This window comes from Oryza glaberrima, chromosome 9, assembly GCF_000147395.1.
Source record: "Oryza glaberrima chromosome 9, OglaRS2, whole genome shotgun sequence".
Lineage (NCBI taxonomy): Eukaryota > Viridiplantae > Streptophyta > Magnoliopsida > Poales > Poaceae > Oryza > Oryza glaberrima.
Window position 1 is genome coordinate 8,393,524 of NC_068334.1, and position 126,651 is coordinate 8,520,174.

Genomic DNA, 126,651 nt, shown 5'->3' on the forward strand with positions numbered 1-126,651 from the left:
TGATCGGATTTCTAACTGCAGCTCACGATTTTCTAAATATATATATATATCCAAGTGAATTCTTATAATGAATTTCACGTTAACTAAACCATATCTCTATTTCTACTATTATAAAATTAAAGATGTTTTTACCGGTATTTTGGTACGTCATCCATGTATAAATCTGTTTTTAAGTTCATTTGCTTTTAAAAATACATAGCCGTATTTCAGTCAGTTTTTAAGATCGTTCATTTTTTTCAATATAGAAGGAATCATATAAGAAATATAAGAAATATGTTTTAAAGAACGTGCATGCTAAGTTGAGACGATCGGACTCCTAACTGCAGCTCATGATTTTCTAAATATATATATATATATATATACAAGCAAACTTCCACAGTGAATTTTATCTTAGCTAAACCATATATTCTATATGTATCTCTCCTATTATAAAAATTAAAGATTTTTTTCATCTAAACTAAACCAAATCTTTATAGGTTATCGGACTACGAGTAATAGGAAAAGTAAATCACGTCGAGATAAGAAAAACACGCCATTGCTCACGCACCCAGCGTGCCGGCCCCAAACTCCCCAAACTGAATCCTTGTCGGGCTCAGTTTTTCCTAGCCGCGACGTAAGCGAGCAAAGCTTGCTGTGATGTCTCTCTCCTATGCCTGTTCAGATTGTTCGCTAATCAAGCAGTAGCAACAAGAATAGGGTAACGAGATGCATGCATGCATACGTTTATCAATTGCAAAGGATTAAGCAAATTAATTACCCCTTTATTATTTATCAATCCTGTACATACACAAAAATATAGTTTTTATCGCGGAAATTTTTTTATAGTTTTTACTATGTGTAGGATTGCAGGAAGTTGCTCGACATGGTTATTGAACATCGTCGTGATACATGTATCCATGACGACACAAAAATTACAATTATGTGTAATCTCTAAATATTCCTTTATATATTTTATACAAATAATTGTAAACTATAAATTAAGAGTATATTTAACTTAAAGATCATATAATTTACCAAGAAAAAACATATCGTTGTCTCAAAAAGTTAAATAGTTTATCCCGTTACAACATACGGGTATTTTTTTCTAGTAATAATAATAAAATTAAAATAGCTCTCACCCGTTGGAACGCACGAGCATTTTTTTCAACAAAGAGAAACCAATCGCATTTCACATAATTTCCTATAGCAAGGAAAAAGTCACTATTTTCTTTCTACACATACGGTTCCATCTGCCAGTAACATTAGCAACATTAGCCAATCTTGTTCTAGTAGCTCCGCAGGAGTACGGACTCGACAAGGTCGTCGGAGAGGTCCATGGTTTAGTTTCAAAATTTATGTGAAATTCAATCATATACTATTCATACGATCGCGTTTTAATTTGTACAATAACCTAATTTACTGTCTAATAACAACACAATCAGATAATCTGAGTGCTACTATTGACAATTTGACATACAAGTTTCAGACAGTTCTGGATATACTAATTCGTTATAAGATCCAGACAGTTCTAGATATTCCAATTCGTTTGAAACTCAGTTAATATAAAATGATTGAAACCACTACGAATCGGGCACCCAATTTTTTTTTTTGACAAAAAATGGGTCTCCCCTTCCCAACATGCACCATGTCATCGCCATGCGCGCATGTGTTATCTCTCTTCTTATCAATACAAGCTTTTCCCACCTATATCTCTCATCGTGTGCACTTTGTTAGCAAATTGCAAATCGTTTTTCTTACAAATTATTTATCCGATTTTGTAACGCCCCGCTTTTCGCGAGACGTTAAAAGCTAATTTACTGAAAATCCTAATTGCGAAAATTTTGTTCTTTGAGTGTTGAAGTCTAAGTTGTGCCAAAGATCTCAATTTAAATCCCTCCTTTGGTCCATCTTTGTGCTATCAAAGATTGTCTCCTCAAAGTTTCCATCCCAATACAATCCCGAAGCTCGATTCTCTCTATTCGGAATCCTCTCATAAGACCCTATCCGCATATCCTGTCGAATATGCGAATTTGAATTCAGTATTCGAACTCCAACTCTCAAATTTCATCTCTCTCTCTATATCTATCTATCTGTCAGTTGGCACATCTGTCTATCTATCGCTCTATCTATCTATCCATCTATCTATCTATTGCACTCTATTGCCATCTCCTGTGGTTCCATTTTTGAATATTGATTTCTCCTTTTGTTTCCCTCTCAAATAAACCTACGAGCCCCGAATACAAACCAATTCCGAAAATATATAATTCCCGCTTTTGAAGCCCTTCCTTGACCCCTCCCTTGGATCCACCTTGAACCCTTGTGTACAAATATACAAATTGAATTCAAATTCAATCTCCACATCAAATTTCTCTCCAAATCAAACCTTCCAGTAAAAGTCTATTTTGCCTCCCTCCAACTTGCTCGGGCCGAAACCATCCTCGGCCCATCCTCTTCTCTCGCCAGCCTCTCCATCGCACGTGCGCCGCACGTGACTCCCTCCGAGAGCGCCGTCTCTCTCGTTCTCTCTCTCTCGCCGCTTCTCGCCGACGCCGCCCAAAATCCGGCCGCGTCGTTCGATTTTTCGCGCGCGCGCGCGTGGTGGCCAACCGCCTGGCCCCGCTCGACGCCATAGCAGCCACCATCCGCCATCATCCGCTGCGTCACCCCGACCTCGCCTCCGCACGCCATAAGCCGCCAAAACACCGACGCCGCACCCACGCGCCTCGCCAGCTCGCCGCCCAAAAACGGAAGGAGCAAAGCTCCCTTTCCACCGCCCTATCTCCCTTTTTCCCTTCTAGTCCCGGCCTCTCTCTCTTCCCCCCCAGTCACCTTGCACGCGGAGGCAGAGGACGCCGACGACGTCCTGCCGCGCCCGTGCCCCCACCTTGACCACGCCGAGCCGCGCCAGCCCGCGCTCGCGGTTTGATTCTCGCCGTCCGATCGACCGCCTCCACCGCCCTTTGCATCCACACCGCTGCCGCTTTCGCACCGCCCACGAAACCGCCGCTGCTGCTCGCGTTCGCCAGCCGAGTGCCAGCTCGCGTGCGTCCTCCTCGCCTATAAAGCCAGCCCCAGGGCACCCCTCTCTTCCTCTTGCATCGTGCCCCAGCGGCGAAGCCGCTGCCGCCTTCTCCCTTGACTCCGGTCGCCGTCGTGCAACCAACCCCGGAGCACCGCCGCGTCCTTCGCCGCCACGGCCAAGAACGCCGCGCCGCACCAAGCTGTTCCTCCCCCGCGCCCTCTCTTCCCTGGCGCGCCCACCTCGGCACCATGCCGCCTCGGCGTCGTGTTCGCCGCCGTGCTCCGCCTCTCGGCCAAGCGCCGCCACCGGCCTTTCCGCCCTTCTTGCCATCGAGCCATCGCCGCCGATGCTCTGCTTCCACAACCGCCGAAGCCATTCTCGTGCGCCGGTGAGCCCCTGACCTCCCCTCTCTTTTTCTGCCGCACCCGCGCTCGCCGGCTCGCCATGCGCTCTGTTTACTCCATGACCGCCGCCCTCTTTTGCTCCCGCGTGGCCGCCGCATTCGGTCGTGCGCCGCCGCCAGCCGTTCGCGCCGCGGATCCCCATATCCCCTCGAATTCCCCTGAGAGCCGCCATAGCCGCCCCCGCCTCTTTCTCCCCCAGCCGTTCCCCTCCTTTCCTCCTCTTCTCGCCGTGGCCGCTCGCCACGCCCGCGTCGCGCCGCGCTCGGCCGTGCGCCACCGTCGGTCTCCTCCCGTCGAATCCCTCGTATCGTCGCGCCTCTTGAGTCCCGGCGAACCTCCCCGGCACGCCGCCGCGGCCGCCCGCCTCGCCGAAGTTGAAGTGAAGTAAAGATTAGGGTTTCGTCCTAGTTCCCTGCTGTTGCCTATGGTGTTGGGTGTTAGACCGTTGGTTCCGCTGCTGCTGCTGCTGTTGGTGTTTGCCTTGTCCGTGTCGTCGGTTGCATTCTCGGGCTGTCTGAGCTGCAACCTAAGTTAAGGTAAATAAGTCCTCTATTTATTTTAAGGATTGCAATGATTCATATTTGTCACCGTGGGTACCAGTGCTATGTCCTGGGACTGGTACTGTAATCGCGGTTTCGTAGAAAGCGGTTCGCGCCGTTTTTCCTATGACACGCTCCTATCAGGTGCCGTTGTACGGCGGTGCCGGATCGGGGTGTGACAGATTTGTAATCCGATTGCACCATTAAATTTGTTGCAATTAAATCTTTACAAAGAGATCCCACATGATTATATTGTGGATGAAAACAATATATTTAATTATATTCCTACATAAAACATTTTTATATTATATATGAAACATTGAGTTGTACGTATTGAAACATCATAGAATACCTAAAAAACATTAAAATAATATCTTGTGCAACACTTCAAAATGATCTAGTGAAACATTAGCTGAAACGTCACAAAATACCTCCTGAAACATTCAAATAACACCATGTGCAACATTCAAAATTGGTACAGTGAAACATCAACCAAAGAGATCACAAAATACCTCCTGAAACATCAAAAAACACCCCACGTAACATTTCATAATGACCTAGCGAAAGATCATTAAATACCTATTACAACCAATTAAAAAATTCATTACAACCGAAAGAGGCGGAGGAAACCTCCTGAATGAATACTGATGATCAATGTCGACGCGGGCTTTGATGAATCTAAAGGAGCTAGTAGCACGGGAGTGGTCATTAGAGACTATGCGGGTGGGTTTATTGCTGCTTCACATAGTTATATTTCTCATGTGGTGGATGCAACCATGGCTGAAGCAGCAGCTTTAAGAGGTGGATTATTATTGGCACAACAAATCGGTTGTAGTCGTGTGGAATTCCAATCGGATTGCATGGAAGTCGTCACAACAATGCAAGAGGGAGGTTTTTCTGCCACGGCAGCAGTTGCGATTTATGATGAATGCTCCCGGTACTGGAAAGATTTTCTTTCTATCTCCATTAGTCATTGTATTAGAGATAGTAATGTTGTGGCTCATGAGCTAGCTAGGCAAGCTTTCATAGGCAAAAATTCTTTTGGTTGGATAGATGATCCCCCTGCCTTCATTCGGCAACTTCTTGTTAATGATGTAACTATATTCTCGAATGAATAAAGCTAGCTGTGAGAATTTAAAAAAAAAAGGTAGAATGTCACACTTTAAGTTACTTCTAAGGTGGTTTTGCAATATTCCCAAACACCAATATGGGAGATTTTGCAACAGAAACAGATCACGCGCACAAACAGGCTATTAGGGCTAAGACCAAGGTAAACAAGGTCGTTTGCGTTGCAGGACGGCGGCGCCGTACGTCCAACGAGGCTAGCTCCGATCCGGCCGGATCGGACGAGCTCGATCGCGGCAATGGCGGTGATCAACGAACTTCCCGACGAACTCCTCGAGAGCGCCTTCCTACGGATCGCTTCGCCCATCTGCCTCGTCCGTGCTGCATCTGCGTGCAGGCGGTGATGCCGCGTCGTCGCCGACGCCGGCTTCCTCCGCCTCTACCCCTCCCGGAACGCGCTCACCATCGGCAGCTACGTCGCCACCGAGACGAGCTACTTCACTCTTCACCAACTGGTCCCCCCCTTCTGCTTCGTGCAGGTTGAGTAGCCTTGCTTTCATGCCGGCCGCCTCGTCGCCGGCCGCCGTGACGAACAGCAGCGGCCGCTTCTCCCTCGACTTCCTGCCCGACCCCGACGTCGACACCTACTGGGTGCTCGCCGACAGCCATGGCGGCCTCCTCCTCCTCGTGCATCGGAGATACTATTGGGGGCGGGCCAACGCTTCGTTTCCCATAGCCATCTGCGAGCCCTTGACGCGGCGCCACCAGACAGTGATTCCTCCGTTGGAGAACAAGAAAGTCGCCCTCCTTGACGCCTTCCTCCTCGCCAGCGACGGCGGCGGCGAGAAGAAGAACAACAACCATGTCGTCGCCGGCGTGTCCAACGTTACTGTGTTACTGATTCTCTACACCTTCAGGAGTGGAGCGAAGACGGCCTGCATCTTCTCCACCGTCACCGGCGGCGGCGCCGACGAGGAGCTGCGCCTGCGCCTCAAGAAGCATGGACCTCGGTGATCTTATCCGGCCCAAGGGCGTCCCCTGGAGCCTTATCGATACCGACGCCATGCACTTCGCCGGACGCGCCGGCGGCTCCCTCTACTGGGGGACTTTGTACGGCGCCGTGCTCGCTCTCAACGAGAGCACCGGCGAGTTCTCGTCGGTGACGTTGCCCAAGTGCACCGGCGAGCAACCCCGGTCCTACCGCCAGCACAACCTCCGCGCCATTGGCGGCGGCGCCGGCGATGATGCCGGCGAGGGTAGGGTGCGCATCATCCGACTAGTGAACAACGAGGAGGTAGAGTTGCTGACGCCGCTGCCGCTCCACGGCATCTGCAGCGGCAGCAGGGAGGAGTGAACGGTGGAGAAGACGCTCCGGCTGCCGGAGTTGACACGCGGATTGCCCGGGTGGAAAGGCTGCTTCTTCGAGACACCGATCGCCGCCACGATCCTAGCGGTGATCGGACGATCCGTCGTGATGACACCGCGGAACGTGACGTGGCCCTTCTCCGTCGACCTCGACACCATGGAGGTGGAGCGCGTGTATGACTGGGGAAACAAACGAGTCCTGAAGTGGGTGTTCCCGGTCGAGCCTCCATGGCCGCCGGCCTTGCCCTTGCACGCCAATGCCACCACGGCTTCATAGACGGCCATTGATGTTGGTACAAAAAATCGTAACTCGTCTGCTCTGCATCCTAATTTCCTTGTTTTAATTTTCATATATTTAGTAAGTGTTGATTAATTAATTAGTCGGGTTGTGAATTGTTAGGGAAAAGTACGTGTTTGCGTTAAATTAATTGGTAACCGTTCTTAATTTTGCAATGTCAATGTATTACACACCCGTATTAGAAATAGTGTTGGAATGCGAGCTTTTGGATTGGTGTTTTATATCAACTAGTTAGGTCATGAGCAATGTATAAGGATGAAGCAGGCCATATGGGTGGATCCCATAACAGGTGTCATCAGTTACAGCAAATCCAACAATATTGTAGGTGTCATCAGTTACAGCAAATCCAACAATATTGTAGCCATAGTGAGAAAATAATGTGGGTTCCACATGTAAATAAAATATGGGTTAATTGGATCCATGCCACTACAAATATGCTAAATTAGAAAAATGCCACTACTATTCACGATATCGGTTGGGTGCCACTGTAATTTTGGGAAATTAGATCCATGCCACTCCGTCGCGTTTTCCATCCACTCCCCATTGACGCCGTCTCTCCGCGTTGCGCCTGGCTCCGCCTTTCCGTGTCACCTGAGATGGACGGCTAGTACTTCCCTGACAACGTGCGCCGTGGGACGCGTGGGCAGAGCTCATGTTGTGGCGGTGGTGCGCCGTGGGCGGAGGATGAGGAGCATGAGCTCACCTCGCCTCAGGCCAGCGGCGGCATTGGTGGCGGTAGCAGGCCGGCGTTGAGGTACCTCCGGCCAATCGACACCGTGCTCGGTGGCCACAGCTTCATTTAGTTGCCGCCGCTCGAGAGCCCGTCGGCGGCCACGGCGCTCTCGTCTACTCCGAGCACTGGCTGTGACCAGTTGTGCTTCGACGCCGCCGCCGCCGCCGCCGCCGCCGCCGCCGACGCCTCGGCAGCCGACAGTCTCGCCTACGCTGCCGCCGCCGATGCCTCGGCAGCCGACAGTCTCGCCTACTACTCCGCCGCCGCCTTCCCTGCGTTTGCTCTCATCGTAGGCCGCGACCGACGCGTGCAGCGAGGATAGAGACCAGGGGCGGCCGGGAACGGACAGAGCAACCAGTGCCGGCTGCCAGCTAGCTAGCTCACGGCGGAGCATGCCACTGTTTAGGAAGCGCGGAAGCTCGACAAAGCCGACAGCGTGACGGGAGCTCGATGAAGTTGGGCCACGCGCGGGAGCTTGAGGAGGATGGCGGCGAGTCGGGATCTCGACGAGGCCAGGCCACGCGTAGGAGCTTGAGGAGGATGGCGATGGGTCGAGACTCGGGACCTCAACGTCACTATGGCGCAGCACGGGAGCTCGACCTGGCGGACTGATTTGTTCTTGCCCACTCCATATGTTAGCAGCGTGATGGAGATGGCGGAGACAAAGCCTAATCAAGATCGATGAATACTCCGTCCTGCTCGTGGTGAATAAACTGATTCACTTCTTGCATTCATGGCGATGGTGAATTTGGTGATGATTACAGGGGGTCCGAGCTGCCGCAGCGAGCGTCGCCGTGGGCACCACCGTACAGTCGTCGACCGGAGCAGCCCTAAGCTCGCCGACCGCCACTCGCCTACTACTACTCCGCCTCCGCCGCCACGACTGTACTCGCCACTTGTGTAGCGCCCGTTCCGTCGTGGCGCCTAGCGGAAAAAACTAGCTCTTAAAAATCCTATTTGCGAAATCCGTTTCTTTGCTTGTTGTCTAGTGCCCGTGCCATCTCAGATCTCAAATCCCCGAGCCATCGTCGAGTTCAATCCCGAATCCAAATCCTTCCCAAATCAAATCCCTCCGCAAAAGTCTAATTCGCCTCCCTAGGGTTCGATGGGCCGAATCCCTCTCGGCCCATCTCCCCCTCCCTCCCCGGCTCTCTCTCTCTCCCTCTCCCCGCTCTGCCCGAGCGCTGCACGCGCGTGCGCGCGAGCCGCGCGGAGCCGAGCCCTCCCTCCCGCTTCCCGCTGCCGTTCCCGCCGACGCCGCCAAATCGTCGCCGCGCGCCGTTGCTTCCCGCGCGCGCGCGCGCCGTGGTGGCCGACCGCCTGGTCGCCGCCGCCGTCAGCCTCTGCCGCGCCTGCCGCCCGTGTCGCCGCTCCGCTCCAAGCCGCCTCCGCCGTCATCGCCGTCGTCATCGACTCGGCCCCGCCACTCCCCGCGCGTGCCTCCAAGGGACGGAGGCAGAGCCCCCCCCCTCTGCCGCGTCGCCCCCGCTCCCTCCTCCTTTTCCCAAAGAGGCAAGGGACAAGCCCCCTTTCTCCCTTCCTTTTTCTTTCTTTCTCTTCCTCCACCGGCGTCATTCCCCTCCTCCCTGTCGCCGATTTGGCCGCTAGCCGGAGCGCCAGCTCGCTGGCTTGACCGTCCAATGTCGGTTCCCCTCCCCCAAACCGACATCGCCGCCCTATAAACCCAGGCGCCCTCCCTTCCTTTTTCCCTCCCAATCTTCCCCGTTTTCCGCCCGCGCCATTGCCGTCTCTCTCGCCGACCGCCGCCATCGCGTGTGCTGGAGGAGCCGGCACGAGCAAGGACGCGGAAGGGGACTCCGGGCGCGCCCTCTTCTTCCTCTTCCCCGGCCCGAGGCCGGAGAGATCGCTCCCGCGCCGTCGGTTCTCGTCACTGCGCCCCCTTCCCCGCACGGTAGTGTCTCCCTCCGTTCTCCCTTCTCGTTCCATCTCCTCCTCTTAGACTCGGATAGTAGCATGAGTAGCCTCCCCGTAGCTAGCTGGCGCCGCCCCGACCGTTGCCGCCGCCCGCTGTGTGCTCGCCGCCGTCGCCGCCCCTGCTCCGTAGCACCCGCTCGTCGCCGGCCTCGCTCGGCGTAGCTCCGCCCAATCCGACACTAGCAACGGATTCCCGTAGCCGCGTAGATGCTCTCACCGCCGGGAATCGACCCCTCGTGACCTCGTCGCCGTTTCCCCCTTCCCTCGCCGCAGGTTGCCGCCGCCGCAATCCGCCGCCGTCGAGCATCCCCCGGCAAATCCAAGCCGTTGGCTCGTCTCCTCTCGTCCCGTGCAACCTCCCGGAGTGCTCGCTTTCGCCTGTATCGCCGTGGTGCGCTCCGCCGCTCGCCGCCGTCGTCCGCCGTCCGTTTCGGCCAACGTCGTCGTCTACCTCCCGCCGGCCCACGTGGCAGCCACGTAGGCGCCACGTCGGCGCCAGCTCGGCCAAGACCGGGTCGAGCCGACCCCGGTCGGCCGCTCCCTCCGGCCCCGCTCGCGCACGCGGTCCACCGTGAGCCATGAGGCTGCGTGTGGGCCCGCCGCATCCGCGTCCGCCGCGAACCGCGCGCGTGCACCGCGTCTCTCTCCCCGAACCCTAGCACGCGCCGTGTGCACCTCGCTCACGGTGAGCCGAGTCGCTGACAAGCGGGTCCCACTCGGGACCACGCGGAATGGACCCGGCCCACTGGCTCTCTCTCTCCCTTCCCCGCCCGCACGCGCCATGGGCCGCCTTCTTGGGCCGGCCGGCCCATTAAGCTTGGCCGAGCCGCCCCTTTCTCTCGGGCCGCGCCCTAGCCGCCCGAGGAAAGTCTAATTCCTCCCCCTCCTTCTTTTCTTTTCTTTTCTTTTTCAAAAAAAGGGTTTAAATAAATCCTTTTCCTTTAGATAAAAAATCCAATAATCTTAGAAATTCCATGTCTTCCCAACCGTAAGTCCGTTTGACTCCGTTCAACTTCCAAAATTCCTCAAATCTCGAGATCTATCTAATGGCATGCTTAGAGGTCAATAATAGGGCTTTATTTTCGCCGTTTGTTGAGTTGTCCCGTTTCGCGTGTAGTTTCGGTGCCCGAAGACCCGCAGTGCGAGGATTTCGAGGATCAGGCTCAAGATCTCGAGCAAGGCAAGTCACCTTTGATCATCTTGCACCAATAATTTAAATCTAAGTATTTTTTTCCGCAAATTTTGCATGAATAGGATTTACACAAGTAATTCGGCCGCGGCTCGCGAGATAGCCTGCCGGCCCCCAACCCTAATTGCTGCAATTACCCTCCTTGATTTATTGAACACTTAAACCTCCTTTGTCGACTGTTGTGCTTCGATGCATGGGCCTTCGGGCACGGGCATCGGAACACATCCCCTCAAATTTAAAATATCCAATGATGAGTAAAACTTGGGTTTTACAAAAGACTTGAAAAACCCGACACCTGGGTCGGTGCTTGCGAACTAAATGAATTTCCAAAATCGCGGACCGGGGAACGTACCGGGTGTACGGTTTCCCGCTCTTGCACTTAAGGACCGTTTCCTTGGAATTTCATCTGAACATAAGGCAAGTACGACCACATGGGTGGAATGGGACACCCCTGGCTGAGTAATTAGCTAATCAGGGGAGCCTTGATGCCAAGAGACATGTGGATTCGCCGGGTGTACGGTTTCCCGCTGTTGCACTTAAGGACCGTTTCCTTGGAATTTCATCCGAACATAAGGCAAGTACGACCACATGGGTGGAATGGGACACCCCTGGCTGAGTAATTAGCTAATCAGGGGAGCCTTGATGCCAAGAGACATGTGGATTCGCCGGGGTGGTGTCGGGGAGGACCCCTGGGCTTCCTGGCACAGTATGGTCTGGGACCTAATCTGGTGTTGGTCTGGGACCCCTCTCGTTGGCATATGGTAAACCTGTGTCGGCTTTCGAAATGCCTTGTCATGAAAGCCTTAAGGTCTCTAGTCATGGCCGTTCTGCATGGGCTGGATGATCCGGGTTAGTAATGTCGTGTGGGTAAAGTGTACCCCCTTTGCAGAGGTTATTAAACTGTTCGAACAGCCGTGCCCACGGTCATGGGCGGATGTGAGGTGATTCCTAGCGTAGTTTTGTTTGACTACTGCCTTGTGAAATTTACTGTTGAGGAATGGGTTTGATGTTTGGAAAATCTGCGGCTGATGGGATCAGCCAGGCCCGGGTGGCCGTTTGAAAGCTGTTGGCCGGGTGCCAAACTTGATCAATTCAAAAGACTGATACATTGCACATACTCCGACCGGACACGACGCACTGTCTCATCCGTGTCGTTTGAGAAGCACTCACTTAGCTGTTTCAAAAAGGAGTTTAAATAAAAATCAATTGCAAAAACAACAGCCTTTCCTTTGAAGCCTGCATTAAACACTTATTTCCCATGGCTTGCTGAGTACTCCCGTACTCACCCTTGCCCTATATACATAATCCCCCCCAGTTGTTGAAGAAGATGAAGCGGATCCCGCTGACGAGGAGTTCTTCCAGGAGCAAGCCGGATACGATGAGTTTTAGGGTTTCGGCCTAGTTTCCAAGTCGCGCCTGTGATGTTTGGTCCAATTCTTGGCTTCCGCTTCCCTTTTGAAATGCAGTTGTGAGCTCGGGATCTGCCCGTAGCCCAACATGACTGTACTCCTACTCTATAATAAAGAGACCTCTGTTGCTGTGATATTCTGTCTTCCTGTGATACCAGCACTGTTTCCTGGGACTGGTATCGATTAACAGGTTAATTTGGAGCGTCACGGGCTAGTTCCGCTCGGGACTAGTTCGGGGCGTGACAACTTGCCTACTACTACTACTATTACGACGCCTCAGTAGTGACGACGACCTGTGGAGCTTCGCGCGGTCAGCGGCGCCGCCGCCGCCATCAGCCCCCGTCTTCCTATCCCACATGGCGACGACAGAGTCCAGATCCCGGGCCCCGGCCACCACCGCCTTTGATCTTCGCGATGGCGTCATGGATGGCGAGGCTGACCTCCGTCGAGTGGAGCAGCGGTGGTGGCGTGTCGTCCACGCATGAGAAAATGCGAAGTGGCGTCGCGGAGAGACGTCGTCAACGGGGAGTGGAAGGAAAAAGTGACGGAGTGGCATGGATTTAATTTCTCAAAATTGTAGTGGCACCCGACCGATATCGTGAATAGTAGTGGTATTTTTCTAATTTAGCATATTTGTAGTGCCATGGATCCAATTAACCCATAAAATATCTTTGGTTTCTCAACTTCTCCACCTCTCTGCTCCATGTCTGATCCTCAATTGGTGAAACCCTACCGCCGCCGGACTAAAATCCAAGTATGAAGGAGCGGACGGCTGCCTGGATTTGGCCAGCCACGAGAGCGGAGAGCGTGCGGCGCGGCAGCCGGCTGGCAAGATTGTGGCAAGACAGTGCGCGGAAGGTGGACGGACAGACAACCGCGGCAACCAGTCTGCCGGGCCACGGGATCGGCGAGCGCGCGGCAGCCGTCCGGCTCGAGTGTGGTGAGCTACAGATAGCAATCCGTCCTTTACGAGGGAGAAACCGAGAAAGAGTTAAACAAAACAGCCAAGAACATGGTATGTATCATGAGACCAAGGAAGAAAATGAGCGTAATTTAGTCCAAAAGTTCTGTTAAACACATCAAGGAGGTATGTTGTGGTATATTTTAAATATATATCTAAAAAAATTATAATGGCACGACTCTAAATAGTTGAATAGTAATAACATATATTAAAACTGAAGAATTTATAATGGCATGGTTCCAATTGACTATAGTATTGGTCAACCTTTTTTTTTAAAAAATAAATACTATCCACAGATAAAATTTAATTTTAAAACTAATATTAATTTAGAGTTATAATTGTGATATTTTTTTGTCATAGTTTTTTAAGTATTCAACTTTAAATCGCTATAAATATATTTATAAAAAGTTACCTATATATTATTTTTTGTCAAAAAAAAAGACGTGAATATTAGGAAAGAACTTAATATCAAATAATTAAAAGGGATGAGGCTTCGAACCTAGGCCGTCTAGCCCACCACCTTGTCACTAAGAAGGTTACTGTTATAATGACTTATGACAAAACGATGATGCATGTTAAATGATGCCAAACATATTTAGAGCTAAAAAAATGGGAGGCCTGTTGGCGCGCGTGCTTGCTGATTAGCCACACGCGCGTTTATAGGAACCATAATTTTTTAAGTGCAACTTGCGAGCATATAGTATTATCTAAAGATAATATAACATTTAGCATATGTATTGTACTGAAAATAATTTTGTATCTAGAATACAAGAAATCTTAATATTTTCCCTTTTTCTTATGCATATTGTTTAGTGATAACCTCTTTTGTTTGAAAAACGATAACTGAATTGTTTAAGATCTCATATGCATGCAATATTCCTAAAATAACTTCTTGAGCTTCGGTTAACAATTTAATTTACCACATAATAAATAGGTCTTAGACATGTGAAAAAAATCAAAAAAATAAAATAGATCTTAGACTTTTGAATGAAGAGAATCTAAGTAGAGGTATAGACTATTAGATACTCCTATACATAGATAGGTGCACAATAATTTTCTATTTGTAACTAAAAATTATCAAACCCGACTAATCAACACTTACTAAATCCATGAAAATTAAACCAGGGAATGAACCAGAGCTGAACTAATCATTCAGTTCATGAATCTACGGATGAATTAATTACGCTTTTTACTAGCATCGGTGGACGTCCATGAATCCGTAGTGGCACTGGCATGCAAGGGCAAGGCCGGCGGCCATGGAGGCTCGACCGGGAACACCCACTTCTGGACCACTTTGTCGCCCCAGTCATACACGCGTTCCAGCTCCATGGTGTCGAGGTCGACGGAGAAGGGCCACGTCACATTCGGCGGCGTCATCACGACTGATCGTCCGATCACCGCCATGATCCTGGCGGCGATCGGCGTCTCGAAGAAGCAGCGTTTCCACCCGGGCAAGCCGCGTGTCAACTCTGGCAGCCGGAGCGTCTTCTCCACCGTCCACTCCTCCCCGCTGCCGCCGCTGCCGTGGAGCGGCGTCAGCACCTCTAGGTCGCTGTGCTGCACCACTCGGACGATGCGCGCTCTCCCGGCATCATCATCATCGCCGGCGCCGCCGATGGCGCGGAGGTTGTGCAGGCAGTAGAACGGGGGTTGTTGCTCGCCGGTGCACTTGGGCAACGTCAGCGGCGAGAGCTCGCCGGTGCTCTCGTCGAGAGCGAACACGACGCCGTATATCGTCCCCCAGTAGAGGGAGCCGCCGGCGCGTCCGGCGAAGTGCATGGCGTCGGCATCGAGATCGCTCCTGGGGACGCCCTTGGGCCGCCGGATAAGGTCACCGAGGTCCATGCTTCTTGTGAGGCGCAGGCGCATCTCCTCGCCGGCGCCGGTGAAGGTGGAGAAGATGCAGGCCGTCTTTGACCCACTCCAGTTGTCGTACAAGATAAATAGCACAGAAAAGTTGGACACGCCGGCGACATTGTTGTTTTTCTTCTCGCCGCCGCCGCTGCCGAGGAGGAAGGCGTCAATGCGGGGGACGTTAACGCTGTCCAACGGAGGAATCACTGTCCGGCAGCGCCGCGTCAAGGGCTCGCAGACGGCTATGGAAAACAAAGCACTGCCCCAGTAGCAACTCCGAGGCACGAGGAGGAGGAGGCCGCCATGGCTGTCGGCGAGCACCCAATAAGTGTCGACGCCGGCCGGGTCCGGCAGGAAGTCGAGAGAGAAGCGGTGGTCGCTGTTGTTCGTCACGGCGGCCGGCGACGAAGCGACCGGCATGAAAGCAAGCATACTCAGGCCGCAGGAAGGAGAAGGATGGGACGAGTTGGTGTCGAAGCCCGTGTCAGTGGCGATGTAGCTGCCGATGGTGAGCGCGTTCCGGGAGCGGTAGAGGCGGAGGAAGCCGGCGTCGGCGACGACGCGGCACCACCGCCTGCACGTCGACGCGGCACGCACGAGGCAGATGGGCGATGCGAGGCGTAGGAAGACGCTCTCGAGGAGTTCGTCGGGGAGTTCGTTCACCGCCATCTCCGTGAGACGCGTACAATATATACGTACGGCCGGCCGGAGTGGAGCTTGCCTCTCGTTGGTCTGCGCCGCCGTGCTGAAATCAATGAAAACCTTGTTTACCTTGGTCGTAGCCCGTAGGCCCGTAGCCCTAATAGCGTGTATGTGTGCATGTATGATCTGTTTCTATGAGCAAATTGTCCATGTATTCCATATTGGTTTTGATCCGGAGATTAATGTAAACGTGTGGGACCATAATACCATATCCTTATCTTCTCCATAAACATAAACTTCAATATTGTGAGACTTAAAGCCACACAAATCAGTCAATATTGTGAGACTTAAAGCCACACTTCATGTTGTGGTACGCTATGTCCTTCTCGATTGTGTGTCCGCTCGTCAGGTTTTCCCACTTCATGCGCTATCCCTGACTTGATGGCCTGACCTGGCCCCTTCCTGCGGCAACACACTTCAGCAGAGGTGGCCATCCTTTAGGGTTTGTCATCCGGAGCATCTTCGTGAGGGTTTTTCTACTCCTTGGTGTTCCTGGTTTCTTAGCAATTTTGGAAGGAGCGGAACTCTAAGATCTTGAATTATGCTCCTTCGCCGGTCCCTACAGCCTTCGAATCAATCAAGCTTTAAGGTCACCTATGGTCGAGCGACAACATCATTCAGCTAGAGGTCTTGTTGGGAGGATAGCAGATTTGTATTTTTTCTACCTTCTGGTGCTATGATTGTTTTCTTTTTGAGGGCGTTTTAGTCCTTTTAAGGTTTTCTGCTTTATCAGCCTTTTTTCCTCTTTGGCAATGGCCTTTGATCTATAGTTGGCCATATGGGCCACCTGGCACGGCACGGCCTAGGCCCAGTCGTGCTCGGGCCAAGATTTGTTAGGCCGCCACGGCTCGACCTACACGCCGGGCCATGCCGTGCTGGCCCACGTGCTCCACCTATTGCCAGCTTGAAGGCACGGGCAGCTCCTCGTGCTTTCTTTGAAATAAGTCTATTTTCCGTCCCTACTCTTTGGGCCGTGCGATATAATACGTCTATTTGTCCTCCTTATTCTTTGTCCCCTGTCTTACATAGGGTTGAAAATAAATCTATTTCACCTCCCTGAAGTTCGTGCCATGCTAGGCCGGCCCACCGTGCCGAGGCATAGGCCCAGGCATGGCCCAATAGTCGGGTTGTGCTGGCACGGGGCCAACAGCGATCGGGCCTTGCCGTACCTAGGCCAGGCCAAAATCCTGTGCCTTGGGCCGGGCCGTCGGTCCCGGGGCCTTATGGCCAACTATACTCCGATTGTTGCATTATGTACTGTATACTCTTCTTCTAATATATTGACTAGCAATAGTGCTCGTGCGTTGCACCGGGTGATTACGGAGTGTGTACAGTGACAAAAGGTGTTGTTTGGTTTAGACAACTAATCTACTAAAAAAATTGTTTGCTTTTAGATAAATAATCTGCTCTATATTTGTAGAAATGATGTTTAGTTTGGATGATTTGTAGCATGAGAGAAAATGGATGGACGAATAATGCGATTGTCTTTGCCCAAAAGGCGACGGATGAAAATTTGTATCATGAACGAAAATATTTATTTTTTATGTAGAACACGAGTGGAATTTTTGTATTCAATGTAGTTTGAATTGCAAGAATATATATATTTTTAGAAACACATAGTGCAAACATGCTCACAACATGAGCATTGAGATTGACGAATTTACCATGAACACCTCGAGCACCCGTGTCAAATGAAATATTTGAATCCAGGTTGACTGGTTCCACCACAAGAAACTTATCACGTTAAACTATACCCACTTTGCATTTGTGGGAATATACCTGTGTATTGTTACCTGAGGAAAATGTGTGGAGTTTAACAAATCTTAAAAATAAATCTTATTAATTTTGTGAGAGTGAGTATTGTTTTTTTATTTACAAATTGTATTTTTTAAGATCAATGTGTGTTTTGATTCTTATTCTGTAATGAACAATTGGCATCTGTGATTATTGGTTTTGATATTTGGAGTTTATCGTTGAAGTGGTTTTTGGAGATAATCAATTTTCAGGTGATGATCGGATTCACTGTTATTTTTATGTGACCGGTCTGACCGGGCGGTGTATGCCGGTCAGACCGGCGGTGATCGAGCGCTCAGACCGGCAGGCCCGCGGTCTGACCGGCCGACGCTGTGTCGGTTTCAGTTTCGGGTTGTTTCTTTGGATATCCGTGATTGCTTCATGATTATGGCTTCTAGATGGATACTATACGTATGTAATACTGTTGTTTGCTACTAATGAGTCAAGTTGGGGATAGCTTGGTCTCGGTATATGGTTTCTTTGTTTGTTTCATGTGTAGGTGACTCGATGCCTCGGGAGAGTATTTGCGGTGATGGACCGAGAGTCGGCTTGGTGGTAAGACGATGTCCGTGGTGGTCAGATATCATGCGGGATACTAAGGCTAGAGTTGATGCACGTGGTTGGTGAAGATTCCATATGGCATACGATGGTGGTATTGTGTGCGTATGGGATGCGGAGTCGAATTTGGAAGGAGTCCAAATTTGGTACGATCGGTTATGTAAAGTTTTTGTCTTGTACTGTAGGGTTTCCTAAAGTGTTTAGGACTCTTAGTATGAGTTTGGTTCGTGGCTTTAGGCTGCCTACCTTATGTATAAATAGAGGGGGAGCGTGAGGCTTCCCGGTATCGTTTTGAAGAGCAATTGAGTTGCTAGTTTAGCTAGGGTTTCGAGTTTAGTCTAGATTTTTGTAAGTAGTGCTGTTGGTGCACTTTGTAAACACAGAGAGAAGTAATAAAGTTGTCATCTACTTTAAGAGTTCTTCGATTTGTGTTTCATCGGGTTTTGGCGGTCTAACCGGCGACTCACCGGCGGTCAGACCGGCTAGAGCGAGGCGGTTAGACCAGCGGCGACTTCACACGCGGCAAGCGATTTTCAGGCAGTTAGACCGAGTGATCAACACCGGTCAGACCGGCGGCGCGAGCGCGGTCAGACCGATGGATCAACTTCGGTCAGACCGATCTACATCGAATTTGAGGGTAACTTTTATTTCCGCTAAAAATTTGGGTTTTTGGGTATACCAACCATTCACCCCCCCTCTGGTTGGCTTAGTTCTTGTGATTCGATCCTACAAGTGGTATCAGAGACTTATTTTCTTCTTTGGATTTTTAACCGATCTAGAGTTTTTGCCATGGCTGCTTCTAATAAGTTTTCAACGAAGCCTCATGTTTTCGATGGAACGGATTTTTCTCATTGGTGTAGTAGGATGCAATCTTACGTTATGGCTGAGAATTATGATATTTGGAGGAAAGTTTCTCATCCTTATGTGATTCCTGAAGTTTTTAATACTGATGCTGCAAAAACTGAGTTTGAACAAAATTGCAAAGCTCGCAATATTCTTTTGAGTGGGATTTCTCGTTCGGATTATGATCGTGTTGCTCATCTTCAAACTGCTCATGAGATTTGGATTGCTTTGAGTAATTTTCATCAAGGAACAAATAATATTAAAGAACTTCATCGTGATCTTTTCAAAAAGGAGTATATTAAATTTGAGATAAAACCTGGAGAAGCTTTGGATGACTATCTTTCTCGGTTTAATAAAATTTTGATTGATCTTAGATCTGTTGATTCTTCTTATGATGCTAATTATCAACAATCTGAGATTTCTCATCACTTTTTGAATGGTCTTGACATGTCTATTTAGGAGATGAAAGTTACATCTATTCAGGAGTCTGTTAACATGTCTACTTTGACTTTGGATTCGCTTTACACAAATTGAAAACTCATGAGATGAATATTCTTGCTCGTAAAGTCGATTTTAAGTCTAGTGCTTTGGTTTCGTCTTCGACTTCTTTGGATGTTGGTGCTTCTTCATCGAAGTCTTCTATTCTTGCTTTATTTAATGCCATATCCGATGATCAACTCGAACAGTTCGAGGAGGAGGACTTGGTTTTGTTATCTAACAAATTTTCTCGAGCTACGAAAAATGTTAGGAATATGAAAAGAGGAGAACCGAATCGTTGTTTTGAGTGTGGAGCACTTGATCATCTTCGCTCGCATTGTCCTAAGCTTGGGAGAGGAAAGAAGGAAGATGATGGTAGAATCAAAGATGATGACGTGAACAAGAAGAAGAACATGAAAGAGAAGGAGAAGAAGAAGCATTGTATGCAGTGGTTAATCCAAGAACCCATAAAAGTTTTTGATGAATCAGAAGATGAAGATGAGAGCAAAGGTAAGCAAGTTGTTGATCTAGCTTTTATTGCTCGTAATGCAAGTTCTGATGTTGATGAATCTGATGATGATAATGAAGAAAAGTTTAGTTATGATCAACTAGAATATGCTGCTTACAAATTTGCTAAGAAACTTCAAACATGTTCTATTGTGCTTGATGAGAAGGATCATACGAATGAGATTCTTAATGCTAAAATTGCTAGATTAAAATCTTTGATTCCTAATGATGATAATTGTCAATCTTGTGAAGTTTTATTTTCTGAAATTAATGCTTTGCGAGATGTCAATTCTGTTAATTGCAAGAGATTGGAATTTGAGATTGAAAAATCTAAAAAGTTGGAGTCTTCTGTTGCTCTTGGATTTGCTTTACATGCTCGTGTTGTTGATGAGTTGATTTTGACAAAGAACGTTTTGAAAAAATACAAAGTTGCTTTTTGTGCGAGTTCTTTGGTCAATGCTTCATGTGCGAATAAGGCAAAACAAAACAATGGTGTTGTGATTTCATAAGATTGTTCAAAGTGTGTTTTGAATGAGTTGAAGTTGAAAGATACTTTAGGGCGTGTTAAACACATGGAAGAAATTGTTAAACAAGATGAGGTGTTTTCTTGCTCAACTTGTAGAAAACAAGGTCTTTTCGATGCTTGCAAAAATTGTGCTATTCTTACTCAGGAGGTTTCTTATTTGAAAAGTTCTGTGCAAAGATTTTCTGATGGTAAAAAGAAACCTCAACATGATTCTTGATCAATCTAAGGTTAGCACACACAATCGTGGTTTAGGTTTTGATTCTTATGCTTATCATGCTAGACATCCTCCTACTGTTTTGGGTGCTGCTAGGAGAGGTGATATTTTGATTGAAACTGAGCCTAAGAACACTGTGTTTAAATCTGCTGGCATCATGCCTTCTTTAAATGCATCTTCTTCGAAATCAAATATTGTGAATGCAAAACCTTCTGTTGTTGCAAAACCATCAATTTCAAAACCATCTACTTCACAAACTTGTCGTGAGAAGTACACTTGTTCTTTTTGTGGAAAAGATGGACATTTGGTTGGTTTTTGTTTTAGACTTGCCCATAAACAGAAAAAGGAAAGAGAAATTACTTTTGCAAAACGACGTTGGCAAAAATCGGGTTTTAATTCGAGGACCACGATTAGACCGACACTAACCAGTCGGTCAGACCGGCCATCGGTCAGACCGCAGTTGAACCGGCGGTCAGACCGGTTGCCAGGCCCGATCAGACCGCAGGAACAGCGGCGGTCAGACCTGCCTCGGGGCAATTTTTCGCGAAATTCAACTCAGACTTTTGTGAAGCAAAAAGGTAATTTTTCAGGTAAGTCTGATTCTGATTTTGTTAGTGCATATGTACCTACTGGTTCTACTGGTCGTGTGACTCAGTGTTGGATTCCAAAATTTCTTATTTCTAACCCCAACACGGAGGCCTCGACATCTTCTCGTTTATAGGTATTTTTGGCGGCATACTCCCCATGAGTGTTCAATTTTGAGATGACAATTGTTTTTCAAGGTAACATTAATTTATTTTTGGATTGACATATATTTGGTTCTACTTTCTTAATTATTAGCTTTTCGTATACTAGTGTTTGAGGTAGTAGTTTTTGTTAATACGAATGTAATCATGTCAATTCATGAGAATCTTAGTGATATCATTGGCAATTGGATGTCTTTTTCAAAATCTTTGATTTCTTCTTGATTTTTGTTCGGGGTGAATTGGAGGTTATTTTGAGGGGGAGTTAGTGCTTATTCGTAAATCCTTTTGGCATGGTTTGAGGGGGAGTTTGTACCTCATGGTTTTATCAAGCGATAATATGACAATGAGAAAAATTGAGAAAAGAGAGCTTTGTTCTATACATCTGTTATTTTCTTGTGCATGCTAGCAATACTTTGAAGGTTTATTTGTCTCTAGCATAGCTTGTGTGTATTCTAGTCTTTTCATGAGATTTAGATTTTGCTTTTAAGGGAGATGATGCATGACACTAATTCTTTCACTTGAATTAAGAAAATATGCAATGTTGATACTAGCATATGGTTTGATTTATAAATGCTTTATATATATATATATATATGCTATATTGACTTGTTATTCCTCAAATAGCTTTAATTGCTCATTGTGAAAAAGAGAATAAAAAATATGAAAAAATGAATACCGAATCCTTGGAAACAGTCTTGACGATAAGGACGTATTCGATGTGAGCAAAATAATGGGTGCCGAGTCTCTGGAAACAGTCTTGATGACAGGGACGTACCCGGAATATAAGAGAAAAAATATGAGCAAAAAGGTTCAAGAAAAGGCTGAAAAAATTCTCTTGGTTATTTTGTGCTAAAAGGTTATTTGAGAAAGAGTGATAAATGCAATAGGTATATGTGTTTAGTGTTTATTCTTCAAGCTATGTGCTTGTTAAGATGTTGCATTATAAATTGCATGAAATCATGAATTTTGATTGTTGATTCAAGCTTAATTGTAAAATCTTTGGTTCATGGTTATACTTTAATACATGCTTGCTATATTATAGATGGGTTCATCTTCTTTTTATTGCAACACATGACATGATATACTGTATGTGTGCTAAGCTCTTGAACATTAATGAATATAATTCCTACGCTTGATAAAATCATTGTCAAAATGGGGAGAAGGAAGATGATTTTTTTTTAATTTTTGGGAAAAGAAAGGTGAATTTTTGATAATAGCATGTTTTTTGGTTCAACTGGAAATTTCTTTCTTTTAAAAAGGGGAGAAGTTTTTTTTGGATTTTTGAGCACGATGTGTACATTTATACGAAGTGTGCTTTCTACTGCTTTTGTTTTTATTTTTCCAAACACCAAAACATTTTTGATGAGTTTGCCAATGTGTTCATCAAGGGGGAGATTGTAAGATCAATATGTGTTTTGATTCTTATTCTGTGATGAACAATTGGCATCTGTGATTATTGTTTTGATATTTGGAGTTTATCATCGAAGTGGTTTTTGGAGATAATCAATTTTCAGGTGATGATTGGATTCATTGTTATTTTATGTGACCGGTCCGACTGGGCGGTGTATGCCGGTCAGACCGGCGGTGATCGAGCAGTCAGATCGGCAGGCCCGCGGTCTAACCGGCCGACGCTGTGTCGGTTTCAGTTTCGGGTTGTTTCTTTGGATATCCGTGATTGTTTCATGATTATGGCTTCTAGATGGATACTATACGTATGTAATACTGTTGTTTGCTACTAATGAGTCATGTTGGGGATAGCTTGGTCTCGGTATATGGTTTCTTTGTTTGTTTCAGTTGTAGGTGACTCGATGCCTCGGGAGAGTATTTGCGGTGATGGACCGGAAGTCGGCTTGGTGGTAAGACGATGTCCGTGGTGGTCAGATATCATGCGGGATACTAAGACTAAAGTTGATGCACGTGGTTGGTGAAGATTCCATATGGCATACGATGGAGGTATTGTGTGCGTATGGGATGCGGAGTCGAATTTGGAAGGAGTCCAAATTTGGTACGATTGGTTATGTAAAGTTTGTGTCTTGTACTAGAGGGTTTACTAAGGTGTTTAGGACTCTTAGTATGAGTTTGATTCGTGGCTTTAGGCTGCCTACCTCATGTATAAATAGAGGGGGAGCATGAGGCTTCCTAGTATCTCTTTGAAGAGCAATTGAGTTGCTAGTTTAGCTAGGGTTTCGAGTTTAGTCTAGATTTTTGTAAGTAGTGTTGTTGGTGCACTTAGTAAACACAGAGAGAAGTAATAAAGTTGTCATCTACTTTGAGTTCTTCGATTTGTGTTTCATCGGGTTTCGGCGGTCTAACCGGCGACTCACCGGCGGTTAGACCGGCTTGAGCGAGGCGGTCAGACCGGCGGCGACTTCACACGCGGCAGGCAATCTTCAGGCGGTTGGACCGAGTGATCAACACCGGTCAGACCGGCGGCGCAAGCGCGGTCAGACCGGCGGAACAACTTCGGTCAGACCGATCTACATCGAATTTGAGGGTAACTTTTATTTCCGCTAAAAGTTTGGGTTTTTGGGTATACCAACCATTCACCCCCATCTGGTTGGCTTAGTTCCTGTGATTCGATCTTATATATTTGAGGTCAAATATTATTGAGTAGACATAAAAAAAATGAGATTAGACAATGAGGGGAAAAAACTAAAAAAAAGAGCGGACAAAGACATAGAAAAAAAGAGCAGAGGGACAGGTCAAGAATTATTTTATTATTTAAACAATTTTAATAAATTGATACCCATGCGTTGCAATGGGTAAACTAAAATTATAACAAATATAAAAATATTTTATGATTAGGATTTAGTTTTTATGATATGAGCCCTTAAAAAAATTTCTTATAGAAATAAAAAAGTTGTAAAAGAAAGGCCCATTAGACTTAAAACCGAACAAAAATTAAAAACCAACCCATATAAATCTCTATATGTGCCGGTTATATGGCATACTTGTGCTGTTTTTTTTTTAAAAAACACAGAGTGCTCATTTTTTTTTAAAAAAATAAGGTCCGTCAGATTTGATCCTTATCACCGAGAGAGCAAGCGGAGAGCGAGCGGCACCTCGATCCTTCCGTCTCCTCATCTTCTCGTTTTTTTCCCCGACTTCCCTTTGAGCAAGTTCAATAGTATAGCCCACTACTAGCTCCAATTTATCTATAGCCGATTTAATAGTCAATTCATACAATAGTTGCTTACTATACTATTAACATATGGTCCCACCTGTCATACACACATTGCGTGTTGGAGTCCGTGTTATAGCTGGCTATAGATCTGTAGCCCGCTGCTCTTCTCTCTCATCTTTTATCTCATTAAAATATGTTTATAGCTGGCTAATAGCCCGCTATTGCACCTGCTCTTATTCTCTCTCTCTCCTCCCTTCCTTTTCCTCTTTCTCGGTGTTCTCTCCCCCACTGCCGTCGCAGCCAGCGACTCCATCCCCTTTCCCCTCACCAGTGCGCCGCTTCCCCTCCCCCTCGCACAACGCCCTCCGCCCGGCTAACGGCGCCCTCCCCTTGGCGGGGCCCACCAAGGAGATAAGGCTCTCTCATTTTCCTCTCCTCTCTCTCGGTCTTCTCTCTCGTTTTGCTCTCCTCTCTCTCTCGCTAGTCCCAGTCTTCTCTCTCGTTCTCCTCTCTCTCGGAGCCGAGGCAGCAGGCGGCGGCGCAAGAGGGGAGGCGGCGGACGACGGGTGGCGGCGGCAGGTGGAGATGGTGCAGCCCAGTGGTGGCAGCGGTGGGAGGCGACATCAGCGGCGATGGCCGCACCCTCCCCTCCGCGGCAGCGGCGTGCGGTGGGAGGGGCGGCGGCCGTCCAGAGGCACCCTCCCTCCGCTAGATCCGGCGGGAGGAAGGGCTCTGGAGCCGCACCGCCACCAAATGTGCCGGTCGCCTTGATGCTGTCCTTGCCGCTGGCCCGCGTCGAGCTCGTCCACAAGCCCAATGACCACGCCAAGCACTTCCGTCGCCGCACGTCGCCTGCAACCCGACGTGCCTATTCTGCTGCCTTTTGTTTGCCAGCAAATTCATACATGATTGCCTTTGTTTGACTTTCTGTATTGCCGCATCGGATTAGGAGGGAGGAAATACATGGGTATTAGGTTTCATGTGGGAATCAAATTCATGAGGTTGAGATTAAATTTAGTATTTTCGTGTTGTTTTTGTTTGTCTGGTTGATTGATTGATTTGGGGATCTAGCTCGGGGATTTTTTTTTAATACAGACTTGGACTTGGGGAGGGACGGATCACATGGATGGGTGAAAAATCGTGCATACGGACGAAAATCATGTGACAAACGGAAAAATATGAATCCTTTAATTAGTTATAAGTTAAGATGTGCAATCCTTTTATATGTTCGTGAAAAAGAAATTAAAAGCGCACATAATATGCTCCAACCATTTACAGATTTACTTGTTAATCCTTGCGCTTTGTCATAGAATATTGGAAGAGGATTTCGATCTCTCGAGGGGATATCCCCTCGTTGTTTGCATATCACTCAAATTGTTATGAAAAAAATTTGAGAAGATGTATTAACATATGATATATCACTCCACAGACATGTAAGTAAAAATTCAACTTCTATATCTCGCAACGAAAAATCAAATTTGACTCTTAATATACTTTAACTAGCTGCGGTTTAATTTGTTTTTTTTCTTTGTGAGATGTGGAAGTTGAATTTAAATTTGCATATTTGTAGAGTGTTATATCACATGTTAATACACATTCTCAATTTTTTTCATGACCATTTGAGTGACATGGAAAGAACGATATCCCCTCGAGTGTTTAAAATAGTTTTCCTAGAATATTTAGATGATTGTATGTTAATTAATACTACTAATCTTTACCTATGGGAGGTTACTTTCTTATACTAACCGGTCCAAAAAGAATATAAGTGTACTGCAGTGTCAAGTTTCTAATGCAAAACGGACTCGATAAACGAGTGGGCCTACTATCGAGGGTTTAAAAGAGTTTACCGACTCTAATATCTAATACACAGAGTCGTAGACTATTACAAACCAAATACTATTTTTTATCTGCCATAAATAGATTTGATCACCAAGCTAGCCACCATGGCACCAGCTATGGACCTCCCCGACGACCTCGCTGAGCTCATACTCCTGCGCCTCGCTTCCACCGTCTCCCTCATCCGCGCCGCCTCCACGTGCAAGCAATGGCGACGCATCGTCGCCGCTGCCGACGCCGGATTCCTCCGCCCCTTCCGCTCCCTCCACGCCCCCGCCATCGCCGGTTACTACTATAACTCCGACAACTTCACTTCCTTCGCACCCTCGCCGCCGGCGGCGTCGACGCCCGCCATTGACGACAGCCACTTCTCCCTCGACTTCCTCCACGTGATCGTCCAAGACATCGTGGACGGCTCGCGGCCGCAGTCGTCGTCGTCGTCATGGAGGATCATGGACAGCCGAGGGAGCCTCCTCCTCTTGGACTTCGCCGGGTCGCATCCCGACGATGGCGTCCGGAGCCTGCTCGTCTGCGAGCCGCTCACGCGGCGGTACCAGTGGGTCGTCCCTCCGTCGGCGGGGCGGGGCTTCGGCGGCGGCGGCTGCGAGTTCTCGAGAGCCTACCTTGCCGATGGCGCCGAGGCAGACGAGGCGGGTGGCCGCGTCGGCATGTCAAACTTCAGGGTGGTGTACGAGCTATATCACCACCGTCACGGCGTGTCCGCCGCCGTGTTCACCTTCACCACCGGCGGCGGCGGCGCGCAGTTCTCGTGGGAGGAGAAGGCCATCGGCGACATCGCCGGGTCATCGTCGTGCATGCACGTCGTTGGCCACGCCGGCGGCTCGTGGTACCTGTACGCCCCGGGCGGGAAGCCGGTCGTGTTCGACGGCAGCACGGCGGAGTACTCCGCCTCCGAGTCCGAGCTCCCGCTGGACGCCGACAACTGGCTCAGCTGGGACGTGATGATCTTCTTCCCCTCTTGCTTCCGCGTCGCCGAGGGCCGCGACGGCCACCCGCGCATCCTGACCGTCGTGCCCGGCGGCGGGGCGCTGAAGGTGTTCGCGAGGTGTAACAATGGTGGCGGCGAGTGGGTGGTGGAGAAGATGATCCCGTGCGCGGCGGCGATGCGCCGCCTGCTGGGGCGCCCGGCGTCGTCGTCGTCCTTCGGGCAGTGGATGAGCATCGTCACGACGCGGCCGGGGTTCGCCGTCGTGTCGCCGCAGGTTAGGGAGGGGCGGTGGTTCTTCGCCGTCGACCTCGACACCATGGAGGTACGGCAGGTGGCGGCGAACACGACAGGGATTAATATTTTTCGGTACGACCTGCCGTGGCCACCGACCATGCCTGCCTAAATACTACTGTCCTATAATATAAGGGATTTTGAGTTTTTGTTTGCACTATTTGACCATTCGTCTTATTCAAAAAATTTTAGAATTATTATTTATTTTCTTTGTAACTTACTTTATTATTCAAAGTACTTCAAGCACAACTTTTTATTTTTTATATTTGCACAAATTTTTTGAATAAGACGAGTAGTCAAACACTGTAAGAACAAACTCAAAATCCCTTATATTATGGACGGAGGGAGTAGTATTAGACAAAGACAATCACGTCTTTGTCTCTTTTTTTCCTTTTTCTCGTTTTATCATTCTTCTCCCCCTTACCAGATTTTATCTGATTTTGACCACCATTAATACAATGGTTACGAGATAGAGTCTCTCTACCTTTTACGTAATAATAATAAAAAAAAGACAATCACGTTATTCGTAGAGTTCCTACCCAACGTCAAATATGACGACGGGAAGGAGTTTGATATTCTTGAACTTTACAAAGTTTTCCTATAAACTTTAGCAGCTGATAAAACCTTTTTTAACCATCCATGATCCAAGGATTCAAATTACTCTTACCTGCTTGGATGTAACAGCGGCGGAGCCGGAAATCATAGAAGACTAGGTCTATGATATGTCTCGATTAATCTATTATCTATCTATTATATTATATTATATACTTATACTTAAAAAATAAAAGGGATGTTTCCTTCGTCCGTCTAAATAAAATAATAGAAAAAAAACCTAAAATAAAAAAGTCCGATTCCCCATAAGAAAGTGGCGAAAATAAAAAAAAAACTACCATATCCGATTCCCATCTAATTTTGTTCGTTTTCTTTTTTTTTCTGTTTTTTTCTGTTTTATTTTCTTTTCCCGTTTATTTTTTTTCTTTCACCTTTTTTCCGGTTTTTTTGTGCGTTTTCTTTTTCCCCTCTTTGCGTATTTTCTTTTCACCGTTTTTTCTTTCACCAAATTTTCTGTTTATTTCTTTTATCGCTATATTTTTTTTTTGCGGTTTTTTCATCGGGCCAAACCCAGCGTGGCCGCTACGTTGATTTTCCTCCCCATATGCTTCCTCCTCCTATTCGTTGCAATAACTAATTTCCCATTACTCTCTCATTATTTTCACCATGAATTCCCCTTTAGAAGCTTTAATTCACCAGCTTGAATCTCTATTTAATCATCGTTATTTTTTATCCCAAGTTTTGCAGATTGCTTCGATTTTGATGAACCATTTAATCGTCGTCATTTTTTATCCCGAGTTTTGCTGATTGCTTTAATTTTGATAAAAAAAAGGGAAATGGGAGATCAAGTGGATAAAAATCCCTCAATAATTTTGGATATGGAGAAAGATTCGACCGGATTGATGGAGAGGATCGGCTTCGTTAGTCATCGTACGGGTACGAAACTATGCGAGCTCGAGTGGATTACCGTATTTGATGGGAGGATCGGCTCCGTCATGGTATAAGACTATGGGAGCTCGAGCGGATTACTGGATTTGATGGGAGGATCGGCTTTGTAATGGTACGGACACGATACTGTTCGACTTGGGCCTACAACTCCATTTGTGTACTGAACCAAAGAGAGGTAGACCGAGCAGAGGGAGATAGCGGACTGTACTAGGACTAGAGTTGAAAAGGACGGAAGGAATGTGCGTTCGTTTGGTCCAAAACGCATGGGCATTAAAGGGATTATAGTGCGTAGGATAAAAAATATTTTTACCCGTTGAAACGCACGGGCATTTTTTCTAGTGGAGTATTAGTTTTCTAAAAAAATTACATGGTAAATTAACAAAATTTAAGCAAATTTTTGGAGGCAGGCCTAGGGTTCATGCCTTAGCTACCTAGGCCTACCTCTGCCCCTGATGATGTAAGATATCATTTATTATCATTGAAACATCGATATAGATTTTCGAACGTACACTTATAGAGATATGCATGTGTGTCTTTATAGGAGTCAGCATGCTTGCGCTATACATGCTATACATGAACGTCTGTGTTTGTAAAGATTTCAAATGAAAGTTACCACAATAAGACTAAAAGAGTGTTTTTCTTGGTTTCTTACTTTTATTTTGTGGTGAAGTTTTTTTAAAAAAAATGATTTTGAGTTATATCATAGAAAATTTTTGAAAAAAAATCTGACATGTACTCTTAATAGTATTACACAAATCTACCACGTCTTATAATCAAATTCATTATATTTTAGCCGTAACAAAAAAATTTAAAAAAATCGACAGTTTGGAGAGAAAATATGTCAGAATTTTGTTTCTTTTTACGGCTAAATATAATTAATTTGAACATGAGAGATGTTTCACATATAAGTGTACTATTGAATGCATTCATTTTTTTATAAAAAATTTCATAATATTTACTGGCTGGTGTATATGAAATATGTATGAAAAGTTTATGGGCATGAGATATGTTCTCATCCAACACTACTATCGTTAGCGGTAAAAGCTACCGTAAAAATGCCTTTGGTCTGAGCCCAAATATGTGTCTGCGTGATCTGTTCTCTATTCTTGCAGGAGCCTCTCCAATTTGTTCCGGAATCCAATATGAATTTGTTGGACACTTTTCTCTGCATCTAACCGGTGTTTGTTTCGGACATGGCTACAACAAGGCGATATGTATTCCACTGGGCCTACTTGTGAGTTGTGATTCTATCAATTTCAGCCTACAAATGATTTCAAAATAAATAAGTTCACTTTGACTTCCTTAATTATATAGGTCAGATCTAATTCACATCTCTCAACCACAAAACCAGGTATACCAACTCCCTCAACTCTTAAAACCGTGCAAAATGACTCCCTCAACGGTTTTGCAAGTGGTTTTCGCTGATACGACGTTCACTTCCTGTGCTGACGTACAACTACGTGGTATCATAATTAGCAAAAAAGAATTAAGTGGAACCCACATGCACCGCTTAGGCCGCGTGCAGGCTGGGGAAGCCTAATGGGCGGGTGATCGCCTGGGCGATCAGCACCCCCGTCCCTCCCCTAACACGTACATGTCTCCCCCTTTCTCCCCTTCCTACCACACTGAATTTTCAAACCACTTAAAAAATAAAAGAAATCTAATACACTTGAAAACATATTCATGTGAACTTATAAATATATATACAGAAATTTCGTACATATAGACTTTATGTATAGAAATATTCTATATAAAAATATATTTGAATCCAAATTCGAATTCGAATTTGAATCGAGTATATAAACTTTTAACCTATAAACTTTGGGTATACAAACTTTAGATGTATAAACTTTAGATGTGTAAACTTGACTTTATGTACAGAAAATATTCTATATAAAAATATATTTGAATCTAAATTTGAATTCGAATTTGAACCGGGTATATAAACTTTGGGTATACAAACTTTAGATGTGTAAACTTGATTTTATGTATAGAAATATTCTATATAAAAAAATATTTGAATCTAAATTCGAATTTGAATTTGAACCGGGTATATAAACTTTTAACCTATAAACTTTGGGTATTCAAACTTTAGATGTATAAACTTTGGATGTGTAAACTTGATGTGTACCAACTTTAGGTGTATAAACTTTCTAAAACAGGAAAGTAATGCGGTGAAAAAAAAAAAAAAAGAAGTAACGTGGGGAGGGGGCTGATCACCGTGCGCGATCGATCGCGCGTTAGCTTTCTCGATGTAGGCCGTCATGCTGTGGCTGAAGGAGGAGGTGCGCGCTTCACGACAAAAATGCGGGGTTGGGTCGCCATCGCGTCACAACCGCGACGCGCTCCGCCTTGGTAAGCAGCGTCACGAAGAGCTTTGCTGCGCGGGGATGCATGCCCATTCCCGACCACCTCCACCCAACGCCGATCTCTCTTCTCATCATCCAGGCCGCCCATCAGCCGTTGCTCGAGATCAGGACGAGGCTTCAGTGGTTAGCGCCTCCGATCCGGACCAGATAAGAGGGGAGGCCGGTTCCACAACCTAAGCTACCGCAGGGTTTTCAAATTTGAAATTAGATATTATGCCAGGGGTGACCGAAATTTTGGTAATATTTCGGAAATTTCTGTCCGAAATTATTTGAAAATTTAATTGAATTTGAATGAAATTTAACCAAATTCACAAAAAAATTCAAAAAACCGAAAATTTCAGACGAGATTTGAGCATGCTGGTGAGGGGCGAAATTACTGAAATTTCGAACCGAAATTTCAAATCCTGAGCTACCGTCGTCGCGCGGTTCATCGATTGCTTACCTCGCACTCCTCGCAAATCCTATGGCTCGATCCTGTGGAGATTGAGTTTCTGGATGATGTCGAGGTCGATTTCTCTCCTAGGAGGCCACCTTCCTAGCGAGCTAGTAGCCGACCAGTTCCTCTTCCTCCGTCGGATGGAATCTGAACGTACGGCCGGCTGATCAACCGTAGCGGCACACATGAGACTCTCCTGCCTCCTCCTGAAGCTGATCCATTGCCCGCGGGCCAAGGAATCAAGCATTCAAGCTTGCTGCTCCTAACTGCAGCTCAATTATTTAAACTAGCTAGGATCATTACGTACACCTAACAAGAGCTTGATGCTTAGCTGATGGATCCATTGGTCGTTACTTGCCTGCCTCCTCTCTCGATCTCAGCATTGCATATCAAAATACGCGTCCAGAAAAGAAAAAACATATACTACCTCTGTTCTTTTTATAGATAACGCCGTTGACTTTTTCTCACATGTTTGACCATTCATCTTATTTAAAAATTTTATGCAAATGTATAAGATATAAATCGCAGTTAAAGTACTATGAGTGATAAAGCAACTCGTAACAAAATAAATTATAATTACGTAAATTTTTTTGAATAAGACGAATGGTCAAACATGCGAGAAAAAGTCAACGGTGTCATCTATTAAAAAACGGAGGGAGTATATATCAGCTCCTGCAGATGCTTAATTAAGTAACCGTTTGGTTGGCCACCGCCGCTCCTGCCGATGCCGTAGGAGCCAAGGAGGAGGAGAAGGCCGGTGGCAGTGTAGCACCGGAACTCGCCGGTGCAAGCCCTCGCCGCGGTCCTCCGTCCAAGTCGCCGCCTCGGCTGCACATTGAGCCGCTAATTCCGGCCACCTCTACCTAAACTAAGGCCACCACTAGCTCCTGTTCGCCACCGCCAAGGCCTCATCTTCTACGCCTAAGACCCGCTGGCGTTCAGGTCCAGCCAGTCAGCGGCACCATGCTACGGTGCTACTCCTCATCCGCCCTCCGCGGCGGTTGCCATTGCTTTCAAAAGGCCATGACATTACTGAGGAGGGCGCGCAGGCCGCTAGTCCACGGTGGTGACCTATGCGGCACCGGCAAAGCCGCGACGGTCGGAGAGTGGGGAAGAGGAGGTCGCCTCGTCGTCAGACACTACTAGAAAAAGTATTTTTGCAGGCGGGGTGTTGGACCGCTGGGAATAGAAGGAGAGGTGAGGGGAGGGGAGAGGAGGAGAGGTGAGGAGAGGCCGGACGTGGGTGAGGGGAGGGGTGAGGTTTTGAGACTTAGAAAAAATCTACTCCTATCCAAGTCTATTTATATTCAAGTCTATTTTCGCAGGCTGACCATTTAAGTGGCGGCCACTTAAATGGTCCGTCTGCGAAAATAGATTTTCGTAGGCGGACTGTAAATTTTAACCCGATTTATATTTTTGTAGGTGGTCATTTGGCGGGTCATGTCCGCCTGCGAAAATGAGTCCCCCACGTTGGGAAAAATGCTTTTTCTAGTAGTGGGAGTTGGAGCGGTCTCTCTGTCGTGCGACCACATCCACCAACTAGCGCGCCATGCCATGCCACCTACGTGGGCACATGGTTTAATTTTCGGTTCCACCAATTCTATCGGAGGTAACCGATATTCCAAAATTTCAGTCTTAAATAATTTCCGAAATTTTGAACAAATGTTGATCAAATTTGAAAACATAATTTTTTTGACCGAAATAATCTCCTAGGGGGGGTCTGAAATGACCGAAATTTTAAAAATTTCATTCCGGAATTTGTAACCCTGTGTGGGCCTCCCCGAGAGAGAGGGGGAGGAGAGGGAGGTAGTCATTTACGTGTGGACCCATGTATATTTTAAATTTGTCTAATGACTGGATTGCCGCATCAGGGAAAACTACTCTCAGAACCGTTAAGGAAGTCATTTTACACTGTATAAGTTGAGGTAGTTATTATCCTCGGTTTTGCGGTTGATGGACGGACGGAGTTAGTGAACTTATTCCATTTCAAAATTATTCCCTAAGCCCAAGCGTATGAACTGTCCCTCCGTAGGAGCGAAATGGGCTAATGACGATTATACATCGGTCCCATTTGGCCCACCAGCCGCGCTACTAGATGGGCCAAAAATAGGCCTATTATCAGCAGCATATAGGCCCATAGCCCCAGAGTAGCGGCCCGACTGCCCCTGTCTGACACGAGCCGCGGCGGCGTGGTCTCTCGCCTCTCGCTGCTCGACGGCCGGGTTCGCCGTCCTCTCGCGAGGCGAGAGGCCGCCCCCGTGGCCGTGGCCCTTCACGCATAGAGGCAAGGGCAACCCGTCCTCTTCCACGTCGCTCCGCGAGGCCTCCGCCGTCGTCCGGTCCGCCTCCGCGCCACGTACGAGTCCGCGCTGTGTGCCCTACCGAAGAAGGGATCGAGGTAACCCAGATGCATTTCGTCTACATTTCATCCTCTAAGCTGATTTTATATATTTTCCCCGTTGTGTCGCAACATTACAGCGTTTCAATTCCATTTAATTCTGCACCCCTATTCGCTTGACACGCAAGACGGATGGGGTTTAGCATATGATTAAATTAAATATTAGCTTAAATAACTTTAAAAAAATTAATATAATTTTTTAAAACAATTTTCATATATATTTTTTTACAAAAGACATCGTTTAATAGTTTGAAAAATATGCGCGCGAAAAATGAGGAAATGGAAGCTAGAATAGAGGAGAAAAGAACACTCCCTAATTATAGATTTCAGAGTAAAGCAGACATGGCTGAAATACAACAATGGTTCCAGCACAAGTTCTGTAAATATGTATAGGATAAAATGTATATATTCAACACATCAGTGACAACTTTATCATCTTTCATGTGATGAATAAGCAATCTGCATACAGTATATATAATTTAATCGGCGTAATTAGAGAATCATTGTACATTTCTTCATCTTCAATATACCGGGTGAAGAAGATAACTACATGCACAATTGTAGCTATTAATTTCGTCATCCTTTTCTTATTGGAGACTCCCATATTAGTATATTACCGCCTACTCTATCTGGTAATGCACCGTGTGATCCTTCCATATACCACTCTCCAGGTATTTCTCGTACAAGCTAGCTTCACCGTCATAGTTCACTGATAGAACGGCCGTGCTCCGTGTCCCGTAGAGTCCCTTAATTTTGCCAAAACAGAAATTAACATGAAAAATTCAGAGTGTAGATAGATGCATGATTGATCGATTGATATATATGCTGTCATTGTACTTTATCACGTGCATTATTTTCAGTGGCTACTTATAATGATTTAGTTTGTTGAATAATTGAACTCTGAATGTACTTGGAAACTGAAATGAAGTGAAAGATTTTGCTCTCACCTGGTCAGTCTGCACCTCAATGAAAATGGAGCTCAGGCCGTGCTCCCAGTTTGGATCACAGCCAGTGTTTGGCAGCCTATCTTTGTCAGCCTTTGTGGTGTCAGTCATTAGCCTCTCAACTATGTCCTTGGCTTCAACCTCATCATCACCATGCTTCCTAAGATGCTCCCTGAAGTTCTTACCGAGGCGAATCGCCTGCAAATACATCAAGAACAATGAAATACCTGCTAATTGCATTGCATCTCCTTGGGTCTAAATTCTTGGTAGAGACTAGAGTAGTGAGTGGGTCCCTAAGATAAAGAAGACAGAGTGGCTTGCAATCATGTGTCATCTTCTTCTATCTTTCTTCATGTACATGATGTGCTATTTAATGGAGTTAGATGTACCGCTGCTGCTTATAACTAGCGAAGTACTTGTAACAGTTTGGTTGTTGCTTTCTAAGGCCTTTTCCAGCTCAAAAAGTTCCCCCCGTGTGTTCTTGCACTATTGCACACTAATGACAAAGTTCATAACCGACAGACACTTGAATGGACAATCAATATTTCTAGCTTGCTACTGACATTCTTTCAGGCTGCATCAAGCAGCATCATTCATCCTATGCATTTACATTTATGAGGCACTGTGAGAGTTAATCTGTCATGCAGATTTCAGCTGAACATGATATTGGCATAAGCCTGCTTAATTACCTTCTGCCAAGGGCTGTCTAGCCTTGCATTCGACAACACATGGAGCCCTGGTGAGACAAGTTGGATCGTTGCAGGCTGCCCCTTTGGCCGGTTTGACACATAAACCATGACGTTTGTGGTCAGATCAGCCAGTACAAGGTTGAAGCCGTTGTACTCGTCAGCTTCTTTTGCCACCTCAGTTGCAACTTCAAGTGGGCTCTTGTTGCTCTGCACAGGTCATATTCTGTGGGTTACTATTGCACAATGCTAAGTCAAAGGTATTGTTTATTAATAACTGAATCTGTGGTTTACAGCAGTTGTAACAGAAGGGACTACTATAGATTTTTTTTTCTATATAAACATTAAAGCCTTGTCTTATGTAAGCTGTACAACAAATCCAAAAAGGGAATAGACACTTGTTAGATGTCAACCTTATATACTAGCTTCTAAAGAGTGATTGCGACATGAAAACAAAGGGAGAATTTCAGACCAAATTGGGTTGTGCAAAATGGGAATATAATACACCCTTCTTTTCTCTGTCCTTATCTTCAATGTATTGACTGTTTTTCGACTCAAACAAACACTAAGCTAAAATGACAGATGAACTTGAATGATCTGGAAGAAGCTTTTTGACTGATGTGTTTTTGCTATTACCTGCAGGAACCTGAGGGGGAGATCTCCCCTTGTGCGCGCCCCCGGCATGGCGTCCGGCTCGAGCACATTGGTGAGGAAGGCGAGCCTGCCATCCTTTGTGCAACCCATCCATGTCCCTCCACCAAGAACATCTCTACCACCAAGAATCTTCTTCGAGCCCTCCCCCCACCATCCTACTGCCTTGGTTGGCCTGCACCAATTCATCAGAGCTAAATCAGCAGACTCAATTCACCAAGAACATCATCGTCAGAGTGCAACATGCAATTCAGGAGGTAGAAAAGCTGGCTCCCAAAACTATAAACTAGAGTGAAATCATACTGCATGGATACCTGCTATGGAACTCATCTCGGTTGAGCAGCAGGAGGAGCTGGTGCTGTGGGTGAGCTTGCCAAACCCATGCAGCTATACACATGGCTTCAGATTCAGAGTCGTTCGTCAGGTGTTTTCTACTAGTGTCTTTGTGTGCTTACGTGATACTTTTCCATGTGCACGCCCTTCGTATTTATAGGGATGATCAAGCAGAGGAGGAGGCCGGAAGGAAAGGGGGATCAAGCAGAGGAGGAGCCCACAGAGAGCCTTACACGCTTACATTATTGCCTCCAAGCAGGTAGTACTCTGCATGCAACCGTTCATTATTCAGAGTTTCCATCCTGTGTTCAGTTACCAGGTTTTATATTACTTTTGCATATATATGTCAATTCTGAGGGTCCCTCCCTACCACTAATTTCCTCTGTATCTATAACAGTTCAATTGTTTTGTGCCACTCCTAGTTTGAAGTTTTAACACTTGGTGCTTGCTTATGGATGCAACCACACTCTTAGTTTGAATTTTTAACACTTGGTTCCTCTATATCTATAACTATCATTTAGCCTCCATCCTTATAAGCATAACCGAAAATTTAAATTTTTGCTTTCTTTTTCCATCGCAGTTTATTTTCTTTTAAATTGTTAAGAATATGTATATACAAGTTTTACTCGTAAATCTTTTCTTAATCGTTAATACGTATTGTTACTTATAATAAGTATAAGCGAAACAATGAGGCTGTTGATGTTCACTTCCTGTGAGCCACAGTTTGTTTTTTTTCTTGTCAGGAACAGCGGCTAGGCAGCACCTGAAAACTGGTATTGCTGATCCATATCTGAATTTCTGGATGAAAACGAGAGCTTTGCTTGTCTAAATTCTCTGAATACTGGATAGGAAGAGGAATGCCGGATATACACAAGCAGTAAACAACGGCCTGGTCTTTCTGCATTCAAGCCTGTTTCCCACGGGCAGTTGGCCTTGCTGGCTTTCAATTCACACGTGTCAATCAGCTGGGGAAAACAACAATCCATGCCTGCAATGGGGATTTGCATCTGTAGTATCTATCGCTGACATGTGAGACTGGGCCCACCTGTCAACCACAGTGCAGAGGATCATTGTCCCCATGCCTGGCCCAGCTGCACGCAAAGGTGGTTTCAGGCTTTCAGCTTCAGGTAGAACCTTGTTTATCATGTTTCTCTTGTAGTCGTCATGTTTATGCTTTAAAAAATGACAAGATGTGGAAAGGTTTTCCTGGAATCTAAGATAGTGATACATGATTACATTATGCTCATGTGCTGTGTTCACTAAAAACTCCACTTGTAATTTGTTACTGTATTTGTTACTGTCGGGGCTAAGTAGACGTGTCAGTCATATCTCCTTACGATAGCAGTCAGAAGTATTTCACACCCTGCTTTAGACTTGCTAATTGCAGTGAGTTGATAAAAACAAGTAGTACTCCTAAACTCGATAGCTAATCTGTGCATGCCCACGGAAAAATCATGTATACCACCAATGGATGTAAAATGGTTGAAAATTTACCACAATTAAGATTATTAACACGAGATATTTGGATCATGTACCTTTTCCTGATACTGGTCCTGGATCAAAGTTTATTGCAAGCTTAATTTGTAGGACATATATGGTTCAATTGAACTACTTTGGGTAAGGGGGATCAAACAGTGCAAGTTGGTGACTTTCACTAATTGGATTTGGTCCAACTTATTTGGTTAGCTGATGGTGCAATCTTTCACATACTTATGATGCTGCTGTTGTTCGTGCGCCTGTCGGCATGTAGGCATTTGTTTTCATGTCTATCCTGCGTAATTTTTTTTGAGCTTGCGTATCCTTAATCTTCTCTTAGTGTAGTAGAGATGCATAAGTACAAAATAAAATAGAAATTAAGGAAAAGAGCAAGGTAGCTAGCTAAAACATTTATTGATGGTCAGCAAAATTAGATGGACAATTACACAAGTGCTCATAGGTTGGGGTTCACTCAACCTACCTTGTCGGCATCCAATTATTCAACTCACACCATGCATGATGCATATGGTACTAGCTATATAGGCCCGGCCTTTGCCAATAACTAGCAACGTTTCTTTTGCAACCATATCATGCACCTATAGTAATTGCGACCATAATGGTCTAACCTCTAGCTAATGTGCATATATCTCTCATACTCATGCAAGCAGGCCAGTGTGATGAACTTCAAATCATATATTTCGAAGAAAACAAAAAGGCAGATGATGCCTATTATCGATCTTACTTGTTTTAAATTTAAAGCGAGCAAAAAGTTGGTGAGGCTTGCTTGCTTTCCCTACCATCTTTTCAGATAATTAAATAAATATTCTAGACACTGCATATTATGATGCATTTAGCCGTTGCTTTCCTACAACCTGGAGCTCTTGTTTGGATCTAATGTTTACCATCGTTCCCTTGATCGATTTAACCTGAGATCATGCGTGGTTCCTACTTAGTGCTAGTTTAGTATTATCTGTATAGATTTTTCATAACATACTTATACAATATGTGCATACAACTCGTAATTAAGTTGACAACTTAGTTATATGCAAATGATCCATATAATTACATATTTGATTCTATAAACAGGGGCTTGGTGAGAAATATGAATTGAGGCCCTATATTTACAAGATTTTTAAGAAACAAAAGAATAAAAGTGTGGTGGCGCTCTACCTAAGATGTAAGAATTTTTTTTAAATAAATATTTGAAAAACAATTATGTGATGATATAGTGATTTTTTGTTTTTTATTGAGCGAAAAAATAAAAACTTTAATATTTGGAACACACATTCATATCATCATCATGATCCATGCATAACTATTTGAGGTGATCACGATTACTATCGAACTATCAGAGTCAAAGAAATCAAGTCTATTCTAGACAAATCAACAAAAGAATAAGAGTCAAAAACTTTTTTAAAAATGGAATAAAAATCTTTTAAACATATTAGAATGCATTGGCATAGATTAAAATATGAGAAATTTGGGGGCCCTAATTTTGGGGGCATGTTCAGTCGCATATTTTTGAACACACTCTTGGATGGTGTTATCTATAAACAATAATGTAATAATATAAATAACACATATAACTCTCTCCTCTTTCTCTTGCCCCCACATCATCAATACTCCTATATCCTCTTCCAAAAGTTGCTTAGCTCCTTATAGGGATGGTGTGTCGTTTATAAATTACTGGGATGCACTAACCTAATCAGTTTGCTATATCTGATGTGCTACCTTTTCAGTCACCTAAAGCATTGCTAAGCGTAAATTGCAGTGCTAGTGTGCAATATTAGTTCATTTTAACTGTTATTTTGTCATTGTATATTATTTTACTCTATTTTAGTCTATGTTTGAATACTTATACATGTGATTTTGTACTTTATAATGAATTGGAAATTTATGTCATTTTTATGTTAATCTAATTTATTGTTTTAATCTTTTACCTATGAAAGAAAGGACTCTGTTTTGAATAATTAATAGTAGGAGTGATGAGGGCAATTGGATTGCCACTGAAGGTATGAGAAAAGTGAGGGCCTATTCATTTTGGAGGAATTTGAAAGGATTGGGATTCCTAAGGATTAATTCCTATGAATGTAATTCGGTTCATAGGAAGGTAGATATAGGAAAACCAAAGGAAATTTTCTTTCCTACAAGTTGTAGAGATAAAACAAAAGAAAATTTCCATCCACACAAACCTCATGAAAAAATCCTACGGATTGAAGTGTGCATGCATTTCTATTCCTTCACTTTTCCTATTTCTTTATGTTGAAATTCCTACAAAATGAATAGGCCCTGAATGAATTTTGCCATTGAAGTTTTACAAAAATTGTAACGGGAAGTAGGTACGGTATTTATAAGTGTCAGTAGGGAGCCTCCCTTCCGAGAAATTTAACTATATGCCACTCAATAGAGGTGGCTTTAACATAATGCCACCCTCTAGAATGTCCTTATAAAAATACCACTTAAAAGAGGATGCTTCTTAATAAAATGCCACTTTGGGCTATTTTGAGGCTTCTAATCAGAAATGGCGTAAAAAATGACAAAAAACCCCCGGATCAGTGGTATATAGTTAATGGTTTTGGATGCTTATCGGCGATTGGAGCAATGGCAAAGGCCGCCGGTGGAGCCGTACTTGTCAATGGCGACGTTCTCCGAGTGCGCGTGGTCATGGCACTTGCGCTTGTGGCCGACGCTGGCTGACATGCCCACCTGTTGGTGGCCCGGATGAGGGGGGGAGGAGGCCGCCGCGGCGGCGGAGGAGGAGGATGTGGCGATGACCTTCTGCGCCCCGACGCGAGCGGCGAGGTGGAGCCAGGTGTCAAGCCCGTGTTCTGCGCGGTGGAGGAGGAGACACACGAGCGGCGCGTGCCCTCCCGGCGCGGCCATGTGGAGGAGTGTGTTGCCCCCCCCCCACCCTCCCGGTGGCGACAGCGTCGAGGTCCGGGGCGGCCGGATCGGCGAGGAGCGCCTTCACGAACTGGCGCTCGCCGCCGCCGGCCGCGGGGTGGGGCAAGAGGCAGTGGGGGAGGGAGGGTGTGGACGGCGGCGAGGTCTCCGCCGCCGGCGATGCCATCATGTGCATGTTGGTGGCGAGTAATAACGTTGCCGGTGGCCGCAGCCACTGCTCCAATCGCCGGTAAATATCCCAAACCATTAACTATATGCCACTGATCAGGTATTTTTGTCATTTCGTACACTATTTCTAATTAGTAGCGTCAAAATAGCCCAAAGTGGTATTTTATTAAGAAGCATCCTCTATTGAGTGATATTTTTATAAGGACATATTAAAGGGTGGTATTATATTAAAGCCACCTCTATTAAGTGGTATATAGCTAAATTACTCCCCTTCGATACAACATATGGCTACTTTTGGGCCCGATATTAGGCCTATAACACGCTAAAACCTGTGTGGGCTTGGCTCTTGATTATTGAACCAAGCTGGTTGGGCTTTTAAGCATCTACCGTTCCTTTTCTTGTCAATATATGAAGTACTTTTACATATTTGCTATCTATAAATCACTCGACAGATTTTTTTTCTTTCTTAGCTATCACATGAATTCCTGACCATATGATGCGCGGCTATCAATCTTGTTATGATTTACTCCCTCCGTTTCACAATGTAAAACTTTCTAGCATTGTCCACATATATATAGAAGTTAATGAATCTAAACACATACATATGTCTAGATTCATTAACATCTAAATGAGTGTGGACAACGCTAGAAAGTATTATATTATGAAACGGAGGAAGTACATACAACCGATGTAATTACATACATGTGATTTTTATTAAAAAAAATCTTTCAAGTGATATCTAGGTAGTCCCCTACTTTTATACCGGTTTTGCTTCAAGTGAAGCATAGATATAGGGTGTGTTCGGTAGGTGGAATTCGGCATGAAAAACGGAACGATCCATTAGCGTGTGATTAATTAATTATTTACTATTTTATTTAAATACATGGATCATATGATTTTTTAAAGCAATTTTCATATAAAAATGTTTTATAAAAGAAACATCGTGTAGCAGTTTAAAAAACATGCACGTGAAAAACTAGAGAGCTATATTTATCCTGATCGAATGTGCGTGTGGTTAAATAAGAATAATTTAATGATGTGCGGTTCAGACGAGGTAGAATACTATAAAAATACTTACAGTTATGTAGTACAAATTTTAGACGCTAAGAATGTTTAAACGGAGGGAGTAGTTTTTTTTTTTTACACCAACGGAGGGAGTAGTTTCTAAGGCAGAGAAGATCAACTTTCGGCTTTACACCGTTGACGTAAGAATGCTTACAGCCCAATGAAGGGCAGAATCTTGTGCATTGCCTTGTTAAACGATGGGCTTCTTTTGCTGGCCCATGTAAATTAAATATTATTTGCATAGTCAAAGCCGTTCCATCTCAAAAGTCAAATAAAGACCTGTTTTCTTTGTTTAATTCCCTATGAAAACCGCGTTCATATAGTTTTAGATATGCCAAAAAATTAACGCTTTACATATCAAAAACAATTAATATACCACTTGTGCCTATATAATTATCCGGCTTCCCTGGAGCAAAGTCTTCCTTCTGTTCTGCTTCACATCCTTCTCCGAAGACCAAAGGGTCGTCAGTTATACTATTTGCAAGTTGCAACCAGTCTGCAAGAAAATGTTAATGATTTCATCCCATCATCGATACTTTGTGCTTAGTTTTCTTATATTTTGAAGGAAGAGACATCTTATGATTAGTGAAGAGTGTTGAAATTAAAACACATGCATTGCTTAGTGCAGAGCCACCAATGAAGAACCAATCTAGGAAGCTCCTTTCTAAGATAAAAAATGTGACACAGACTTAAGAAAGATCATACTATTTCAGGCACAGCTAGCAACAAATAAGCAAAACAAAGTAAGATCGTGGCTGCACATCTACATGGTCGCCATGAGCAAAACAACAGTAAACTATCACTAAAGCTCTAAGCTCGCAATAATACAGTTCGACGTCGAGACCATGTCATCGCATGACACAAACAATACATAATCTCCTATAAATAGGCTTCACCCTAGTCTACCTAGCTCAAGCCTCAGCTAGCTAGCACTAGATCGACTACTAACTGACTAGGTAAGGCAACAACAATGGCGATGGCGAGGGTGGCCACGGCGGCGCTAATGGTGGCGGCCGCCGTACTGCTGGGGCTCGCCGGCGGCGGCCACGCGCAGCTGCAGAACGGGTTCTACAAGGGCAAGTGCGGCGCCAACGACGTGGAGGCCGTCGTGCAGGGCATCGTCCGTGCTCGCTTCGCCCGCGACGCCCCCATCGTCGCCTACCTCCTCCGCATGCAGTTCCACGAGTGCGCCGTCAATGTACCTGCCAATCTCTAGGTGATTGGATGATTGATATGACCGTGGCTGAAGCTGAACATGAACATCCATGGATGATCTCTTGCAGGGATGCGACGGCGGGCTGCTGATCGACGGTCCAGGCACGGAGAAGACGGCGTCGCCGAATCTGAGCGTGAAGGGGTACGACCTCATCGCCGACATCAAGGCCGAGCTGGAGAGGCGGTGCCCCGGCGTGGTGTCCTGCTCCGACATCCAGATCCTCGCCACCCGCGACGCCGTCGCGCTCGCCGGCGGGCAGCCGTACGCGGTGCGCACGGGGCGGAGGGACCGCCGCCAGTCGAGGGCCTCCGACGTGGTCCTGCCGGCGCCGGACAGCACGGCGGCGCAGACCGTCGCCTACTTCGGCAAGCTCGGGCTGAGCGCGTTCGACGCGGTGCTCCTCCTGGGCGCGCACACCGTCGGCGCCACGCACTGCGGCGCGATCAAAGACAGCCGGCTGTACAGGTACGGCGGCCGCGCCGGCGCGACGGACCCGGCGCTGGACCCGTACTACGCGTTCGTGTACAAGACGTGGGTGTGCCCCAACGCGGCGGCGTCCGACGGCAACGTCGTCTTCCTCGACGACCAGTGGAGCGCGCTGCGGGTGGACAGCAACTACTACAAGCTGCTGCAGCGCCACCGCGGCGTGCTCCCCTGCGACCAGAACCTCTACGGCGACGGCTCGACGCGGTGGATCGTCGACCTGCTCGCCAACAACTCCGACCTCTTCCCGTCGCTCTTCCCGCAGGCGCTCATCAAGCTCGGCGAGGTCAACGTGCTCACCGGAACTCAGGGAGAGATTCGCAAGGTCTGCAGCAAGTTCAACTGATTAACTGATTTGATGGCCATTATTCGGTGCTCGATCGTTCAGTTCGTCCTATTTTTTGTTCTCCTCATATGATCATCAGATATCCATATGATCGATGCATTATGCGGTTATGCCCTTGCCATCTTTTTGTTAACTTTCGTTTGATTCATTTAATTTAACCGTGACATACTGGTCGATGCAATAACGTTTGCACGCATGTACAACAAGTTTTGTATGCATGTATGATTTGAAGTATCAAATAATTTGGAAGTGAAATTCACTAGCTCTTATATACCATTGGATGGTTGCTGTTTAATTTGATCACCTTTGCTTCCCCTCTCGAGCTGCTAAATTGCACACTTTTTTACGGTGAGTGGTGGAACCAGAAAAATGTTTTAGCCTTGGCAAATTTTAAAATAACTAGTAGTATTTGCTATATAAATTTCATCATTGATTTACACATCAATATTAAAATTCAGTGGAGTTTTCGTCGCTCAGGCTAGCCGGACGGTGACTCCACCCCAGTCCACGGCTAGGTGCAAAGTGGCATCAGAGGGCTGCCACCCAAGGTAATAAAATAGTGGGGTTGGTAGCGGATTAGGTGTCTAAGTAGCAGATTGTACATAGCGGACACTAAGTTTCAATAGTGAAATTCAAAAATAAAAAATCATGCAGTTAGATTGTATATCAATATTAGCATCAAGTTTCACTAAAAATTTATAAATTTAGAATACATACTTAATTACTCATACATTTCATTCCACCTAGTTGCTGCAATCTCGCCACCATTCACCACTGTCGCATCCATCGATAGGTGCAGACCGAGTCGCTCCCCCACCCCCTCAACCACTCCTACGATCGATTTTCTCTGGTCGCCAGCGATAGCTGATGATCACCACCCCGCCTATGCATCACCCGCTTCATCGATCTTTCCCACGCTGAGGATAACAGGAATTCAGGATTCCGCGTTTGAGGGTTGGCGAAAAAATAAGGGACTCGATGCATATTCTCCCTCCCTCCTCCCCCCAGCTGTCTCCTCTCCTCCACGTTGGCTAGCCACATCGATAAGTAGACCAAGTCAAATGGGGTTTAGACAAGCCATATACGGCTAAGCAAGATTATGGACCAAAAATGTGTTTTGGGAGTTTGGAAACCTGCCTGACACACCTTTACAAGTTTAAGAACCGCTCGTGCATTTATATCATATATGTAGTATTTTAATAGAAGCTAGTGGCGGGGTGAGTGATGGATCTGCCATCGCCCTCCCACGACCAACTCATTATATCATAAAATCATTATATTTGTTAAACTAATTCTAATAAAAATTATAGTTAAGTCACACCACATAGGCTTAAAAAGGAGAGTCACAAGTTACATCCTCTATCTGTTTCTAATAGATGGCGTTATTTACTTTTGAACACATATTTGATCATTTGTCTTATTCAAATATTTTATTAAAATATGTAATTACCACTTATTTTATTGTCAGTTTGTTTATCATTAAATACACTTTAAGCCTAACTTTTACATATTTATACATTTTTCAAATAAGACTAATAGTCAAAGGTATATTCAAAAAGTTTACGGCATTATCTATTGAAAAAAAGAGAGTATTATTTTACTGGATTTAGTTATTAATTCGAAACACATTTTTCTGCTGCAATAATAGAACAAGGTAAGCACAGCAAGGATTTTTAAAACAAACCGAGGAAGGATTTCTAATACATCGATTTTTTGTTCATGGAGCAGAGCACATGACAATGTGTATCAAACAGTACAATTCAGTTCATGGAGCTGAGCACGTCTCAATTCAGTCATTTTTCTTATTGAAATTTGCCTCCATAATACGAAAAAAAATTGAAAATATATTTTTATTTTTCATATTTTGCATTTATATAAATGTCCGAGATTAATTTGCAAAAATATACCCAATCCGCAGAATAGGTGTGCGGGAGCGACCGGTCCCGCAGGCTGGGGATGCGGTATCACGCCGGTCCCGTAGGACAGGCGGGCGGCACCATGGTGGTTTTCATGCCGAGCGCTCCCCGCGGCTCCCACACGCGTCTTCGGAAAACGGAGCAGTAGATTGGCACGTGATTAATTAATTATTAGTTTTTTTTTCAAAAATGGATTAATATAATTATTTTAAGCAACTTTCGTATAAACACTTTTTTTTTTGTAAAAAATGCACCGTTTAGTAATTTGAAAAGCGTGTGCGCGAAAAAGGAAGGAGATGAGTTGGAAAAATTAGGGGAATAACACAGGAACCGGATCGCTCCCGCATATTGGATGCGCGGGATCGGTCCCTCTCTCCCGCATGGCGGATGCGCGGGACTGCCACTCCGTCCTTTCCACATTGTGAATACATGTCCCGCACGGAAAACGGAACAGTACATTAGCACGTGATAAATTAATTATTAGTTAACTTTTTTTTCAAAAATGGATTAATATGATATTTTCAAGCAACTTTAGTATAGAAACTTTTTGTAAAAAATACACCGTTTAACAGTTTGAAAAGCGTGCGCGTGGAAAATTGAAGAAGATGTGTTGGAAAAAATTGGGGGATTAACATGGAATAACACGAGACTCGCTCGGTACCACGCGCTAGAACCGCGGGACCGCGCTGGTCCTACGCCGCTGTTATGTGGTACCGCCGCGCTCACCCGCGTAGCTGACGTCCCCATCGCTCCCGCGTATCGGCGCTGCGGTACCGACTCGGTCCCGCAGTCTGGCCGTGCGGGACCGATTCGGTCGCGCATCTCGGTTCCGCGTGACCGACTCGAGTGTACGGTTCGTCCTCGCTCCCGCTCAACCATTCCGCAGATTAGATATATTTTTGCAAATTAATCTCAGACAAGTATATAAATGCAAAATATAAAAAATAAAAGTATATTTTCAATTTTTTTCCTCCATCATACTAAACCTGTTGTACATGTTGTTACAGCCAAAATTACATACTGATTAAATAAATCGAACATCAGCTCAACAAAAAAGAATGTAAAAAAGAAAGAAAGGTGGAAGCATCAGATCGACCATGATCATATCAAAACTCAGAAGAAGCGGACAACACGTTAAAGAGAAAATTGAGACGGATAATACGACAAAGCGAAACGAAGAATTAATGGCGATCAAATCAGTTAATAATTAGTTGAACTTGCTGCAGACCTTGCGGATCTCTCCCTGAGCTCCGGCGAGCACGTTGACCTCGCCGAGCTTGATGAGCGCCTGCGGGAAGAGCGACGGGAAGAGGTCGGAGTTGTTGGCGAGCAGGTTGACGATCCACTTCGTCGAGGCGCCGTCGCCGTAGAGGTTCTGGTCGCAGGGGAGCACGCCGCGGCGGCGCTGCAGCTGCTTGTAGTAGTTGCTGTCCACCCGCAGCGCGCTCCACTGGTCGTCGAGGAAGACGACGTTGCCGTCGGACGCCGCCGCGTTGGGGCACACCCACGTCTTGTACACGAACGCGTAGTACGGGTCCAGCGCCGGGTCCGTCGCGCCGGCGCGGCCGCCGTACTTGTACAGCCGGCTGTCCTTGATCACGCCGCAGTGCGTGGCGCCGACGGTATGCGCGCCCAGGAGGAGCACCGTGTCGAACTCGCCCAGCCCGAGCTTGCGGAAGAAGGCGACGGACTGCGCCGCCGTGCTGTCCGGCGCCGGCAGGACCACGTCGGAGGCCCTCGACTGGCGGCGGTCCCTCCGCCCCGTGCGCACCGCGTACGGCTGCCCGCCGGCGAGCGCGACGGCGTCGCGGGTGGCGAGGATCTGGATGTCGGAGCAGGACACCACGCCGGGGCACCGCCTCTCCAGCTCCGCCTTGATGTCGGCGATGAGGTCGTAGCCCTTCACGCTCAGGTTCGGCGACGCCGCCTTCTCCGTGCCGGGACCGTCGATCAGCAGCCCGCCATCGCATCCCTGCAAGAGATCATCATCCATGGATGTTCAGCTTCAGCCACGATCATATCAATCATCCAATCACCTAGAGATTGGCACGTACATTGACGGCGCACTCGTGGAACTGCATGCGGAGGAGGTAGGCGACGATGGGGGCGTCGCGGGCGAAGCGTGCACGGACGATGCCCTGCACGACCGCCTCCACGTCGTTGGCGCCGCACTTGCCCTTGTAGAACCCGTTCTGGAGCTGCGCGTGGCCGACGCCGGCGAGCCCCAGCAGTACGGCGGCCGCCACCATTAGCGCCGCCGTGGCTACCCTCGTTATGATCGCCATTGTTGTTGCCTTACCTTGTCAGTTAGTAGTCGATCTAGTGCTAGCTGCTTGCTGAGGCTTGAGCTAGGTAGACTAGGGTGAAGCCTATTTATAGGAGATTGTTTGGCTTAGACACAATGACATGGCCATGGTCTCGTCGTCTATTGAGTTATGCGAGCTTAGTTGTTTACTATATGTTTGGTCATGGCGATCACGTAGGCATGCAGCCACACGACCCGGCTTCATATTTTTGTTGAACATGGGAGCTGATATGCTTTGCAAGCTGTATCTGAAAGGGGTGTATGTATGATCCTTCTGCAATGTTTTCTTGGAGAAGAGTTAGTTTCCTATATTTGCTTCTAATAGTGCCTTTGCACTAACCAATAATAATGCCTTTTCTTGACTTCATAAACCTCCGGTCAATAATGTGTATATATATACTTCACATAGTACCAGGAGTATGTAATGCTGCTATTAAATTTCGTAAAATTAAATGTAGTTTGACAAACATATCGTAAAACCAAATATTTAAGCCATAATATTAATATTGTGAGCTATAGACCTATCTTCTAGGTTATCATAAAAACTACTCCCTCCGCATTTTTAATTAACTAGGAAGGTAGCCCGCGCATTCACGCGGGCATGCGTAGTATGCTAAGTTTGAGATAGTTATAAAAGCTAAATATTAACCGGAGAAGATCTGCCACGATTTCTCCATACATTTTTTTCATCGGCATTAATTGTTTTATAATTTTCTAACCTATTAGCTTTATATTATACTATTATATTTTTATATTCTTCTTCATCATTTGAAAAGAAGGTAGACTTATTTTCTTTAAAAAAACATATCATCGGAAATAAAAGTAATGTGTTTTCTAATTGCATATATATTATGATAGTTTATTATGGGATGAATTGGGGACTATTAGGGAGGACAATGAGAAGAGTCAGGGAGACAGAGAAGATAGGGATGATAAACAAAAGAATATATTTTGTGGAGACACATTTTTTATTAAGTAATTTGTACACTTAAATTATACTATAAAATTTTATTAGTATATAAACATTTTTCGTCTTTTAAATTTGATGAGTGTAGTTGGTTATTTGACACATTGAAAAAATAGACTCAAAACACGTAATAGACACATTGAAAATACGTAGAGCATCATTATCATTGATATCATGGATCTAATTTAGCTACATGTATGTTTCTAGATTAATATAGAATAGAACATTTGATATCGTATATATTTATTTAAAAAAAATCCATCACTGTCTTGATGCATAGCATATCATTTATATAATCAAAATATAGTTAACATAGGTCTTAACTTATTAATTTAATCACAAATATTATAAATATTCAAACTAGTTGGAAATTAGATGCACAGTTAAGCAGTTATATTTATTTGAATATTACTTTTAAGTAGTTAACCACGGTATACTCTTGCACTATGTACGTACACTTAGAGAGAGAAAAAAAAGGTTCGTTATTTCTGGATCGCTCCAAGGCCGAACATAGGCCTGTTATTTTACAAATCTAATCCAATTGTCTGACATGCATAGTGGATCCATCATCTTGAGTTTAAATCGACGGACGGATCTTTATCTTTTTTTCTTTTCTGATAACTTGGGAGTTATAATTTATCTACTTAATATTTTTTATTTATATATTAAGTGCTAGCTAGAAAAATATGAAAGGTCAATTAGAAAATAGGAGAGGAGAAGAGATACGGAGGGTGGAGGGAGTACGGATTATGTAAGTGCGCAAATACGGTGCGCGGTGTTGTACACCGGATTTTTTTAATAGAGTTCTAATGGTTAAAATTGATGGGTCCACCTATTTAAAGGAAAATAATGATTAGATGTATTTCTTTTTTATCAGAATTTTTAAGATTTTCTCTACTATATTAGAGTGCCATGTGATGGTTTAGGAGCGTTTGTAGAGCGCCACGTGGCGGTTTAGGAACGTTTGTATAAAGTTTAATGGACTTCCAATGTTTAAAATAATTTTCCACTAATCTATGTGAAAATTGAAGGTTTGATGCTTTTTTTTTACTCTAAATTTCTATGATAACTCTAAATTAGACCGTCACGTGATAATATAGGAGTGTTCAGGAAGTTTAATAGATATTTAGTACATAATAGATTTTTAGGATTTCTCTAATTTATTTAAGATCCACATAGCGGTTTAAAAGTATTTCTAGAAAATTTAATGTACTTTTAATATATAATAGATAGATTTAGAATATGGTTTTAAGAACATTGATTGGGTATTTATATAGATCATTATTTAACTAAATATATTTATATTTGTGAAGTAATATATTTTATCTAAAATCATATTTTTAAAACCGTTGATTTTTATGGAAGTATGTTTTTTCTGTCTTTTTTTTCATGTGTACGTTTTTTTTTGGGTTCCAGCAAGATTAGGAAAGATAATGTACATTACGTTTGTACGTATGGAAAGATCAGCAGTAGTATCGTACAAACATACGTACAGATCATGAGGAGGTTATTATTTTTTAATAATAGATCTAATCTAGTGGTGTAGACTAACGGGACTATCAATTTAAGTGAAAATCAATGGTGAGATTAGTAGTGCCATGTGACGACTTAGGAGCGTTTGTAGAGCGTCACGTGGCGGTTTAGGAGTATTTGTAGGAAGTTTAATAGACTTTTAGTATATAATAGATAGATGACGTTGTTGACTTTTTGGATACACATTTGATCAATCATTTTATTTAAAATTTTGTGTAAATGCATTAGATATATAAATTGTGCTTAAAGTACTTTTAGTGATAAAACAACTCGCAACAAAATAAATGATAATTATGTAAATTTTTTAGTAAGAAAAATTGTCAATCCTATCTTCTAGTTTATTGTAAAAAAAATACACCCTTTGTCTTTTTAATAGATTACGTTGTTGACTTTTGGTTATATATATATGTTTGATCATTCATCTTAATTTAATTTCTTTTGTAATGCATCAGATATAAATCGTTCTTAAAGTACTTTTTAGTGATAAAACAACTCTCAACAAAATAAATGATAATTATCTCAGTCTTTTAGAAAGATAAATTGTCAAACGTTTGACAAAAATCAACAGCGTTATCTACTTAAAAAATCGTATAGGTAGTACATGTTTTGGGAAAAAGAAAACTACATATTTGACCCACATTAGTTACCACAAAACTATACTTTGTAGAGGTTAGGTGGATTTTAAATGCTGTAGCTTTACAGTAAAATGGTTGTTGAATCTTTTCTTTTCAATACTATAGTACATTTGTAGTTTTACGAAACTATGGATTAGGCCTGATTTAGTTCCCAAATTTTTTTTTCCAAAAACATCACATCAAATCTTTGGACACATGTATAGAGCATTGAATATAAATTAAGAAAAACTAATTGCATAGTTATGGGAAAAATCGCGAGATGAATCTTTTGAGCCTAATTAGTCCATGATTAGCCATAATTAAGTGCTACGATTACTCATATGTGCTAATGACGGATTAATTAGGCTCAAAAGATTTGTCTCAAGGTTTGCAGGTGAGTGATGAAATTAGTTTTTTCATTCGTGTCTGAAAACCCCTTCCCATATCCGGTCAAATATCCGATGTGACACTAAAAATTTTCTTTTCACGAACTAAATAGGGCCTTAAATATGTAGTGGTATGATAATTTTGTTGAATTGTTTTAGTAAATTCCACCACGGATGCTACCTAATATTAACATTCCAGGTAAATGTATTTTGCTCGCGTGGTTTTATTTTGATTCGCGTGTGCCAAAACATGTAGGGGTTTACACATACACCACTCCGAAAAAAAGGATAATTCTTTTTGGAATGATATTTTTTTTTATGAAAAGAGCCGAAAGAAGAAATAAAAATGGGATGGAATAGTAAGCATGCATCGCCTTAATTAATTAAAATACCTAATGGTCACAACTCCGAACACTACAAATCCTCCACAGTTATCTTTTTGGATTGCAGGCTTGCAGCTACCTTGAACGGTTGAACCGTTACTGCACCTACATGTTTAGATACTACTCCAGCTGCTAGTAGATGTCATCTCCCAACTCTTTAACTAATTTAGCTTCATATATATCTAGATTTAAGAAAATCAATTTTCCCATAAAAATAAGCCTTTGCAGCAAGGATTTTGATGCACAGCACAATACATGCAAAGACTAGTTCATGGTCCTTATTTGTGCTGGTACAATTGTCTTTCTTTTGTGTTATACTCGTATTCACAACTTGGGAGGGCTAGGTCACAGCTATTGTGTCAGTGAGCTAAGTATGGAAGATTTTTGCTCACAAAAAGCTGGAGAACAACACGCAAATGGCATATGCATTATTTTTTACACCCTCGAACTCTTATGCTTGTCTAAAATACACCTCCGAACTATAAAACCGGGTATAATACACCCTCGAACTGTCAAAACGGACATTTAACCCCCCAGACTGTTTTTACCGTGGTTTTTGCCACGTCGGATGCCACGTCAGCCCTCGCCACGTCAGCACACAAGGTAATATGGGCCAAGCCCATACTCTATTCGTTCTTCTCTCCCTCCCCTGTTCGTTCTTCTCTTCCTCACGACCGCTGGCGGCTGCGGCAAGGAGCTGCGAGGGCGGTGATGGCTGCGGTGGCAGCGCGGAGCTGCTGCGAGGGCGGTGGTGCTGTGAAGGTTAAAAATGAAAACATTTTATGTTTTTGTAAATGGAACCTGGTAGATTGAAAAAAAAAAGAGAGTAGAAGAATGCATCACTTTGAGCATTTGATGTATTTCCTTTGTTCCTCAAAATTTGCAGAGAGGAATCGGCCCCTAAACTAACCTGCTTAGCCACGAGAAGATTGGCCCTCTTACGGCACAGCATACACATGCAAACAACCATCATCAATCGTCTCAAACACAATCAATCTTCCAAAGCACGACAAAAAATTCCTGTCCTTCCACAGATCAACAACGGCACCGCCTTTCCTCTCAGATCAAACAGTTCCACCCCCTGCAGAGATTTCGCGAGCTCTTCCACCGGCGCCGCAGCTGCCTCCCCGCTCGTTCCTGCAAATATCATCGCACATATCAGCGGTTCAGCACCATGCACGCGAGGGGAAGGAGGAGCGGGGCCTGGAGGCTTACTGATGGCCTCAGGCTTTGCGGCTGCTATCGGCGCAATAGAGAAGCGGAGGCGGCGCGGGTGGAGGAGGGAGCCGCACTGGCCCCTCGCGCGGAGGAGACTCGACGCCGTAGCCAGTCGCGAGCTGGTGGCGGCCACGTGCGGAACGGGGAGCCGCCGCCGCCGTAGCTCTGCCCTCACAGCCGTCACCGCCCTCGCAGCAGCACCGCGCCGCCACAGCCAGCGGTAGTGAGGAAGAGAAGAATGAACAGGGAGGGAGAGAAGAACGAACAGAGTATGGGCTTGGCCCATATTATCTTGTATACTGACGTGGTGAGGGCTGACGTGGCATCCGACGTGGCAAAAACCACGGTAAAAACAGCCCGGGGGGAGGGGAGGTTAAGTGTCCGGTATTGACAGATTGAGTGTGTATTATAACCGGTTTTATAGTTCGGGGGTGCATTTTAGACAAGCATAAGAGTTCGAGGACGTAAAATGGACTTTCCCTTTTATATATATATATATATATATATATATATATATATATATATATATATATATATATATATATATATATATATATATATATATATATATATATATATATATATATATACAGCTTTAACTTGGACATATAAAATATGAATAAGATTGAAAATTTGAACGCGGTTTGAAGAACTAAACAAACAAAGTAAGACTTTAGTTATTTGTCCTTTTAGCAATGGTCTCAGTTATATAATTATCTCAACAGTTTTGACTTTCAATTGCCGAGAGGAAAGAGATTTGACTATTCAAATAATAATTGCATGTGCCAAAAAATTGTCCCAGCTTATATCTAACCGGATGGGCCAAGAGGACACAGGGCTTCTTTGGCTAATGGGTTAGAGAAATTATTTCCTTCCCACCAGATGACATCTTTAAATCCTAACCATCCATTCTCACTCTTCCATTTAATCCTAACCCTTCATTCATTTCCCAATCCCAATCCTACCCTCCATTTCCCATTATCCAAACACACCCACAAAGATTGCGTCGGATTACATGCCCGTGAATTTTTATTATTTTTAACCTTTCTATTTTTATTTATTTTAAAAATAAACTTTCTCAAAATTTATTGTAAAATCTAAACACTTTAGGAGCGCTACCCCATCTAATATAATAAAAAATACACTAGCGGCATCTCACGCATGGTGCTTGACACCTTTGTTTTGTAAAAAACCGCTGCCATGTCAGCTCGACTAGCATAGTTATACCTAATAGTATTGTTTTATCGTGCCAGTAGCCAGCCTAACTGGAATGGTAGTTCGTATTTAGAAATAAATTTTGAGAGTTTATTTTTAGAATTAAAAACCAAAATGTGCAAAAGAAACAAAAAAACTAAAGCAAATTACTCCTATCTTTTAAGAAAACTGCTAGCAAATTACTCATGTCAAGTCATGGGATAAAACAACGGAACCTCTTTGTCATTATTTCTTTTGCATCGTTTTGGATTTTTTTTACCACCTAATATTTTAGTGTTTTTTTTCTACCTGGTTGGCTTCCGGGAGAAAATTTTTTTTTTCCGGAGGGAGCACAGGATCGGTTTTTCTCCACCGATTTTTTCACATGGGTGGGAGAAGCGAAGCACAGGGCAAAGAGGAGGACAACTCCTTTTTTTTAAAAAAATAAAAGAAAAGAAAAGAAAAAAACAGATAAAATGTTCTTCTAAAAGCATATAATTGTTTCACATTTTTTAGGTAGGGGTTATTTAATGCTTTTAAATTAATTATTGATGATGTCATAGAATATGAAAATGGTCAATGAACAATTAAAACCCATCAACAGTTACAGATATTAACTATAATCAACAGTTACAGATATTTTTAACCGCAATTCACTATAATCAACAGTTACAGATATTTTTAACCGCAATTCCTGAGGATTCTCCTCATGACTAGGTTTCCCAAATCGTTAAGAGCCCGAACTACCGTATCCCGGTGGTAAGCACAATACCACGTGTAATCACGGTAAACTATACAAAACCTATAAAATTTATCAAAATTTTAAATTATTTATAGTATCTTAGCTTTGGCTGCAGAGGCTGGCGCCTACGTGCCAAGCTCCCAAGCATCGCCTATCCATGCAGAGCTCGTCCCTCGCCACGCGTACCCCAGCCACGCTCCACATGTCCACCCTCTCCCACCACAGCCGCATTCTTTATACCACATCATCGATCATCTCCTCCCCTCCATCGATCGATCTATCACAACATTTTCTTGAAGCCCACAACAAGATCGATCCGTAGTACCCATGGCCAGCGGTGGAGGCGGCATCGGAGAACACTACATGCGGGTGATCCGCGGCGACGACGGGTACGACGACGGCGGCGGCCAGCACCAGGAGAAGCCGGGGGCGGCCGTGTCCGTGGCGAAGGGCGTGGCAGCGGCGGCGGCGGCGGGGTCGATGCTGTCGCTGGCGGGGCTGACGGCGACGGGGACGGTGGTGGCGCTGATCGTGGCGACGCCGCTGCTGGTGCTCTTCAGCCCCGTGCTGGTGCCGGCCGCGTTCGCGGCGTCGGTGCTGGCGGCCGGGCTCGCGTCCTCCGGCGCGCTCGGCGCCGCGGCGGTGGGCGTGCTGGCGTGGATGTACCGGTACCTGCAGTCGCCGTCCGGCGAGCACGCGCCCGCCGGCGCCGGCAAGGTGGAGCACGCCCGCGCGCTGCTCGACGCCAAGGCGCACGACGTCGGGGACTGGGTCCAGCACCGCCTCGACCAGGCGCGCACCTAGAAAAACCCGAGGAGATTAGCTACGGATTAGTTCAAATCAACTCGCCTATAGCTAGCTGATGCAATCACACATATGCATATGCCTTCGTGTTTGTGTAATGTTCCGTGTGTGTACAATAATAAGTTGCAAAATGCAGGATTGCTGGTACGGCGACATCTGAAATTTTATACGACCTCGTGGTCTTAAATTTTGTCCGAATTCAAACTGAATTTCATAAATGTGGTCACAACCAACCGTGCCATTGACAGTACGAACTTGACCATATCATTTCTTAACAAGTGCAGGTGTGAGAACAGCTACCTAAATAATGTAATCCCTCTTTCCTACAACGAACTACGCAAGCTTTGAAGGTGAGTTGGCCATGGCATCTCGTGCTTGTATACCAAACCACCTACGTGTTCATCCATGGCGTGCTTGCGTTCTATCGTCATGGTGTCGAGCTCGACGGTGAACACCCACCTCCCCTGCGCCGGCCACAGGACCACTTGCCCAACACGGCCGCCGGCAAGAATGGCGGTGGCGCCGTTGCCGGAGAGGGAGGAGAACCTATCGTCGTCGTTCCGGTCGGCATGTGGCGGCGGCGCGCGGGTGATCTCCGGCAAGCTGACGCGATTCAGGAGCTCCCACCCGTCCTCGTCTCGCCAGCGCGAGAACACCCTGAGCTCGCCGCCGGACAAGCCGACGATGCGCACGGCGAGGCTGTCAATGAAGGGCGGGTAAGGTTCGCCTCCGTGATCGACGACATGGAACGGCGGCTCGTCGTCGTCGTGCTGCGGCGAGGACGACCACCGGAGGCCGGCCGGGAGGGCGTCGAGCGAGAACCTGGAATCGTCGACGAGGACGAGCATGGAGGCGCTGTTCTTGATCGCCCAGTACGCCGCCCGCCTCCCGCGCCCGACGAAGCTCACGGACTCGGCGCCGCCGTGGAGATGGACGTCGCTCTTGGCGGTGATCTTGCTGACGCGCCTCTGCCAGCGCGGCCTCCACTCGCACCGGCAGAACGAGTAGCCCATGGCGGTGCCCACGTCGTCGGGCACGCCGCCGTCGTACCGCTCGTAGAGCGCGCAGATCACGGTGAACCTCGACATGTTGACGCGGACGTCGCGCTCGTGCTTCAGGAACGCGCGGAGGCAGCGGTGGGACCTCATCTCCGGCAACGGCGTGATCGCCCGGCGCCGCCGCGTGAGGGGCTCGCACACCATGAGGTCGGGGAAGCAGCGGCGCTTCCACCCGATCCTCTTCTTGGCGAGGAGGACGACGCTGGAGACGCCGTCGACGACATGCCACGACTTGGCGTCGGGGATGAAGTCGAGGGAGGAGAAGTGCCGCCTGTCGACGTCGGTGGACGGGACGAAGAAGGCGGCGCCGTCGTCGTCGCCGTGGCGCCGCCGCGGCCACTGGTAGTAGGGGTTGTCGGCGACGTGGTAGGTGCCGACGGTGTAGGCCTCCGATCCGTCCTGGTCCAACTATGTTGTCCCCGGAACCGGAGGAGGAAGATTCTGCCGCCGATGACGCGGCGCCAGCGCCACGGCTTGCACGCGGCCGTCGCGCGGATGAGGCCTAGGGCCGAGTCCAGCCGGAGGAAGATCCGTTCGAGGAGCGCGTCGGGGATGCCGGCGCCGGCGCCGCCGTCGCGCGCGGTCGTCGAACCCGACGCCACCGCCGTGACGCGGCGCTCCCTCCGATGCTTCGCCTTCATAGAAACGACGCCTGTTCACTTTGACAATTTTGGTAACTTGTCAAAATTTTAGCAGGATTTCTTATAATTACTAAAATTTAGCAGTAAACTAAATATAACTATTTTTTAGCAAATTTATCAAAATTTGGTAAGGTTAAAAATGACATCAAAGTGAACAGGCCCTAACCCTCGCGTGCCGTGGCCATGGAACAGAGGCCCGCTTGGAATGGCAGTTTCGGCCTTTTGGGCTGGACGAGGATGGCCCGCTTCGGCTGGCCGATTTTCGCGTAAAATTTCCTTCCCTTTTATTCCCGTGGTTTGGCCCAATACAATTGGAAAAAAATAAAAAGAAAGAAAAAACGACGCCTCCGAGGGTTCGAGAGATTTTCTCGCTCCCAATTCCGCCGCCGCCTCCCCTACCCGACGTCGATCTGTTCGGCCGGCGTCGATCCGCGCGCGCTCGGCCTCCTCCGATCGCCTGTGCATGGCGGGGACGGAGAGAAGTCGTCGCCGGCGAGAGGGCAAGCTGAGGAAGGCGTGGAGGAAGGAGGCCGCCACGGCGGGGCCGACCAGCGTGAACGACGTCCCCGACGAAGTACTCGAGCTCGTCCTCCTCCGCCTCGGCGATTCCCTCGCCCTCCTCCGCGCCGCGGCCGCGTGCAAGCGGTGGCGCCGCCTCGTCGCGGACGCCGGTTTCCTCGCCCGGTTCCGCTCCCTCCACGCGCCCCACGTCGTTGGTCACTACCACGTCGTCGACCCTACCTTCGCGGGGGCGCTGCGCGGCGGCAACCACGTCTTCGTGCCGGAGCGCTCACCATCACCTCTCGACCGCCGCCGCCTCTCCCTCGACTTCCTGCCGGAGCCGGATAGCGACCGCGCATGGTGGGAGCTCGCCGACACCCGCGGCGGCCTCGTGCTCCTCTACCAGAATAAGTGGAATGTCTCCTTCCCCGACATGGTCGTCTGCGAGCCGCTCACGCGGCGGCACCAGGGTATCCTCCGCCCACAAGAGACGAAGTACAGGATATGCTTCGGTGTCTTCTTGATCGACGGCGCCGCCGCCGATGAGACAGGCGGCTGCATCAGCATGTCGAACTTCCGGGTTCTCTCCGCTGTTTGCGAATCCGAAACGTCATACTGGTACTATCATGGCACGCCCCGCCCGCGCGCCTACGTCTTCTCCTCGGGCGTCGACGGTGGCTAGCGCGCGACGGAGAGCGACTCCGGTAGCGACATCAAACTTCCAAGCCTCCAATTGATATACTTCGTGGGGCGGGCGGGCTGCTCTCTGTATTGGGGATTGGATGGCAAGGACGCCATGCTCGCTCTGCACAAGACCACGGCAGAGTTTTCGCTGGTCACGATCCCGGCGATCGTCGGAGAGTCATACCACCCGTCAACCTTCCGTGTCATCGGTGGCGGCAACGACGGCACGATGCGCGTGGTCCGCTTGATCGGTGACGACCTGAAAATCTTCACGCAGCTCAAGGGGAGCGGCGGCGAGTGGGTGGTGGAGAAGCTTGTGAGGCTGCCGGTGGCGACCCGTGGGTTGCCAGGGCACGACGTCGGGTTGTTTCACCACTACGCGAGGATCGTCACGGAGAACGAGAGGTACATCCTCGTGACGCCACGGGTGGCGACGTGGCTGTTCTCCGTTGAGGTCGAGACGCCGGTGGTTGAGCGCGAGCATGTGAGGAACAAGTACGCCGGCGCGGCCTACACGTACGAGCTACCATGGCCACCGGTCTTGCAAGCTTGCATTGCTGGGAGACGCCGCAGCAGGAGATGATGCTGATATCTACATCTATGCACACAGAACACGCGGATCATAGTTTTTCTTCTTCTTCGGCAACGGTAATATCTTACATTCGCGACCAATTTATTAAAGAGTCTCACAGCTTTACTACATCAGTAGAAATCAGGATAGCTTAGTGTCAGATTTGTATAACACGGGTGATTGGTTTTTAGACTTTAGAAGAAATCTGAATGTAGCTGATAGGCAAGATCTAGATGTCTTGATGCAGAATCTGATAAAATCATTTGGCCGCATGAGAAAGCAAAGACATTCACTACTAGATCTATGTACGGTTTGATAACTTTTGGAGGTGTCATTGGCAGAAATATGCAAGAGGCATGGAAATGTAAAATCCCATTGAAGTTAAAATATTTTCTGTATGTAGTGGGAAGAGATAGAATACCATGTGCTGTTCAGCTTAGGAAAAGAAACTGGAAGGGGGGAAACAGAACTATCCATATCCTGTTTCAAGCAGGAAACGACCAGCCATCCTGTTGGTCCTGTTGGTCTTGTTTTATAGGACATTGTTGGCGGATGGTACGAGGCCCTTCGACCAAATCTGCCAAAACCCATGGCGAAGGCTATGGAGTAAGAACGGCGTGAGGCGAAGAGTCGCACGAGTGCCTTGCCAGGCCAGAGGCGTCTCAGGCGAAGGGTGCAAGGCGAAGACTATCTGCCGAAGGAAGACGACTTCGCCATGGCAAGTTCGCCCCCGCGAGGGCCGAAGAAGCCTTTCCGGCCCATCAAGCCTAGGGGCTATAGGGCCGGCGATCGCCAGACGGCCCATCAGGGGCCCATGAGCCCCTATAACATTATGTACCCCTGTAAATGTCCCTTTCGTAAGGGTAATCATGTAAATTCCCCTGTATAACCTAAACCCTAGCAGTAAGAACCTGTAATGGGGCTATAAATAGTCCCCTAAGGCCATGTAATGGGGGATCCCCGAAGGAAAAGATTAAAAATTCAATACACTTCGTTTCCTTCCAACCACTGTTGAGTAACCACGTCTTCCGACGTATGCAGTTGTCATTTCGACAACAGCTGGCGCCGACCGTGGGGATCTCTGAGCGAAACCACTGAGAGCGAATGCCACCGAAGAGGGTCGTGAAGGAGAAGGTTGCCAGACGGAAGGAAAGCGACGCCGGACCGGACATGGCCGCCGAGGAGGGAGCAGAGCCTTCGGCGCCCGTGGCCAAAGATGGAGGAGGACCAGCGCCATCACAACCGCCTTCGGCCCCTGCCACCTCTGTGCAAGTGCCGAACGCGGCCGACGTGGCGAAGGCGGCTGCGGCGGCAAGGGCACTCCAGACCAGGGCGGAGATCCTTTCGACAAGCCAACTGGTGGTGCCCCAAGCCGCTCCATCGCAGCCGGCAGCGGCTCCAACTACGCTCGCCGTTGTGCAGGCCCAAGTCAGCCCTGACCCCGAAACACAAGCCGAAGCCAACATGGAAGCCATGCGACAGAACATGACACGGCTCCAAGACATGCTTCGCCAAATGCAAGAACAACAACAAGTATACGAGACGGCGAGGCGGACCAAGGCCACGTCGGCTCCAACTTCAGTATTCGACAGGTTATGTCCCACCTCAAGTCCATCCGCAAGTGACGACCCAGCCCTTTCCGCCACAAGCCGCACAAGCGCCAGTGTACTTCGTCGGGCAGCAATCGGCCGCAGTAGTGCATCCGGCCCCTCGCGTGCAATTGCAAGCTCAACCAGTCGCTGCCCAAGTACACCATCAACCACCTGGCCAAGCGCCACAAACAGTGGCGGAAGGGGCTTCGGCTCTGCAGGCGCAACTCCAAGCTTTCCTTCAGCAACTCAACCAACCCCACTGCATTTCAAGTACAACCCCATCGGCCCACCCAGAGGGGAATACAAGTCAAGGTGCGCCTATTTGGTTGCCACCGATTCAGCCGGGCCTGGGAGTTTCGCCGTGGAATCAAGGACCGCAGTTCGACTTCGTCAACGCTGCTCAGGCGCCAACCGTTCGGCAGCAAGCTCCAACTCCAGGCTTCGGAACAAACCAAACACCAATCCAAGCTACGACGACGTGGTCGCAGCCAATTTTTGACCCATCCATGGCGGCTCAGCAAGTACCTCCAGTTGGAGCCGGGCAGTCGAATGCCATGGCCCAACCTCACGCACAAGCTGCGATTTCTCCCTTCGCCACACCGTACCCGCAGCAAGGTGCGGTAAACAGGGCGGGAGGCGAAAAGGGGCTACCGCTGAGTGGGGGAATCAAGACTCGTCCAATCCCACCCCAGTTCAAGTTCCCGCCCGTCCCCCGCTATTCAGGCGAAACTGACCCGAAGGAGTTTCTCTTCATCTACGATTCAGCGATCGAAGCGGCTCACGGTGACGAAAATACCAAGGCAAAGGTAATACATCTCGCTCTAGACGGCATCGCCCGTTCTTGGTATTTCAATTTACCAGCCAATAGCATTTACTCATGGGAGCAATTGCGCGATGTTTTTGTCCTTAACTTTCGAGGCACCTATGAGGAGCCGAAGACGCAACAACACCTTCTCGGCATTCGCCAAAGGCCGGGGGAGTCGATAAGGGAGTACATGCGTCGTTTCTCGCAAGCCCGGTGCCAAGTTCAAGACATAACCGAGGCGTCGGTTATAAACGCCGCTTCGGCCGGCCTGTTCGAGGGCGAACTCACAAGAAAGATCGCCAACAAAGAGCCACAGACGCTCGAACACCTACTTCGCATCATTGACGGGTTCACAAGGGGCGAGGAGGATTCCAAGCGACGGCAAGCTATACAAGCTGAGTACGACAAAGCCTCTGTCGCCGCTGCTCAAGCTCAAGCACAAATTCAAGTTGCCGAACCACCTCCCCTCTCTGTTCGACAGTCTCAACCGGCGATCCAAGGACAGCCGCCAAGGCAAGGCCAAGCCCCCATGACTTAGAGAAAGTTCAGAACAGACCGTGCGGGCAAGGCAGTGATGGCTGTCGAAGAAGTGCAAGCCCTCCGCAAGGAGTTCGACGCCCAGCAAGCAAGCAACCATCAGCAACCAGCCCGCAAGAAGGTCCGAAAAGATCTCTACTGCGTCTTTCACGGACGCTCTTCGCACACCACGGAGCAATGCCGAAACATTAGGCAACGTGGCAACACGCAAGACCCAAGACCGCAGCAGGGAACAACTGTCGAAGCACCCCGCGAAGCAGTTCAGAAGCAAACACCCCCAGCCGAACAACGCCAAGATGCACAGCGAAGGATAATCCAAGTGATTACAAGGGCCGACCCGCCAAGCCAGTTATCCAAACGGCAGAAGAAGATGCAGATCCGTATGGTCCACAGCATCACTTCGGCGGGCGAAGGGGCGCTGCAATATCTGAACCAGCTAATTTCTTTTGGGCCGGAAGACGCAGGAGTTATGTTCCCGCATCAAGATCTTGTGGTAATCTCAGCTGAGATAGCTAGCTTCGAAGTCCGATGAATCATGGTCGACGGAGGGAGTTCGGCCGATGTTATCTTCGCCGAAGCATATGCCAAGATGGGGTTGCCTACCCAAGCACTTACCCCAGCACCAGCATCACTCCGCGGTTTCGGCGGAGAAGCAGTTCAAGTTCTTGGCCAAGCACTCTTGCTGATAGCCTTTGGCTCGGGGGAGAACAGACGCAAAGAGCAAATACTGTTCGACGTCGTCGACATCCCATACAACTACAACGCCATCTTCGGCCGTGCAACCCTGAACAAGTTCGAAGCCATTTCCCACCACAATTACCTCAAGCTCAAGATGCCCGGCCCGGCATGGGTGATAGTAGTCAAGGGGCTTCAGTCTTCGGCCGTTTCAAAAGGCGATCTAGCCATAATCGACAGAGCAGTGCACAGCGTTGAGACCAAACCGCATGAACGGCCAAAGCACACGCCAAAGCCCACCCCTTACAGCAAGATAACAAAAGTGCAGATTGATGATGCCGACCCCACAAAGCTCGTATCACTGGGGGGCGACATGGGCGAAGAAGAAGTTGAGAGTATCCTAGAGGTGCTCAAGAAGAACATCGACATCTTCGCCTGGAGCCCTGACGAGGTGGGGGGTGTTCCGGCAGATCTCATAATGCATCACCTGGCGGTCAAGCCGGACATTAAGCCAAGAAAACAGAAGTTGCGCAAGATGTCTGCCGACCGCCAAGAAGCGGCGAAAGCCGAAGTACAAAAATTGCTCAGGGTAATCCAAGAGATTGACCATCCGGAGTGGTTGGTGAATCCAGTGCTGGTGCGGAAGTCAAACGGCAAATGGCGCATGTGTGTCGATTTCACAGACCTGAACAAAGCGTGTCCGAAAGACGACTTCCCCTTGCCGCGGATCGACCAGCTCGTGGATTCAACAGCTGGATGCGAGCTCATGAGTTTCCTGGACGCTTATTCCAGCTACCACCAGATCCGCATGAACCCGCTCGACATCCCCAAAACATCCTTCATCACTCCATTCGGTACATTTTGTCACCTTAGGATGCCTTTCGGCTTAAGGAACGCAGGAGCAACCTTCGCCAGGCTGGTGTACAAGGTTCTTGGCAAGCAGTTGGGGCGGAATGTGGAGGCTTACGTCGACAACATCGTCGTAAAAAGCCGCAAGGCTTTCGACCATGCGATTGATCTGCAGGAGACATTCGATAGCTTGCGCGCAGCAGGCATAAAGCTGAATCCGGAGAAGTGCGTTTTCGGCGTCCGCGCAGGCAAGTTGTTGGGTTTCCTTGTTTCCGAAATAGGCATCGAGGCGAATCCCGAGAAAATCGATGCCATCCAGCAAATGAAGCCTCTGTCAAGCGTACATGAAGTACAAAAGCTTGCAGGCCGAATTGCGGCACTCAGTCGATTCCTCTCAAAGGCAGCCGAAAGAGGTTTGCCCTTCTTCAAGACCCTCCGGAGCGCGGGAAAGTTTGATTGGACACCAGAGTGCCAGGCAGCATTCGACGAGCTAAAGCAATACTTGCAAAGCCCGCCAGCTCTGATAAGCCCACCCCCAGGAAGCGAACTGCTATTATACTTAGCAGCTTCGCCGGTGGCAGTCTGTGCTGCCCTCGTCCAAGAAACAGAGTTCGGACAGAAACCGGTCTACTTTGTCTCCGAAGCACTGCAAGGAGCGAAGTCAAGATAAATCAAAATGGAAAAGCTCGCTTACGCCCTAGTGATGGCTTCGCGCAAGCTTAAGCACTATTTCCAGGCCCACGAAATACTCCGAGGCAAGGAAGTCACTGGCCGGCTCAGCAAGTGGGCGGCAGAGCTATCCCCGTTCGACTTGCATTTTGTTGCACGCTCTGCTATCAAGTCTCAAGTGCTAGCTGACTTCGTAGCTGAATGGACACCGGTACTTGCCCCCGACCCCGAGCCCGCCGAACAATTCTGGGTGATGTGCTCTGACGGCTCGTGGTCGCACAGGGGGGGGCAGGTGTTGCGGCAGTCCTCTTTTCGCCGAATGGTGTGCCGATTCGGTATGCAGCAAGACTGCAGTTCAACACAACCAACAACGCAGCAGAATACGAAGCCGTTCTCCTGGGCCTAAGAAAGGCGAAAGCACTGGGAGTCTGGTGCTTGCTAATTCAAACCGACTGCAAGTTGGTAGCAGGCCATGTTGACAACTCCTTCGAAGCAAAAGAAGAAGGAACGAAGGTATCTGGAGGCTGTTCGGTCCATGGAAAAATGCTTCACTGGCATAACGGTCGAACACTTACCTAGAGGCCAGAACGAGGAAGCAGACGCCCTGGCAAAATCCGCTGCTTGTGGTGGCCCACATTCGCCTGGCATCTTTTTCGAAGTCCTACATGCTCCAAGTGTGCCCATGGGCAGCTCAGAAGTCATGGCAATCGACCAGGACAAACTGGGCGAAGACCCATATGACTGGCAAACCCCATTTGTGAAACACCTTGAAACTGGCTGGCTTCCGGTAGACGAAGCAGAAGCAAAGCGTTTGCAACTCAGAGCCACGAAGTATAAGATGGTCTCGGGTCAGCTTTACCGCTCTGGGGTACTTCAACCCTTACTTCGTTGCATCTCTTTTGCCGAAGGCGAAGAAATGGCAAAGGAAATACACTAGGGGATATGTGGCGCGCACCAGGCTGCAAGAACAGTGGCCTCCAAAGTATTTAGACAAGGAGTTTATTAGTCCACTGTGTTGAAAGTCTGTGTTGAGCAAATTAAGAAGTGCGAAAGTTGCCAGCGTCATGGCCGAACCCAAACCGCACCCCAGTATGATCTGCAGCCCATTGCGCCAATATGGCCCTTCGCCAGGTGGGGACTGGACATCATCGGGCCGTTCCCGGTGGCGCGAAACGGGTATAAATTCGCAATTGTAGCTGTGGAATATTTCTCTCGATGGATTGAAGCCGAACCCCTTGGGGCAATCACTTTGGCAGCAGTACAGAAGTTTGTATGGAAAAACATTGTTTGCCGTTTCGGAGTGCCAAAAGAGTTCATTACTGACAACGGCAAGCAGTTTGACTCTGATAAATTCAGAGAAATGTGCGAAGGGCTTAACCTGGAAATCAGGTTCGCGTCGGTCGCGCACCCGTAGTCAAATGGGGCGGCCGAACGTACAAATGGCAAGATCCTAGAAGCACTAAAGAAAAGACTCGGTTATCTGGGCCCTTCGGACGACCCCTACAAGACCAACCAAGTTTAGCCCGTTTATGCTTCTTTATGGCGATGAGGCAATGACCCCAGCAGAGCTAGGGGCTAACTCACCAAGGGTGATGTTCTCCGGGGGCGAAGAGGGGCGCGAAGTATCGCTCGAACTCTTGGAAGGGGTAAGGGTCGAAGCGCTCGAGCACATGCACAAATACACCACAAGCACTTCGGCAACTTACAACAAAAAAAAGTTCGACCCACGGAGCTGATGTCTAGTCATCTCGTCCTAAGGAAGAAGATGAACCCAGTAGCGGTTGGCAAGCTTGAATCAAAGTGGAAAGGACCGTACCTCATCAAACACAAGTCCAGGACGGGATCTTTTCGCCTAGCGACACTCGAAGGCGAGGAGTTCGACCATTCCTGGAACGCCGCCTCTCTTAAGCGCTTCTATGTCTAAAATGGGTGGCACCCAAATCGCCAACTTGTAAAAATGTACATACAGTCATGTAAGCCCTTCGGCACTATATAAGCCCTTCGGCACTATGTAAGCCTTTCGGAAAAGAAAAAAGAAAAAAAAAGAGAGAGAAAAAAGAGAAAAAAAACTGGATGTAGGGCTATTATCCACCCTGGAGGCCCGAACCATTATAAAATCTCTGTGTCTTCCGCCTTCTTTTTATTTTTCGTGTGATTGATAATTTGTGGAAAAACCCCAAGGCAAACGCCTGATCAGCGAAAAAGGCCAAGGGGGAGAAACGAATCGGCCGAAGCATCGCTTGCCGAACGTTGAAACCGCAACAGCTTGTCTCAGAAAATAACTAGCCGAACGACGTTACGATTCGATCAACATAAAAGCAAAAGCGTCTCTTTCGACACAGAATGATCGAAAACGAACGACAAAAGGCTGAAAAGTCAGTACACCCATTTCGCTGATATACGCAAAGGGGCCGGCATGTTCCGACCTAACAAAAGCACAAAATGTGACGATGCGAAAAATAGCGAAAAGGAAATAAAGAACGTTTTTTATTAACTTCGAAAAAATAATCGAAGAATAGAAGGTTCACAACACGATACAATTCACTTTACAAGTAAATTACATCTTCGCCCCCATAATCACTATCCCTCCCTAAGGAATGGTCAGACGAACTAGGTTCGTCATCACTACTAATATCATACACAACCTTAAGAGGAGTGGGGGGCGAAACACAGACTAAACTGTAACGACGCTGAAAGATCGTTTCCTGACGTTTAGTCTTCTGATGGTTTCGCCAAAAGCGAGCCATATCCTCCAAACGTCTTGAATGAACAAGATCGTAATCTTCTAAGGTTCGCCCGGGGTGCGCCTGTAGCCAGTCGGCAACCTTGATAACCTTATAGCTCCGACCGTTTATCTCCATTTCGCGATAAATAGGGCGAAATGGACATCGCACCTTCAGCAGGTCCTTCAATGCCACAAATTTCTTGTTTTGACTTCACCAGCTCCCGGAAGGGGGCCGAATACACAACTTTCGGTGAACCCCCTGATAGACAGCGCAGAAAAAGCAAAACACAGCTTATATAGTAAGAATAGGCGAAAGAAGGGGGAGGTATGGCATAATGCGAAATGAGCGAAATAATAATATGCCAAAGACTTCGATCATCAAAAAAGTATTTAACATTGTGTCGTACATTCCAAATATACAAAAAAGCCTTTTTTAAGGTTTGGTGGCAACTTGCCGAATATACATCATTTGCCTCTCTAGGCAAACGTAAAAGAGGGAGGAAAACTACAAAACTCTAAAGAAAGGGCGGAGGGCCTCACACCTCTGGGTGATCCTGGGCATCGCCTCCAACCTCTTGCCCGCCGCGCCCTCTTCTTCGCCCCGATCTGCGGCCTCCGCCTTCGCCAGTTGCTCCAAAAGGCGCGCCTTGGCAGCGGACCGGCCGTCTTTCTGTCAGAACTGTTTTCGCCAAGTGCGAAGAGCGGGCGAAATGTTCTGCGCACTAATCTCCCAGTCCCCCTTCGCATAGGTAGGGAACTCGGCGACGTGCTCGCAGCCGAACTGCTGCAAAAGGCCTAAGGTGAAGGCCGCCGATACACGCGCACAACAATCGCCGTACGCGGTGGCGCAGTCCGAAACCGATCTGCCAGCCTGCTGTGTCCACTCGGAGAAGTCGAAGGCTGAGGCATCCTCGGCAGGGACCCCCCGCACCTTCGCGCCCATGTCGGTAAGGGCGAGGCGGAGTGTTTGGCAAGCCGTTCTCGCGGATTCGGTGGTCTTCGCCATGTCCCGCGAAAATCGCTGCGACTCCTCCGCGGCGCTCGCTTCGGCCCTGCTAGCCTTCAGGCGAAGAGCCTCCATCTTCGGCTCAGTAAGGTTGTAGTAATCGATGAGCACCGCCGAATAGGCCTTCTGCTTCTCCAGTTCGGCCTTGAGGCGATCAACCTCGGCCCTGGCCTCTTTCCCCTTATCCAATTCGGACTGAAGACGTTTGACTTCAGTTTTCGCCTCCTTGAGGATGTTGGCCAGGGCCTCCACCTCCAAGTTCTTGCGGCTTATTTTATCGTCCTTGGCCCAAAGACGGCTCTTAAAACCGTCAAAACGGGCCCGCACGGTTCGCTCCGTCGAACAGTGAGCCGCAAGAATCTAGATGAAAGATAGGAGCGGGCGAAAAGAACAAAAGGTTAATTGTGAGACGTAAAAAAAAGAGGGACAAAGAGGAAAACGAAGAAGGAAGAAAAGGCATACCCGAACCGCCAAACTTTTAATGGTGGAACACCCCTTGTCGAACTCGTTAAGTTCGGTGAACAGGCTCAGGGTGCCGGCGGGCAAGACAAGGTTGCTCACCCCCTCCACAAAGCGAATAAGGTCCGCCCGAGTCTCGAAATCACCAGGGGCAAAGTGGGGCGCCGCAAGGGAATACTCCGAGGCAGATGCTTCGGCGGCTGCACACTTCCGCTTCACCTTGACCAGCGGCGAAATAGCTGGCTCACGCAGAGGGCTCCCGAAAACCCACGCCGTAGCCGACACAATCCGTTCGGCGGAGGCTGAAGCCCCGGCGGCAGCGCTACCGCCTGCCCCAACGACGCCGAGCAGAGCAAGGGGAGCAGTCGAAAGGTCAAAACTGCAGCCAGCGGGCGAAGTCGGAGTCTCGTCAGAAGACTCGTCGTCGCTGAAAACGCGGGCGATGTCGACGAGTCCTTTCTTTTTGGAGATCTTCTTCACCATACCTCCCTTCGCCGCCTTGCCCGAGGAGAACACAACTAGAGCCTTCGCCCCTTCCAAATCTTTCCGTCGAAGGGGGGAGCTGTTCGACTCCACCCCGGTCTCGTTGTGACCTGGACTTGGGGTAGGAGTGTAGCCGGGGGGTATCGACGCGGTCTTCGATCGCCTCTTTCGCGGCCTTATCGGCCACGGTCTCCTCCTCCCCTTCCTCCTCGCCGTCGCGTTCTTCGGCATCGTCCTCGTCGTCGGCGTCGGAGTCCGACGAAGCAGGGACCTTTCGCTTCCTAGGGGCAAGCTTCACTTGTCCACGCATTCGCTTTCGCGAAGGCCCTGCATCGTCGTCAGCTTTGTGGGGGTTTGCCCGAGGAGGCAACTCGCCGTTATAAACCCGGTTCGCCCGCCCAGCCGCTTGTCGTGTTAGCAGCTGGCTATACTCGACGACCGATACGTCGTCGATCATCCTGCAGGCTTCGGTTTCAGCCTGGTCGAGGGTCAACACTGCAAAAGTAAAAGTGTGTAGCTATGTTAAAAGTCAGACAAGGCAAAATAACAAAGCACAGCAGTATATAGCAAAAGAACAGTCTTACTGTTCGTCCCCTCAGGAAGAATCAGGTTCGGCAAACCGTCAACCTCTTCGCCTTGGTCAACCGTGACTTGCCATGCCTGAGAGAGGGGAAAGATGCGAAGTAGACAGAATTCCTCTACCAAGTCACGGCAGCAAAGATGGGAGCAAACCTTGCGCAGCAGAACGAACTGCGCCTCCATAGCGCCGTCCACGGCGATCTTGGGTTTCCGGTTCGGCGCGGTCGCCCTGTGGCGGCACCGGAGGACTTTCGCCGAGTCAGAACCAGCCTCGAAGGGGATGGAGTGGTAGAACCACCTAGCCATCCAATGGCGGTCCCACTTTGACATGGCAGCGTTCACCGGCCAGAGATCGGACCGTTCAGGACGAACGTTAAAGTTCACGCTCCCGAACACGGTCTTCTTCGTCCCAGCTGGGGTAATCACCGTCTTCGAGTTCACGGTGGCGAAGAATATGGCGCCGAAAAGCTCGGCGTTAGGCTCAAACCCGGAAGTCCGGCACGCCCAGTCGAAAATAGCGATCCGAACAAGCGCCGACGGGCTCAGCTGTGGAAGTTCCACCTAGAAGAGGCGAAGGATCTCCGGCACCACGGCTTTCCCTGGGGCGAAAGCCTGCCCTTCAACCAACGCCCCAGAGCTGACCAGCTTCGCCAACTCGACGTCGTCCACAAGAGAAACCCCCAAAAAGGCGGTGCTGTCGTCATCGACTCAGCTGGGATCCGGCCCTTTCGCCGAAGTAGGGTTTGGCTTGCGAGGGGCCATGGCGAACGGTGCGTTTGAGATGGCGAAGAAAGAGAATGGGCAAAACGCTTGAGGGGTCAAGAGATGCTGTGGAAGAAAGAAACGGAGGAAGAGAGCGCATGCGGTAAAATGGCAAGCGTGGCGGTGAAAAGGAAAGAGCGGTGGGAATATATAGCTCACCCAGGCGACCGTTCGCCTACCCACCAATAGTAAAGCGCCACGTGTCGCAAGGGTAGGCGAAACGGTAAAGTCCCACCGTCCGAGCGGCACAGTAAAAAGCCCACGAAGGGAAAGCCCAATACTGTTCCGTTCGGCCCGGGAAAAGAAAATATATAACCACCAATCGCAGGAGGCGAAGCGCGGCAAAATAATACTAGCCGCACAAATAACAAACTTCATTCGCAGGAATAATGTAGGTTTCGGCAGGAGCATCGGTCGAAAGGGGGCGCCGCATACCATACCACATGGTTTGCACGGTCTCGGCCGAAGCTCCAATCTCACCCTTGCCCGTGAGGGGCTTGTTGGCGGATGGCATGAGGCCCTTCGACCAAATCTGCCGAAACCCGTGGCGAAGGCTATGGAGCAAGAACGGCATGAGGCGAAGAGTCGCACGAGTGCCTTGCCAGGCCAGAGGCGTCTCAGGCGAAGGGTGCAAGGCGAAGACTATCTGCCGAAGGAAGACGACTTCGCCATGGCAAGTTCGCCTCCGCGAGGGCCGAAGAAGCCTTTCCGGCCCATCAAGCCTAGGGGCTATAGGGCCGGCGATCGCCAAACGGCCCATCAGGGGCCCATGAGCCCCTATAACATTATGTACCCCTGTAAATGTCCCTTTCGTAAGGGTAATCATGTAAATTCCCCTGTATAACCTAAACCCTAGTAGTAAGAACCTGTAATGGGGCTATAAATAGTCCTCTAGGGCCATGTAATGGGGGGATCCCCGAAGAAAAATATTAAAAATTCAATACACTTCGTTTCCTTCCAACCACTGTTGAGTAACCACGTCTTCCGACGTATGCAGTTGTCATTTCGACAACAGACATGTCGAACGTTATGGTTAACTAGGAATGATTGAGTTTTTGAAAATGTTATAAAATTTCCATTACAGATTGTTTACAAAGCTTTATGTTTTATTCAGCTCTAGAGGGTACTGCAAAAGGAAGAAGACTGTGCGAAGTGTATGAAGCTTTGATGGGGAGACTCAAATTACTGAAGCTGACTGATGCTCTACCGGCCACTCTCTGATGCTGCTTTTGTGTCAAGTTTAGCTCTTTGTTAGCTGGGGCCTGTTGATATTTGATGGAGTTGTGGTCGTTGTTCAGATGAGTTTAAGCCATGTAATGTCGTTGGGATCGGAGCTTGCACCTCTGCTCTGTTTTCTTTCTGTGCACAAGACTATGTTCTGTTATGTGCTTTCTTCGTAAGCCGGGGTAATGAAAAATGCTTGATTTTCACAGAAAAAAGAAAAATGATGTTCAAATTTGTGCTGCAGATCTTGCCAGATTAAACAACCCTCATGTTCAAATTTGTGCTGATTTATATGGAAAATTCTGTCAAGTGGAGTCCACCCTGAAATCTGAAGGGATTTGTCCATGATTGTATACAACAGACACTGTTTACTCTGTTATGCCATCTCAAAGCTTGATTGACCTTCACCGGCGCCGGCGCCGCCGTGGCGTCACCCGCACCTATTATGACATTTCTAACTATTATTATGGGCCGCCGTGGGCTTTGTACGGCCCATATTAAGCATCTTCGAGAAGCACAAATAAGCTAATCCAGTTTAGTTAACTAATTAATTCCCTAAAATGCTAACCGCGCTGACTAGACCAGCAGTCCAGCACACAACACTAGGCTGTCAACGACTTGGAGCGCGCGGCACGCATAGCTGGGAAAAATACTCTCGTGTCTCCTCTACTTCAGCGCGCGCGGGACAGCAACCGCAAGGGACGAAGAACACAGAGAGGCAGCATGCCACCATCCCCTCCCATGGCGACGACGGAGCGGCGGCGGCGGTGCGGCCAACGTCAGCGCAGGGACAAGCACAAGAGGGGCTCGTCGATGAAGGTGGCCGGGGCCGGGGACGGAGCAGCGGCGGTGATGACGACCGTCGAGGACGTCCCCGACCACCTCCTCGAGGTCATCCTCCTGCGGCTGGACTCCTCCGTCTCCCTCCTCCGCGCGGCGGCCGCGTGCACGCGGTGGCGCCGCGTCGTCGCGGACGCCGGCTTCCTCCGATCCTTCCGCTCGCTCCACGGAGCACGCCACGTCGTCGGGCGGTACCACACCGTCGATCCTTGCTTCGGGTCGCCACCGTCGGCAGGTGGCAGCTCTGTTGTCTTTGTGCCGTCGTCGCCGCTGGTGATCGGCGTGGACAGCCGCTTCTTCTCCCTCGACTTCCTCCCGGACTACGACGACGGCGCCTCATGGTCATGGGAGCTTGTGGACAGTCGCGGGGGCCTCCTCCTCTTCTCCAAGAAGAGAAAATCCACCAGCAGGTGGGCTGCAATGGCGGACGCCCGCGGCTTCAGCTTCCCCGACCTCGTCGTCTGCGAGCCGCTGACACGGCGATACCAGGGGATCGCCTCTCCGGTATGCTTCAGAAGACACCCATGCCTCGGAGTCTTCCTGCTCGACGGCGACGCGGCCGACGCCGACGACACAGGAAGCGGCGGCATCGGCATGTCCAATTTCAGAGTCGTCGCCGCTCTCCACGACCGCACATGGCAGCACGACCGTGCCGTGCCATTGGCGTGCGTGTTCACCTCAGGAAGCGACGGCGGGTGGCGCGTACTGCAGAGCGCCGCAGCCTCCGCCGTCGACCTGCCGGAACGATTCGATTTCATCAACTTCGCAGGCCGTGCCGGCGGCTGCCTCTACTGGGGAATCGACGGCGAAGACGGCGCCATGCTCGTCCTCGACGAGGCCACCATGCGATTCTCGATCGACATGTTCCCGGAGACCATTCGGGCGTCGTACGACAAATGGACCTTCCGGGTCATCGACGGCGGCGACGACGGCGACGCTCTCCGCGTCGTCCGCGTGATGCGCAACGACCTCAAGGTGTTCGCGCAGCTCGCCGGCAGCGGCGAGTGGGTGGTGGAGAGGCTCGTGAGCCTGCCGGAGGCCACACGAGAGCTGCCGGGGCGCAGGGAGACGTACTTCCGGCAAGAAGCCAAGATCGTGGCGGCGAACGCGGCGTACGTCCTCCTGACGCCGCAGGAGAAGAAGAGGTGGCTCTTCTCCGTGGAGCTCGAGACGGGGAAGGTGGAGCGCCGCCATGAGAGGAACAGGTACGCCGGAGCAGCTTACTCGTACGAGCTGCCTTGGCCGCCGGCGTTGCTGGCTTGTGCGGATTACGGTGGTGGGAGACGGCGACGCCGTTGAGCTGTGTAAAATTATCCTTCTTTGTGAAATCGTTTAGAACAATATTTAAGTCAAACCTTGAGAATATAAATCATGAATAATTCTCAAGTTGTTGAGTTTGAAAATATAAAACTTATATGAATAGATTTGTCTTGAAAAATACTTTAATAAAAGTATATATATATCACTTTCCAATAAACTAGGAAGGCAGCCCGCGCAGATGCGCGGGCACCTTATTTAGTGGTGTTTGAAATTTTGTGACGAACGTTTATTTATAGGATTTTTTTTTCAAAAAAATGTATATTTTACTCTTCTAAATCTATGTTTATCAGTAATTTTTCTGGGATTGTTTTGAAAGTTGGTTTCGATCACTCGACGTACGGATGTGCGTTAAGGGGTGACATGTTCCTAGACATTTGTCTATATACATATGTGCCTATACAGGTTAGTTGGACCGACTGGGACGTCGGATCCTTTTAAGGGGGTGTCTATGACATCCCTAGTGTAATTAGGATGTGGTCTATGTGTTTTATTTGAAGGATGTGACTTGTGTTGTACTTGAGTAGTACCATCTTGCTAGTTATAGCAAGAGTGTAGCTAACTTGTAAGACATTGCCTCTCCAACCATATCATTTTTGGGTTAACAAATTTACCCGAAGTGAGAATGATAGTATAAGTGAGGTGATATTTATAAGTGAGCATGCCAGTTGAATGGAGGCTGGGTTGCCTTATTTTGAAGGATGGGTTGTTACATATTATAAACTAAAATTACTTGCATCATGTTGTCTTAAATTTATGAGAAAAATATGTCGCAACAATGGAGCTTGTTCATATGAAACTATCATTTTTATACTACATGTGTTTATTTTTTAAAAAAATATTTAGCATCTTAATTTAAATTTTTAAGTAATATTTTTTGCTTGTATACTAAAGATGTCTTTGTAGATTTTAGGATATATTGATTTAAGAAATTTTATATTAGAAAATATGATAATATGACTTCTTTATCTAATTAAAGACATACTCACGTACTTCTATTTACTTCTACTACCTCCATCCATAAATCGAAGGATTCAAATTTTATCCTAAAATATAAGGGATTTTTTAATACTACTCGTTTCATCCAGTCATTCTTCATTTAAATTTTATCCAACATTACTCTAACATCTTCTAACTTTCTACATAACCCTTATTTAATGAGCCTTATTTAATGATGGGTATCTTAGTTTTTTTTTTCACTCCTCCTTAATTCCTATAAAATTTTAGCATCCATTAAAGGACGGAGATATATAGTAATAAAAAAAGCTTCAATCATTGACAGATTTATTTGTACCTTTGTAGATTGATTTAGCTATATTTGTATAGGTAAATAGACCTCATATACAAGTTGAGAAATATAATTAAGTTGGTAGAAAGTCATTAGATGTCTAATGTTATGAAGTAATTAGTCCACTAATTTTATTAAAAAATTAAGGTGAATATTCTTTTCGGGGTAATTTTTAGGATGAGTTTCTCTTGTCCGTAAGGAGGGAACTGGATACATGTGTTATACATACACACTGACCTGATCGATCAGTAGGTTTTTTTTTAATATATAGGTCTAACAGTTTAAAATAAGGTCCATCGGTTTGGGTAAGACGACATCAGCTCAATAATACATACTCCTGCAATAGTTACTACAATGCTATCTGTTGAGATCCATACTTGGCACCCTTCAGGGTATGGAGAAAATGGAGGTGATGAAAATAGTTTTTTTATGTCTTGAGTTGATTTATTGTATAGAGTATACATAATTTGTTTGTGGTGTTAATCAATACTACTACATTTTAGTGGTACATATATAATTTTCTCTTTTAAAAATTAGCAGGGTTGATCATTGGACTCTACTTCGAAAAATATAATAGCTTCAGTGGTGAGGACCACGGAAAAAAATATTTGCTCAAACTATGATCCTTTGCTAATATACAAGTTAATATAGGTTTTTATTTTTTTTTATTATACATCTAATTGACCTATGCATGCTCGTGGGGATTAATATTCGATGAAGTTTGTTAAAATTATGTGTGCTATTTGTTAACACTATTTGGATGGGGACGACATAAAAAGATAAATAATGTAGTTACAAGTATGTTTTTTTTCTAGCGAATAGTAGTTTCTCGTATGGACGTTTGTTTTTCTTTTTTTTCTTTTCGGATGAATATTTGTATATCATAGGAATAGGGTATGCGTATTTGTATTCATAGCGTGCGTCTGCAAGCATATATATGAGCTCATGTGATTGCCTTTTAAATTGTTTGTAAAAAAAGTACATTTAAAAATTTGACGTGAAGAGAGTGGAGCAACGGATGGCATGAGACGGCGCCGTGGCGTGGCTTCTTTTACCTCCTCGCAAGGAGTCGTCACTACTTATATGCTCAATTTAGAAAAAAACTTTAGAGCTGGAAAGAAAGAGAAAAGTACCATATGGACAAATCATATACATAGGAGTTGTGTATGTATGTAAGGAGGGATTAGATAATTTTTAGATAGAGGGATTATTGTCATAGACCTAATTTAATGGTTGAAAAATAAGAGATCACCGATTGTGAGTATAAATCGATGAATAGTTATTTTTATTTTATTTTATAGTTTTTGTTAGATTCTCTAATTAGAGCATCACATGACATCTTCGAAACAACTCGAAATAACATATATTTTACAACTATTGGCTAAAATATTAATTTGGTTTTTATCTCATGAGAGTGAAAAAAAAGAAAAAATAAAAGAAAAGAAGATGGTCACGTACGAAGTATGTATATACATGATCGTACACATACGGGTGACGTGGGCGTGTGGCTTTCTAATTTCTAAAGATAAATCTAACGGTTAAAAATATGGGTCCACCAGATTAAATGAAAATTAATGGCTAGATGTTTTAAACGGCACTTGGCAGCCTGAGAGTGTTTGTAGGGATGCCATATGGCGGCTTAAGAGTGATTGTAGGAAATTTAATGGACTTTTAGTATATAATAATAGATATTTTTATAGAAATAAGAAGTCAAAGTTGTGTTTTGGAGACCGTATTATTGTCCTAAACGACTTCCTTTACGAGTACGGAGGGAGTACATGTTGCTGTGAAGTGTCAAGAACATGCCAGTGTCAAATTATGTTCCGCCAAGGCGCCAACTAACTGAAATTCTTCGTGCAGCCCGGTATTAATCATATATCTGGAAATTCAAAGTTCAGGGGGAAATGCCGTCCTCAGTTCGAACCAGAAATTCCTCAGTTGTTTGAAATTTGTCATTATTTATGTCACTAGTGAAGCGATCTTGAACAAGGTTTTTTAGAATTTAGACAGCTGTTCGTCATCATCTTACCTACGTACGAGAATAAATCTTATACCATTTAAGCGATATGCATAAAATACAATGTTTACAATAGCGGGATAGGACATTTAGCGGTTAGCTTCTCAAATAGCTATAGTGGCAACTATAGCGGGTTAAATAGAGCTATAGCAGCTAAATTGTACTATATGAGAGCAAATAGCTAAAATCCTTCTCAAACAACTATAGCGGGAGATAGCGCAGCTATAGCGGGAGATTTAAAACCCACATTTTTGCATGTGTAACAAGTGCCTGTAGAGTTTCCTGATAGAGTTTAAGCAAAATTGAGAAGATTGCAAGACTTTTCCCTTAACATCGACTCTAAGGACATGGTTGATTTGTCACGAGAATAAATCTTACCATTTAATTTGTTGGTAAATCCAAAGACTATATGTTAATTTTGGCACGGTGCTTTAAAATTTGTGCGAGGGAGGTAATTAAGAAATAATCATAACCCACGCACATGTGAGGGAACTCGGTACCACTATACCTTCGTTTTCATGAACATAAGATGTCACCGAGGGATTTTTAAAAATTACATACAAGTTACACTATAGTTATATGCAAATTACAATGTATCTATATCGTGATTCTACTATATTTACATCTGTTAAATTTTTTTAGCTAAAATTTGATAAATGTATAGCTAGTCCCATTTGGAGTTATGATTTGATGGATTGCCACTAAGGCCTTGTCCGTTTAATCCCTCCCACAAGGGGATTGAGGGGGATTCGGAGGAGATTTATTTCACACTTATTATGGTGTGTGTCATGTTTATGCATACCACATACCCAATAGTAATCGACTAAGCTCGGCGGAGCCCATCATATACCAAGTCTTATACAGAATCATACCTTATATATAGAAGGAGTTCCGGATAAAGAATGACAAATAGAGTTCTATATGCGAACGACAAGGATACTCGGATTGTATCCATATTAGTTTCCTAGTTTTACTTGGACAAGGGGACATGAACAAAAACAGATCAACACACAAGTCAGAATAGACACCAACACACACCACCAAACATCAACATCAGAGATAAGCAAAGACAAACCCAATATGGTGTCTATGGAGGCCGACAAGAGGGATCTAGTCTCTTATCTCGACGAGTTCGTACTCAGGAGGAAGACTACCATATTGTCGACAACGTGTTGGTTATCTATACCACCAAGTCGACTACAGTTATCCAAATATTGTACTTGTGTGATTCAGATGAACAAAGAGCAACACCAACTTCGGCCAACAGGAGTAGAACTATTACCTATTAGATAAAAAGGTCTGAACCTGTATAAAAATCCTTACCTCCATCTTCATACCATGCAAATAACGTAGTACGTCGATCCTAAATAATTCTCTCTCAAGCCCCCCCCCCCCCCCCCCCCCCCCCCCAATTCTTAATCTGAGAGAGAGCTGGCTCCCAATACATGGTGACCAAATTGTGCGGATAAAGGACACACGTGATCGTGCGGAAGGAGGGGCGATCATTGACTTCTGTTATACTATCTCATTTTCTTGCCATAATTTATTTCAAATTTCTTTTGATTTTATAAGTTTATAGAAAAAATATCAACATCTATATTTATTTAAATGTTACAGTGAATATATTTTTATTATATGTTTGTTTTGTGTTGAATTTATTTATAATCTTGTTTAAACTTTAAAAAGTTTGACTTGAAAAGAAGATCAAAACGACTTATAATATAAAAATGGGGAGTAGTTTAGACTATCTTTTGCCGAGAAGTGTATCTTTTATTCTTAAATTCTCATTACAGGTTTAAAGAAAGATTTAGGAAATGTAATTTTAGGAAACTCTCGATGATACTCTTACAGTAAATTGAGAGAAAGGAGGGGAATAAAATTTGGAAAATGCATGCATTCTCATTTCTCTGCATGTGGCATGCATATGCAGCATCTTTGACGAGGACCCATTCTCGCCCTTAACTACTGCAAACAATCATATTAAGTTAATATCGTAATCTCATATTTTATACTCCTCCCTCCCTCCGTTTCTAAATATTTGACGCCGTTGATTTTTCTAAACATATTTGATCATTCATCTTATTAAAAAAGTTAAGTAATTATTAATTTTTTTTTCATTTTTAAATATACTTTAATTACATGTATACATATAGTTTTATATATTTCACAAATTATTTTAGTAAGACGAATGGTCAAATACGTGCTAAAAAAAATCAACAGTGTCAAACATTTAGAAACGGAGGAGTATTACACAGACAATTATTTAAGCAAACAACAGCTCATATTTCCTGCACCGTGGAAAACACGTTAGGATCCAGATCGCGTTGACTCAACAGCACACTACATTCACACAGCCAGTAGGGACTTGGCGGGCGCTGCACGCTTACTTACAGTCTAATGCCAACTATAAATCACAACACAGTGTGATCTACTCTCGATCGACTCCCATGGCGAGGGGGAGGCGGCGGCGCCGTCGCCAGCGCAGGAAGAGGGCGTCGACGAAGCAGCTCACGGCGGCGGCGACCGTGCAGGACGTCCCCGACCACGTCCTCGAGATGATCCTCCTCCGCGTCGACTCCTCGGCCTGCCTCGTCCGCGCCGCGGCGTCGTGCAGGCGGTGGCGCCGCGTCGTCGCGGACGCCGCCTTCCTCCACTCCTTCCGCACGCTCCACGGCGCGCACCGCGTCGCCGGGGCGTACCACACCGTCGACCCCGCCTACGGGCGCCCGCTGCCCGGCGGCAACTTCGTCTTCGTCCCGTCCACGCCGCTCGCCGCCGGCGACAGCTGTTGCTTCGCCCTCGACTTCCTCCCTTACGGCGGCCGCGACTCATGGGAGCTGCTCGACTGCCGCCGCGATCTCCTCCTCCTCTCCAAGAAGAGACCACGATTCGGCGGCGTGGCAACGTCCCGTCGATTCACCGATCTCGTCGTCTGCGAGCCATTGACGCGACGGTACCAGGTGATCCGTTGTCCGGCCAACCTAAAGTTCTTCATGTGCCTCGGGGTCTTCTTGCTCGACGACGACGCCGCGACCGGCGTCGGCCACGCCGGCGGCGTGTCGAATTTCAGGGTCATCGCCGTGCTCTTCGATCACCACAGGTGGCTCGACTACCGTGGCATGCCAATGTCCATGATGTTCTCCTCCTCCGGCTCCGGCGGCGACGGCACATGGCAGATGGTGCAATGGGAGACCATCGACGACGTCGATCTACCTCATTGGATCGAACACATCACCTTCGTAGGGCGCGCCAATGGCCGCATCTACTGGGGACTCGAGAACGAAGACGGCGCCACGCTCGTCCTCGACGAGAGCACCACCGAATTCTCCATCACGATGTTCCCGGAGAACATCTGGGCGCCCTATGACAAGTACACCTTCCGTGTCATCGGCGACGGCGACGACGGTGCTCTGCGTGTCGTCCGCGTGATAAACAACGATCTCAAGGTCTTCACGCAGCTCGCCGGCGCCGGCGAGTGGGTGCTGGAGAAGACGGTGAGCTTGCCGGAGGCGACACGTGGGCAGCCGGGGCACGAGGAGGGACTCTTCTTCCAGCACGGCGAGGCGATGATCGTCGCGGCGAGCGCGGCGTACGTCCTCGTGATGCCGCGGGAGAAGGCGTGGATGTTCTCCGTCGAGCTGGACACGATGGAGGTGGAACGCGAACACGACAGGAATTGGTATCCCGGGCCGGCTTATCAGTACGAGTCGTTGCCATGGCCACCCGCATTGCAGGTTTGCACTGATGGATAATAAACATGTTGTAATTATCAGATTCTGCTCGAGAAATCAATCAAGCTATATATAATGGTCAGTTACCGTGCAAATTATTCGGCTAAATGTTTGTACTATATGGCTTTTCAAGTTCTTAGGTATACATGTTTTCCCTCCTTCTACAGGGGACATATACAGTGAAAACGAGCTAAGTATTGAAAACTCGTGAAAATCAAACCTAAACGTTTTGTAAATTCATGAAATAATACTAGAGATAGATGTAGAAATGAAATAGAAAAAAGTACGAATTACCCCCTGAACTATCGCGGTTGACCAAATTACCCCCCTTAACCCAATCCAGGATGTTTTTGTCCTACGTGGCGTACGCGTGGCACTCCAGTCATCATTTTATTTTTCTTAATGGTGGGCCCCACATGTCATCTATACTCTCTCCCCTCTTCTTTCTCCTCTCCCACCCCCCTCTCTCTCTCCCTCTCGCGCGTTGTCGTCTTCTCGGCGAGCAAGGCAGCGCGGCGGCTGAGGGCGCGGCTCGGCGAGCAGAGGCTGCAGCGGCAGCGGCTCGGCGAGCGGTGTTGGCTGCGGGGGCAGCTGCGCGAGCGGCGGCGGCTGCGGGCGCAGCTCGGCGAGTGGAGGCTGCTGCTGCGGCTGCGGCGGGCGCGGGGTGGCTTGGCAAGCGGAGGCGGCGGTGGGCGCGGCTCGGCGAGCAGCGCCGGCTGCGAGCGCGGCTGGGCGAGCAAGGAGGAGGGGTAGGAGGTTGACACTGCCGGGAACGGCTCGGCGGGGTTGGCGGCGGCGGCGGCGTACGCGGCACGGGCCCGCGTCTACGACGGCGTCGACCCATTCGAGGGGATGGAGTTCGACGACAAGGAGCCGTTGACGCGTACGCTATGGTGCAGACGCAGCCGCAGTCGTCGGGGGCGGATGCGGCGTCGTTGACGCGGAACTCGAGACGGTGCTGCCCGCCGCCGTCGTGTCCTCCCGCGCTGTGCCGCTGCCCCCTGCACAAGCCTCGTCGCCATTGACGCGGAGCTCGAGAGGGCACTGCCCGCCGCCACTGCGTCCTCCCACGCTCTGCCGCCGTCCCTTACATAGGCCTCGTCGCCGTTGACGCGGAGCTCGAGAGGGCGCCGCCCGCCGCTGCTACGTCCTCCCCCGCGCCACCGTCCACCGCGCGTCCCCACACAACGCCGCCCACCGCCCGTCCACAGCTGCGTGGCCGATCCAATCCGCAGTCGCGTGTTAGAGAGAGAGCGCGCTCGGGAGAGAGAGGGAAGGGAGAGATATGATAAGTGGGCCCAAGGAGTCTTTTTGCTGACTGGATTACCACGTTAGCGCCACGTGTGTAAGCACAAGCCAAAACCGCTTAGAACAGTGTCGGGGGGGTAATTAGTCTGGTATTAAATGTTTAAAGTGAGCAATACCTAGCTTTTGGGTTCGGGGGTAATTCGGTCAACCATAATAATTCAGGGGTGTAATTCGTACTTTTTCCATATGACATACATTCTCACCGAATACTAGAGGACTCTATGTAGCGGCTATGTAATTGAGAGACCAAGATGCCTACATGTGGTTAACACTCTTGTATCATGATATTCAAAGAGATGTAATTAAGAGTCTGTACATCACGTTGTGTCCCAGTATATTCATGTGGTTACTGTATATCATGATCACTTCATTTTTAGGATTCAGGACTTCAGTTTTAGGATTCAGGAAATTGGCAAGTAAATTACGAACAACTGATGCCTACATATGCTTTGGGTTCTATTTAGGCGATATTTAGTCTTGCTTTAGACTAGCTAATTCCACCAATTAATTTTCTGGTAGTGAAAATGAGCTAAAATGCCATGAAAACATCATGGAAAGGATGCTAGGAGGCATTTGCAACAGTGGTCACATCTATATCCCCGCTGGCCGCCGCCGCTGGCCACACCTGCCTGCCGCCGCCGGCCGTCGGAAGGGAGAAGGGAGGAGGGGGGAGGAGGGGAGGGGAGGGGAGGAGGAGGAAGGGATCTGAGGAGTTGGAGGCTCTTAATCCAATCTTATCTAAATATCTCGATAAGGAGGAAAGTCTCGTCTGGGACTTAACCGATCAGAGATGGGAGAGAAATATTTACTCCCGTTTGGAGTTACCACCCAGGACTAAAGATGGATTGAGTAAAGATCTAAATAATCTTTAATCTTTAATCCCGGTTGGTAGTACCAACCGGCCCCCTGACAGGTCTCTGACTGGAGATGAATCGGGACTAAAGATCAAAAAATTTTAACCGGACTAAAAACAATCTTTAGTCCCGGTTCTAATATATTGTGAAAATCAGCCGACCCAGCGAAGATCACTTCTCCAGTAGTGGGTGATATATTGTTTTGATGAGAATGAGAATACTCAATGTGGTGCAAACTGTAAAGTGGATTTCCATAGGAAAAAGTACGAATTACCCCCTCTAACTATCACAGTCGACTGATTTACCCCCCCTAAATTTGAAAACCAAACATATGACACCCCAAACTCTTAAGACCAGACAGATTACCACCCTAACTCAATTCGAAGTGGTTTTTAGCCTACGTGGCACACACGTGGCGATATAGTCAGCAAAAGCAAATAAAACTAGTGGGGCCTACTTGTGAGCGATTTTTTTTCTCTCCTCCTTCTCTGCCTCTCTCTTGGTGAGCAGAGGAGAGAGCACGCGGCTGAGGTGAGCCGAGGACGACACACTCTGTCTCCGTCTCCACCGCCAACCGCCCAAACCCACCGCCTCCATCGCCAGTCGCCCGAGCTTGCTCCGCGTTTGCCGGAAGGCGTGGTTGGATGGCCACGACACCGCCGACCAAGACAACAGACCATTCACCGCCTCCACCGCGTCAACGAGAGAAGTAGAGAAGGGAAAGGGAAAAATTGCAGGGCTCGAGCATACGGCGCTGGATAGGCTTCCGGCTGCGGCGGCGGCGGCTGCTGCTGTGGCAGCGCATGGGGTGGGGGCGGCGCAGCAGGAGCTCCTCACTGTCAAGGTGGAGCTCGAGCTGCTTATGTTGTCCATCCTCGATGACCATTCCGTCAGCCACGTCATGCTACCCCATGCGCCACCGCAGCAGCCTCATACATGGTGGCGGCACCAAGAAGTGCGGCGGTGACATGCAGCGACGTGGTCTAGCCATTGCGGAGGGCAACGTCGACCTGGCGAGGGTGGAGCGGAGAGCGACGTGGCAAGAGGGGAAGACGGCGAAGTGGCGCTCGATCTTCTTCGCCTTGCCCCTGCTGCCCCCATGCGCCACCGTCCTCAGCCCCCCTCCGTCGCCCCCAGCAGGCTCCACTCCGCATGCTACTGTCCTCGGCTCGCCACCGCCGGTGGGTGATGGAGGTGATGGGAGGGAGAAGAGAGAGAGAGGGGGGATTGGGGAAAGAAAGAGGAGAGTGAGAGAAAGAGAGGACGAGAAACTACACTGCAAGAAATATGATATTCTGTGACGAATTCCTCGTGACATCGAAGCTATTGGTCATTAGCACATTCCATTTTATGATAATTAGTATGAGATGGGGTGGCTTAGTGACGAAAAAAATGTGTTCGTCGTTAATACCAACTAGAAATCGTCATAAAGTATTTCAATGGGACATTATGAAGAATATTAATTTGTCATAAGCAGCAAAAAGCAAACGTCATAGATTTATATAATACATTTCTAGAAAAATATATTAAAAGGTGAAGCAATTTAATCAAGTGAATTAATGAGGAAACTAAAATTTTCATTTACATATCATGGCCGAAAATATTTTTTAATACTCTACATGTTGTAAGTTATTCTCTGAAATTTTCCGTGAATTTTTGGAACTCAATAACTAATTTTAATACCCCAAAGTACATTTGACCTATTAAAATAAATAAAAAAACAAATTAAAATCCCCCTCTCTCTCCTTTGGGCCCTTTCCAGCCCAAGTGTTACTTTCTCCCTCCTAGCCCACAGCCTCTCTCTCCCTCTTCGGGCCAGCTTCCCCTTCCCACCTCCCTCTTTGGGCCGCCGGCCCAACCCTTTTCCTCCTCCCTCGTCGAGAAGTCCATTTTGCCTCCCTCCTCTCAATTCAAATAAATTTTCGGTTAGTAAATAATTTCAAATGAAAAAATTCTCAACAACAAAGTTGTATAACTTATCAAGATCTATAACTTTTGTTTTGGTCATTTTTCTATATGACTCTGTTTTAATAATTTGAATTTGAATTTCAAATTATGACAACTTCGAATAACATTTTCAAATAATAAATGATTTCAACTGAAAAATTCATCAACAACAAAGTTGTATAACTCATCAATATCTATAACTTTTATTTTGGTCATTTCTTCATCCGAAAAAGTGATAGTAACATTGTTCACAAAATTTACATCTGTCTCATAGGTTATAAAACCAAATAAGAGATATGTACATTTTGTGAACAATATTAAAATCATTTTGTCGGATGAAGAGATGACCAAAATAAAAGTTATAGATATTAATGAGTTATACAACTTTGATGTTGATGTTAGCTAACAAGTAGAGCCCACCAATTTTTTTATAAAAATAATGCTAACTGGACTGCCACGTAGGACCAAAACCAACACGAATTGAAAGGGGGGGTTATTTGTCCAGTTTACATAGTTAGAGGTGAAAAATGTTTGGTATTATGGTTCGGAGGTGTAATTCGATCAACCGCTATAGTCCAAGAGGTAATTCGAACTTTAAGTTCTAAATTTTGTCGGCTAGGTAAATAAGTTCCATAGGGCCACACTCTTTACAAGTTTAGTGAAAACCTATAGCGAACGTATATTAGCGACGTGGATTACACGTGCACCCTAATTCCCTAACTAGTAAATCATAATCTTCCAGTTTCATAATTCTTCAGAACGTTCACCGAGTGTTTAAGAATCCACGCATCTCCATCTAACAAACGCAAATCTGAAAGCACAGACCTTTCCGATTTCTCTTGCAGTAGGATACATGAGCACTCAAGGTCGGCGGCCATGGCAGATGGTACGGGAAAGACTCGCCGGCGTACCTGTTCCTGCTGTGCTTGAGTTCCACCTCCATAGTCGCGAGCTCCACGGAGAACAGCCATGTCTCCTCCGCCGGGGTGAGCACGACGTACCCTGCGCCTGCGGAGACGATCTTCGCCGCCGCCGCGCCGCCGAAGTAACTGTCCTTGCGCCCCGGCATACCGCGGGTGGCGTCGCGCAAGGACAGGCTCTTCTCCGGCTCCCACGCGTCGCCGCTCCCGTCGCGCCGCAGGAAGACCTTCAGGTCGCCGCCGACCACGCTGACGAGGCGCACGTCGTTGGGATTGTCTCCGTCGATGAAGCGGAAGCCCAATCTGTCGCCGCACGAGCCGCCGCGGAGGCTGTCCGGGACACGGGCGAGCATGAACTTGCAGGCGGAGGGGTAGCGCATGTCCAAGGCGAGCACGGCGTCGGCGCCGTCGGCGTCGTCGTTCCCGAAGAAGATCCAGCAGGCCGCGCGGCCGGCGAGGTGCAGCGTGGCGCCGCGGAGATGGACGCCGTCGTCGATGGCGCCCCCCCGGGCGAACCAGCGGTCCCAGTACTTGCGGTGATGGCTTCAGTAGTGGCGCTTGAAGTCGTAGACCCTGGCGGTGGTGACGCCCCCGGCGGCGCCGTCGATGCCCTCGTGGAGGACGCACCGGAGGGTGAAGTCCGACAGGTTCGGGCCGCCGTTCCAGTTCCAGAAGAACACGGCGAGGCAGTGGCTGTACTTCTTGTCCGGGATGGGCGGGATCACCACGTAGCGGCGCGCCAGCGGGTCGCACACGATGAGCTCGGGGAAGCGGCGGCGCCTCGTCTTGGCGAGGAGGAGGAGGCCGCCCTCGCTGTCGACGAGCTCCCACTTCCAAGAGGACCGCGAGGCCGCCGAGCCGCCGCCGGGGAGGAAGTCGAGCGCGAAGCGGCGGGCGTCGACGGAGGCGGAGGGGACGTACACGATCTTGCCGCCACACGGCCGCGGCGCCGCCGCGTAGCGCAGGTCGACGGCCTGGTAGTGGCCGGCGTCGAGGAGGGGCGGGAAGCGCAGGGCGCGCGTGTAGTCGCTACGGGCGATGATGCGGCGCCACCGCCTGCACGTCGCGGCGGCGCGGACGATGCAGACCAGCGAGGAGAGGCCGATGAGGACGTGCTTCAGGAGGATGTCGGGGATGTCGTCCAGCGTCGTCGTCGATCTCGCCATGGCCAGGCGGCGGCATCGGGTCTCCTCGTTCCGCCGCCTCGCATTCATCGTGGGATTCAGTTAATTAGCCCTAATTACTTTCCCCAAATTGAGTACAGTTATCGCTACACACGTCGACAATTTGGACCCTGGTTATTGCAACAATGCAACTGAACCCTAAAGTTGAAATCAGCAAAGATCAATCTATTGCCGGGAGAAATTATAACAGTGGATAATTACAAGGCACATCTATATATCCTACAATTTTACCAACACAAATGACTCTTAACTTAGGTTGTATATCATAATACTACTCCCTCTATTATACTATGATGTATCGTATCTGAAAGAACCTTGATGTCGTCTAGAGAAGGTGAATAGGCATTTAAAACTATTAAGTAAATGCGAAAACTAAACTTTTAGGATGTAAGATGGCAACAGGGAAAAGAATTAGTCAGCTAACTCTAGGCAGGACGACGGCGAGGAGCAATTGCGGGTGGGTGCGGAGGAGGTAACGTGGCGAAGACTGACGCAAGCGCTGCCTCATAGATCTCAAAAGTGTGTTAGATGAAAGTCAAAATATTCTATAATGTGGTTTTGTGAAACTTTATAACCATAATATCTGAAGTAATGTGTGATATGTCAAAAATTTATGTTATTTTGTATAATTTGGATCATAATATATGTGGTTTTGTGAAATTTACTATTTTTTTAATAACTATTTAGGTTACATGCAAAGAGGGTTGGAAACACTTTACCTTTTTCTAGAATAGTATATAATCCTATATCGTATCAATAGTAGGATATTAAAAGTTTCATTATTAGTGTTTTCACGTATTTTGGTAAAATAATAGGACGTCCTGTACCACCCCATCTTCCAAATCTGTAGTAGCCCACTCTGCATAATAATTGAGGTCATATTTCTCATAGTAGCTTGCTTACATGAAAGGGCACCTGAAGGTAAATCTATATAGAATTTTTATGTAGTGGCGAAGCCAAAAAGATTTAGCCAGACAAACTTTAATATAACTAGTATTTGGTATAAAAATTTAACCGTCAATTTGCTTATCAATACTAAAGTTGTGTTCTAACCAACGAACCTAGGCGGACACCCGGCCTAGCCACTGTTTTCATGTGGGATAAACACTCGGACCTAACGGTTTAAACCGGAACCAGAACAAAAATTAGCATGCTGAGGTATTACTACACGCCCCTTGAACAGATCAAAGTTATATGTACATGCACCATTTAAATACTGGTTCTCAAATACATACTCAATCCGTTTCATAATATAAATCATTCTAGCATTACTCACATTTATATAGATGTTAATCATATATATATATATATATATATATATATATATATATATATATATATATAATGATTATATACTCTCGGGTGTACGTACTCCCGGTTCCATCCACCGTCCATCTGTAGCAGGCGACGATCGAGGCATCGAGCCAATTATCGGATCCATCCACCGAACCCGTTTTGATTTTTTTCGCGAAAAAATATTCAGTAATTGTTAATTTTTCCAGACTAATCGGAGAAATTCGACAAGAAACCGATATAAATCCCTGATTCCCAGCCAGCAACGGCGACTCGTTCTCTCCCACCCAATTTACGGATCTAGCGCGATTTACCGGCGACTCGGAGGTGGCAGCGTAATCCATTGGTGATTCGACGACGGCGGCGGCCGGCCGGATGCCTGGAGCCATTAACGATTTGGTGGTATACGACGATCCATTGGCAGGGACAACAAATCTACCTCGGTTGTGGGTGCCATCGCCCATCGCTTCTCTTCCTCATCGGCGAAAGACGCGCCCATATACTACTAACGACGGTGTTCCACAAAGCGCGACTGCGAGACGTCTCCGGCGCGGATGAAGAACGGTGGTCGGCCCGTTCCCACATCCCACGGCGTCCTTCAGATTTGGTTTCTCCGTCAGCTATTCAGGAATCCATGCATGTAACAGTTACGCAAGGTGTTTTTTTTACCGTTCTTAATTCTTGATTCATTGTGTAATCACTTTTCTTAATCACACCGTCCCATCTTAATTGCCTTTGATGCAGATCAATGATTCTCTTGTATATTTCTTATGATCCCTATGAGTGGTCTGCTGCATTTTTTTTTTGATAATTCTGTATATTCTTTAGTCTGCGGAATGATGAAACTCCGTAACTCCTTGTAGAAGCGACACGTATATAATGGTTGAGCTTTGTTTTTCTATGTATAGATGTTGCCTGTGGTCTGACGGCCGGCCGGTGGCTGTTGCCGACCCAAAAGAGCAAACCGGCGGCATCAGTAAATGGTAAATATTAGGGAAGGGTATTTGTTTAGAAACTGTAATTAGGATTGTACGTTCTTTTTTAATCAGCGTATAATGTTTCAATTTTAGCCTAAATTACTACACATCTTTCATGGAAATTCTGTTCTTACTAATGTCAATGACGCCTAGTTCTTCTGTTGGAAATGTACATGTTGCCTTCTCGTATCTTTGAGAATATACTGGTACTTGAATCATCATACTTGCATGTAGCAGCTGTTATATGTTATGTATATTCTGTAAAAGGAAGTATATACTGCTACTAATTGAAAAAGACAGTAGATACTTGTACAAACTAATTAAAATAAGTACATATACTATCTACTAAATTAAAAAATAAGTATGCACTACTAAGTAAAAATAAGTATGTACTACTAACGAAAAATCAGTATATACTACTAACTAAAAAAGATAAGATAAGTATATAGTACTAGCTAAAATTCAGTATATACTACTCCCTCCGTTTCGTTTTGTTTGTCGTTTCCGACAGCTTCGGCGAGATTAAGGTTGACGTGAATTTACCCGTTTGCCCTTCCTCTCCACTGATTCATTCCCCTTCCCTTCTACGCGTGATGGCGGCGGCGCCCCATCCCGATCCCGAGCGTCGTGGCAGGGCCGACGGTGGGGACGGCGGTGCTCTTCCCCACCACCCCTGTCGCGGCTTCCCCTTCCCACGGGCAGCGGCGCCGGCATCCTGCTTCCCCCCACCGGTGAGCACACCCTTCTCTTTTCCCTCTTCCCACACCTTCTCTCACCTCCCTCCCGTCTCTTCGTGAGCCCGCGCCCACCGCCGCCGGCGAAGTCGCCGGCCACCGCATCCCGCCGCCGCTCTCCGGCTACTAGGGGTATCTGGCCGACGCATCCTCTCCTCCGAAGCTGTAGAGTAGTGTAGTGGCTAAGTGGCAGGTGGCGTTCTTTGCGATTTGCCACCACCGGGCAGCGCCGCCGGCTTGCCATCGCCGGAGCCCAGCAAGAAGCTGGCGTACTGAGATTTTGGTCAGGGTAGTACTCACACTGCGGCACTGCCAAGTCCGGCGGCTCGTTGGAGGTTTAGCATATTGGGTTTAGATGATGCTGATCACGTTCAAGATGATGATGATGATGATAATGAATTGACGTTGGTTTAATAAGGTTTTAGTGGGTGGTGATTAAGGTTTGATCTTGAATTGTTCATGTGGCAGTAGCTTTTGATCTTTCGATTATTCGCAATATAACTTGTAGATTTGCTCTGAATTTTTGCAAGGTGTGTTGCAGATAATTCTTCATTTTGCAGGAACGATTTGCTTCTAATAAAATGCTTAGTGTGACAATGACCATCATGGCACCAATATTTCACTTGTAATTAGCAGTTTACCTAGGTAATCTGTGACTAATGCAATGCTGACACCACAGTTGAGCTAGATCAGTGGATAAAGTAGATATTATCTGAACATTATTTGTGCCTAATGTAATGCTGACACTATAGTTGAGCTACACCAGCAGAACTAAATTAAAATGATAAATTCTATCTGATTCCTGGACAACAGTGTATGGTTTACGGAGTAGTTTCTTTGAATTGATCGGTTGTTGTTTACCATGTGTTTCTTGTCTTCTGGTATTTTTTACCATGTTTATTTGGTTGTTCATTTCTTGTCCGTTCTTGATTTTGTATGGAAGATACTGGGTGTTCTTCCTGGACGCCGTTGGTCATGACGAAGGAGGAGGGCAGGGTAGGTAGACGTCGTAAATTTGTCACACCATGGAAGAAAGCGGCTCAGGGTAGGTAGACGTCGTAAATTTGTCACACCATGGAAGAAAGCGGCTCAGGAGGTCGGCGACAGCGGTGCAGAGGATCGTGTCGAGCGCCTCGCCGCCGCGGCTTCGTCCTCAACTGCTCTCTCTCCAAGGTTCATATTCGATTTTTTTTCAATGATGTATTTTGTGTTCCTAAAATGTGTTATTTTCAGGAAAACTCTATAGATGCTCACTATTGCGAGGTTAAATGAATTTTCACATCTAACCTCACATAGTTCAGTTCATGGCTACTGCTTGTGCAAAATTCGATTAATTAGAGCAAGGAAATAGCACTGTATTTCTATTTACAGGGAGCTGTTGCTGGTTGTTCTAGTTTATGCAAACATTTAGCATAAGTCTTTTCCTTATCTTATTGCTTCATAAATTGGAGTTCTTGTTATTGTATAATTTCTTGTTAGATCACATGGTTGTCTGTCCAGTTATGCTATACAACCAGTACTAGATGTCTTACAGAATGGATGCTTTTACCTTTTCTCAGAACCTTACTATGCTTTTCACTCTTAACATTTGATGCAACTTATAATCCAAAATGTGCATTCATGACAACTTCGTTGCAACACCTTTTGCAGGGTTACACTAGATGGGTCCAATGTTGGAGGGAAAAGAGGCAAAAAAAGGAAGTCTCCCTGCGTGGCAATGCCATTCTTTAGAACCCCGTTGAGCAGAATGTTACTGTCCCCTAGCATACGGATAAGGTCTCCTTCTATACAACAACGAACATCACCTTCTGCTACAACCCATGGAATTTGTCAAGGTCGAGAGCAAAGAACAATGGATATTAATTTAAATTTGGAACCGGGAGATACATATTCTGCCACAGATCCCGGAGAGGCTGGATTTGATCACAGTGCTGCCACAGATGCTCAAGGCAATGGAGAGGCTGGATTCGATCACAGTGCTGCCACATATGCTCAAGGCAATGGAGAGGCTGGATTCGATCACAGTGCTGCCACAGATGCTCAAGGCAATGGAGAGGCTGGATTTGATCCCTTCGATTCAAATGCTGATGATGATGTCCTAGTCACTCTAGAGGAGATAGGTGTTGACCCTGGCCAGGAGAATGTACAGCCTCAGTTTGATCCTTTCTTCGATTCTGATGTTGATGATGCTATCCTAGTTCCTCAGGAGAATACACACAAGAATGTCGTGCTTGATAATGACAAACGGAGAGCAATCTTTGACGCCATGCTTGTAAAGGCAAGAAAAGGATATTTGAAGGGCCATGAGAGCAAGGAGGTTTCAGCTAAATTCTCGGTGCCTATCAGGACAGTACAGCGGATATGGAAAAAAGGCAAAAGCTGTTTGGATCAAGGTATTTCAGTTGATGTTGCGAGTGGAAGATCTAGGTGTGGCAGAAAGAAGAAGGTGGTGGATGTGTCCCGTCTCGAAGATATTTCAATATTGAGCCGCACCACAATACAGGATGTAGCTACTCAACTTGGTGTTAGCACAAGTAAGGTCTACAGAATGAAAAAAGAGGGTGCTATAAAGCGTGTATCTAGCTCATTGGATCCCCACTTGACAGACCAAAACAAAATTGATCGGCTGAAGTGGTGTATTGAAATGCTTGACCCAAGGAGTGTGCCTCACAATCTTGTCTTCAAACCATTGTTTGATTTCATTTTCATAGATGAGAAGTGGTTCAACATTACGAGGAAGACTGTGCGATATTACGCAGCTCCAACTGCCTCGCGTCGCATCAGGACAATTCAAAACAAAAACTTCATCCCAAAAATAATGATCTTAACAGCTCTCGCCAGACCAAGGTTTGACTCAAATGGAAACTGCATCTTTGATGGAAAAATTGGATGTTTTCCTTTTGTGACATACACAGCTGCAAAGAGGTCAAGTGTGAACCGTCCTGCAGGGACAATCGAGATGAAGCCCATTGAGTCAATCACAAAGGAGGTAATCCGAAGCTTCATGATAGAAAAGGCATTGCCAGCTATTCGGGCTAAGTGGCCTCGTGAAGACGCTGGCAAACCTATATACATCCAGCAGGATAATGCTCGGCCTCATATTGCACCGGACGACAGAATGTTTTGTGAGGCCGCGAAGCAAGACGGCTTTAACATCAAACTTGTTTGCCAGCCGGCAAATTCCCCAGATTTGAATGTCTTGGATCTGGGTTTCTTCAACTCCATTCAGTCCATCCAGTACAAATCAGCCTCAACAACAACAGAAGAACTTGTAGCCGCCATCGATCGAGCATTTGAAGATTATCCAGTGAGGCTATCAAACAGGATTTTCTTGTCTCTTCACGCATGCATGAGGGAAGTCATAGAAGTACTCGGTGACAACTCCTATGATCTTCCACACATCAAAAAAGGAGTGCTTGAAAGGCAAGGTCGCCTTCCTTTGCAACTAAGGTGTGATGCTAAGTCAGTAAATAATGCTAACAATTATCTCAGGTAAACTACTTTGGTTATATTTTATTTTCATGAAAATCGCTTCATGTGCCTAACTAGTTTGATGTGTGCTAATTAGTGGCATTCTTTTTACTCCTTTTCAGGACCATGGCAGATACCTGATATGAATTTGTTTGTTGCTGCAGCAGGGTGCTGATATGAAATTGCTGCTAAGCTAATCTGAAATTTTTGGTGTTGCTGCTGTTGCTGTTGCTGCTGTTGTTGATATCTGAAATTGTTGGTGTTACTGCTGTTGCTGATATCTGAAATTGTTGGTGCTGTTGTTGATCTGAACAGAATGAATTGGAGGCTTTCTTTTTTTTTCTCTCTTTTTCTAGAAAGTAGTCCATGTGTGCAGTCATTCTGTGCAGAACATGTCCTTTGATTTTTGAGAAAGCAGGAGGATATATGGACCTGAATATGTCCTTTGATTTTTTATTAGTATTTTTATTTCACATGAACACATTAGCTAAGCTTATCTAAGATCAATGGTGTGAACTGTCAATGGTCCTTTGATATAATTACAGACTAGCTATCTCAATTTACAAGAAACATCAGCTGGGATGGCAGCAGCCACTTTACAAGCTCTGTGTTTGAATACTCTGTTTACAGACTAGCTATCTCAATTTACAAGAAACATCAGCTGGGATGGCAGCAGCCACTTTACAAGCTTGGTGTGCATCTCTGAAGCATACATACTTCTCCTGGATGTCTTCTGGACAGGTTTTATAAACAGCAGCTGGGATGGCAGCAGCCACTTTACTCTCAAGTGGGAGTATCTTGCAATTTTACATCATTTAGAGATGTTGGTTTGTCCATTGTTCGGTTCGTTTCAGTAACATGGATATTCTTGAGCCTAGGAGATCGCCTAGGAGAAATCAGGTTAGTCTTTTTGCAAGCAGCACCAGCACCAGGCATTGTTACTTTCAAGTAGCAGACTACAGATTCAAACTTGTATCAAAATCAACTTGGCAATTGTAAATGTCAAAAAGTTTCCTGTAGCAATGAAGAAAACCAGGTGTTATGACCAAATGCATGCACAATAGATGAATAACAGAAGCCATATTACCTTTAGGATGAACCATATTCTTTTTCTAGATGAAACAGGGTCATATTCAATTAAAGCACTTGAGCAGGATAATAGGCAAATCATGTCATTACGAAATCATAATATTGAACCAATAAAGATCACTAGTGCATTATCCAAAATAAAGTACTCCATTTCTGTTTACTCTGTTTACAGCAAAACAGTATCCCATTTCTGTCTACTCTGAATCTGTATCTCAAGTTCCAATTTTTGTTTCCAATTTCTCATTATAACATCCAAAATTCTCACGCATATTACATCACTGACAGTACTAAGCACTAATCATCTGATCAAATACACAACAATCAGTTCCCAGTGAACACGACCAGAATTTCCCAGAAACAGAAAAATTTCCCCTTCGATGAACATCAAATAGCCAAGCAAATGCAATGTGCATTCTCTAAAAAACGAACATCAACAATCAACATACGGCTAACCAAATCAGACAATCTGCAGGCCGTTCAGTAGCTTAATCTGCAATCAAGTGCACAGCTATCTTAACCGGATGAAATAATCAGGTAAATTCTGGACATCCAGCTGAAGAAAGAAAAAAGAAAGGAGGAGACTTGTGGCAATGGAGCTTTTCGAAGCCCGGCGATATCCTGCACCAACGAGACGTGCACCAGCACCGTCCTCCACGCTATGTATCAGCCTGCGAACCAGCCGCCGCCGCGAGCAGCGAACGAAAGAATCAGGGAAAAGCCCTCGAGCCAAAGCCGAATCAAGAGGAGGAGAGGGCAGCCGTACTGAGGGCGATGATGGAGAGGACGAAGGCGAAGGCGAGGAGCGGCCGGAGGACGGAAGACGACGGCGATCTCCCACGCCGCCGCCGCCAGCGTGGCTCCTCCTCCGGCCATGGTGCCGCGGCGGCGCTTCGTCGGCGGAAGGGGACTATGCGCGTGGGAGGCGGCGCTGGACTTGAGCGCCATGCGTGGAGGGCCTCGCCGTGGCAGGGGCAGGAGGACCGCCGGCGGAGGAGCTCCTCCTGCTTCTCCGCGCCGCCGACTGAGGGGTAAAGATGGAAACGGTATCGGCCGGTGTACTACGACGTCAAACATTTTGACTCTTTTTGAAATGAGCTACAGCGACAAACAAAACGAAACGGAGGGAGCTACTATCTAAAAATATATATACTGCTATTGACTGAAAAATAAATACTACTAGCGGCGGCCGTCGACGCGGGGCTGGAGGGAGGGAGAGGCCGACGGAACGAAGACTGCGCCGCCGCTGCCGCGTCCGGGGTAGTAGTAGTGGCCGACGATGGGGTTGCGGCCGCGGCGGTGGAACTCGACCGCACGGCAGGGGGAGCCGCCGCCGGCGCCGATGATGCGGCGCCACCGCTTGCAGGTTGCCGCCGCGCGGATGAACCAGTGCGGCGACGCGAGGCGGACGAGGACGCGCGTGAGGAGAGCGTCGTCGAGGTCGTCCACGGTCGTCGCACGGCCGCGCAGCGGCCTCCTCGTGGACGCCGCCGCCATCTCGCGACGCCGCCCCTGGCCGCCCGCGCGTGGTACCCGGGGGGTTTGGTGCGCTAGCTGTAATTTCCATTCAGTTACGCACTGATCACGGAGTCTTTGTTACAGGATTTTTTTTTTTGTGGTTTTTAGAGAGAAACTGATCAAATTTGGATGAACGATTCGATTACAACGAAATTTATTTGAACCTCCGAGCAATGAAGATTGAAGGAACAAAATCTGATATCGACAATTGGTATTTCTTTCTTGGGTGGGATGCCAATCGGCTGCTGTACTGCACCTGCAGTACATATCACTGACATGTGGGTCCCACCTATTCTGGGCCCATATGTCAGTGGCACCTACTGTACGTGCATTACAGCAGAGGATCCCAACTCTCTTGAGTGGAGAAGTGCGTTGGATATCTCCGTCTTTGCAGGCATCGAGTTCAGCCTTCGTTTGAAGTATTATTCGGCATCTGATCAACGAGTGCAAAGACGTCTTGTGGATCAGGCACCAGGATGTGAAGTCTTTTCGTTGTTTATTCCTTGTCGGCGTCTGGCTACTAGACAGGGGTGAAGCCAGGATTTATAGTTAAGGGGGTGTGGGCAGGGCGAACAAGTCATAAGTCAGAGTAAAGCAATGCCAACGATAAAACAAGACATCATGTGTTCTGCCTAAAAAAAGCTTGAATTTAGCTCTTTAGTTGTATCATTGGATATTTGACAGTTTGAGACTTGAGACACCATGCTCGACAGCGAAACGCAATGGGAGGACGGAGAGAGTGTGAAGCCGAAGCAATGAAGACGAGGAGTTGATTTGCGTTGTCTCTCCGTTTCTTTCTTATTAATTAATTTTCTATATCATGTTTATTGATAATGGACTAAATAACATGCTAATGTGCTAGTTAGTACAGCAGGGAGGATGGTCGGATAGGGGGGTGTTGGCCCCCTCCAACACCCCCCGTAGCTGCGCCCCTGCTCCTATAGATTACTTGAGAGTTTGCTGCCTTAGGAGGTCCTCGAGAAAATGATGTCGTCAGCGCCTCCCTCTTAGATTGGCTGAGAGAGGTAGTCGACTGAGGATTGTTCTCCATCAACTTAGTCGATGCTATCTCGATCTCAGTGGTTGTTGGGTAAGGCGAGATCGTCACGACTGCGTAGATGGGGAAGATGATGGATCCGACTTGCATTCACGTAAATGCATGTTGCCTTGGATCTCCCAAGCTTGGATGATTGCGGATGTTCTCGTCAGAAAATCTTGAGCTTGAAGCCATCTCGTCCAAACCTTTTGCACCAAATCCCACTACTTGGCGCACTACTGTCGATGGGTTATATTGCAACTACGGTATTCGGAAGTATCAGGGAACGATGGTGCTAAGGCCTATACGAAACTGTATCAAGCAAAGAAGGATAAAGATTTATACTGGTTCAGACCCCTCGTAAGATATAAATAGGCAGTTATAAATAGGCAAGAAAGAACTAAATCTATTCGATCGGCTGTAGATATTAACGGTATATAATATTTCTGTCGATATATACTTAAATCAAGTGATTGGGATATATCGGTTGCCATGCCGAGACAGTATAAATCACTTAGATCGAAATATACATTAACAAGGAGATTATAAGCATTCATAACATAGCCGATCTGATGGATTCAGCATGTATCGGCTAATACTCCGATACTACTCTATATTAAGATATTAAAGCAAGCAAAATATATCAAAAAGGAAGCTTAATATACCTAAATGCAACAAGATCTTAACATAAAGGGCAGATTTAACATATCAATCAAGCATATAGGATATAAAGTAGTTAAATCAGGTAAGATCGGCTGAAACCCCGATGAAACCCTAATGGCAACCAAAAAGCAGACTAGAGATTGAGATTCTAATCATGACTTATAAGGTCAAACTTAACTGATGCAGCTATAAGTATGAAAAGAAGGACAATATCTAGACAATCAAGCCGTTAGATGTTTCATAGGGTGGTGGATACCATATATAATCTAGGTCAACGTTAATATTTAACCTAATCGGCTGCCTTCCAGTAATAAATGTTAGCTGATTGAGGATTAAATAATAATATTGTCAGAGATTGTATAGGATATATGATTTACAAAAACAGGATTAGAGTGTTATAAAGATGGAAGCACTAATCCCGAGAACGCAAGCCGTCATGATAAGTTTACCTCTAGTTGGAGATCGAAACGATGCAGCTCAACCCGAAAGCAAGAACTCGTCGAGATGAAACGAAAGTAAAAAGGTGGCGATGCGGCGAGATTGTATTGAACGTGTGTTGTTTGATTACAAGGGTTCGGGTCATATTTATACCCGAAACACAAAATATGTCCTTATCGGACACGACTCTTATCTCTAACAAACTCTTAAGATACCATAAGTCTTTGCAGCAGACTTTTGCCCAAACTTATCTCTAAGGAAATTACATAAAATATCCTAATTAATAGATACAATTGCCTTCTCAAGACCCAATCCGTGCGTGGCAATCCATATGAAGCACATTAACTCAACCCGACGACGTGTACCGAGTCACATTGTCGGAATCGCTCAATCGGCTACCTTGTCTGACTTGAACTCTGCTGATTCTGATCACAGCCGATTCGGACTTCAGCCGATTCTTATTCTGTTTCCGGAACAATCTATCCCTGGGATTCCGCTTCGATTTTATCTTCATTTCCGATACTTGAATTACCAAATTTGGTTGTTAACACACCTTCTTGTATATCTGTAGGTATATGGCATCCATATATTACCACAAACCCACATATAGGAGTTATGCCTTATCCATATCCTGAGAAATAAAATGATGATTCAAATGTAAAAGTAAGGTAATGTGGTATTTTGAGCCAAGAAAAAGAGGAAGATAATTTTAACATAGATTAATCATCTAAGGACTAAAAACAATTCAGGTGATATGATTTAATGAGAGAAGAAAAGGTGAGAGATAATTTGGATCATATATTAATCATCTAAAGGATAAAAACAATTGATGTGATATTGCTTAATGAGAGAAGAGATAAATAACATTAAGGAAGTGAGGATAAACTCTATAGGTGTATAAGATACTAAAAAAATAATGGAGACATATATTAAAATGTTGTGTGAATTATGTGGGATAATGATTTAACATGCTTTTATTTTAAATCTCTAAAATTTAATAAATTATAGAATTATAGATAATATAGCATGCTCGTATGATATTTAAGATGTAATAATTGTTAGTGGCTCATGATGTGGCATCTTTATATGTTAAGCTTTAGAACTTAGTAGGTTGTAGATTTATAATAAGATGGAATTGGTACCTGAGTAGAGATTATGCTTGATGATCCAATATTTCATGAAAAAAATAGGTGAATAGCTAATACGCCCTGAAGTTCCATTATAGGATCAGTTTAGTCTCTGAGGTTTCAAATCGTCCCAACAAGTTTCTGAAATTAATCGTTTGGCTTAACATAGTCTTTGAACAAACAAAAACATCATATAAGCATGCCATATCATCCTCGCATGCAAGGGCAATGATGAAAATGAGCATTCTACGTTGGTGTTGCCCTGTGCCGCGGCAATGCGACTTAACTGGAGCTATCGTCGTGCAATGTTGCGATGACGCGGCCATCGCTTGCCAGTGCCCAAACCCTAGATGGAGAAAACAAACCGCGATAGGGTAATAACGGCGCGAGTTTATTTCTGTTGTCTCTTTTTTTTTCATTTACTTTTTCCATTTTATTATATAAAGGTAGAATGGTCATTTCAACCATATCCTTGTATGCGAGGATGTTGTGGCATGCTTATGTAGTATTTATTTTTGGGTTTAAGGACTATATTAAGCTGAATAATTAATTTTGAGGTCTTATTTAGATTATTTGAAACCTCATAGACTAAGGCTCAGTTAGTGTCTTCTATAGATAAAGATTAAAAGCAGGTATGCAAAACGAGAAAACCATTAACACATGATTAATTAAGTTTTAATTATTATAAACTTGAAAAATGAATTTATCTGATATTTTAAAACAACTTATATATAGAAGGTTTTCGCATAAAATGCACTGTTTAGCAGTTTAAAAAGCGTGTTAACGGAAAACGAGGAAAAATATGTATCTTACGAAGTTAGAAAGGGCCTAAACTGATCTTGGACTGAATTGACTATTAAAAAAATAATCCCTAAAATAGATTAGTTCTCGTTCTGTTATGCATAGAGGTGCCCTTGTAAGATTCAATGTTGCAAAAAGCAGAACATTTCTGAAATATCCACTAAAAAAATCTGAAATCGGGAATTTTCACCATATATCGTGTAGAAATTTTGAACATTTTTTTCTATATGATTAAAATCATATATTTTTGGTTAAGGAAATGGGGAAGTATGTGGAGTAACTTTGATAACCACAAATTCCGTCTCCTCAGTGAGGAAAAACTAAAAAAAAAAGAGACAAAGTTGCATGTATAAAGTCTTCTTTCTCTGTTTTAACTTGTATAGGTGAATTTAAATATGGATGTTTACTATAAGTGATGTACCTCATCCTCCTTCCGTTGTAAAATAATTTACAACAGGTACTATTAATTTTCTCACTTAAACCACTCGTTTTTTATTTCAAAGCTTTCCAACACTAAAAAAGGTGTTGTACTTTTAAAGTGTAATGTCATAAATATAAGCATATTTTTTTTTTCAATTTAGTGTAACAATCTAAGACGAAATAGTGGTTAAAATAGCAAAATTAAAGCTGTTAGTTATTTTAAAATGGAGGGAGTAATTATCTACCATTTCTGTTTCAAAAACTATACAAAATAGCACTTCTCCATCCACAAAAGTTACACATATTTCATAGTTTGAGTTTTTCCAAATAAGTTATTTCTATTTATAGTCTTTATGTATTCAAAGACTTAAGAGATAAATTAAGTGTTTTATTAGAACCCAAATAGTCATCTAAATATTCATTGGTTGCATGCATGTATTCACTTATTGATTTTGTAATATCTAAGGTGATTTAATTTTTTTTTAATTTTAGTGTTAAAAGTAATATATATAACTTTCGTGGATGGAGGGAGTACGTGACCGGGAAATAAAGAGTGTATTTAAGGGAATCACCTTGATACTAATATATACCCGTCGAATTAATTTACCGTGTGCTATTATTATAAAAGAATCCACAGAGTTTTGATTGGCAGTTCCGATGTAATCCAAAAGTCACCTGCTGACTCACACGATACTCGACATCCCCATCACTCAATGACCGAGACGAACATATGCCCGTCGACAAATTCCACCGAAATTTCACGGAACCATCTAAAAATCCTACGAATCCACCACCCACCGTCTCCGCTCCACGCGTGGCATTCTGTCCCATCTTTTCCCCAATTGTCTCCCCCCTCCCGCACATCTACACCTGTCCACCCCGCCGCTGTACGTACCCGCGAGTCGCCGCGACCCCATCAAACTCCGCGATTTCCCACGCAACACCAGCGCACACAATGACACAAACTATACGTGTCACCACGGCCCCGTTTGCCGCCATCCTCCGCCGAGGTCGCCCGCCGCGCCGCTTGACCGCGAGAAACCCCAACCCCCACGGCGCCCTCGCCCATCCCGCGAATCCCACGGGGAAAAACCCGCGGTTTTCCCCCACCACCACCACGTCGATGCGTACGCATCGCGTACGTGCCATCCCGGCATGAAAGCTCGTCTTTTGCTGGGTCCCTTCCCGCGCTGTGTGTGTGGAGGCCGCGCGCGTGTAATCTGAGGGGAGCCACACGCGTTAGGTGGCCGCTTTTGCCGGGGCAGGGGACAGCCAAGAGCCAACCCTCCACGGACTCGGAGCCCCGACGTGTCAACGTGTCACGCGACGCGCGGGAGGTCAAACGAAAGAGACACGAGTCGTCGTCTCGACGTCCACGCCAATTTCCGGCGCTGGCCAATCGCGGCGCGGCACGCACCCACCCACGTCTTCCCCACCATGCTTTTCTAATCCCCACCAAAAATATTAAACAAAACCGCAGCAACTTTAGATTGAAAAAAACGTTGATTATTCAGACATCGAAGACTAGTTGTTGTTGTGGAGTAGTAGTAATACTAGTAAAAGATTATTACTAATTGCTCATTTAGAGCACCCGCAATGGTAAAGTAAGATGCTATCTATAAAACATATACATCTCAGCAATAGACTAGATTAATAGTAAACCACTTCAATAATATGTCTACATGGGTATCTATAACTCTTTAATCCATTGTCTCGTTTTTCTCTATAGACTATCTGTAGGTTAGTATATAGCTTTGCTCTCTCTCTTCATTTAATCTCTTTCAAGTAAGAAAATATGCTGACATAGATCTCTTGTAGAGAGTCTATAGATAACCATTGTGGGTGCCCTTAGCACAACTTCGCTTCGTCGAACCGAAATCTAACCAAACAATTTCAGCTTCATCTAAGAAATTAAAGCTAGCTAGAATACTCTCACAAAATTAACGAGAGAGATGTACTTAGGTTTAAACCTACAATAGAAAGTTATAAATCCACTTAATACATAGATAATATAAAAAAATATAAAGAATGATGGTTCTCATACAAAAGCTAACTTAATACGTGCTCTAAAACAATACATTAATATATAAGTGAGAGAGAAGGATATGAGATGATAAATTGAAGCTAACCTTATTGTAAATATTATATATATATATATATATATATATATATATATATATATATATATATATATGTTAACTTTAAAATATGCTAGTAGCTAACAGTGAGCTGTACTATTAAACTCGCTCTTAAACAGATTCACAACTTTATTTGATACCCAAATATTAGTAAAATTAAATTCAGATGTCTGAGTCTCTGCCGAACGAGCTCCAAGTCCAACGGAGACACACACGTTGCAGTAAGGGTGGGCCCCACGGGCGTGCGGACCGTGCATCGCGTGCGTCGCCGTCGAACACGGCACAGCGACGCGCGTGTCCAATGGACGGTCGCCATCGCGGTGCAGCTGCATTATTCCGGGTGCGAATGCGATTAGATTAGGATTTGATCTCGCGATTAGATTGGGCGTGTACTCGTGGTAGTAGCATTACTACTAGTACGTGGCGACGACGAATGACAGCGATATATTTTTCTTTTTCTCTTTTGCGTTGGTGGTAGCTTCGTCACGTGTCCGGGCCTGGGTGGGTGGTCGCCGTTTGGTGTGGACGCGAAGGACACGTGTCGCGTGGCGGTGCGCGGCGGGGAGGCGGGACTCGTGGACGGCCCGGATGCGGCCGAACCCACCACCTGTCGCGGCATCGACGACTGATCGCGACGCGAGGCGTCCTTTATATTGCGGCCCCGCTTTCGTCTCCGCCTCTCTCATTCTCTCTCTCGTTGCTCCTGAGATCGTCTCGTCTCGTGGTGGTGGTGGTGGCCATTGCCGGAGCTTCCAAGGTGTTTGATGTCGATGGCGGAGGTGTGCTGTGATTCTGCGGTGGTGGTCGGGGCGGAGGCGGAGGCGAGGGCGAGGGCGCGCGCCGGGAGGCGGCGGCGGGCGGGAGTTGAGGGGGCAGGGAGGTGGAACGCCACGGCGACGGCTGCGGGTGTGGCGGCGGAGGAGGCCGCGACGAGGAAGCGGAGGGCGAGTGGTGGTGAGGCCGGGTTGGTGGTGGTGGCGAAGCGGCATGGGGCGGCGTCGGTCGCCGGGAGGAGGAGGGAGATGGAGGACGCCGTGTCGCTGCGCGAGGCGTTCGCCGCGCCGGCGGACGGGGAGGTTGCGGCGGCGAGGTGTGACTTCTATGGGGTGTTCGACGGGCACGGCTGCTCGCACGTGGCGGACGCGTGCAGGGAGCGGATGCACGAGCTCGTCGCGGAGGAGATGGGCGCCAGGTCACCGGCGGTGGCGGCGGCGGCGGCGGCGCGCGAGCCGGCGTCTTGGACGGGGGTGATGGAGCGGAGCTTCGCGAGGATGGACGCCGAGGTGATCGCCGGCTGCCGAGCCGAGAGCGGCAGCTGCCGGTGCGAGGGGCAGAAGTGCGACCACGTGGGGTCCACGGCGGTGGTGGCCGTCGTGGAGGAGAGCCGCGTCGTCGTGGCCAACTGCGGCGATTCCCGCGCCGTGCTCTGCCGCGGCGGCGCGCCCGTGCAGCTCTCCTCCGACCACAAGCCCGACCGCCCCGACGAGCTGGAGCGGATCGAGGAGGCCGGCGGCCGCGTCATCTTCTGGGAGGGCGCCAGGGTCCTCGGCGTCCTCGCCATGTCGCGCTCCATCGGCGACGCCTACCTGAAGCCCTACGTCACCGCCGTGCCGGAGGTGACGGTGACCGGCAGGTCGGACGCCGACGAGTGCCTCATCCTCGCCAGCGACGGCCTCTGGGACGTCGTCAGCAACGAGGCCGCGTGCGAGGTGGCGCAGTCGTGCCTCCGCCGCGGCAGGCAGCGGTGGTGCGCCGAGGCGGCGGCGGTGCTGACCAAGCTGGCCCTCGCTCGCCGCAGCTCCGACAACATCTCCGTCGTCGTCGTCGATCTCCGGCGAGGCAATGCCTTGTAGAGAGAGTGTCACCCAGCTGATGCTGTAGCATCAGTACTAGTATTGCAGATATTAGCTAAGCTAATGGTTCTACTGATCTTTTTTTTTTCTTTTTCTTTCCCTTGTGTTAAAAATCATTTTTTTTCTTCTAATTTTCTCCCTGAATTAACCAAGTTCAGTGGAGCACATAGATCAGATGACGGGGTTGTGCAACTGCTAGTTGGTGTAACCAGAATTTCATCTGGATACCAACTGAAATGAAATGAATATTAAGCAAGATTATTTGAGAAGGAAGTTTAGACCATGAGATATTCGTTAGGCAAATGACCTTATTACTATTGAATTACTGTTTCTGCTGTGGTTCATCATACTGTACCACTTGGATTTCAGGTTGATATCTACTACTACTACCTGAAAGTCCTAAAACTCTGAATGGTACTACTAATTAATTACTCTGCATCTTGCAATCATACAATCTTGATGATATGATTGCACGATATTTTCCTCTGCCGTCCCGGACTCAAATTCAATTAAAATAACATCTCTGAATTGATTGGGGATACAAAGGACAAACTAAAATTCCAGGGTTCATCAGAGAAGCACCAAGGGAACATTATCCTCAATTTTCAATTATACTACTGTAATTTCTCATGTTTATGTCAGTGACAAGATTCAGAACATTCCAAACGTAATTTCTCATCAGATATTTTTTCTGTGCGCGATTCGTCTGGAAGGAGAACATCTATCTAATATCTTCATCAGTCAGAAAAATCTCAAATCACACACCAACACTTGCGCGGTCCAGCTAACCCTGCTCTGTAGCTGCCTGCCTCCTGTCCAGCAAGAAGCAAGATTCTCTCATTTTCTCTCACGAGAGATCTGCCAATGCACAGCTCAACGATTCTCAGCAATCTCTCAACTCCCTTTTCTAAAGCGAAATTAGTACTAATCAAGCATCAACATAGGCTGATGTGACTAGACCAGAAAGGGATTACAGAACTGGCCACTCCAAACATGCTGCTAACCCTGATTTATGGACGGGTTTGTTGCTCCAGCAGACAAATAAAATCTTTTGCTTAGCCACTAATAAAGGGAGTTTTAGAGAGTAGGGTAGAGATCGCAAGCAACATTGGTGAATGATGTGATTTGGTGAGGCTACGAGGGAGATGTGATGGCAGACATGGGGGTTAGTCGCCGGAGGTGTGGCGTGTCGACACGTACGCAGTATGTCGAGAAGATCGGGCAGGATTGTGCAATCTGCGGGCAGATCACAGATCCGGTTCAATCTTCACCGTGTTTATTACTCTCTCCGTTTCTACCATTTTTTTTGATACTGTTGATTTTTTTAGCACATGTTTGACCGTTCGTCATATTTATTTTTTTTAAATATATAAAACTAGATGTATACATATAACTATATTTAACAATGAATTAAATGATAGAAAAAATTAATAATTACTTAATTTTTTTAATAAGACAAATGGTCAAACATATTTAAAAAAGTCAAGGATATTAAATATTTGAAACTGATGGAGTAATTTGGTAAATTTTGTTATAGCACATGGTGAGTGGTGACTTCGCACGAAATCATTTTTTAAGGAACACAATATGAAAATGTGGTTATTTTTCATGAGACACCGTACTAATTAAATTAATGGTTTCAAGCTAACTAGTAAGAGGGGCACCACTTTTTACCTGACTCGACCAAATTGCATCTTCTTTGTTATCTCTTCCCCTCTCTCCCTCCTTTCTCTCTTCTCCAGCGAGTTTGTCTACATGTGGCTAGCCGGCGGCACTGCTTTCCCTCCACCTTGCAGCCTCACGCACTGATCCTACTCGGATCCTCTCCTCCTCACTGATGCCTCTCCTGTCCTCGAGCGGTTGGTTCATCGATCGATCAGCACGGTCCTTCGCCAGCCATGACGGCGGCGGCGATGGCTCCCTCGCCTCCGAAGCCGGTGTCCCCGAGGCAGCTCAGCCTGGGGGACCTCAGGGCGGTGTCCATGCTCGATCGGCCGAAGCGTCAAGGGCGTCGTATTCCACGTTGTGCCCACCATGGCGGGGGAGGTAGAAGGGGTTGTTTCCTCATCCGTGGCACTCAAGACGATCTCGCGGGAGACGGAGCAACACAAGAAGATGGGGAGCGGCGGCGAGGGCAGGCACCGGCGGATCTGGTTCGAGTGGGACGTGCTCATGTCGCTGAGCCACCCGCTGCTCCCTTCACTCCGCGGTGTCCTCGCCACCGATGTCGTTGTCGGGTTGGTCATCGACCGCTACGGCGGAAGAGACCTCAACTCGCTCTGACGCCGCCAGACCGAGAAGATGGCTTCAGGCCAAGCTGGCGGCGGCTAAGAACCTCCACGCCACGACGGTGGCCAAGATAACGCCGCTCAAGTCTACCGTCGAGCTGACGAATGACGCCATCGTCGCGAGGATGGAGGAGGCGGGGAAGAAGCGGGCGGTGGTGGAGGTGCTCCACCGGCGCATTGACCGCGAGCGTGACGACCCGCGGCGGGTCGGAGGTCGCGCTGGAGCAGCGGGTGCTCGTCCGGCACCAGGTCGCTCACGCGCTGCAGTTGGCCGAGCGCGCCATGGTGGCGGAGACCCACGAGTTGGCTTTGGCGTGATCGGCGGTCGCCACTGCCGAGCAGGCCGCGCATGCTCTAGTCACCGACGTCGATGTTGATGTCGACGCGGCCCACCACAACGTCATGGCGGTCCCGGCGCGGAGACCGGAGGAGTTGCGCAGGGGCGTGGAGGGCGAGGAGAGAACGGCCGATCGAGGCGCACGTCGAGGAGATTGTGGCCGCCATAAGGTTGGCCGAGGCGCACGCCAGGAAGCAGGAAGCTGCTGAGCAATGGCACGGCCGTGACCCTGAAGTCCTGATGTTCTGCAACAAAATTTGCATATTAATTTTTGTGGCTAAATCCTGCTCAATTTGAATATGCGAGCAAATAAAAGAAGATCAGAATTCCTGCTGAATCTGCAAAGAGCAAATCACAAAAATGTTCTACATAAAATATGTAGACTGAGAGCAATTTTCAAAAAAAGAAATACAAATCCAGCTCACTATGCGGTGAGCAAATCACAAAAATGCTCAACAAAAAAAAAAAAGCAAACTTAGAGCAGATAGGGGAAAATAATCGCAAATCCCCCTCAATCTGCAGCGTGCGAATCACGAAATATTCTCAAATCTGCGGAGCAAATCAAAAAATTATAATGTGTAAAATCACAAATCCTCCTCAATCTGAATAATTTGTAAAATCACAAATCCCACTCAATCTGCAGCCAAAAATGATCTCAGTCTTCAGCAAAATAATATTTTGTAAAATCACAAATCCCACTCAATCTGCAGCCAAAAATGATCTTCAAAAAAAATGATCTCAGTCTTCAGCAAAATAATATTTTGTAAAATCACAAATCCTAGTCAATAAAATTATGATCTCAGTCTTCAGCAAAATAATATTTTGTGATTTATTTTGCAAAATCACAAATCCTAGTCAATCTGCAGCCAAAAATAATCTTCAAATCGAATAAAAAAAATTGTGTCTGAGCCCAGGTTCGAACTGGGGACCTTTAGTGTGTGAGACTAACGTGATGACCAACTACACCACCCAGACCATGTGATTGGAAGTAAAAGATTATTGAAATTTAGTAAAAAAAGGTTTTGTTGTTCTGTAAGTAACAAATCTACACAAAGTTTGGTTTGCTCAAAATCTATAAAGTTTCATACTTTTTACTATTAGTGGCACGTCCCAATCCCAACACGAGAAAATCATTTTCTATGAAAAAAGAAGTCAATTTTACTCCCTCCAACTATTTGTCATGCACTTAACCACCTAAACAATTTTCTCTCATTTTGCACCATGAACTATTAAAAATAATTCATCTCATTGTCTTACAACAATTCTCTTTCTTTTTTCTATTTCTATGTAGTGACTTCGTCAATCTTAAAATATGCCAGCTCAGTCTCCGGAGGTGCTTATAGGGATAGAATGTGCACGTGCGCGTTCATAGAAGTGAGTATGCGTGCGGTGTATGAACGTTTGCGTTGTACTGTGTTTCAAAAAACAAGAATATATCATGTGCACATTTCAGGCAGAGTAAGCAGCACGTCAAAAAGATTGGGCAGGATTGCTATCCGTGAGCAAACCTTAAATCATGCTCAATATGAATATGAAAGAGAATTAGAAAAAAAAAAAAGGGAAATCCTGCTCAATCTGCGGAGAGCAAATCACAAAAATGCTCAACACAAGAAATGCAAATGGAGAGCAAATAAAAAAAAAATCGTAAATCCTTCTCAATCTGCATCGAACAAATAAAAAAAACATCCAACAAAATTAGCAAGATACCAAAAAATTAACATCCAAAAAAACTCTAAAAATAAAAATTTAGCAAGTCACCAAAAAATTAACATCCATCAAAACTAAAAAAAACATCCAACAAAAATTTAAAAAAAAGATAAAAAATTGCAAGTCACAAAAAAAACATCCAACAAAACTAAAAAAAGTTAACAAGTCACAAAAAAATTAACATCCAACAAAACTTAAAATAAAATATGCGTCCAATAAAACTTAAAAAGTAACAAAACTTAAAAACTAAATTAACATCCAACAAAACTTAAAATAAAATATGCGTCCAACAAAACTTAAAAAGTTAAAATAAAAATAATTTGTCTGAGCCCAGGTTCGAACTGGGGACCTTTAGTGTGTGAGACTAACGTGATAACCAACTACACCACCCAGACATTGTGACTGAAGAAAAAAATATTGGTATAATATAGTAATTATAAAGAATAATCTATCAATTGTAAAGAACGGAGAGAATACTGGAGCTCATATACAAATTTTTATTGGCTCAAAATCAATACAAATTTTCAGACTTTGATTACTCGTGAGTCGTGACACGTCCAACACGAGAAAATCGTTTTCGATGATCAGTCCTGTCCAGGGCCCAAAAGTGCTGAACCAGCTGATTCGCCCATAGAGGCCCACAACGCCCACTAGTCTGCTTCATAAATGGACTATATCTTCTAATTATTAGGACTGCTCAGAAATAATCCCAGCATGCAATTTCTGCATCAGCTTTTCACCTTTGGTAATCTTGTCTATAGAGACAGATAAACTTCCCTCTGATCTTTATGGACTGTTTTGTATGCCATTCAATGAGGTTCAACTTTTCAACCGAAGTACTCCACTTCCTACACTAATTCATATATGCACAAATATAAATTCAAACATCTACTACTTGGTAACATTTGACTAATAATTATGGAGAAATATCCAGGGAAACCATCAAATAAGTGAAAACCTATGAAAAACATACCTAAAATTCTCTAAATTAATAAAAGTATTACTAGAGATAGGTATAGACATGAAATACTTTCATGTCAAATCTCAAGTCCAAACTCAACTTCATTGAGAGTTATTCCCAAATAAAGTTAAGTTTGAATTTAAGATTTGGTACAAATCATGCATATACTTATCTCTAGTATTTTTTTTATGAATTTATAAAACTTTTAAATATGGTTTTCGTGGGTTTTCACCATATATGTCCCCAAAAACAGCCTAACAAAATACTATAAGTTTACAGTTATAAAAGTGGTACAGTTCAATTCATATTTGAAACTCATTTCACATGATGTTAATTTTTGTAATTGTTGATAAATGTTTCATGGAAAAGGAATATGGGCCTGGTGAAAAAAAAAAGTAATATTGCAAAAATTGAAGCATGGCTGATGTGATACTGTTGGAGATGCACATTTGGAGTGGGCCAAGTCATTGGATTAGCAAAAGGGAAAGAGGGAAAAGGCATTGTTTCTATGAATATGATAGCAAGCAAGTGCTCCAACAGTTGCTTTTCTTCTCACTTGTACAATCCTACTACATCACAACCCCCTGATGGTTCCTTCTCCTTTTTCTACTTTTTTCTTGTTTCGTTTTGTGTTGGATTTCACCATCATAGGGGTGTGCAATGACAGGATTCCGCGCCGACACTCACGTCCTATTGGCTGCCATGGAGACTTAAATTGGCAGCTCCAAGAACCCTAGTGGTGTAGAAGAGACTTTTATCAAAGAGGAAGTTCTTGGAGCCCACAGGCATGCAGCTCTGAATTTATCATCTTGGTGGCTCCATGAGTGTCATCTCAATTGGGGTCCATGCAGATTTTGCATTCATGAGAACAAATAGCACATTTGAGTTGATTTTGTGAAGATTTGACATGTTACACTTGTACTAATGCATAGGGGAAACAAAAAACTCCATTTGCTCAGTACTCCATGCATATGAATATCATCTGAATATTAAGTGAATGCAAATATTATGATCATGATCTCGGAGTAATTTAATTCACACATTTGAGTAGTTGTGCTAAGATAGCTGTAATCTGTATAAAAGGATCATCCAGGATTCAAATGCTAGAACAGTACGGAAACTATGGAAATCAACATAGGAGTAGAACATAAGAAGCTACTACCTCCCTCCTAAAATAAAGCAACTTTTAGTTATAAATCTGAAAAAATGTACAGCTATATTCTAAGACGGAGGTAATAATAAATAGTATTAGTAAGACAACAAGGACATCATATAACTCAATATGAGAAGCAGCGAAAATTGGATCCATTTGTCCTGCTAAGGCTTGATGAATCACTGGGACCCATTCAGGTGTCCTACGTTTTCTCTGGACTTATGATTCAAAAATATCGAGGTGCATTCAGTGAAGTTTCGGCTGTACTAATTACATCTTACATGTCCTTGCTATGCTTCATTTCACCATATAAAAAGAACAGTGTATTCATCCTCGCAAAAAAACAAAAGAAGTAAAGAACGAGAGTAAAAGGAGTAACTTACAATTTGGACTAGGGGGTGGGAGTTCACAAATACAAGAGAAATAATCGGAGCTTCAGACCCGGCAAAAATTTGGACTAGGGGATGGGAGTTCACAAATACATCAGGCATAGTTACTTTATGTTTTTCAGATAACGTATCAAAGATTCAAAATTTATGTGATACTCCATACTCAACTTTGCCAAAAGGCACGTGCAAGATATAGTTCTCTGGCCCACAACAAAATAGTCTCAGTAGCAGAGCAATGATTTCTGAACTGCGGAAGCTGGTGAAAAAACAGCTTCTTTTGATGACTAGTGGCAGTGCATTGTGCAGCTTCTGTTCATTCTGTTCCTATTGCAGCAGCCAGAGTCTGCTTGTCTGAATGTGATTCACTGCAGCAATGTCTGCTTACAAGGACAAACAGGAGAAACAAAAGCAGCAGCCAAAAGGGAAAGAAGAAATTCAGACAACAGAGCCATTGAAATTCAATCACTATCACAGGTGCCTTTTTGTTACTAGCATGGTTGCATTTTTTTTTTGAAGGAAAAAAGAAAGAACATTTGTACACAAAGCACTGATTCTGATGGAAACCCAATCATTGTTTGGTACTTGAGCTACTGTAGCATGATTTAGATAAGTCATGCAATGGCAAAAAGGTGGACAGCAAATGTCAAGCGCTATTTTTCTCCCTAATCATGCTGAAGTTCATGAGTGTCTTGTTGGCTCACTTTGCATAGCAGCATCTCCATAAGATGTTCCAAAGTATCTTACTGCGAGATTGCACCATGTGGAAAGGTTGCAAAAACACAACAAGGGCACCTTTCAGGATCAGAAATGGACACAGAAAGATGCAACTATACTCAATGAGGAAAAAAAAAGATTAACTAGTCATGAACATCTAAACTTTGCCACACAAAGATAGTTTGATAGCAACATGCACATTTCATTCATGCAGAGCTGAACCCGACTAAATATTTCCAACATTATTAGGTTATCAAAATGCTAAAGTTTCAGAGATACCTAGCTGCTATCTGGGGTGCACTTCTTAGGACTGGATATAATTCCAACGGTTTCAAGTACATTGTCCAAGAAGAGCACATACTACCGCTAGTAGTATCATCCGTTGCCTGAAATCATGTGGCAGGGGGCGCCTCCGTAATCTTCATCGCCTTCGGTTTGTTCTCTCCCTTGATGTCAAGCAAGAACTTCACCACAAGCCTCATCGACGGGCGGTTGTTTGGGAGGTTCTTAACGCAGAGCAGCGCAATCCTCAGAACTCTACACATCTCATCCTTGAAATGTTCAGCAATCTTCTCATCTAGCACTGACTCTGCCCCATTCTGCTCCACATTGGTGGTTGCCCATGCCACCAGGTCCTTGTCACCAATATCGGATGACATGGGACTCTTGCCAGTAACAAGTTCCAGCATGACCACACCAAAGCTATATACATCGCTCTTCTCAGTTACACGTATAGTGTAGGCATACTCTGCGATACAAAACAGACAAACCCACATAAGAAACTAGGAAGAAATTATGGTGACTTATGACAATTTTTAGCCAATTACAACAACCCACAAGTACAAAAAGAAATCCTAATCAGAACATATGCACCAAAAAAGACTGTCTGAACTGATTATCAAATCAATCTCAAAAGCTACATTCATATATACTCTAATTAGGAACACTTCTCAGAAACAAATTAGGAACACTTCTCAGAAACAAATTAGGCATAAGGAACTCACCAGGAGCAATGTATCCACAAGAACCAGCAATGACAGACATGGTGGCCGGCCCATCACCAATAGACTTCGCGACGCCAAAATCTGCTATCTTGGCACGAAAATCAGCATCAAGCAGAATGTTGTTTGACTTCACATCTCGGTGGATGATCACGGGAACAAAGTCATGGTGCAAGTAGCTGAGCCCCTCAGCAGCATCGAGTGCGATCTTGTACCTCGCAGGCCAATCCAAGATGCCAGCTTTGGCACTGTGGAGAAAGTCTCCCAGGCTGCCATTAGGCATGAACTCATAGACAAGCAACCGGCACGCCTCGTTCGTAAGACAGCAGAAGAGCTTGACAATGTTCTTGTGCCTAACTTTGCTCAATGTTTCCACCTCGGCCTCAAAGCTGTCGATCTTCTTGCTCGCCGCCGCGCTACTTGCCCAAAGCTTCTTCACAGCCAAGGTATCACTCGTAGGCCTGACAACAGCCTTGTACACCATCCCTGATGAACCCTTGCCAATCAAATTGTTCTCAGTCAGGCTATTCACAATGTCCCTCTCATTGAACTCCACCTTGTGGAAGGATGTGAGCACCCACTCTGAATTCTCGCTGTCAACTTCGATGGCGCGCTTATTGTAGCTCCTATACTTGTAAATGAACCAGGCAACACTCGTGAGTAGAATGCCAGCAGCAGCTGTGAGGATGGCTACAGCCATCTGGATTCGGGCACGCCGGTTGGAATCAGGATCACCATTCCTTGAACATAGCCCATAGCACAGGCCAGGATTACCCAAGAAGCACGGTCGGAATTGATCAGTGTCGAATAAGATTGGAAGATGCCCAGTGAGCTTGTTATAGGACAGGTTAAGAACACCCAGCAGTTTCAGATCCTGCAATTGTGCAGGCACCTGACCAGAAAGCTCATTGTTCGACAAATCAAGCGTGCTCATCTTATCCATACCCCCAAGCTCTTCAGGTATACTACCACTGAGGTGGTTGTCTGAAAGATTCAACAATGTCAAATTCTTCAGTTCTCCGATGCCGCGCGGGATCTCTCCAGAAAGGGAATTGTTGCTCAAATCAAGCAGGAAAAGCACCGAAAGAGATGCCAGTGACGGCGGCACTGTCCCGGTGAAGCTGTTGTCCGAAGCCGACAGCACCACCAGCTGGGTTAAATTCCCCAATTCAGCAGGAAGAACACCGGTGAATCGATTGTTATCAATGATGAGGTTGGACAGGTTCGCGGCACGGCCAATGGCGGCGCCGACATTGCCGGAGAACGCATTGCCACGGAGCTCGAGCAGGTAGACATGGGGCAATCCCCAGAATTCCGGCGGCACCGGGCCGGAGAGCCGATTGCAGGGCAGCCTCACCCTCATCAGCGACCTGCATTTCCCCAGCTCGTCGGGAATGGCGCCGTCGAACATGTTGTTCAGCAGCAGGAGCTGGCTCAGCTTCCCGCCGGCGCAGAGCGTCGCCGGAATCCGGCCGGACATGCGGTTGTCCGAGACGTCCAGCGACTGGAGCGGGCAGTTCTTCCCGAACTCCGGCGGGAACGGCCCTTCGATCTGGTTGGCGAAGATCATCAGCTCGGTCAGCCTCGCCGCCGCCGCGAGCGTCGCCGGCAACCGCCCGGTCAGGTTGTTCTGATACATGTGCACGCTCTCCAGGCTCGGCGCGGCGAACATGTCCTCCGGTATCTCGCCGGAGATGTGGTTCATCGAGATGTCCAGTTGCTGGAGCTTCTTGAGGCCGCCCAACCCCGCCGGAATCCTGCCGGAGAGCTGGTTGGAGAAGAGCTCTATCTGGACCAAAGAACTCAAGTTCACGATGCTCGGTGGTATCTCGCCGGTGAGGTTGTTGCTCGAGAGGTCCAGATCGACGAGGTTGGACAGCTTCCCGACGGAAGGAGGGATGCTACCGGTGAGGGAGCAGTTGGCGAGGAAAAGCACGCGGAGCGCGGCGAGGTCGCCGAGGTTGTCCGGCAATGGCGACGGGGAGAACGAGTTGTAGGCGAGCAGCAGCTCCTGGAGCGCGGTTACGTTGGCGAGGAACCCCGGGAACGCGCCGGAGACGAGGTTCTGTATCAGGTTGAGCACCGCCAGCGACGGGAACCCGCCGCCGTAGGCCGACGGGAGCTCGCCGGAGAAGTTGTTCGACGCGAGGTTGAGCGTCTCGAGCGCCTGGAGCCCCGCGAGGCAGGCGGGAAGCGGGCCCGTGAGGTCGTTCGACGACATGTCGAGGTGCCGCAGCGACCGCAGCGAGCAGAGCGCGACGGGGAACCCCCCGGCGAGGTACAGCCCGCCGAGGTAGAGCCCCGCGACGACGCCGTCGGAGACGGCGGCGTTCCCGGCCGCGGCGTCGCACGCCACGTGCGGCCAGCGGCAGAGGTCGTCGCCGCGCCATGCCGAGAGCGCGGCGGTTGGGTCCGTGAGCGTGGCCCTGGCGGCGAGGAGCGCGCCCGCGTCGCCGGACGCGGCGCCGCCGATGCCCGCGCGGACGCCCGGCAGGAGGAGGCCGGCGAACACGACGGCGAGGTGGAGCAACCGCCGGTGGAGCGGCGCCATGGTGGAGGTGGTGGAGGTGGGTGGAGGGAGTGGGGAGCGTGGGTGGGAGGAGGAGAGGTTTAAAGGGAGGGAAGGAAGTTGCATAGGAGGATTGGAAGCCTCTCCTCCTGGGGTGGTCTTGTCTTTTAGATAGACGAGCACATTGAAAGCGATGAGGGTTGGGGATTTTGGCTACAGCTACCAAGGGAAGTGTCCACACAGGGAGTATTATCACTACGAGATACGCTTGGATGTGGTGGTCCGCATCGAGGGGAGGCTGGATATAGCCAGAGGTTGTACGGATCATGTAGCAAGTTTGGAAGATATCTATGTGGCGAACACGGCAATATATAGAATATGCTGCTTTTTCCGTACATATAAAGTCAATGCGCTTGGCTGACGTATGAGAAACGTATCCGGACGTTGAGTTACAGTTAGATGTTGGTAATGGTACGCTGGCGTTGGAAAAAAGCAATTGTTCCGATTTTTCTATGTTGACAAGATAATTGTGGCTTTGGCTTTCCCAAATAAAATATATTATTTTAGTTGCTTCAAATAGAATTAGAAAAAAACTGCAAAAATATCTTACGTTACAAAAGCGTCGATAAGATAACGTCGGATAAAAAATTGCCCAATTTTGTCCATCTTTTCTTAAAGAGGAGGGCTATATTTATCTCAATAATTTATGATGTTCTTGCTATACCGATTGCCATTAAAATAGTATAACAGATAAAAGGTATCCGTATTTCAAGTATGAGATTATTCCTCGGCATTGTAAGAGCGTATTTAGTTAGCAAACTTTAATAGAGCCTTTGGATGTGGCATACGATTGAGTCATGATTTTATTTTCAAGAAAAAAAAGCAAGAATATATCATCTGGGAACCTCACCGGTTCTAAATTAAATAAGTATGAAAAACAAACCGTTCAAGATTTATCTCATGTCTCTACTCTATCAATACATTCATATTCCTCTAAAAAAATGCATTCATATTCTTTTTCATCAGTTTTGGTAGTGGTGGTGGCCCTTGTGTGCAAAAAGAAATGTGCTTTGCTGGGGTTCGCCTCCTCTGCTATTAGGGAGTACTAGTAGCGTTTTATAGTGAAAAGTACCGTAATTATTTTATAGGATTACTGTAGCAACTAATCTCCTGCATTCATTCAAATTTTATCCAACGGCTACAAATAGCTATTGACATGGATCAGAGTATGGAGTTCTGGCAGAGGATACTATCCCACTTTGCTGTGGAGTACACGGTCCCGTGTGGACGCAGCGATATTTGCGGTTGCTTAATTAAGTCAGTGTTTGGGCCTGGGAAATGCGGGAAGCGTGGTTTGGTTGGGCCTCGTTTTCCAGCGCTAAACAGTAACAGCAACGCCTCGTCTTCTTCTTCCTCTCGCCTGCAGTCGCACGCTCCCAGAGGCGCCATGCACACCGGCCGCAAGCAAGGGACCACGTACGTACTGATCACTCTTTCTCTGCATGCAGCTATAGCCAGCTTCAAGCCTTGATCGGTCTGCTACGATCTGGACGACGCGCTCGCTCAGCTGGATGGATGGATGCATCAGCGTTCGCGCGCGTGGCCTTCCTGCTCCAGGTGATTCTTTTGTTGCTTGCGCTGTGCCGTTTCTTAATTTGTCTTGCACGCGCGGCTCGATCCCCTCCCTTTCTATCTCTGCCTTGGCCATCTCTGCAACTGAATTGAGAAGTGATGCAGGGATGGATGGGTTGGAACTGGGAGGAAGACGATGACGACGACGGCTTAAGCTGTTGGTTGTAGATGGGGGGCGTTTTGGAGGATTGAGATCTTCTGTAGTCGTCGACTTCACCATGCCATTGTCACTGACATGTGAGCCCGATAGTATATCGGGCCTACATGTCAGTGACAAAGGTACGGTGCTAAATGATCCTGATCCGTTTTTGGATGGTTGTGCAGCAGCGAGGGTGCGGGAGGAGGCGCCCGCCCCGGCCGCCGCCGCGCGCGCGGCGTGAGCGTGGCTTTCCGCGCGGCAACTGTGGCTACGGGAGTGGCTGATCCTGGCCGGTGGGTTGGAAAAGCTAGCTAGCTCGTTGTTTGTGTGTTGTGTACTTGTGTGCGGGAAGGTTGTGACAGATGGACCGCATGCCACACGCGCACGGCGCGCTAGCGCTACTCTCCTCCTCCCTGCATGCTCCTTATATGGTGGTTTCCGGAGCTGTTTGGCTTCGTTGTTCCTATGCTCTTAGAGCTAGAGCTGGTACAATAACATACTATTAGCCAGCTGTAACATATTTTAATGAGATAAAAGATGAGAAAGAAGAATAGTGGATTACAGATCTGTAGCCAGCTGCAGCGTGAACTCCAAGACGCAATATGTGTATGACATGTATGGCCATATATCTATCTATTATATTATTAAAGGAATAGAAAAAGGAGTCTCCACGTTCGCTCTCATAGGCTAGAAATTCTCACATTAATCGGAGAAAAAGAAAATCAGAGTCCATATAGAAATACAATTTAGAAATAGCTGAAATTCGAAATTAAAAAATAAGGAATATTAGAATAGGAGACTAGAGTCCATATAGAAATACAATTTAGAAATAACTAAAATTCGGAATTAAAAAATAAGGAATATTAGAAGAGGAGACTAGAGTCCATATAGAAATACAATTAGGAAATAACTGAAATTCGCAATTAAAAAATAAGGAATATTAGAAGAGGAGACTAGAGTCCATATAGAAATACAATTAGGAAATAACTGAAATTCGGAATTAAAAATAAGGAATATTAGAAGTAGAGTATAGAGTCCATATAGAAATACAATTAAGAAAAAAAATAGAAATTTGGAATTAAAAAATAAGAAATATTAGAAATAGAGTATAGAGTCCATATAGGAATTTAAAACTAACTAAAATTTGGAATAAACATAATAAAATTAAAAGTAGAGTCTAGAGTATAGAGTCTAGGGTCTAGAGTCTAGATTCGGAATTAAAAATAAAGAAATATTGAAAGACGAGTCTAGAGTTAATATAGGAATATAATTTACAAATACTAAAATTTGATATTAAAAATAATTAATAACTAACACGTATATATAATACAATATAAATATTACACATTAGTAGTTTTGTAAAGTTAGTATAAAATTTAAAATTAGAATTATCATTTTTAATATATTTGAATAATACATTGAGAAAACATATATGCTATTACATGAGAAAAAATATAATGATGCTAGCCGCGTAATCTGCGTGGGCTACCGTGCTAGTTAATAGTATAGTAAGCAACTATTATATAAATTGGCTATTAGATTGGCTATAGATGAATTGGAGCTATTAGTGGGCTCTACTAAACTTGCTCTTACATGACACGGAAAAAGATTTTTTTGAAAAAAAAAAGCAATTAGCGTACGATTAATATAATATGGAGTAATTTAGTACAAATAAGTTAAAAAGAATCGTTTTTACATATCATAATAAAACGAACGAATGGAGTTAGCTGTCCCCTAGCTTGGTGTGGCTAGGCTAGTACTCCGTCCGTCTTATTTTAAGTGTAGTTATGAGATTTTTCTATATCAAATATTTGACCGTTCGTCTTATTTAATTTTTTTTTAAAAAAATTCACACATAAAAATATTATAAAATTTCAAATAAGACCGACTGTCAAACGTTGGGAACGGAAACTCACAACTGCACCTAAAATGAGATGTATGGACACGTGCAGTAACCTTTCCAGTTTTTGAAACGATAGTATATTTCATGATTACCATACGGTTTTCACGATAACCGCGCGGTTACCACAGTAACCACGAAATCAGGAGTGACGATAATCACCCTAAACGGTTTGGTAAAGTATTGAGAGTTGTGCAGTATAGGAGACTAGTTACTAGTATAGTTGTACAGTCATACAAAGCTATGCACTCTAGCTTGTTATAAATGATTTGCTGGTCATTTCTGAACCTTTTGCAGAGTTTGGCAACGAATAGATTTCTTAGGCATTGCTTAGTTCCCACGCAAAAATCTTTCACGATATCACATTGAATATTTGGACACATGTATGGAGTATTAAATATAGAAAAAAAACTAATTACACAGATTGCGTGTAAAATTGTGAGACGAATATTTTAAGTCTAATTGCTATATAATTTGACAATGTGGTGCTACAGTAAACATTTGCTAATAACAGATTAATTAGGCTTAATAAATTCGTCTCACAGTTTATAGGCGGAATATGTAATTTGTTTTGTTATTAGTCTACGTTTAATACTACTAATGTGTGTCCGTATATCCGATGTGACACGCCAAAACTTTTCACCCCTGAATCTAAACACAGCCTTATTTTAAGCTATAGGTCGTGAAGTTCTACGCTCGATAAAAACCAATAAGGGAAAGCACCCATACAACACAATTGAGCATTTCCTACTACTTTCTACCCTTCGTCTAAAAAAACAACCAACAATCCTACCTAAGAACCTGACACACTAAGATTTTTTTTTTATAGATTAGCAGTAAGTAGTAAGATTTTTCTTAGGATTCAAGTTTGACAGATGCCACCCTAATTTTCACTGGCTTTCCTGTTTGTTTTTCAAAATCCGTGTTCTGGCATACAGATACGGTAGGCCGAAAATTGCTAAGAAACGGCCAAGAAAATTCAGTTAAAGTTGCAAGGCAGTTTCTGAATGATCGGTAGTATAGCTCTGTTCAAAATGATCTGTTGCTAGCTGCCTGCTGCATGTAACGTGTACTCCTACGAACAAGCTTAGACTGCAGCAGCAGCAGCATCTACTACAGTGCATAAGGCACATGTACCATGCAGTACCCGGGGTAGTTTGACGCTAGCCATGAAAATTTACGTTAAATTATTTTCCTTTTTCTTTGGTTGCATCGGTTCATCACATGAGTTGTACGCTTGGCTTTTGCACGGTTGCTTGTTGTTTTGGTGGCTTGCGGCTGCAGGGGTTTTGCACTGACACGCATCGATCTAGAGGCATGGTTTCAGCTTCGGTGAATAATTAAACCGTCAAATTTAATTAGAATATGTTTCTTTTGTCACTTTTTTTACCCTCGGTTCCAGGTACTTCCAATATTTGAATTTTATTGAAAAACTAGAAAGGAAACCCGCACAGATGCACGGGCATATCGTATTTATTGCTAAGAGAATTAAGTCATATCTCACCATATACATATAAGAATAGATTTGGCCTCGTAATAAAAAAATATGTTGTGAAATAGACCGTAGACTTTTATATAAATGATAAGCATGTCTCTTATATTCAAACAAAAATCACTTTTGTCCAGGTAAAGTGTAAATCTCCTATTATCACCATTACTAATTATCATGATATGTTTTTAATAAATAGAACTTCATCTGTACCATCAAAATAAGGCTAATAAATCATTAATACATAAAATGTTCATTTCAACTACGTACATAAATGTTATGTCAACACTTATTTCTAAATCTACGAATAAATATTCTAAAACTACCGCTTCTATTGGTTATTAGGATAACACCGTTTAAACACATTTAATTTGTTTTTTATATTGATCTGGTTTAACTTGCATATTTATTTTTGGAGTACTAAAATTTATTTTATTGTATAGAAAATCCTATTTTAAAAACCATCTATATTTTTCCGATGGTTCTACCAACTTATATTAGTATTTTTTTTGGGTGTTAGAGCTTTATTATGGTATGCACATACTTTTTTTTTGTTTTATTCAATCGAACATCCAGTAAAATGGTTTCTCTCGTATACATAGGAGATTAAGAGGGAGCGGGCCGATCTAATGATCTAAAATAATGGGTCCATTATTTTGAATGAAAATTGACAACAAAATTATAGAGTGCCACGTGGTATTCTAAAAGTGCTTGCAGAAATGCCACATGACCATATTTGTGGAGTAATAAATTTTATTTTTATAGTATAGAAAATTCTATTTTTATAAGACCGTCTATTTTTTTCTTCCGACGCACATAAATCTTTTGGGTCTTATAGCTTTTTTTACTCATGTAACTGTACATACTTTTTTTTAAGAGAACTAAAGGGCTTTATTTTGTTTTATAGTCTTTTTATCGTAGTACATACTCTGATATATAATTTTTTGGTCTTTATAGCTTTATTATCGTATATACGCATGTTTCTTTGTATTTTTTTTTCAATCGAACATCCGGTAAACAGTTTCTCTCGTTTACACAGGAAATTTTGAGGAAATAGGCTAATGTAAAGATATAAAATAATGGATCCATCATTTTAAATGAAAACTGATAGCAAAATTGTAAAGTGTCATGCATGTGGCAGTCTAAGATTGTTATATAGTATAGAAAATTCTATTTTAAAAAACCATCTATATTTTTTCAACCGACGTACATATATTTTTTATAGGTCTTATACTTTTTTATTACTCGTGAAAAGTGTCATGTATGTGACAGTTTAAGAGTGTTTATAGAAACGCCACATGACCTTATTTGTGAAGTAATAAATTTTGTTTTCATAGTATAGAAAATCCTATTTTTTAAAAAAAACCGTTAATTTTTTCTACTGATATATGTATATATTTTTTAGGTCTTATACCTTTTTCTTATTACTCGTGCATACGTGTAAGTTTTTTCAAGTGTAGGTACGTATTTATCGTAGGTATGTACTTTATGGATAGTACTGTACGTACGATCACGATCACGATGCCATCGGCAGGTTTAGTTTTTTTTTTTTCCGTCTTATGTATATACGCCACAGTAAGTTTTTCCGGTATATATATTGAAAGGAAGTATTAGATTTAATCTAATGGCTTAAAATAATGGGTCACCAATTTAAATGAAAATTGATGATGAGATTATAAACTGCCACGTGGCAACCTAGGAGCGTTTGTAGGAGCGCCATATGGTGGCTTAGGAATGTTTATAGGAAAATTAATGGACTTTTAGGCCCTCTTTGTTTAGGCTTATAAGCCAACTTATAAGTCGAAAAGTCTAAGCCAAAAAAAGCAAGCAGCTTTTTTATTTGGCTTTTTTGAAGCCATAAGCCACTCTAACACTATTAAGCCAAAAGCTAGGTTGAAAAAGCTTTTTTAGCTTATATGAGATAGATGTATGACTCCACCACTAAACTTAGGACATTAAATCCACTGGCTTATAAATCATATAAGCCAATAAGCTGACTTAAAAGTCTAGGACAATAAGCCTAAGCTTAAATAAAGAGGGCCTTACTATATAATAGATAGATAGATAGAAGATAGATAGATAGATAATAGATTGATAGATAGATAGATAGATAGATATAGCTACTATTTCTAAATCTCTTATCTCAACCAATATTTACAACAATCTTTTATTTAATTTTTTCATATATTTTATCAACCCAACCGATCACTATCATTTCTCTTTTAGTTTCACGTCCCTTCTTAATCCTGTGAAAAACATCAGAAGTGCTTGTGTTTTTTATATGGGAATCATTTTTCAACCTTGATTTCTGGACCGTTTATGAATACAAGTAGTATATGATTACAGTATATGTTAGGGTTATGGATACCACATATCTAATAGTAGTTGACTAAATCTCGACAGGACCCATTACATACCATGTTCTATACGGAAGCAACCTTCGGATATAGGAAGAGTTCCGGATAAGAAAAGACAACCAGAGTTCTACATGAAAACGACAAGGACTACTCGGATTGTATCCATATTGGTTTCCCTAGTTCTACTTGTACAAGGGGACACCTATGGGTATAAATACGAGCCCCCCTAGGAGGAGGAGAGGGGGGAGAATGAAACCCAACATAATCGACATAGAAGCCACAACATAGAAGCCTACATACGCCAAGACACGCCGCCGGATATCGACTTCAGGGATAAGCACGGCTAGTACCCTACGGTGTCTTCGAATACTGTCAGGAGAGACGAAAGCGCTATCTCTGATCTCGCCGGGCACGGATTCGAGGAGAAAGGCTACCCTGTTGTCGACTACGGGTCAGATCGTCAGACCGCCATGTCGACAACAGTTAGATAGGCTACCCCAAATATTGTACTGGTGTGATTATCATGAATAAGAGCAATACCGGCTTCGGCCAACAGGATGAAGGTTTATTACCTGACAATTCAGGGGCCCAAACCTGTATAAAAATCCTCGCCTCCGTCTCTTTACCTCAGTCTCGCGTACATCCTAGTACCAATAATCCCCATACCATGCAAATACCGTAGTCGAGACATCAAACGTCGACAGTATATAATTATAAAATAAAAATCATATACAGTCATAAAATCACTGTATAAAAAAATACTAGTTATGGGTTTTATCTAGTAGATCTTGTACATGATCCATACTGCTAATTATTACTTTATTCGTGTCAAAATAAGTTTATTTTTTCCTCCCATTTATCTTAAAATAAATTTATTTCTAAGCAATCGTCATATCGGAGTTTATAAAAGTAGGGTATAAATATATTGAAAGTACATAAGAGAGTAAGTTTGTGTCTTTTTGGACACTTTGTCAACTCTTAACGCTCATTTTTCGCACATTTTTTAAACTGTTGAACTGTGTGATTTTTGCAAAAAAAAAATATAAAAATCTAATTTAATAAATATTTAATACTAATTAATCATGTGTTAATCCATTGCTTTATTTGCGTGCCCATATGAAAGGGTTACCAACACTGGCTATCAAACACATCCTATAAAATATGTAGTCTTTTCAATTTCATATTGGTATGCTATTGAACACAATCCAATAGTTGTATCGAGATGTGATAAAATAAAGATATTATAGTATTTTTAATTTTGTATTGGTACGTGTAGAATGTGTGAAAAATAAACTTATTTTGGGACGAAGCGATTACGCAATGATCGTATTGTTCAAGTTAGAGGGAGAGACCACGAGACACCGTGTTCAGAACACAATAGTCTCGCAGGGCTCGCAGTGAAAATGGTTCAAAACGGCAGAGAAAGTATACGGAGATAAGGCCAGCAGAGAAGCACGGGGCATGTCGAGTCTGAGATTCGAGAAAGGCATGGAGAAAGAAGCTGAGCAGCAGGGTTTACGATTCCAATATGAACTTCAGTTTCGGGCTCCGGTGAAACGACGGTTTTCATGAAATCTGGTGAAAAGCCGGTAAATTCTGAACAAATTTCATAAACCAAAATTTGAATACAAATACCTTGAGTTTATCGATAAGCTTAAGAAAACCAGTCGACTTTAGCCAAATTCTGAGCGAAATCATCGAAATTTACATCGGTAACTAGAAAAAAGAGGTAACTGAAAGTGTTTTCCTTTTTTTAGTTTGTTATTCTTTTCATTCCTACTATAAATTTCAGTAAATACACAGAATACACCTTTTTTTCAAAAATTACGAAAATCATACTATTTATAAGATTTCAAATTTGAATTTAGTCGTGTTTAGACACATGTATGGAGCATCAAATGTGGACGAAAAAACCAATTGCACAGTCCGACTGTAAATTGCGAGACGAATCTTTTAAGCCTAATTACGCCATGATGTGACAATGTGATACTACAGTAAACATTTGCTAATGACAGATTAATTAGGCTTAATAGATTCGTCTTGCAGTTTATAAGCAGAATCTGTAATTTGTTTTGTTATTAGTCTACGTTTAATACTTTAAATGTGTGTCCGTATACTTAAAAAAATTTTGGCACATGAACTAAACATAGCCTTTAAATGAAACTCATCAAAATCTCAAACGGCTTCTACTTTCGAGTCTCGTCAAAATCTTAAAGTTTTACGGAATTCGATCGGTTTTCGTCGAAATTGAGAACCCTGCTGAGCAGAACAAGGATTTCCAATTGTAACGCCCCAATTTTCGTTTGGGATAAAAATCATTTAATAATGCATTTTCTAGAAATTAAATAAAAGTTAAATCAATTTAATTAAGTGAAATAATAGGAGAATTAAAATTTTCCTTTAAAAATCATTGGCCGGGAATATTTTGTAATATTCTTTGTGCCCTAATACACCCTCCGGATTTTTCCGTGAATTTTCGGAGCTCAATAAATAATTTTAATGCCACAAAGTTCACTAAATCAATTTAAAGAAAAAGAAAAAAACAAATTAAATCCTCCTTCCTTCCTTTTCGGGCTCGGCCCAATCCTCTCTCCTTCCCCTACCATGGCCCGGCTTGCCTCCCCTTTTGACGCAAGTCTGCTTTTCCTCCCTCTCGGCCTCCCCTCTCACTCAGGCCGACAGGTGGGACCCGTGGGCCCCACCTGTCATCCCCGAGATCTAGCCAGGCCGACAACTGCCGCCTGAGCCGCTCCCGCGTCCTGCCACCACCGCAGCCTTCGCCGCCCCGCAGGCAATCCCGGAGCCGCTCCCCCATTCCACCCCCGAGCTGCCCTCTCCACGGTGAACCCGAGCCACCGTCGCCATTGCCGCCTCCGGCCGCCAATCGCTACCGCTCTCGTCCGTCCCGCGCTACACCGTCGCCTCCCTCGACTCCGC

At 45.8% G+C, this 126,651-nt stretch overlaps 9 protein-coding genes, 1 long non-coding RNA gene, 2 other non-coding genes and 4 pseudogenes across 12 annotated transcripts; 9 read left to right on the forward strand and 7 right to left on the reverse strand.

Moving 5' to 3' along the window:
- The first annotated feature begins 5,169 nt into the window (after nt 1-5,169).
- On the forward strand, nt 5,170-6,859 carry LOC127784232 (uncharacterized; annotated as a pseudogene).
- Nucleotides 6,860-14,075: 7,216 nt separating this feature from the next.
- On the reverse strand, nt 14,076-15,422 carry LOC127783688 (uncharacterized). The gene has a single exon (XM_052310881.1). It carries the CDS (start codon nt 15,420-15,422, stop codon nt 14,076-14,078), a length of 1,347 nt encoding a protein of 448 aa, XP_052166841.1.
- A 10,777-nt stretch (nt 15,423-26,199) lies between these two features.
- LOC127783689 (uncharacterized) lies at nt 26,200-31,340 on the forward strand (annotated as a pseudogene).
- A 2,464-nt stretch (nt 31,341-33,804) lies between these two features.
- On the forward strand, nt 33,805-38,151 carry LOC127784124 (uncharacterized). The gene is made up of 4 exons (XR_008019442.1): nt 33,805-34,023; nt 35,615-36,668; nt 36,798-36,896; nt 37,381-38,151. It is a non-coding gene; the product is annotated as an uncharacterized LOC127784124 (long non-coding RNA).
- On the reverse strand, nt 34,441-36,776 carry LOC127784121 (uncharacterized). The gene is made up of 5 exons (XM_052311315.1): nt 36,619-36,776; nt 36,290-36,479; nt 35,657-35,863; nt 34,971-35,165; nt 34,441-34,769 (listed from the first exon to the last, which is right to left on the reverse strand). Exons 1-5 carry the CDS (start codon nt 36,699-36,701, stop codon nt 34,644-34,646), a joined length of 801 nt encoding a protein of 266 aa, XP_052167275.1. The 5' UTR covers nt 36,702-36,776; the 3' UTR covers nt 34,441-34,643.
- A 5,027-nt stretch (nt 38,152-43,178) lies between the features above and the next one.
- LOC127785347 (peroxidase 57-like) lies at nt 43,179-44,549 on the forward strand. Its single transcript, XM_052312778.1, has 2 exons — nt 43,179-43,448; nt 43,534-44,549. The coding sequence occupies exons 1-2, from the start codon at nt 43,221-43,223 to the stop codon at nt 44,293-44,295; spliced, it is 990 nt and encodes a 329-aa protein (XP_052168738.1). The 5' UTR covers nt 43,179-43,220; the 3' UTR covers nt 44,296-44,549.
- Nucleotides 44,550-47,191: 2,642 nt separating this feature from the next.
- On the reverse strand, nt 47,192-48,535 carry LOC127785399 (peroxidase 57-like). The gene is made up of 2 exons (XM_052312837.1): nt 48,266-48,535; nt 47,192-48,183 (listed from the first exon to the last, which is right to left on the reverse strand). The coding sequence occupies exons 1-2, from the start codon at nt 48,494-48,496 to the stop codon at nt 47,419-47,421; spliced, it is 996 nt and encodes a 331-aa protein (XP_052168797.1). The 5' UTR covers nt 48,497-48,535; the 3' UTR covers nt 47,192-47,418.
- A 7,345-nt stretch (nt 48,536-55,880) lies between these two features.
- LOC127785424 (oleosin 16 kDa-like) lies at nt 55,881-56,357 on the forward strand. Its single transcript, XM_052312869.1, has one exon. It carries the CDS (start codon nt 55,881-55,883, stop codon nt 56,355-56,357), a length of 477 nt encoding a protein of 158 aa, XP_052168829.1.
- A 2,020-nt stretch (nt 56,358-58,377) lies between these two features.
- LOC127783603 (uncharacterized) lies at nt 58,378-72,363 on the forward strand (annotated as a pseudogene).
- Nucleotides 72,364-72,900: 537 nt separating this feature from the next.
- On the forward strand, nt 72,901-74,316 carry LOC127783602 (uncharacterized). The gene has a single exon (XM_052310791.1). It carries the CDS (start codon nt 72,901-72,903, stop codon nt 74,314-74,316), a length of 1,416 nt encoding a protein of 471 aa, XP_052166751.1.
- Nucleotides 74,317-80,086: 5,770 nt separating this feature from the next.
- On the forward strand, nt 80,087-81,518 carry LOC127785271 (uncharacterized). The gene has a single exon (XM_052312706.1). The coding sequence runs from the start codon at nt 80,087-80,089 to the stop codon at nt 81,389-81,391; it is 1,305 nt and encodes a 434-aa protein (XP_052168666.1). The 3' UTR covers nt 81,392-81,518.
- Nucleotides 81,519-86,275: 4,757 nt separating this feature from the next.
- LOC127783984 (uncharacterized) lies at nt 86,276-87,613 on the reverse strand (annotated as a pseudogene).
- Nucleotides 87,614-103,986: 16,373 nt separating this feature from the next.
- Nucleotides 103,987-105,407, forward strand: LOC127784098 (probable protein phosphatase 2C 68). The gene has a single exon (XM_052311287.1). It carries the CDS (start codon nt 104,050-104,052, stop codon nt 105,136-105,138), a length of 1,089 nt encoding a protein of 362 aa, XP_052167247.1. The 5' UTR covers nt 103,987-104,049; the 3' UTR covers nt 105,139-105,407.
- Nucleotides 105,408-108,664: 3,257 nt separating this feature from the next.
- TRNAV-CAC (transfer RNA valine (anticodon CAC)) lies at nt 108,665-108,738 on the reverse strand. Its single transcript has one exon. It is a non-coding gene; the product is annotated as a tRNA-Val (tRNA).
- Nucleotides 108,739-109,791: 1,053 nt separating this feature from the next.
- Nucleotides 109,792-109,865, reverse strand: TRNAV-CAC (transfer RNA valine (anticodon CAC)). Its single transcript has one exon. It is a non-coding gene; the product is annotated as a tRNA-Val (tRNA).
- A 2,544-nt stretch (nt 109,866-112,409) lies between these two features.
- LOC127783662 (receptor-like protein kinase HSL1) lies at nt 112,410-116,324 on the reverse strand. The gene is made up of 2 exons (XM_052310856.1): nt 113,692-116,324; nt 112,410-113,435 (listed from the first exon to the last, which is right to left on the reverse strand). Exons 1-2 carry the CDS (start codon nt 116,321-116,323, stop codon nt 113,080-113,082), a joined length of 2,988 nt encoding a protein of 995 aa, XP_052166816.1. The 5' UTR covers nt 116,324; the 3' UTR covers nt 112,410-113,079.
- Between the last annotated feature and the right edge of the window lie 10,327 nt (nt 116,325-126,651).

What these genes read in the sequence shown, in the direction of transcription:
- LOC127783688 (XM_052310881.1), bottom strand. Translation starts at nt 15,422, where the DNA reads ATGGCGGTGAACGAACTCCCCGACGAACTCCTCGAGAGCGTCTTCCTA.
- LOC127784121 (XM_052311315.1), bottom strand. Translation starts at nt 36,701, where the DNA reads ATGTGTATAGCTGCATGGGTTTGGCAAGCTCACCCACAGCACCAGCTC. An exon ending in CGAGATGAGTTCCATAGCAG is followed by an intron (nt 36,480 to 36,618) that starts GTATCCATGCAG and finishes GAATTGGTGCAG; the next exon opens with GCCAACCAAGGCAGTAGGAT. An exon ending in TTGAGGTGCAGACTGACCAG is followed by an intron (nt 34,770 to 34,970) that starts GTGAGAGCAAAA and finishes GGCAAAATTAAG; the next exon opens with GGACTCTACGGGACACGGAG.
- LOC127785347 (XM_052312778.1), top strand. Translation starts at nt 43,221, where the DNA reads ATGGCGATGGCGAGGGTGGCCACGGCGGCGCTAATGGTGGCGGCCGCC. An exon ending in TCCACGAGTGCGCCGTCAAT is followed by an intron (nt 43,449 to 43,533) that starts GTACCTGCCAAT and finishes GATCTCTTGCAG; the next exon opens with GGATGCGACGGCGGGCTGCT.
- LOC127785399 (XM_052312837.1), bottom strand. Translation starts at nt 48,496, where the DNA reads ATGGCGATCATAACGAGGGTAGCCACGGCGGCGCTAATGGTGGCGGCC. An exon ending in TCCACGAGTGCGCCGTCAAT is followed by an intron (nt 48,184 to 48,265) that starts GTACGTGCCAAT and finishes GATCTCTTGCAG; the next exon opens with GGATGCGATGGCGGGCTGCT.
- LOC127785424 (XM_052312869.1), top strand. Translation starts at nt 55,881, where the DNA reads ATGGCCAGCGGTGGAGGCGGCATCGGAGAACACTACATGCGGGTGATC.
- LOC127783602 (XM_052310791.1), top strand. Translation starts at nt 72,901, where the DNA reads ATGCCACCATCCCCTCCCATGGCGACGACGGAGCGGCGGCGGCGGTGC.
- LOC127785271 (XM_052312706.1), top strand. Translation starts at nt 80,087, where the DNA reads ATGGCGAGGGGGAGGCGGCGGCGCCGTCGCCAGCGCAGGAAGAGGGCG.
- LOC127784098 (XM_052311287.1), top strand. Translation starts at nt 104,050, where the DNA reads ATGTCGATGGCGGAGGTGTGCTGTGATTCTGCGGTGGTGGTCGGGGCG.
- LOC127783662 (XM_052310856.1), bottom strand. Translation starts at nt 116,323, where the DNA reads ATGCAACTTCCTTCCCTCCCTTTAAACCTCTCCTCCTCCCACCCACGC. An exon ending in TTGTGGATACATTGCTCCTG is followed by an intron (nt 113,436 to 113,691) that starts GTGAGTTCCTTA and finishes TTTGTATCGCAG; the next exon opens with AGTATGCCTACACTATACGT.